This window comes from Schistocerca nitens, chromosome 4 (assembly GCF_023898315.1).
Source record: "Schistocerca nitens isolate TAMUIC-IGC-003100 chromosome 4, iqSchNite1.1, whole genome shotgun sequence".
In the NCBI taxonomy this organism is placed as follows: Eukaryota; Metazoa; Arthropoda; class Insecta; order Orthoptera; family Acrididae; genus Schistocerca; species Schistocerca nitens.
In genome coordinates this window covers 276167297-276311475 of record NC_064617.1, presented here as the reverse complement: position 1 = coordinate 276311475, position 144179 = coordinate 276167297, and the positions used below count along the sequence as shown (strand labels likewise).

At 39.8% G+C, this 144179-nt stretch overlaps 1 protein-coding gene and 1 non-coding gene across 2 annotated transcripts; both read right to left on the bottom strand.

Annotated features, from left to right (window-relative positions):
- Positions 1–20555: 20555 nt before the first annotated feature.
- On the bottom strand, positions 20556–20630 carry Trnas-cga (transfer RNA serine (anticodon CGA)). Its single transcript has one exon. It is a non-coding gene; the product is annotated as a tRNA-Ser (tRNA).
- A 10576-nt stretch (positions 20631–31206) lies between these two features.
- On the bottom strand, positions 31207–137734 carry LOC126252462 (VPS35 endosomal protein-sorting factor-like). The gene is made up of 20 exons (XM_049953358.1): positions 137568–137734; positions 115209–115305; positions 110804–110980; positions 108546–108699; positions 108249–108451; positions 99787–99917; positions 96244–96420; positions 95980–96154; positions 92311–92480; positions 86677–86777; positions 86376–86557; positions 86086–86229; positions 74943–75109; positions 64924–65086; positions 64601–64793; positions 46067–46206; positions 39836–40001; positions 32640–32773; positions 31601–31732; positions 31207–31499 (listed from the first exon to the last, which is right to left on the bottom strand). The coding sequence occupies exons 1-20, from the start codon at positions 137597–137599 to the stop codon at positions 31407–31409; spliced, it is 2931 nt and encodes a 976-aa protein (XP_049809315.1). The 5' UTR covers positions 137600–137734; the 3' UTR covers positions 31207–31406.
- Between the last annotated feature and the right edge of the window lie 6445 nt (positions 137735–144179).

The window sequence follows — 144179 nt, the reverse complement described above, 5'->3', positions numbered from 1 at the left end:
CAGTTCTGCCAATGAAAACATCATCCATGAATTTTGTTCTATATCAACGCAAATAAATGTGGAGTTTTGAGAATTTTTGGAAGCTATCATTACCCTGTGCATAATTTAATTTTTAGTAAATCAGCATTTGTGATTTAGTAACTCTAACAGATATTCTAACATATTGTGTTACATCTAGTTTCCCCTAAAGAGGAGTAGCCCTATATATTATCTGAATGTATTGTAAATTAACTCTGTTTTTGAGTTTTCTGACAACTATAATTAACTTCCAAACATTTTACGAAACTATTATTTTTTACCACAGGTTTTCGTGTTGCTTTAATAGAAACCTTGTTTTGTGTATTTGCTTCAATTCTCATAGGGAATTAGCAACTTCTTAGCTCAACAGTTTAAAAGATAATCAATGGGCTTGATTTAAAGTTCACTGCCTTGTAATACATTGCACTAGTCAAAATGCAGCCCCACTCTGAATGCTGTTCTCAAACACGGGATGAGATGGTCTATCTTCATAAGCAGTTGGAAATTGCCCTGAATATTGTCAAACAATCAGTGTGATGGAAGAGCTCCAAAACACGTCTATCTGTGATTCTGGCACTAGAGGTACCTCAAGTACTATCCTCTCCTGTGAATCCTGCCCCTGTGCAGAAAGATGGGATTTGTCATTACTTGTCCACTTGACTGACAGGGGTTTGTCAATGGTAGATCTAGGTAACCTGTACAGGTTGGCTGGGAACCAGGAAGGACTCAGAGTGTTTTATCAATCCCTCTAACCAACAAGTTTGAGGTGCTGTCTTTCACTGAAACTGAGCCAATGGGATTCACTTTGCCTCTTCTGGGGATACTTGTTTTGTCCAGTAACAAGAGGAGGCAAACGCAAAAGTGTAGGGCTCTATTAATCTTTGGTTCTTTGAACGTACAATGAATGATGGTACCCATTAGGGAAATAGCAGCAAGGAACAGGACAGGAGACCAGATGCACTTGGTGTGTATGCCTGGGGCCTCCTTCAATATGAGGGTGCAAGATGGTGGTGCACATTGGAACAAATGATGCCTGTCATCTGGATCTCTGAGATCATACTTGGATCATTCCAGCGACTGGCGGAGAAGTTGAGGAGACCAGTCTTGTGCATGGAGTTTCAACAAAGCTCACAATTTGCAGCACTGTCCTCAGAAATGATCGTGGCCCTTTGGTTCTGAGTTGAGTGGAAGGACTGAACCACAGACTTTGAAGGTCTGTGACAAACTAGGCTGCAACTTACTGGGCTTGTACTACAGGGCCAAGAACTGCAGGCTCTCCCTAAATGGGTCAGGTGTGTGGACACAAGGATTTTTTTAGATTGACAATGATAGCTGTAGGAAACCCAGAAGTAACAGTATAAGATCAAAAGAAATACCTTCCACACGTAAGAGTATTAACATCATAATGGCAAACTGCCAAAGCATTCATAATAAAGTGCCAGAGTTTGAAGTGCTCATGAAAAGCAGTGAAGCTCATATAGTATTATGTACAGAAAGCTGGTTGAAACCTGAAATTGATCGCAGTGAGATTTTTGGGGAAAAATTAAGAGTATATCAAAATGATGGGAAATGGAGCCAGTTTTATTAGTCGCGGGCATGATAAGGAATGCAGTGAACCACTACTGAAAAGTGCCTAGAACAGATGGTTAAGAACCTAACTCATGAAGGAAATATATTGGATCTAACGGCAAGAAATAGATTTGACCTCTTCGAGGATATCCACATCAAAACTGGTAGTGGTGACTGTGTGTTATTGTGGCAACAAAGGATAACTAAAAAAGCAGAATTACATGTATACAGTGCATGGTCAACTATTCTTTTAAACTTGAGCCATAGTTTCTCTACAGGCTCCTGCTCTGTTCTGAAAGTTCCGAATTCCTCACTGAGATATGACACTACTGACTTGTTATCTAACAGGAACATGAGAAACCCTTCATTCGCCAAAGATAATGTATGGGCTGCGATGTCAGCTCGAGGAATAATTAGCCCGTACTTTTCAAGGAGGAGAGCAGTCATGCAACTAAAGTAGATTCGGAACATTATATGATGATGTTAAATGACTATTTGGTGTCTAAATTTCAGGACTTCCCTAGTTATAAGCCAAGAACATGGTTCCAGTAAGATGGAACCACAGCAATCATGTCCAATGCACTTGTACTATGTGTCCATGAAATTTTCTATGGCAAATTGATCTCTAAGAGGTGTGACATAAATTGGCCTCCCATGCAGTCCAGATTTGAGGCCCATCATGTTTTCTTATGGGGATATGTCAAATCTAATCTTGGAGCAATTGAAAGAAATTATTCGTAGTGAAGTGGCAGCCATCCTAGTGTCTACATGCCAAACCATCATGCAAAATTTTGGCATCATTTAAGTGAGGACCGTAGGTATGCTGGATTGCATTTAAATGACATTATTTTTCAGAAGTAAAGTCCTAAACTGTCTACTTCAATAGTAAATAAAGATTTTTTTGATAGACTTCAACCTCTATTTTATTTTGACACATTAAATATAAATTTTCTTATGAGACACCCTGTTTATTCACACTTGTTTGCTTTCATGGAAAAATTCAGGTTATGGGCCCATTCAGGTTATGGACCCAAACAAGCTGGTCCAGACACTGTACAGGTGTGGACAGCTGGGAGACAGCAAGTTTCACTGAGGTGCAGAGAAGGAAATGAATGCATGAACCGGTCCATCTGCTGAGCCCACCAAGATGCCCCCAAGCTGTGTTACGGATGGGGGTGAGGTGGAGGAAGGGAAATGGCTCAGCCACGTCACTACAACTGCAGTTTACCGAGCTGGAGGTGTGCAGGGAGTACAGACCACGAGGTGCTGGCCATCAGCCCTTGGCTGAATGGGGCATCGAAAGGAAAATAGATCTGTCACTGCAGAATGATGGGCTGAGGGTAGGGGTGAGGAATGAGTAGCGCAGTACTACACCAGAATCATGTCATATTCAAACTGTTTGATATAATACTGAAAAAATACACAGAATGAAACTATATACAAAATTCTGGTGGATTCAGGCCTCTCTGGCCCTTACGAATGAGCCACCCCTGGAATATGATCTAAGATTCTACAACAAATCAATGTCAAGGATATTGGATGGCAGTTCTGTGGATCACTTTTACGACCCTTCTTGTAGACGGATGTGACCCGTGCTTTTTTTCAAGAACTGGACACAGTTTTTTTTGGTGTTGGGATCTATGATAGATTATTATTCAGAGTGTGGCTAATACAGTCACAAATTCAGTACAGAATCTGACAGGAATTCAATCGGGCCCTGGAGCTTTGTTCAATTTTAATGATTTCTTCTGTTTCTCAACACCACTGACTGTAATACTTATGTCATTCGTCTTTCCAATAGTATGAGGATTAAATTGGGGCAGTTCTTCCAGGTTTTCATTTGTTAAAGGAACGTTTGAAAATGGAGTTAAGTATTTCAGTTTTTGCTTTGCTACCCTCAATTTCAGCTCCTGTCTGATTTGCTAGGGACTAGCCACTGACTTTAGTGCCACTAACAACCAGAATTTCTTTGCATTCTGTGAAAGATCATTTGACAATATTTTTCTACGGTAGTCACTGAAGGCTTCACGCATTGTTCTCTTGACAGCCAAATGTGTTTCATTCAAAACTTCTCTATCTATAGCCCTATGCTTTGTTTTATACTTATTATGCAGTAATCTCTGTTTCCTTAGAACTTTCTTTACAGTGACTGTATATTATAGAGGTTCTCTCCCAATATGAACTGTTCTATTGTGTACATACCTTTCCAGTGCATGATAAACTATTTGTTTAAACTTGAGCCATATTTTCTTTGCATGTTCCTGCCTTTTGCTGAAAGTTTCAAGTTGCTAACTGAGATATGACACTACCAACTTTTTATTTAGTTTACTGTGTGTGTGTGTGTGTGTGTGTGTGTGTGTGTGTGTGTGTGTGTGTGTGTGTGTCTATGCAAAAAAAGGCTTTAAACTACACCTTACAAAATCCAATTGGCGCAAGAATTAAAGCCTCTGGATCCCAGTATGGGCTGCAGTTTGTTAATGATGTGACTTAGTGCCCTTCATTTAACAACCTCTTGTTTCCTGACGAGGTTCATTTTCACCTGCACAGCCACGCCAAAAAGCAAAACTGTGGTGTCACTGCCAGACACCACACTTGCTAGGTGGTAGCTTAAATCGGCCGCGGTCCATTAGTACATGTCGGACCCACGTGTCACCACTGTGTGATCGCAGACCGAGCGCCACCACACGGCAGGTCTCGAGAGACGTACGAGAACTCGCCCCAGTTGTACGACGACATTGCTAGCGACTATACGGACGAAGCCATTTCTCTCATTTGCCGAGAGACAGTTAGAATAGCCTTCAGCTAAGTTAATGGCTACGACTTAGCAAGGCGCCATTAGCCTTAAATAGCTGGTATATAAAGAGTCACTTGTATCGCCACAATCTCCAGATGTCTCATCAAGAACGATGTATACAAGGATGTATTAAAAGTTAAGTATATTCCAAAGATACGCATTTTCTTTATCACATTCATCAAGTCTCCTGTTTCAGACCTCACTCCATCCTTCATGAGTTAGCGTGTGCATCTTGGCCGCCTCTTTCAATTAGTGTGCGTAGTGTTGGCAAGTCTGCCGACACTATAGTTTTGGCGATGAGCGTAAAAACGGTCTTCGTTCTTCTTGCTTTGCTTACATTACTTGTGTCATGGCTTCGCCAGATGTACTGTCCGAATTTTATCGCTTGCAGAATCAGCAGACGCAGGCGTTATTGGATGCCCTCGGACAGCTCGTCCAGGGTCAACGTGCGCTGCAACACGATGCGGCCGCCGCCGCTTCATCGCTACCGCAGCCACAACACGCCGTTGCATCATCCTTCCGTAATTTTGATTCAACGCAAGAAACGTGGCCAGAATGGTCACGCCAGTTTGGATTCCATCTAGCCGCCTACAGAATTCAAGGTAATGAGCAGCAGCCGTTTTTGCTTTCTTGTGTCGGTGTGTCCACCTACCATGTGATAGTGAAATTGTTTCCCCGACGTGACATAGGAACTCTGTCCTACGAAGAAATTTTGTCTGCTTTAGATGCCTATTTCAAGGAAACAGTTAATGTAGTTGCCAAAAGGTATACGTTCTTTCGTACCAAACGTACGGCCGGTCAGTCTAATAGGGAGTGGGTTGCAACATTGCAAGGACTTACTAGGGATTGTGATTTTGCATGTGAATGTGGACTTCCGTATTCAGATACTATGGTGTGTGATGCAATAGCACAGAACGTTTCTGATGTTCGCATACGGGAACAGATTTTGAAACTAGTTAATCCCTCCCTTCAACAAGTGATAGACATATTGGATAGGCAAGACACACTTGACTTTGCTCAGGAATCATTTGAAACTTCGCCAGCAGTGTGTCGCATTGACCGGCCCACTGGGCGCGCAGCACGGGACGCTAAACGGCCCTCGTGCACGTTCGCGCCGCTGCAGCCTAGCTCGCAAACACGTGTGCTGCGTAAGCATGCCAATGCAGTTCTAAAATCATGTCCGCGGTGTACAACTAGACATTCGCGTGACAATTGCATTTGGAACTGAAAGTGAACGCGCAACCGAAATTTTTCAGAGCGCGCAATGTTCCCCACGCATTGCGTGATGAGGTCGCAAGAACATTAAACGATTTCGAATCTCAGGGTGTACTTGAACGTGTGCAGGCTTCTCTCTGGGCCTCACCCTTAGTAATTTTGCCAAAACCTTCCGGAAAATTGAGACTTTGCGTGGACTTCAAGGCCACTGTGAATCCACAACTTGTGACTGCAACTTTTCATTTGCCCCGCCCGGAAGATCTTTTTGATAAACTGTGCCCGGGTAAATACTTTTCGAAATTGGACCTAGCAGTTGCGTACTTGCAAATACCAGTGGACGAAGAATCCCAGCGCGTCTTGGTGGTTAACACGCATCTTGGATTGTACCGATTCAAAAGACTGCCGTTTGGGTGTGCATCCGCCCCTGCATTGTTTCAGCAATATTTACAAACTGTTTGTGCGTCGGTCCCTACTGCTGCGAACTATCTGGACGATATTGTGATCTCCGGAAAGACAGAAGCCGAACATTTAGCAAACCTACGAACGTTATTTCAGGTCTTGCGACAAAATGGTCTTCGCTTGAGGAAGGACAAATGTGTGTTTTTTGCTCGTGACTTCCCCTATCTGGGCCTAGTCATAAATGCACAAGGCATACATCCGAGTCCAGAGCACCTCCGTGCCATACAGGAGTTGCCTTCGCCACAGAACTTGAAACAGCTCCAGAGTGTGTTGGGAAAAATTAACTACTATGCCAGGTTTGTGCCGCGCACTTCTTCCATTTCAGCTCCGCTTCATCGCTTACGCCGTAAAGGTGTTCCGTTTGTCTGGACGACGGAATGCGAACGCGCCTTTCGCCGGTTGAAATCGGCGTTGCTTTCAAATACTTGCCTTACGCCATTTGATCCCCAGAAACCCCTTTTGTTGATGGTCGATGCATCAGAATTCGGGATCGGTGCTGTGCTTGCGCACAAAGATGGATCGCATGATCGTCCTATTGCCTTTGCTTCAAAATTGCTCTCGTCTGCGCAACGCAATTATTCCCAGATAGAGAAAGAAGCTTTAGCTCTCGTGTTTGGTGTTACTAAGTTCCATGATTTCTTGTATGGTCGTCACTTTACCATCATCACAGACCACAAACCTTTGACATCGCTTTTTCATCCGAACAAGCCTGTACCTCCACATACAGCGCAGAAATTCATTCGCTGGTCTCTTTTCCTCTCGCAGTACCACTACGATCTCTTGTATCGGTCCACTGCTAAGCACGGAAACGCTGATGCGTTGTCCCGTTTGTCTGTTGCTGAGGATAAAGCATTCGATTCTTCCGAACTTGCTTGCATGTTCATTGATTCGGAAACCGATGACGTGGTCGAATCGTTTCCGATTGATTTTCGTCGTGTCGCTACAGCCACAGCTGCTGACCCTGTCCTTGCTACTGTTTTGCGTTTTGTTGCTACGCAATGGCCCTTGTCAAAGTCGCGGATCGAGGATCCGTTGGTTCGCCGATTTTTTGCTCACAAGGAGAGACTTTTTGTACGACGTGGTGTTTTGTTGTTGCGTTCCGATAATGATCAATCCAGAGTCGTGGTCCCACGTTCGTTACAGTCCTCTGTCTTGCGGCTTCTTCACCAAGGACATTGGGGTATAGTCCGTACGAAACAATTTGCTCGTCAGCACTGTACTTGGTTCGGAATCGATGCTGCGATTACGAATATGTGCTCTTCTTGCGTGGCGTGTGCCGAACAACAATCCGCCCCGCCGCGGAAATTCTTTGCATGGCCGACAGCCACTTCCCCTTGGCAACGCTTGCACATCGATTTTGCTGGTCCATTCTGGAATGCTCGATGGTTGGTTGTGGTGGATTCCTTCAGTAATTTTCCTTTTGTTGTCCGGATGTCTTCCACGACGTCTTCTGCCACAATCCAGGCGTTATCCGCTATCTTTTGCGTTGAAGGTCTTCCACAGACTATTGTTTCCGACAATGGCCCACAATTCATGTCCGCAGAATTTGTCATTCTGCAAGGCCAATGGTATTCAACATCTGACATCCGCGCCGTTTTCGCCTCAGTCAAACGGTGCCGCTGAACGATTGGTCCGGACTTTCAAGTCACAGATGTTGAAATTGAAAGAGTCGCATTCTCGGGAGGACGCGTTATTGCTCTTTTTGTCTTCGTATCGCTCTCAGCCCCACGATGGTCGCTCGCCGGCTGAGTTGCTCCATGGTCGTCCTCATCGAACCTTGATGTCTTTGCTGCATCCGCCGCATCAGGTTCCTGTGCAGCGGCAGACTACTGCTTTTGCTCCTGGCGACGTTGTTTTCTATCGCAACTATCGCGGTTCACGGCATTGGCTCGCAGGGCGCATTCTTCGCTGCCTCGGCCGTGCGATGTATTTGGTTTTGGGGGCCTCTGGTGAGGTGCGTCGGCATCTCAATCAGCTGCGCCTCTGTCATCGCCTGGGTTCTGCCGCTCCCCGTCTGTTTTCAGCGACGGTGCCGTCCGGTCAGCGCCCTGGGGACCCATCTACTGGCTCGCCTCATCCCCAGGTGTTACCGACGCTGCCTTCCATTTTGCCTCATGGCGACGCGCTGCCGCCGCCGCCTGTTCTCCCGCCGGCGCCGCCCGCAGTGGATGCGTCGCTGAAACCGCCTGGCGCCTCCCTGGGTCACGCGCCGCCGCTCGCTTCCCGTGACCGGCTGTCCTCCACCATGGAACTCTTGCCTGCTACGGACCAGATGTCGTCTTCGCCCGTCGGGTGCCCCGACCACATGGAGGTCGACCCTTCGGCCCCTCCTGTCTCTCTACGGGCGCATACACCGCATGTTGACGTGCACCCTGGACTAGGTTTTCAGGCGTTTCCTAGCTCCCCTCGGACCGAATGGCCGGGTGCGGGTGGCACAGCCTCGCCTGTTGTTAGGCTCCCCACCTCATCGCATACGTCAACATGGGGTCCTCCCCACGGCGGGCGGAAGCCTTATAACACGACCGTTCGCCGATTTGCGGGGGAGGAATGTGGTGTCACTGCCAGATACCACACTTGCTAGGTGGTAGCTTAAATCGGCCGCGGTCCATTAGTACATGTCGGACCCGCGTGTCACCACTGTGTGATCACAGTCCGAGCGCCACCACACGGCAGGTCTCGAGAGACGTACGAGAACTCGCCCCAGTTGTACGACGACGTTGCTAGCGACTATACGGACGAAGCCATTTCTCTCATTTGCCGAGAGACAGTTAGAATAGCCTTCAGCTAAGTTAATGGCTACGACTTAGCAAGGCGCCGTTAGCCTTAAATAGCTGGTATATAAAGAGTCACTTGTATCGCCACAATCTCCAGATGTCTCATCAAGAACGATGTATACAAGGATGTATTAAAAGTTAAGTATATTCCAAAGATACGTATTTTCTTTATCACATTCATCAAGTCTCCTGTTTCAGACCTCACTCCATCCTTCGTGAGTTAGCGCGTGCATCTTGGCCGCCTCTTTCAATTAGTGTGCGTAGTGTTGGCAAGTCTGCCGACACTACAAAAACTGTCGCTACTGGAGTACAACGAATCCTAAACAGGAGCAGGATAAACCACTCCTTCATTCACCAAAGATATGGTATGGGCGCAAAGTCAGTTCGAGGAATAATTGGCTGGTACTTTTCGAGGATGAGAGCTATACATATTTAAAGAAACTGCATGTTTACGACTGGAGGGGTTAGGATGGTCACAAACACATCAATTTACACTCTCCATAGATTCACCCGTTCTTGATGACCTTGGTCTCCTGGATTTCAGTTTGGTGAATGTTGAACTAGTCTCCTCAAATGTTTTGATGCATTTTGAGATAAGTGGAACACTTGGAGTATCATTTACATTATGCAATCCACAATCACTGCAAAATTTTCTCCGTGCTACAGTTGCTGAAGCAGCATTTTTCTAAAGGTCTCCTATACAGAATGTGTGATCCACTCCCGATAAGCAATCCAAATCAATTAAAATTCCTAAAAACTAACCAAGCGATGAACACCCCCCCCCCCCACCTGCCCGCCATCCATTGCATAGATTTGTTGCGCATGCACAGAGAGCTCTACAAATATAAACTTTCTCGTGAAACACCCTGTATATCTATGATGCTGATTAAAATTAAAAATATTCGAAGGACCTGATCATGTTATCTGTAATTACATGGCTGATTTACAGTATACCATTGTTGGCGAATTTTGATGAGAATTAAAAGTGGTTTATCCAAGATTTCACTATCTCCCCTATAACAAAATACAGACCTATGTTAGATTTTATCAAGTAACCTTTGTAACAGGCCATAAATATATTTTACATTTTATTGACCATATTGTATTGATATTACCTTCCTTATCATCATCATTATCATCATCATCATCATTTAAGACTGATTATGCCTTTCAGCATTCAGTCTGGAGCATAGTCCTCCTTATAAAATTCCTCCATGATCCTCTATTCAGTGCTAACATTGGTGCCTCTTCTGATGTTAAGCCTATTACTTCAAAATCATTCTTAACCGAATCCAGGTACCTTCTCCTTGGTCTACCCTGACTCCTCCTACCCTCTACTGCTGAACCCACGAGTCTCTTGGGTAACCTTGCTTCTCCCATGCGTGTAAATGACCCCACCATCTAAGCCTGTTCGCCCTGACTGCTACATCTATAGAGTTCATTCCCAGTTTTTCTTTGATTTCCTCATTGTGCACACCCTCCTGACATTGTTCCCATCTACTAGTACCTGCAATCATCCTAGTTACTTTCATATCCGTAACCTCAACCTTATTGATAAGGTAACCTGAATCCACCCAGCTTTCGCTCCCATACAACAAAGTTGGTCAAAAGATTGAACAGTGCACAGATAACTTAGTCTTGGTACTGACTTCCTTCTCACAGAAGAGAGTAGTCCGTAGCTGAGCGCTCACTGCATTAGCTTTGCTACACCTCGCTTTCAGTTCTTTCACTATGTTGCCATCCTGTGAGAACATGCATCCTAAGTAGCCTACTTGAAACTGTCCACATTTTCTAACTTTGTTCCTCCTATTTGGCACTCAATCCGTTTATATCTCTATCCCACTGACATTACTTTCGTTTGGAGATGCTAATCTTCATACCACAGTCCTTACATTTCTGATCTAGCTCTGAAATTTTACTTTGCAAACTTTCAATTGAATCTGCCATCACAGCTAAGTCATCCGCATATATGAGACTGCTTATTTTGTGTCACATATCTTAATCTCACCCAGCCAGTCTATTGTTTTCAACATATGATACATAAATAATATGAACAACAGTGGAGACAGGTTGCAGCCTTGTCTTACCCCTGAAACTACTCTGAACCATGAACTCAATTTACCGTCAACTCTAACTGCTGCCTGACTATCTATGTAAAAACCTTGAATAGCTTGCAAAAATTTGCCTCCTATTCCATAATCTCGTAGAATAGACAATAACTTCCTCCTAGGAACCCGGTCATATGCCTTTTCTAGATCTATAAAAAATAGATACAATTCCCTGTTCCACTCGTAACACCTTTCCATTATTTGCCGTAAGCTAAAGATCTGGTCCTGACAACCTCTAAGAGTCCTAAACCCACATTGATTTTCATCCAATTTGTCCTCAACTAATACTCGCACTTTCCTTTCAACAATACTTGAGAAGAGTTTACCCACAACGCTGATTAGAGAGATACCTCTGTAGTTGTTACAATCTTTTCTGCTTCCATGTTTAAAGATTGGTGTGATTACTGCTTTCGTCCAGTCTGATGGAACCTGTCCCGACTCCCACGCCATTTCAATAATCCTGTGTAGCCATTTAAGACCTGACATTCCACTGTATTTGATGAGTTCTGACTTAATTTCATCCACCCCAGCCGCTTTATTGCACTGCAATCTATTGACCATTTTCTCCACTTCCACAAATGTGATCCTATTTCCATCATCATTCCTATCCCATTGTACATCGAAATCTGAAACATTACTGATCGTATTTTCACGTACATTGAGCAGCTCTTCAAAATATTCCCTCCATCTGCCCAAGGCATCAACAGGATTCACCAGCAGTTTTCCTGACCTGTCCAAAATACTTGTCATTTCCTTTTTACCTCCCTTTTGAAGACAGCTAATTACACTCCAGAATGGTTTTCCAGCAGTTTGACCCAAAGTCTCCAAACTGTTTCCAAAGTCTTCCCAAGATTTCTTCTTGGATGCTGCAATTATCTGTTTGGCTTTGTTTCTTTCTTCAACATAACTTCCTCTGTCTATCTGAGTTCTAGTATGTAGCCATTTTTGATGCGCCTTCTTTTTCCTTTTACAGGCTGCCTTGACTGTGTCATTCCACCAAGCTGTTTGCTTCATCCTACCTTATCTTCCTTATAAGTACTTGAATAAAGTCCTTGAACAGGTTCACATACGTCACTGCAGACATCAGAAACTATCTGATATGAGGGTTGGAACTATAGTTGCAACTATTTATTTGCAAAAACAGACATAATGTCTGATGGGATACCACAATCACTGATTATACGATGTTATTTATAATCCGTCTTGATTGCAAAAATGTTTATTCACATGACCGGTTTCGGTTCCTCTAGAACCATCTTCAGATCTGAAGATGGTTCTAGAGGCACCCAAACGATAATTATCATTTCAGATCTCAAGATGGTCCTAGAGGAACTGAAAACGGTCATGTGAATAAACATTTTTGCAGTCAAGACGATTTATAAATAACATTGTAACTATTTATTCACAACCGATACAAAAGAGTTACATGTTTGCAACTGTTACTGTTCTTCAAAGTAGTCATCAGCATTGTGTAGAACCCATTGCCAGCGATGTGATGGCGTAGTATAGCGTTAGCAGAGCCTACTCTGTTGATGTTGCGAATGGAGTGGTCTAAAGTTATGGTGATTTTCGTGTACGACTGTGATGTGTTATCCCAACGCATTAGGTTCCTTTCCTCCACGGCAGACTGTCAATGCTCAGTACAACTGTTCGTTTCTGGAGCATCACCTGCGACCAGCTTTGTGAAAGAAGTGGTGAACTTTCTGCACAACCCATCCATCATTTTGCACGACAATGCGCGGGCGCATACAGCGCAAGCTGTGGCTGCTGTGTTCGGTCAATGGGACTGGGAAGTAGTGTACCATCCACCATACTCCCCGAACTTAAGTCCTTGTGACTTTGATTTCATTACAAAGATGAAGGAACCACTTTGAAGCATTCGCTTCAGAACTGTTCAAGAGGTTCAACAGGCAGTATCAATTGTGAATAAAGAGTTGCCACTATTTAAGTTCCAACCCTCGTCTATAACAGCTACTGATATGCGCAACAATCACTAATGTAAATGTCTCCAGTTGCAAATATCCAGTGTTGATAGTAGCCTTTCTTCAGGTGTGTTGTCCACCCCCAGTAGCTGAGTGGTCAGCGAACAGAATGTCTATCCTAAGGGCCCGGGTTCGATTCCTGGCTGGGTCGGAAATTTTCTCTGCTTAGGGACTCGGTGTTGTATTGTCCTAATCACCATCATTTCATCCCCACCAACGCACAAGTCGCCGAAGTGTCGTCAAATCGAAAGGCTTGTACCCAGCGAACTGTCTACCTGACGGGAGGCCCTAGTCACACGACATATATTTCAGGTGTTTTGGATGTCGCTAATTATTGTTCTGCATTTAAATTGTGTTCTCAGTTGCAATGAGGAGCCTGTAAAAACCGTCAACCTGCTGTATACAACGCCTTGGTCAAGTTCTAAGACCAAGCGAGGTGGCCCAGTGGTTAGCACACTGGACTTGCATTTGGGAGGACGACGGTTCAATCCCGCTTCCGGGCATCCTGATTTAGGTTTTCTGTGAGTTCTCTAAATCGTTTCGGGCCAATGCCGGGATGGTTCCTTTGAAAGGGCATCGCCGACTTCCTTCCCTAATCCAATGAGACCGATGACCTTGCAGTTTGGTATCCTCCCCCAAATCAACCCAACTAGTAGTACTAAGGAAAGCTGGATATGTACCAAAATTGACAACTATCTTCAAGCATTTCACCTTTACGTACATTTCTCGCCACTTAAGCAGAACAAACCAATCTAAAAATCATTTGTATAATGCAGTGTATCACTAAAACCGAGTTCCGGTATTTTCGTAATTCGCAAGTATAAATACGAAAACACCCAAATACGGCATGTTAGTTTCGCAGATATTGGAATCATGTCGGCGTTTGATTATCTCGTGTTTTTGTACGTTCTCTCTAGTGTAAATACCTGTTCAAGTATTGAAGCTTGCGCTTTGCTTGCACGAATGTGCATTCACTCCAACTTCCACAAAACAGTTATACCAACTTATGGGCATAGTCCCTCCAGACATCAGAAGGAGAACAGCTCCACGAAGTCGAGAAACAAAAACAAGAAACAGATCCCAGGCATCCAATGTTTGGACACCAACCCCAACCTAAAATACTTAAATCAAGGAAGAGTTTTGTACTAACAACCGATTCAACCCCTTGACCGCCTAAGGCACGACGACAAGAACTGTGGCGAAACTCGGAACCACCAAGACGAGGAAATAGTTCCAGGGAAGGATTTACATCTGGCTTCGAACTCCCATACACGATCTGGAAAGCCTTGAATAGATTAAGAATGGGTGTATCACGATGCAAAGTATACCTGACAAAATGGGGCTATATCAGTACAGACGAGCTCTGCGATTTTGGAGAGTTACAAACCCGCGGCACCTGGCCGAACCTTGCACGATAACCTACTAACAGCAAATGACAAGGCCGTACAAGCCGCAACGTACTGGACTTCGCATAGGTGTAATGACTGTAATCCCAGACAGAATCATACCAGCTCTTTTACAGGAACATTGTTTTCTGTGTTTTTGTATTTTACTTTATTTAATTCTCACTTCTCTCACTACCGTATGTATAATATTGCTTTATGTTTTCTCTTTATTGTAATCTTACAGATTTTGTAAAAGTGATGTCTTATATGCGATAAATAAATACTTGCGTTCGTTTTGATCTCTAAGGGGGCTTTGTAACTTGGGTGTTGTGACAGTATGCCTGTCCAAGGTGATGGCCATTGAAGATTTATCATAAACACATCTCTCTTCGTGCAGTTTGTTATAATTAAATGTCAGTTAATGATACATCAGCAATGAAAGACTGCAGGAAATCCTAAGATGAATAAAAATTTTGTTGAGAGTTGCTTGCATTCATGCAATATGCTAGCACAACAAACAAGTGCAGTGCACGCTAGCCCCCCCCCCCCCCCCCCCCCCCCCCCCGCGTGCAGACAACGAACGAAGATTACCGAATCTGGCAGAGCGCTCGTATACTCGGCTGCGTATGCGATTGCGAGATTCAAAACGGCGGGACTGGGATGGAGTTGCGAGTGGCCTGCAGTTATTTTATATGTTATTGTTTTGAACGAGGCAAATTTAGGTGATGAAAAATATTCATTCAATCCCCATGCCAAACTAAATTAAAAAATCTGGTTGATACTGAGTTGTGATAACTGCGTCCTGTTGAACAATAATTAAGAGGGTAATAACAATGGACATTCCGCTTTTTCTTTTTTTTATTAATTGTAATATTTTCTTTGTAAAAGGAAATACTGTTGTTCTTATCTAGGTGTAGGTTAGGTAGGTACCTGGTATTATGAATGTTATGGTCATCATCATACGCAGCTAGAACTGATTTTAACTACGTAAAAACTTTGCAGTTACCTTATAATCTGGCTAACGAAAGCTGAACTTGACGTTTTTACGAACGTCAATACCACTCAATTCAAATATCAACTTTTAACACCAAATTGTATAAGTTAGTAGACTTGATGTTCTTGATACTTGATTTGATAAAATTTCGTTTTTGTCCATTTGTCTTTTTTCATAATATCGGTTTCTATCTTTGAATATGGACTTCAATAAAGATTATTTTGATTTTGACACGTATTGAAACGTATTTCGTGATTTCAGTTGTTATTTGATCCATTGGTGCTGACAAATATGCATGGTATATAAATATAATCGATTTATTGGTTTTTACGAAAATCATGCAATAATAATTACATACATACACACATACGGGTCGAATGAATAAAATCTTCCTTGAAGCCGGTTAAAAATAGTGATCAGTTAGGAAGTGAAAACAAATTACTGTATTGATTAAGCAAGCTCTCGTTGGTCAGACTATATAACTGAAACATGATTTTTAGGCTTGTTTATTTTTGCAGCTTCAAACCAAAAAAAGGAAAAAACTGGTAATCAGGATGATTCAGGTGGCAGTAAATGTAGTGAGGTGGGTCCAGCGCTATTTACACGACGTTGTTCTGGTCGTCCAAGAGACAGCAGTTATAAAAACGTAATTCACTACTGAAACCACTAAAAGGATTAGAATCGAACCCGTAAATTCTGGTAATATTACTGATGAGGTGGTTTCTGAATCTCAAGCATCTGAATCTACATTCATTCTGGAAGATGGAGATAATTGTCATGAAAATGATATCGGGCGGTGGGTTGGGCGATCTTTTCTAATGACTACCGAAAAGCCAATGGAAATGCTAAAGCGTTGCTGGGTACACCCAGAAGGTTATTTTGCTGGTGATGCTTCGTATTTTAAACGCAAATTTAATAAAACTTGGTTAGAAATGGTGCCAGCCTTGGCTGGCTTGCTTACTTAAAGAGACTGAAAGGTGCGTTTTGTTTGTTTTGTGTTTTATTCCCGCCGAGATTTATAATGTATGTGGTATGCAGGGATCCCTAATTGTCTACACATTCACTAAGTACCGGTCTAAGAAACTTTACTAAATGCCTTCTCTGAAAACTACTTAGAACAGATAGTTAAGAGCCCCACTCATGATGGAAATATACTGGGTCTAATGCCAACGAATATATATGACCTCTTTGAGGATGTCCACATCGCAACTGGTATCAGTGACCATGATGCAGTTGTGATTATGAACACAACTAAAACGAGCAGAAAGACATTTATATTTCAGCAAACTAGATAAAAATCAGTAGCGTCAAATCTCTGTGAGGGACTTGAAACTACCAGCACAGGGCAGGAGTGTGTAGAGGAACTCTGGCTCAAGTTTAAAAGAATGGTTGATCATCCACTGGATATGCACGGTGAGTCACTAACTATTGCCACCAAGAATAACTCCGAATGTATGATAGCTGAAAAGTTTGTGGGACAAATGATGCATGGCACAACGGGGGCCATAATATGACGTTGGTTCTTTGTTGCTAGGTGGGGTCGCTTCAGAGATATGAAGGTCAACTTTGTTTTTCTAAAAGGGATGCTACAGTTTGATACTGTTTCTGATAGCGGCTATCGAGACGAATCCAATTATGTGTTACAGTAAGGTCTTTGAAGGTCAAAAAGGTGACATGAACGTCCATTTACAGAAGGTGTTCGAAGTGATGACCATTGATATCAATGCAGTGCTGCAATCTTCTTATCATGGACTGAGTGGTATTCCTTATCACTTTGGCACTTATCGAAGCACATACTCTGACAATTCTTTCTCGTATATCGTGCAAATAGTAAATATTCGTATCCACCTAACGCTCCATTGACATGTAAACACCATTCGACGGTTTCGCAATACAACACTAATAGAAACGGTAAGACTAGTATCGTCGAATCAAGCGAATGTGAATGAGGTAATCCTTCGAAGAACAAGTCGATATGCTTCTCATTTACAGAGAGTGCAAACGAAATTCAGTGAGAGCCAGAGACTTATACGCTGAAAGATATCCTCAAAGTACCCACCCTACACGTCATACATTTTAATATGTGTATGATAAATTGAGAACAACTGGATATTTAACGCATCGGAAACATATCTGGAAAAGGAAAGTTGCTAACAAGGAAACGGTAATTGGTACTCTTGCCACTGTGGTTCGAGATCTTTGTGTTAGTTCACGTCAAATCGCAATGGAATCTGGCATGAGCCAGAGTAGCGTTGTTCGTATTCTACATCGCCATAAATATCATCCTTACCATACGCCATAAATATCATCCTTACCATATCGGTCTCCACCAAGAATTAACTGGCACGGATTGTATGCGCAGCATTGATTTCTGCCAATGGGCTCAACTTCAGATTCAGATGGATGACACATTTATTAATTTGATTTTATTTACTGACGAGGCTACATTCAAGAGCCATGGAAATGTTAATTTGCATAACATGCATTATTGGGCAACTGAAAATCCACGCTGGCTGCGGAAATTTGCACACCAAAAACCGTGGTCGGCGAATGTATGGTGTGGGATTCTGGACGACAGAATTATAGGCCCCTATTTCATCGAAGGAAATCTTAATGTTAGGAAGTACACCACATTCCTGCAAGAAACATTAGGACTGTTATTGGAAGAAATACCTTTAGGAACAAGGAATAGAATGTGGTATCAACACGATGGGTGTTCTGCACATTTTTCGCTGATGGTTAAAAATGAGTTCCAGAGACAATTCCCAGATCGTTGGATTGGACGTGGAGATGTGTTCGCCAGACTCAACGCCTCTGGATCTTTTCTTGTGGGGATTCGTGAAAGACATTGTTTATAAAGACGTTCCAACTACACCTGAAGGTATGCGAGAGAGAATTGTCCGAGAAGTGCTTCGATAAGTGCTGATGTGATAAAGAATACCACTCAATCCATGACAAGAAGATTGCAGCACTGCATTGATTCCAATGGTCATCACTTCGAATAACTTCTGTAAATGGACGTTCATGCCACCTTTCTGACCTTCATTGACCTTCAAAGAACTTACTATTACACATCATTGGATTCATCTCGAAAGCCACTATCAGAAAATAAGTACCAAACTATAGCAGCCCATATAAAAAGAAGAAGAAGAAGAAGAAGTTGACCTTCATATCTCTGAAGCGAGCCCAACTAGCAACAAAAAACCAACATCATATTATGGCCCCCGTTGTCCCATGCAACTTTTGTCCCACAAACTTTTCAGCTACTTTCATACATTCGGAGTTATTCTAGGTGGCAACAGTTAGTGACTCACCCTGTATATATACACAGTAGAACAGTTCATAGTGGGAAGAAACCTCAGTGGTATTCAGTCACTGTAAAGAAACGGAGATTACTACATAATAGGTGTAAAACAAAGCGTAGGGCTATAGAGAGTGAAATGGTGAATGAAACGCGTTTGGCTGTCAATAGATGCGTGACGCCTTCGGTGACTACCGTAGCAGAATATCGTCAAGTGATCTTTCACAGAACCCAAAGAAATTCTAATCGTACATAAAAACTGTTAGTGGCACCAAAGTTAGTGTCCAGTCCCTTGAGAATGACACGGGAACTGAAATTGAGGGTAGCAAAGCATTCGTAACTCCATTTCCAAATGTTCCTTTAACAAAGGAAAACACAGGAGCACTGCTCCAATTTAATCCTCGTACAACTGAAAAAATAAATTAAGTAAGTATTATTGTCAGTGGTGTTGAAAAAGAGGTGAAATCATTAAAACTGAACAAAGCTCCACAGCCCGATGGAATCCCTGTCAGATTCTATACTTAATTTGTGGCTGAGATAGCGCCTCTTCTAACTATAATCTAGTAGATCCCTAGAACAAAAAGCCGTTTCTAGTTCTTGTAAAAAACGCAGGTCGCAACCGTCTACATGAAGGGTAATAAAAGTGATTCACAAAACTATCATTCCGTATCCTTTGATATCGACTTCTTGTAGAATCTTAGGACATATTGTAAGCTCAAATGTAATGAGGTATGTTGAACAGAATGACCTCCATGCTGATCAGCATGCATTTTGAAAACATCGATCATGTGAAACCCAAATCGCACATTTCTCACAAGACATGATGAACGCTTTGGATCAAGACAACCACACAGCTGCAGTATTTAACTTCCGAAAAGCGTTCGACTCTGTACCACACCTAAGCTTATCGTCAAAAGTACGATCATACGGGATATCAATTGAAATTCGTGACTGCATTGAGGAATTTTTCGTAGGGAGGACGCAACATGTTATCTTGGATGGAGAATCAACATCGGATGTAGAAGTAACTTTAGGTGTGCTCCAGGGAAGTGTGCTGAGACCCTCGCTGTTGTATATGAATGACCTCGTAGACAATATTAATAGTAAAATCATGCTTTTTGCAGATGGTGCAGTTATCTGTAATGAAGTACTATCTGAAAGAAGCTGTATAATTTTTTTCAGATCTGGATAAGATTTCAATGTGGTGCAGAGATTGGCAACTTGCTTTAAATGTTCAGAAATGTAAAATTTTGCACTTCACAAAACGGAAAACGTAGTACCCCCCATGACCATAATATCAATGAGTCACTGTTGGAATCGGCCAACTCATACGTACATCTGGGTGTAACACTTTGTAGGGATATGAAATGGAATTATCACATATGTTCAGTCGTGGGTAAAGCAGGTGGTAGACTCCGGTTCATTGGTAGAATACTGAGGAAGTGCAATCAGTCTACAAAGGAGATTGTCACAGAGATACTGTAGGAACTAAACTGGAAGACTGTTGAAGACAGGCGTAAAGTATCCGAAGAAAGTATGTTAACAGAGTTTCAAGAACCGACTTTAAATGATTATTCCAGGAATATACTGCAACCTCCTACTCATCGCTCCCATAGGGAACGTGAAGATAAGACTAGAATAATTATTGCACGCACAGAGGCATTCGAACAATCATTCTTCCCACGCTCCATACTTGAATGGAACAGGAAGAAACCCTAATAACTGGTACAATGGGACGTACCATCTGCCATGCACGTCACGGTGGTTTGCAGAGTATAGATGTAGATGTACAAGATATACACAGTTATTGCAAAGCTTACTGCGAGCCTTGTGCGATTGCCGTTTTTTGGGAGGGGGGGGGGGGGGGGGACAGCGCAAACACATGCGTACAGAATGAGATTTTCACTCTGCAGCGGAGTGTGCGCTGATATGAAACTTCCTGGCAGATTAAAACTGTGTCCCCGACCGAGACTCGAACTCGGGACCTTTGCCTTTCGCGGGCAAGTGCTCTACCAACTGAGCTACCGAAGCACGACTCACGCCCGGTACTCACAGCTTTACTCCTGCCAGTATCTCGTCTCCTACCTTCCAAACTTAACAGAAACTCTTCTGCGAACCTTGCAGAACTAGCACTCCTGAAAGATAGGATATAGCGGAGACATCGCTTAGCCACAGCCCGGGGGACGTTTCCAGAATGAGATTTTCACTCTGCAGCGGAGTGTGCGCTGATATGAAACTTCCTGGCAGATTAAAACTGTGTGCCCGACCGAGACTCGAACTCGGGACCTTTGCCTTTGCCTTTGGTAGAGCACTTGCCCGCGAAAGGCAAAGGTCCCGAGTTCGAGTCTCGGTCGGGCACACATTTTTAATCTGCCAGGAAGTTTCATACAAGCGTTCAGGTTGCTATGCAAACAGGCCACGCAAAAACAACTGAAGATAGTAGAAACACATTGCAAGCTGTAGTCAATACAATTATTTCTTGCGGAAATGGTCATTTGCCAGTGAGCGGAAAAGAAAAAGATGACGGCGTATTTCAAGATTTGGACTAAAAATTGATTATGGCGACGCAATTTTGAGCTAACACCTACAAAAAACGCTCAATTTTCGTCTCCAAAAATACAAAATGAAATTTTAAACATATTTGGCATCCTAATCAGAGAAAAATTGGTCGATAACGTCAAAGCCATTAGTGCCTACAGCATTTTGTCTGATGAATCAGCTGATATACTAGGAAAGGAGCAACTATGATAGCTTATGAAATTAATGGATTCATTAATGTATTAAACATAAATGTTAAAACGTGCGTGTGAGAGGGATTCGACGGGTACACTACAATGGCGGGAAAAGATGGCGGTGTTCAAAAAATATTGAGAGAAACATATAAAAAAAATGTTCAAATGTGTGTGAAATCTTATGGGACTTAACTGCTAAGGTCATCAGTCCCTAAGCTTACACACTACTTAACCTAAACTATCCTAAGGACAAACACACACACCCATGCCCGAGGGAGGACTCGAACCTCCGCTGGGACCAGCCGTTAGTCCATGACTGCAGCGCCTTAGACTGCTTTTTTTTATTTTTATTATTATTTTTTTTAATATCATTTTGTTCGTTGCATCTGCTCGTGGCGGACGTCGCAAGACACCCGTTTCAGTTCGTCTTTGATCCATTAACTCAGTTTTTTTTATTACAGAGGGCAGCGAACCCCCTGACCGAACACGCTGAGTTACCGTGCCGGCAGACCGCTCGGCTAATCCCGCGCGGCAGAAGTATGTAAATAGAGCTTTTATTTTCAATACGTCTCTCACAAATTAAAACTTCTAGTCAGCGGTTCATGAGATCCGCAACTGCATTGAAACTGAAAACGATACAGTAATTTTTTTCAGTGAAACAGTTTCAAAAATATTCACTGAAAATACCACAGCTGTCTGTAACAGGGTGGTCTCATAAATACGAAAGTATTTCGATGTTTAAGAAGCATATTGTCGCAATTGTGGAAGGTTAGGAAAAGCTTTCTCGGGATAAGAATTCTGGGACAAGAAAAGCAGCTTACCAGTTGTTATCCGGGACAAACCACATTCATATCGGCTTTATGTATTATAGACAAGTAAAATTCCCTGCTGCAATCCGTCGCAAAACCTTGGACTAAAAAGTGTGCAGAACACATATAAACCATAACAACTGCAATTTCAGAACACAGGCGTTGTGCCGAAGAAGGGAGTAAGGGATTATTTTAATTAGCTTATGAAATAGCTACGGCCTTAAATTCAGAGGTGCGTTTTCCAAGGACAGCAACTCGCCAACAATATAGGGCAAGTCATCCAGCTGGTTCGTTAAAGCGAATATTTCCGTCGCTCGCCATATGTGCTCAAGTTCCACTCGTTATCAGCGTCATTAGAGCCGAGATTCAGCAAACACCAACCACCAGCATTTGCCCTCTCATTGTTATGCCCTGCTCAGATAATAAAAATTACAGCTCCGAGATTTTTAAAAATGTATGGAGGAAGAATCCAAATTTTATGAATTAGAAGGGATCACATCAGAAGCCGAACTGTCGCGCACTTTTTGGATAAATAAGCAGGAAGACTTCGAAACTTTTTAGATAACAGAGTTAATCTAGCAAGCCGGTTTTTTTTTATCGAAAGGTGACAACAGCTCTAGTTATTTTACTGACAATGCCTCGTTCCACATGCAACTGAAAGTGCCCTCAGACTAGTAAAAACATGCCTGAGAGCAACATTGATCGAAGAGAGGTTAAATGGTCTTCAAATGCTCAGTATACATAAAACAAAAACGTGTAAACAGTATGGGCAATTTTTTTTCACGGGGGGCATCATAAACCGTTTTACTGAAGATTCTCGGAAATTACTTTTAAAATGGATGTGTAATAAAACAATTTAAATTAAATAAACGCATATTTATGTTTGTTTGACTACCTACAAAGATGTTGTCCTGCGGCTGTTTCCCCCACACACTACATGGTCTACACCTAGTGTTTCGTGTAGCATGTTAGACAAAACAAGCGCGGGGGACCTGGCTTAAGAAATTTTTTATTTGCCCCTCCCTCCACCCGGGTCAAAAGCTGGGAACGACCATATGCTTCTTCCGTCATGTTTTCCGCGAGTCCACTGACACATGAGAGAAGTGTATTGTCAATTCGCGGCTTATTGGGGTGGCTGCTAACGGTATCGACTTTCGTGATCAACTCGAGAGGCACGTCAGTCACTCTGCGCAATATTCGAGTGAGTCTAGGCAGGCTTAGCTTCTCCCATTATAGTGCATTGTGGCAGATGAAAGATAACAGCAGCTTTCTTCGCCACAAGTTTTCTTCCTACTTCATGTCTTCTTCCAATTTCCCTACCTCATTGTGAGGCAGAAACCACACTGATATATTCGTACTTCAGTATGAATACCTTCTATTCTACATTTCATAAAATTTCTACCTGTCGATGCGGTTGTTTAAAGATTAACTACATTACATCTTACACTGCTGATGAATAGAATTTTTTGACATCTCCCTTCTCCTCACTAATTTGTTTCCTGCTTTCATGACACTTTTCGCGACTTTTCTTGTCACCGGTACTTCCTCGTTTCCAAATGTTAGCGCCATATTAAAAAAAAAAGTCCTCCCCTCCCCAGTCTTTAACGCCTCTTCAACATCAACGTCAACAAACAACATGTACAGGACGATGTCTCATGCAACAACGATATTGTCTTCAGACAAACAAAATGAATAACGTCGTTTCCTCTCCTGCCCCCCACACGTTATCACCGCCAGCAAAGTTTCCATAGACTTCCAACTCGACACACAGTCATGTTAATAGCTGCTTTATACTGCGAACAAGCGTAACCCACGGACGGTCCTTCAGAAAGTTTAGTCCTTTCATGAAATGGCGTTAAAATTTCACCATGATGTTAATGTTACTACTACCGATTGGACAGTTCAAATTTGCATTTTCAAGCTTAGAAAAATATTCGCCAAATCCTTTACCCTGAACGGCACCCTTCGTTTTTTTCTTTCAGTAGTTCGTTACACTTGCTTCTTTGCATTGTTCGTCATATTGGACAAACAGTTACATATCGGTTGCGACATTATCAGTCGTTCACCAAATGAAATCAACATTGAACCAAATGGTACACTAGCAACGGTGCTGCTGGCTTGCACTTCATGTTTTCAAATTACTTTTTTTATGCATACCGACGAAAATACAATTCATTTTAATATAGAGGTTGGTCAGTACAGTCATACGTTCATCCCTTGAAATCGAGTTCTCGGGAGACGATTTTCTATAAAGGTGTCCTAGTGAAGATTCTGCACAGTCTTTATTTAGAATTATTTCTCTCATCTCATTGGGCACTACCGTTTGACAGTACCCGTATGCTGTTTCTTCGTAAAATCTCTCAAAATCCAAGATATCATTAATGTTAGATTTTCATTTCGCCAAACTTAGGCCTATTTACTCCTGTAGATTCTGAAATTTGATCGGACATAATTTTTCTTTCTTCATTCTCTGCAACATCACATTTAGCATATTCACGCTTTGTTTCCAGATACTTATTTTTATGTACCCTCAGCATCTTGATTTCCTGTCTCTAAATTTTTCACGTTACAATTGTTGCTAGAAAGCTCTTCATTGTTCACTGTCAGCTACTCTAACGCGAGTGTTTGTTGATGATATGCGTGGAAATACAATTTTACTGTGAATTTCGTGGTCTAAAAGCATAGCACTTCCACTTTCGAAAGCGGATTGTGTTAGTGCTGGTGATGACACAGCGCTTGCAGTACGGTACATTGCATGTTCTGCAGGGAGGATTTCTCATTAATGATTCAAATGATGTTCTGTCATGATCACTCCCTGGTATGGTGGTAAAAGTAGCCTGAAAAATTAAACGACAATATGGTAAAAGTATCAATACCAGTCAACGAAATGAATTTAAATTTTCCTACGAAATATGGAAGTTGCAACTTGTGAAATCAAGAAAAGTGAGCTACATTGGGATTGTTAACAAAGAGAAAAATGTGCGAACTTGGTTGTACTTTTTCTGTGCTTAGTAACAGCGTCTACACGGTTAATTTGTTTCCTGCTTCTTCTCTCTACGAAGCTCCAAACGTTTTGCTCTATTCCCCGTGGGCTAGCATGTGTTATTGAAAGACTCTAGCGGCAACGAAAACAGCGAAATTTGGCATGTCAAGGATTCACTTTTCTTGTAACCAAATTTTGCACGGTACTACACTCCAGCGCATAACCGGATTGTTCACACTGCACCGATACAATTTTCACATAAATGTCCACATAGCTTATTTTGTTATGTGCAATGACGGTCTTCTGCTAAACTGTATTTCCAGTAACTGAAAATTGTAAATATTAGTTGCAGTATACTCTCAAGTAAGCTCTAAGTACAGGTTGTTATATGCTGTTTTACGTACCAGGAACATCGTCCACAATATCACCCACGTTGACACTCCTGCGGATGACGTTCTAGTCATTACTGTAAGCAATTCCAGAAATCTTCTAATTCAAATATCTGCTTGTATTTGATCCTGAATTACGAATGTTGACATATCTGCGGCTTTGCCAATTCGTGATGTTATTCAGGAACTATATTTTGTATCTCTGATTAGTCGATATGCATATTGTGTTTTTGTATAAGTTACATTTGTTTTGTGTTCCGCTGCCGAACTACGAATATTAGTTTTTAATACAAGAATACTGAACTAAAAAAAAATGTTTTAGTGCAGGGTAAAGTTCATATCAATAAATATTTGTCTACGCTTTACTTACAAAATAAATAAAAAAAAAAATATTAAAAGGATCCATGACTCGCTGTCTTAAAGAACCCTAATGAGTTCTACATCACCTAAAAGTTTTATATTATGCTACATTATGAGCAATTTTAGGGTTTGTCACTTCGAAACTTTTAAAGCAAATCGTAGTTTTTCACATACAGTTTTCCTTACAGATGTCCGATCAGATTAAGCGAAGACGGGGGAAGAAAGTCGCTCTATTATGCCGTGCCGACATCTTTTATTGCTTTCTTTGATGTAGTGTTGTTCTCAAGTTGGCTACGAGGCATATTCTCACTGTTGAGGTAATAAATTCCCATCACTGAATGAAACTACGGTCCCCCACCTCACCCCTGTTCGCCTCTTGGCAGGTCCCCGGACTCGCACACGCTAAGTGGACATCCGCGCGCCGGAGATCACCGCCGTCAGTGTTTCGTGTGTGCCGTCATGTTTAGTGTTCCGTGTTCACCGTCGCACTCCCTCGTTCACCAGTGCCATCGTCATCTTCAGTGTTTGTGCGTCGTCTCATCTGTTAGCAGTGTGGATTATCGACGAGTGTGAACGGCTCCGTGATTGTCTCTCTGTGTCTCCTGTTTTATTGCCCACCTTTTGTAAACTTTTATGTTTTCTCCTGTTTCTACTGCTTGTATATTCTATGGCTGAAGAGCAGCGTAGTATGCTGCTGACAGCCTGCCTGTTGTACAGGCTTTAAAATAACAATAAAGTAAAAAAAAAAATGAAACTACGGAACATAGTGTAGACTCTACATAGCGTACACTATTCCATAGTGTGAGATGTCTGCTGTGCACAAATTGCCATACGTGGCGAGATGGGTCTCCGCCAAGGACACAATGCGTAGGAGGCCTAAAAACAGATCGGGTAAATAGATAGTAAGGCGGTTTAAGAATTAACTGGCGAAAGTACGTCAGTTCTCGGCCAACAAAGTCATTGGCTGTCGTTCATTTCCCTAGTGTGCACCAGCCTGTATGCGTACAAGTTGCTTTCCGGTCATCTTGCATTTATCAACGGACGCAGTTGTCACAGATTTTTCTTTTTTGTTACATGCAATCGTTCCAACAGATCCATAGTGAGGAGATCCACCTCTAAGTGTCATTTCCATCAAGCAGCATCATACAGAAACGACTACAGCCCAAGAGACATCTACCAGTAATCCCTCCAAATCCCGTTCTTCAAAGAAAAGCTAGTTTTTGACACATCTCGAAGCTGATGATGTCATACCTCATGAATGTATGCTCTACAATGATATAATTTTGCATGTACATTAGGTGGTGAACGTGATTACTGTCTGTAAAATGTGTTGTGAATAGAGTTACAGGTGGTAGTAAAGAAGTAATAAATTAAAATGTCGCGCCTGATGGTGACATTTTACTGCATGAATAGGGAAAATGCAGAAAGTGATAAATGTTTTCTTTTCGTTAGTGTGAAGTCGGAGGGGGGCTGCAAGCCAGAAAAAAAATTAGAAAATGTTTGAAATTTTATGTGTGTGAAAAGTATGCTGAAAATGGCCAACTGCTCTCATTTTCAAATATTGGATGAATATAGTCTGGGTAATTTGCACACTGTGAGTTACGTTGGCTCAAGACATATAACATACACAGTTACTGACTTGACTTATTGTGTTAAACCTTTAATGTATGGGTGTACTTCTTAGTGAGCCTGTCTCCTTTACTCCCCTCTTGCTCCTAAAATAATATAACCTCCACTTTTAACATGCCAAAAATCTGTTTGATTTTAATAGTAATAACAATGAAATATTTTACTACAGGAATAATAAATCATTAAATTACCATAAATACATACAATCTTTTCCTGTAATAATAATAATAATAATAATAATAATAATAACAATAATAATAATAATAATAATTATTATTATTATTTGACATCAGTGAACAGTACACTGCTGTAACAAAACATCCAAAAATTAGAATTCATAAGAATATAGGCCTAGGTGTCAGTTAGCATACATCTGAGAAATGATGAAGTACATGTTTCACACAATGAATTTAAGAACTAGAACAGTAAAAAACTCTCACAACTTTGATAACATGATCATTTACACAATATAATATTGAAAAGTGGTGGTTTGAGGAGTATGGAACTTTGTCTTTATGACAAATACAGACAATGTCTCCAGTCAAAAGAATTGGAGATAAGACACAGCTGAGCAGGACAACATGTATGAGAGAAATGTGAGGTGGGAGTGAGAATATAAGAAAACTGTGAACATGAAAAGCAGATTTAGGAAACAATTTGATGTATTCAAATATTATTGTAAACAACTGCAGAACGACATTGAGATTAAAGAGCACATAGAAGTCGCAATATTTCAAATAACAACATACACAGGAGGAAGGTATAGGACAACTAAGAATGCAGTCTTGTAAGGAGGTAGGCCTAAAGAAGTAGAAAACTGAGAAAGTTGGTAATTGCTGGCACACAACAAAAGGATTTGAAATAAAATCTCCTTCCATTACTTGCACACACCTGCTGTACATATAAGAACTTCCGTTGGGCTCTGTGTCCTCCCACATGCTTTTGCCAAACGACTCCAGGGAAGACCAACATACTGAAGAAAATTACAAAAAGGGGGTTGGTTTGTGGCTCCATATTTTGGGATTTTAACAATTGAGCCTCTCCTGCAACAACTCAAAAATGATGAAGACATAGATGATATGGTGATAACGATTTAGCAGTAGCATCTGAAAGTTCTATGGCCAAACTTGAGAAGAAAGCAAATTGTATACGCTCTGAGATGCAGGCATGGTGTGCTATCAATAAACAGACTGTCACTGACCATAACACAACATATGTACTGCTGTAGGAAAATCTGTCATCTATTAGAAATCCCACAATAAGATTGGAGGGCATTTCAATTTGCTGTAGTGACACAACTGGATATCTGAGAGTGCTACTGGATGAAAGAAGTTTTATGGTGTGTCTAACAAAGGTCACACAAAGAGTAGAACACATTGTGCGCAAATTACTACTTATGAGCACAGCTCATTGCGAACTTCCATTGCTTGCTGTGAGAACCTACCATAGTGCAATTTTCTCGGCAATAGTAGGCTTTGCTTTAAATGTATGCGCACAGCAGCTCTGTTACCAATGTTACAGAAGCATCCTAAGACAAGACAAGTCTTCTTTGGCTGACTGGTGCCTTCAGTATGACTCCTGTTTAAGCACTGTTGGTTATAAAGGGAATTAAGCCTGTGTACATAACTATCCCATATACTGTGCAGTCAACAGGAATTGGTTAAAAGTGGGAAAACTGGAGAAGATCTTTTGTATGGCTGGAAGTGGAGTGGGCACCAGGCTTGTGGAACTGGAAGATGCAGAAGTGGCAATGTGAATGGAACTCATTGTGAGGTGTAGAGTTCACGGAACATTTCCAAACGTGAAGGATAGATTACAACTGAAACACATCAACCCCGATAAGAGATGGACTTTTTAACAGGGCATGGCCCATATCCCAATCACTTAAGAAGAATTCAAAATCACAAACAAACATTTGTCATTGTGGTCATGAGGGAACCATAGATCACATTATGCTGCAGAGTCCGAACTATAATTAGGATACAAATGCAATAACACCTGATACTAACTTGGAAGAAATAGTGATAAAAACAGAAGTATGGAATGTAGTTGCCAGATTGTTAAACAAGAGATCTGCAATTAGAATGATTATATACCATCAAAGTCCAGGAAGTTCAAAAGTAGACTTAAGTCATCGGAATTTAGGGGGACTGGTGTCTGAGGAATCATCACAGAAGGTAGAAGGTAACATAATGGAGCCATATACTGTTAAAACAAAATCTGCCAGCAGGACTGAGCCATCTCCACAGGCTCCTGCAGCTCCAAGACCTCATGTGCCAGTGGACGTTGTAATGGGTCATCCTCCTCTAGCACTACTTTTCCTCAGCAATATTTGTCGATACCAGAATTATTTTCCAAATTTTGGACAAGTCAATATTATCTCAGCTGCTTTTCTGAAAACTTTCATATAATTTTATACACAGTATGTTATTTTTCAAGCTAAAATTCATGAAGGGGAATTACTTTATTTTGGGTGTTATGAACAATAACTAGTTCTGAATGTACAGTTAAAATAATTTTTTTAGAACCATTTGAAATTATGAATTATCTAATCGAAATTCATTTGTCAAGAAAAATTGTACAGATTTGTTAATGTGAAAAATCAAAAGAATGTATGATATACTTAAATGTGACAAAATATATTAATGTAACAACAAAAATTCTGCAGCAACAATGTTCAAACCATGAGGACCTAAAATGTGAGAATTTCAGCTTCTAGAATCATGCCCCTGGACAAGAAGTACTGGAGCCAACTCTATGTGAAAAGATAAGTAAACTAGAAAGTTTATTGTAATCTTCGTTCCTCTCAACTCTTCATAAAAGACTAGTGTGGATAACAGCTGCAAGTAGGAAGGAGCAAGTAGATTACAACGTGAACTGCAGAAGCTTACTCTGTGTCTCACTCAGGGGAATTTCCCATTTCACAGCCGCTGGTATCCACAACCCAGTCTTCAAACTTGAAGAGGCAACCAGTGATTTAGGCATTCCAGTAGAGCAGAACAGTCCCCAAAATCATACAGTGAAAATTTCCATTATTTATTGTCCTATGTAGTAGTTGTAGAAACAGTTGTTGCATATAAATGGACATTAAATATCTTGTGGAGGTTCGAGTCCTGCCAGGACAAATGATTCAGAAGGGTTCTAGTAGTACAGGCAGTGGTAGTAGTAGTACAGTCAGCACCTATGGAAATGGTTGGTTGATTGGTTTAAAGGGGGGAGGAGACCAAACCCTCTGGAAATGGAAGGACTTGATGCACATGCTAGAACAGCCATTAGGTTCGTAGAGTTCTAACTAGATGTGGAAGAGTTGCAGGTTTCTTAGTTATCTATCACGTTATATTTTTACATGTTTCTTTGTTTCCTAAATTCACTCTAGTAAAGGCTATGCTATACATTTAGTGTATCAGGTGTAATTGGTTTCTTAAGGGAAAACAACCTACTATAGTTCTCTAGCAAACAGATCAATGTAGTGTAACAAAAATTAAATAATTCTGGACTTGTTCAGTGACAAAAGGTGACCAGGTTGAAAATTAAGTGATTTTTTGACAGTTCGTGATACAGATATTAATTTTTCAGCAGTTCTCCTCTTCTGGCAATAGGCTGTCCATATGCATAATGGATGAATACATGTGTTACTTGTTTTCTTTTGATTAATACAGTGAGGCCAAACTCACATCAGTATAGTGAGAAGAAAGGCAAAACAAGTTATCTTTTTTCCGGTTTTAATATCCAAACAAATAACAGTATTACAAATAATAATATTACATTCTGAGAAATACATTTATATTTAAATATACATTGATTCGGCAGCTTATACATTTATCACAGCAGTTCCATAACATGCAGTCTTTGTAAGCAAGAAGACGGGAGAAAAGTTTTTTAAGGGTTGCAGATCTTTTTACATTTTATACTTTCATAGGTAATTTTGTCATGAGCTCAGAATAGGCATTTCCTTCAGCTTGCTGTGACTTTCTTTTGATGTATTCTATGGTTCTGGCCTGAAAAGCAAATAAACACGGAAGTATTACAGGCAATGTTAAGAACACCTCTTTAAGTTTCTTGAATGCAGAAATTATATTTCACTGAGATAAGAACTTACTGCCAATTTAACATCTGCTTGACCATGCCTGTGAGCTAGATTCCAAAGGTTCAATGCCAATGCTGTGATGCTGGGCTCTGATAAATTTCCTCTAATAATAATTCTTGTGAATAAATCGAGAGCCAAGGAAGACTGGAACAGAAATTTAAGTATCTCTGCAAAGTGTCAACATTACCAGACAGATGTCAAATACACATCTATTAAACTATTATTTTCTAAAGCAAGAAAGAAAACCTAATATACCACTAGAAAATGTGCTAACAATCTCGACAAACTGTCAGATTCTAGTATTGCTATATACTGGATGAAAGCTGTGATTACGAATCCAGACTATATTCATGTAGATCACGTGCCACTATCTAGATATGTCATAACTTGTGCTTAACAACAAAAACAGCAACATAATGACATAAACATTTTCTCATTAAAGTAGTTATAGTGATTATTGGTTTCAAAAGTCACTTTGGGTAAATTAATATGCTTACTTTCAGTGAGGACATCATCAGCACTGCTTAGCATCTAGTTGCAAAATTCTGTAGCTACCTGAAGTTAAATTTTTGCTTCAAAATCAATAACAATTTGATGAGGGAATAAGGCAGTCACAAACTGTGACCAGTAAGTAAAGTTATCCTCAATGTAAAGGTTTTTTGAATATTGCAGTGCTCTACTAGGCATGGATCAATTTGAAGTAGTATGCCCATGACTTCTTCCTACCTATGGAGTGATAATTCCATTCAGTAAAACGGGAACACACTGTTTACCATGGACCATGAGCCAAAGTTCAGTTTGGCATTTTTTGCAGCAAAAAATCATTGCATATGTGAAAAAAAGTAAAATGGAAAAATATGCTTGAACCAACTACTTTTGGATTAATATTCTGCTTCTTACCCACTAAGCCATCAAGCCACACAGCATTAGAATATACAGCAATACCACAATTCACAATGCCAGTTATTGCAATAAACTTGTGTCAGAGAGCACTTTCATCATCAACATTTGAGATTATAGTTGTTTTATATGTTATTCCAAATATATTTACCTGTTTTTTGTACTGCTCATTGGCACCAAGAAATTTCAGGTGATTAAGAATTTCATCTATGAGAGCTGAGCAGGTCTTATTGATTTCTGCTATAAATTTTGGATCAGAGCCATACAGGGTGTCATTAGATACCACTGGAATAAATTTTTTACATTAGTGTGTATGTAACCTATCTGTGAAACACTGTAACTAAGCAAGGAAATATATAAACAAAAAGTAATTAGTATTATAGTTTTTAACAGATTTTCTCTTGGGCTTTTTCTTATCTATAGAGTACAGAATTATCAGCTGCATTTTTTATAATTAATAATATAGTTTATCTTTAATTTCATCAACTTTTTTGCAAATTCTGAAAATTTTAGTATACATCTCATACATCTACATCTACATCTATACTCCGCGAGCCACCTTACGGTGTGTGGCGGAGGGTACTTATTGTACCACTATCTGATCCCCCCTTCCCTGTTCCATTCACGAATTGAGAAGTGTCCGCCACTGGAGCTTGTTCAGCATCTCCGTAACGCTCTCGCGCTGACTAAATGTCCCCATGACGAATCGCGCTGCTTTTCGCTGGATCATGTCTATCTCTTCTATTAATCCAACCTGGTAAGGGTCCCATACTGATGAGCAATACTCAAGAATCGGACGAACAAGCGTTTTGTAAGCTACTTCTTTCGTCGATGAGTCACATTTTCTTAGAATTCTTCCTATGAATCTCAACCTGGCGCCTGCTTTTCCCACTATTTGTTTTATGTGATCATTCCACTTCAGATCGCTCCGGATAGTAACTCCTAAGTATTTTACGGTCGTTACCGCTTCCAATGATTTACCACCTATGGCATAATCGTACTGGAATGGATTTCTGCCCCTATGTATGCGCATTATATTACATTTATCTACGTTTAGGGAAAGCTGCCAGCTGTCGCACCATTCATTAATCCTCTGCAGGTCTTCCTGGAGTACGTACGAGTCTTCTGATGTTGCTACTTTCTTGTAGACAACCGTGTCATCTGCAAATAGCCTCACGGAGCTACCGATGTTGTCAACTAAGTCATTTATGTATATTGTAAACAATAAAGGTCCTATCACGCTTCCTTGCGGTACTCCCGAAATTACCTCTACATCTGCAGATTTTGAACCATTAAGAATGACATGTTGTGTTCTTTCTTCTAGGAAATCCTGAATCCAATCACAAACCTGGTCCGATATTCCGTAAGCTCGTATTTTTTTCACTAAACGTAAGTGTGGAACCGTATCAAATGCCTTCCTGAAGTCCAGGAATACGGCATCAATCTGCTCGCCAGTGTCTACGGCACTGTGAATTTCTTGGACAAATAGGGCGAGCTGAGTTTCACATGATCTCTGTTTGCGGAATCCATGTTGGTTATGATGAAGGAGATTTGTATTATCTAAGAACGTCATAATACGAGAACATAAAACATGTTCCATTATTCTACAACAGATTGACGTAAGCGAAATAGGCCTATAATTATTCGCATCTGATTTATGCCCCTTCTTGAAAATGGGAACGACCTGCGCTTTCTTCCAGTCGCTAGGTACTTTACGTTCTTCCAGAGATCTACGATAAATTGCTGATAGAAAGGGGGCAAGTTCTTTAGCATAATCACTGTAGAATCTTACGGGTATCTCGTCTGGTCCGGATGCTTTTCCGCTACTAAGTGATAGCAGTTGTTTTTCAATTCCGATATCGTTTATTTCAATATTTTCCATTTTGGCGTCCGTGCGACGGCTGAAGTCAGGGACCGTGTTACGATTTTCCGCAGTGAAACAGTTTCGGAACACTGAATTCAGTATTTCTGCCATATTTCTCATATGAGAGATAAGTTGCATTTAAAGAGGTGTGTAAATGCTGCCCTTCTAAAAGCTTTCTGTTTGAACACTGATATACACAATAGACATTAGGAATTAATTTTTCTCTTTTCAAAACTGGAACAATATGAATGGATTTATACCTTTTGTATCACTGATTAGTCAAACCAAGCTCTATACATCGTGACTCTTTCGAGAAAAATGATGATGTCAAGTAGATATAAATTATTTATAAAAAATTAATTATCATGTTGTAGACTGCACACCATTACATAAAGTTTTGTGAAAGTGGTTAAGATTTGATATTCCTCATTTCTTCCATTGTAAACAATACTGTAACTATTTAACACAATAAAATGGAGTACATGTTGTAGATGATTCAGAGACTGCACATACAAGAGCATCCTAACAGCAGATACTATCATTCAGACTGCATTACATAAATGTCACAAACAGGTTAACAGTAGAGACAATGAGCAAAATGTGGCCACAATCTTCATCACATATAATCCATGGTCTTGTGGAGTAATAAGACTAAGAAAACATAAGGAGCAAATGAACAAGCTCATATTAAATACTATAAGCTATATCTTTTATATTCTAGAATTTCAGCTCATCTTATCAGACAATTTCAGTGATAGGAGCGTCCCATTCATTCATTTTCAAGCAGTACTGCCCTGATTATTTTATTAGTCACTGGAATGAAAATATTAACACTGGAATAGTAGACGTTTCAATTAGGTTATTTCATGAATAATGCACCTACAGAAATTGCATGTGTGCTCCAAAATTTATGATTCCAGTTTTAGATATACTCGATCTAGAAAATACTTTCATGAGAAATGGGGTAGTGTAAGGTCAGGAGAATGGCGTGCAGTTTGAATGATGCTTGAAAGGCAAGGTCAATGTGATGTGAGAAATATTTAGTTGAATCACACACTTGCACATCATACTGCAAACAGATAGCTCATAGGATTGAACCATCATAGACTGTGTTACAACCACTTGCTGCTCTCCGCCCTTCATGCATTATTGTGGCAGAATGGTTTCCTTCATTTACTGATGAAAAATTTAGTTTCATCTCATATCGCACATTTGGACGAGATTTTTGGTTTTTATTGTATATATATGCAGGTGTTTGACAACATTCTCCATCAATTTCTGCCAGGTGACTTGAATCACGACATACAGTGGACATGGATATGTGGCTCTGAAACTGACAGTAACTTCTCAATTCAGCGAAAATTTATTTTCTGCTTTCATGAAACATGGAACTGTTCTCAGTACCATTTCTAATAGTGCCATGTTCTCTTTTTTGACCATGAACACGAGTGTATTAAAAGAAAATTGTAGCAAACAGATAGTACTACCTGTTCCAGCACTTCACAGTGGAGGTTTATTTTTTAGTACACAACCCGATTTTATAACATACATTGGAAAAAGATGTTGCATGTTGTGTGATGTTGTCCTTGATGCAGCATACCCTCAAAACAGCAGTTGTATTACATCTACATCTACATTTATACTCCGCAAGCCACCCAACGGTGTGTGGCGGAGGGCACTTTACGTGCCACTGTCATTACCTCTCTTTTCTGTTCCAGTCGCGTATGGTTCGCGGGAAGAACGACTGTGTGAAAGCCTCCGTGCGCCCTCGAATCTCTCTAATTTTACATTCGTGATCTCCTCGGGAGGTATAAGTAGGGGGAAGCAATATATTCGATAGCTCATCCAGAAACGCACCCTCTCGAAACCTGGCGAGCAAGCTACACCGCGATGCAGAGCGCCGCTCTTGCAAAGTCTGCCACTTGAGTTTGCTAAACATCTCCGTAACGCTATCATGGTTACTAAATAACCCTGTGACAAAACACGCCGCTCTTCTTTGGATCTTCTCTATCTCCTCCGTCAACCCGATCTGGTACGGATCCCACACTGATGAGCAATACTCAAGTATGGGTCGAACGAGTGTTTTGTAAGTCACCTCCTTTGTTGATGGACTACATTTTCTAAGGACTCTCCCAATGAATCTCAACCTGGTACTCGCCTTACCAACAATTAATTTTATATGATCATTCCACTTCAAATCGTTCCGCACGCATACTCCCAGATATTTTACAGAAGTAACTGCTACCAGTGTTTGTTCCGCTATCATATAATCATAAGATTAAGGATCCTTCTTCTATGAATTCGCAATACATTACATTTGTCTATGTTAAGGGTCAGTTGCCACTCCCTGCACCAAATGCCTATCAGCTGCAGATCTTCCTGCATTTTGCTATAATTTTCTAATGCTGCAACTTCTCTGCACACTACAGCATCATCCGGGAAAAGGCGCATGGCATTGTCAGCTTTTTAAAAATAGATGTACTTTGAGTTTCTTTTTGATGGTTGTAGGTGTTACAGTATTCAGTCTAGCAGCAACTGCCTTGTGATCGTTAATCCCTGTATTCGTCATGATACTACCTATTCATCCAGGAATATTTGCTGCTAAGAGGTCAAGTACGCTTTCGCAACCATTTATGCTTCGAGTGGGCCCGCGAACTAATTGTTCAAAATAATTTTTTGAGAAAGCATTCAGTACAATTTAGGATGACGTTTTAAGCCTGCCGCCGACTTTAAACGTATAAATTTTCCAGCACATCGACGGTAGATTGAAATCATTTTTTTTTTTTTTTTTTGTGGTTTTAGGGCGCACAACTTCAACGGTCATTAGCGCCCAGACTACGTTAGGAATGCACCTCGAGTCACAAGTTTAAAACAGCAACGAAACGGAAAACACGATAAAAGACAGACTGACAGGCATAGGATTAAAAAAAGAAAACAGCATAATCAAACGTCCTTCGAGAGGGTCGTCAAATTGATAAAATGAAGAACGCGAGCAGCTGCTCGTGGGTCATCCGCTAAAATGGCTTCTAGAGGACATGGCAGGCCAAGATCAAGACGCAGTGTGTTAAAATCCGGACAGGACGTTAAAATGTGGCGGACCGTCAGCAATTAGTTTGTGGTTTGCCTAGTTGGAACACAGTTCCATGAAATTGGGCAAGAACTATAAGAGATAAATGACTGCACTAACTTGTAACATGGTAGAAGGATGTTGGAAATGTACATCATATCAAGAAGTTGGTCTCTAAGTGGGATGATGCTCAACAGTAAACTATGCCACTTGAAATTTGTCAGGGTGTCTCTATATATGGATTTATTGCTTGTCCTTACTTTGGCAGAAGTACAATTAAACTGCTGGACGGCACACCATGTCAGTCCATGTCTATTCATATCTCACACACTGGCATACGATTTCAGGTAATATCAGCATTATTAAGTGCTTATGTTGAGCAACTATGAATGCAAAACCCAGTACGTGTAATAGAACCCAGTACGTTGTCCTCGATTGTGAGTGTTCATCGGAGGTGAGGGTATCATCTGGAGTGCCCCAGGTCAGCTGTTGTTTTCTATCTACATAAATGATCTTTTGGATAGGGTGGATAGCAATGTGCGACTGTTTGCTGATGATGCTGTGGTGTACGGGAAGGTGTCATCGTTGCGTGACTGTAGGAGGATACAAAATGACTTGGACAGGATTTGTGACTGGTGTAAAGAATGGCAGCTAACTCTAAATATAGATAAATATAAATTAATGCAGATGAGTAGGAAAAAGAACCCTGTAATGTTTGAATACTCCATTAGTAGTGTAGCGTTTGACACAGTCACGTCGATTGCATGTAATGGCAGTTGTGGGGAAGGCGGATAGTTGTCTTTGGTTCATTGGTAGAATTTTGGGAAGATGTGGTTCATCTGTAAAGGAGACCGCTTATAAAACACTAATACGACCTATTCTTGAATACTGCTCGAGCGTTTGGGATCCCTATCAGGTCGAAATGAGGGAGGACATAGAAGCAATTCAGAGGCGAACCAACATTTGAGGCTGACTGCAGTAAAATTACACTGCCGCCAACTTATATTTCGCAGAAAGACCACAAAGATAAGACAAGAGAGATTAGGGCTCGTACAGAGGCATATAGGCAGTCATTTTTCCCTCGTTCTGTTTGGGAGTGGAACAGGGAGAGAAGATGCTAGTTGTGGTACGAGGTACACTCCGCCATGCATCGTATGGTGAATTGCGGAGTATGTATGTAGATGTAGATGTACTGTGAATTCATTTAACAACGGTGATGACGGAAACAGGATAGTTTACTGAAGAGTCTGTTTGTTCTCTTGTCATCTGGGAATAAGGATGCATATCATTTACTGCCTGCCACATAATCCTCTGGTTACCTCTGAGCATAATTTGTCTGTTTTTATCAGACCTTTCAATGTTATATATCTCCTTTCATCCACTGCTTTTAATACCATGCAAGGATTACATTTTTGTGCCTCATTTGTTTTGTTATAGTTCATATGAAAAGCAGGAAAATCTTAACATGTAGATTTATGTACATGTGTATTTTTGTATGAATCTCAAGATCTGAAAAATAATGAATGTCTGAAAGCCTATGCATGTCATAACCATCATTTTTCACATGCTTATGTGCCACTACTTTGCCTGAAAAGTATGTATTAGTTTGTCTCTCAATCACTATTTGTATTCCATCTAAAACTTAGAACTACTATAAAAGATACTGCTTTTCTTTTTTATTTTGGATTTGTCCTAGATTTACATTTTTCATCAAAGAATTTGTAACATTTTTAATAGTTTCCTGTATTTATGATGTTCATATTAACTTTAATTTTGAACCTATGTTTTCTTCCCCTTTGTTACTTATTTTGATGACACCATGATATTAACAGAATTCTTTCCCTTGGTCCTGAATAACAGAATGACATTTGGCTCCTTCAGAATTTCTATTTTTTTCTCTTCATTTATGACGAGTGACATTTGTTCCTACTACTCAACACATACCATTTGTTTTTGCATAGTGCTGTCAAATAGACAGTCATCTTACAGCATATACTTTCACAGCCATTATTTTCAATCATGCAGATTTTCACCAAGACTGTCATCTTCTGAATTTTTGTAACCAAGTCAATGTAGTCATTTTTCTTTCCATGATTGTTTGAGAACTTTCCCCTGTTATGTCCAGTAGGTATCGAGCCTAGAGTTGTTGCCTGCTATTTGGACACATTATCAAAATATTGCGGAAAGAAAAATGAAAGCATTAACTCAGCTGCAAACTCAGAAATTTTAAAATCATCAATTTCATTGAGGAAGTGTGGAGAAAAGTAGTTCTGTGTCTTGCTGTAATTTTGCTCTTGGACTGTGCGAGAAACAGATTTATCTTGTAATTTCTGTTGACGGTGATAACTATAAATGTCACGGTTAACATGAAAAGTGTAACAGTGACAGAATCATAACAGTTAAAAAAAATAGTCACCTTTCTCAATGTGATATGGGTAACACTCTTGTGCTGCAGCTGACAGCATGTCCAGTACATGCAGGTAGACAGTACACCGTGCACTGCTGTTTGCTTCCCATGTATAATGCTGTAGAACATTCATCAGACCTCTCGCCAAATAAAGAACCCCTTGCTCTGGATTATCCTGCACAAAAATCATGGAAAAGTGCTATTTAATTTCTGCCATGGACTGCAATCCACAGCAAAGTTGAAGGAAAGGACTGGTTGATCTTGAAACATAAAAATTGATATTTATAACCATAAATTATATACTTTTCATTTGCTTGTAAAAGTGTCTATTAGCTGTATAGTTTTAGAGCTCAGTATCAATATCCAGATATTTTAGATGATCCTCAAACTGAAACTACAACTGAAGAAATGAAACTTCCTTGCAGAGTTGAAATGATAAACCCACTATGATTTGGACTCAGACCTTTGACTTTTGTGGGCAACACTCTACCAACTGACGCACTCAAGGACTGCAAAATGGTCAGACTCAAAGTTTGGGGTATGTCAGAACACTCACTCTGATGCACAGCATATACTGTAAAGTTAAAATAGGGAAGGGGGAGGGGGGGGGGGGGGGAAGAATTCGTGCAGAACTATTCTCATTATATCAAATTTACTTTTGTTGAAGTGCACCACTGAAGAAATTAGAGCACAGTTTGGCTAATTTCAGAAATTAAAAGATATCATTTTTCCCACACAGAAACACAATAGAACTAGACATCATTGTCATGATTCTCTTTTAGTATTGAAGCTCAATGTATTGCTATGAAATTTTTAAACTGTTTTATAACTATGCATGGACTAATGGCTATTGAATTTGCGAAACAGCACTCAAAAGTCATTCAATTCACAATTAATAAAATATTCCAGGTTATTACTCTGTGATCAAAGAGATTTCACTTAAAAAACCGACATTTCGTCCCCATCTGCGGAGGACATTTTCAAGGGGGACCACAGCTTTGTTGAATGTCCGGTTCACCCTGGCTCGCTACTGACTACAGCAAAAATTCCACTCCCATGAGCTCCCACACAGTGGCATGATGTCACATGTTTTGATAAGCAAGCGAAATTGGCTGTTGTCGATTGTCACCATTCCATGGTGGAAGACTGGTACCCATCATCTTCAGCACCAGAATCCAAATTTCATTCAATTTCACGCCCTCCTCCTGCCTATTGAAATTCCTGGGGTGTTTCACAATGTCTATGGCCTCTCTGAATAGCCTTCTGTGGTATCCGTTTGTGGCTGCCAGTATTTGAATTCTATCAAAATGAATGTGGTGGTCTCGCGGCTGTAAAGCATGTTCTGCAACAGCTGATCTGTCAGTCTCCCCTCTTCTGCAATTGCCCTTGTGCTCTTTGAGTCATTTGTGACAGTTCTTTTTGTAGTGCCCACGTACACCTCCTGACAACTACCCGAAATCCTATAAATTCCAGATTTTTCCACCACTTGGCGAGCATCCTTGGCCGATTTTAGGTAATCCTGATTCTTCCGAGTGGGTGTGTAAATTACCACAATGTCACGCTTTTTTAAGATTTTTCCTATGCAGTCAGTCACTTCCTTAATGAATGGCAGGAAAGCTTTTGATTTCACTGGCGCTTGAGCATCGCAATGATTTCCCTTAATACTCTTTTCACCTCAGTGAACGAATAAACATTCTTGAGCAATACATTGGTGAGGTATTTTAATTCTGTATCATGCAGCTCTGGTTCATAGACTTTTCTTGCTCTATCCGCTGATATTTTTATGATGCCTTCCTTTTGTCGTGGGTGGTAGTTAGAATCCCAGTGTAGGTAACGGTCTGTGTGCATGCCGTTTTGGTAAATTATGTGGGCCAAGATAACATCTTTTTTCTTGAAATCTAGCACATAAAGACAATTTAATCTTCTGCCTGCCTCCTCCTCCTTGGTAAACTGAATCTTGAGAACAATCCAGTTCCTCCCTGCCATGCTGCCACAAAACTATCGTGTCAACCAAGTAACGGAACCAAATATTCAGTTTCTTATTTGCAGTTTCCAATGGCTGCTCCTTGAATTTTTCAACAAAGAAGTTCGCTATAACTGGGCTTAAGGGGCTTCCCACACTGACACTATCCATCTGTTTACAGGATATTTTATTAATTGTGACAATTTCAGCCATGAAAGTTTACATTTTACAGTCACTGAATTGTATGACTTTACAACAACAATCAAACAGTTTTGTACTGATTTAACAGAAAGAGAGTTTGCAACTATCAAACTGCTAATAAACCTGAAAATATATTTGATGGGTATTTTGATAAATACTTGCAACTAATTTGTGATGACATGTCTTATTTTTGGTTTAGTGACAATTTACAACACATTCTACAAAAATAAAAATATGTATTTTGAGGTAGTGAGATAATGCTGTTGCTCGGTGTAGATAGTGAAAATAAGTTGGTCTTTTCCTAGCAATCTCTCCATAAAGATGTTGTATATTTATGTTTCTGTGTGATGATGGGCATTGTGGCTCTTCAGGCACCCTTGCTTATCTTGACTTCATGGTCAAGCCAAGTCTGCTGCTCACTATATTTTGGTGCACAAAAAACAGTGTCAGCTGGTAGCTACTTTGTAAGTCAAATGTATTCATTGCAGGTGACTATTACCAGCCTGCTATAAAGTTTTTCAGCTTCTTCTCAACGTGTGTCATCTGTTTACAAAAATTACATAAAAACTTGATTCACAAAGTGTTTAACTGGTCTTGCATCTGCTGACAAATTTTATGCTTGAAGTATACCTTTATTTTAGTTGCATTACATTTTCTCTCTTCCTTCTTTTTGTTACTAAAAACAATTAATTTATTTTTAAGGGTACAAAGCATTCTGTGTCATATATAGGTTTTAACAATAAAAAACACACATTTCCTACCTTCCTATAAATATAAATATGTCTAGTGTAGAATTAATGAAAAATACCTGCGTACAAAAATTGCCTGAGGCATTAGCTGAGAAGGATGTAAGACAGGGTTGATGCCTGGTCTGCATGTTATGCAATCTATACACACAACAAGCAGTAAAGAAAACCAAGGAGATATTTGGAAAAATGATTAACCTCTGAGGAGAAAAAATACACTACTGTTTGTGAAAATTGCACCACCAAGAAATAATGGTCTAAATCACTCCAAAATCAGAAGATGTGTACAACAGTGGAATCATAATAAGCGATTAAGACTTCAGCGAGGAGGCATGTACATAGGCCCAGCAGTGCTCCCTTTTGTGTATCCCAACAGCGTTTGGCCAAGCCAAGCTCAGTTGGTGCAGTCTGTGTGGTCATAACTGACGAAAAAGCCTCATCCACGGTATTGACTCGACTTTGGAGTGCTGCAGTGGGTGTGGACATAACTGCATCGATGGCTTGACACATTCTGCTTAGGACTGTGCTGGCGGCACACATGACATTGCACTGACTTCCACTGTCCAGAAACCATCAACACCTCAGACTTCTGTGGCCTTGTAAATGCACACTTCCTACATACTGAGGGGAATCTGAACAGCAACCATTCCATCATGAGATGTCTTAGAGCTCCAGGCACTGCTCCTCCTGCAGGCACTTCCACATGCCCTATTTCAACAGGACAAAGCCTAGCCACATGAGGTGAGGAATGTGTAAACCTTCTTTGAAGAATGACGTGTTCAGCTGACTCCCTGGCCTGCACACATGTCTGACAAGTCATCCACCAAATACATCTGGGATATGGTCGTTCAGCAACTTCTTGTTCTGGAGCTCTTGCAACAACTGTTGACACTTTATGGATGCTCCTACAAACCACATGGCAGTGTGTTTCCCAACACCATATCCATGAACACTGGTTCCCAGTTATGACGTCTAGAGGCTCTGAATGCTGCGCGTGGAAGCATACTGAATTCTGACTGTCAGAGTGCATATCCAGCTCTGTACTCCAAATCATTAGTGTATTGTCATCTTCCTAAATTGTGGAATAAATTTCATTCTAATCACATATCTTCTTCTTGGTGATGCAATTCTCTTGAACAGTAGAGTAAATACTGTAAGGTTTGCTGATGCCATTATAATTCTATCAAAGATGGTAAAAGGCTTAAATAAAAACAAGCTGAATGGTATGGACAGTTTCTTGAAAAGATGTTATACACTGAAGTGCCAAAGAAACTGATATAGGCATGCATATTCAAAAGCAGAAATACGTAAACAGGCAGAATACTGCAAGTGTCTGGCGCAGTTGTTAGATCAGTTACTGCTGCTACAATGGCAGTGATGAAATTACAGTTTTTCCCATACAACCATTTGATGAGTGTACCGTGAATTTCAGGGATACAGTAAAACTTCAAATCTCCAACATAACTGCGCCCGGAATAACATCCTGCAAGAACAGGACCAATGATGACTGAAGAGAATGGTTTAACGTGACAGAAGAGCAACCATTCTACAAAAATGTGCAGATTTCAGTGACGAGCCATCAAGAAGTGTAAGTGTTTGAACCATTCAACGAAACATCATTGATGCGTGCTTTCGGAGCTGAAGGCCCGCTCGTGTACCCTGTGTGACTGCATGACACAAAGCTTTACTCCTCACCTGGTCCAATCCACACCAACATTGGACTGTTAATGACTGGAAACATGTTGCCTGGTTGGACGAGTCTCGTTTTAAATTGTATCAAGCGGATGGACATGTGCAGGTATGGAGACAGCCTCATGAGCCCATGGACACTGCATGTCAGCAGGGGACTGTTCAAGCTGGTGGAGGCTCCAAGTATCCTGTCAGATCAACTGCGTCCATTCATGTCCATTGTGCATTCCAACAGACTTAGGCAATTCCAGCAGGACAACGCAAAACCCCACACATGCAGAATTGCTACAGAGTGGCTCTAGGAACACTCTACTGAGTTTAAACACTTTCGCTGGCCACCAAACTCCCAAGTCATGAACATTATTGAGCATATATGGGATGCTGTTCAGAGAGATCTCCACCCCCTTGTACTCTTACGTACTTATGGACAGTGCTGCATGATTCATGGTGTCAATTCCCTCCATGGTGTCAATTCAGACATAAGTCAAGTCCTGCCAAATTGTGTTGTGGCACTTCTGCATGCTCGCAGCAGTTCTAAAATATATTAGGCAGATGCACCAGTTTCTTTGGCTCTTCAGTGTAAGATGAATTGCTGCATAGCATAATAACTTCATTGTAGTGTAGTCAAATTGCATCATGTGATGCTGACAGAATTACATCAGGAAATGAGATGCTGAATGTAATAGACAGGTTTTGTTGTTTGGGCAGCGAAGTAACTGACCCTGGTATAAACAAACAGGAAACAAAATGCACTCTAGCAACAGCCAGAAAAGGTTTGCTTACTAAGAGAAATGTCAAATATAAATTTTAGTGTTTGAAAAGTTGTTCTGTACCTGTTTGTTTGGGGTTCAGTCTTATAAATAAATGAAACATAGATGATAAGTAGTACAAACATGAAGAGAACAGAATCTTTTGAAATGTTGTGCTACAGAAAAATGCTAAAGATTATACAGCTCTTGAAGAGGTAGTGAAATGAATTGGAGAGAAAAAAATAAATGGCATAATATGACAAAAAGAAAGGATACATTGACAAGACACATCCTGAAGTATCTATTTGCTAATGGAGGGAAGTATCATGATAACAACTGTGGCGGGGAGATCGAGGCTTGATTACAGTAATCAGGTTCAGGAGGATGTAAATTTCCATTGTTACGCAGAGATCAAGAGCATGATCTAGTGTGAAGAGGTGCATCATACCAGTCTTGGGACTGGCGAGACTGATGACGATAATAATGATGATGAGGATGACCACCACCACCACCAACAACAACAACAACAACCTGAGTTACTTCATTTGCAGTATTTTAACAATGATTTACAATATGTTTCTAAAATCAGTTTGCTTTCAGAGGAAAGTACACACACACGTGAAAGTTCATAATTACTATACATTTAGTTTCTATGCTGAGAAAAATCAAAATTTTTATTCATTATCAATAATGTGTTTCACCACACTGGATACAAAAACAACTTCCTTTTTCTTAAACCAATAACACGCTTTTCCCGTGGATAATTCTAACCAAACAACTTTAATCAGTTTATATATTATATTTTTATCTGTATCAATATAAAATTATGATGTAAAATGTCTGACTTGAGAATTCTGATGTAGGTGTATCTATAAAAGCAACTGGTACTTACTGGCACTACCAATAATGTTGACAGAAAGTGGCATAAATAGGAAACAAGATATGCTTCTGAACTCTTCAGCTTTCCATCCACTTCCATAGTGGTTGGTAACTCAGGGATCAGACTTAATGCTGCCTTGAAACATGCATCAGCTGAAAATCAGGAAGTAAAATGAATGTAATAAATAACAAGTACTAATCTCATTGAAACACAATTTCTGTAATTTAAGCAGCATTGTTTTCACCAGAATTGAGTGTAAGCCTGTCACCACACATTTATTATATGAAGATACCCGAAAGACCTTGTGTTATCATCACAAATGGATGATTACAGTAAGGAATCTGAGAGTTCTTGAAGTCAGTAAAATAAAGATAATAGCAAATAACAAATTACAATATTACTTTTATATTACTATAAATTAATATAATTTGTTAAGTAGGATACAACAATTGTCTCTTCAAGGTTGGATAATCACTTTAGATCCTATTCCTCCTCCAGTCACTCTCATTCACAAGGAGATCATAAATTTCAAACACATTTCTTAAATCTTTATGTTTCAGGGTGTTTCAATCTCGCTTGTAGTTTTCTTGGCCAACATTGGGTTTGAGATTTAGATTCTTAGAGTAATTTTTGGCTTCCTCTAACAGGATATCAAATGCTTCTGCTGTCCTAAGATTCACAAGAGCTCTTTTAGAACATCTATGGAAGTCTACTGAACATGTCACTCTGGCTGCATTAAAATTTTATTCTGGAGAGACCTCACTAGCTCTTCACAGAGTCCAAACACTTCAATACGGCCTTTCACATAAAAAATAGTCTCCAACTTTTCAAGCCATGTTGCATAGCCTTGCAGGGCTGGCCTCTTTTGCCTCTAACTGAGCTCTGTGCAGAGAAGATCTTCAGTTCTGGTACATTGTTTTTCATCTCATCGAGAAGTGGCATTAGGCATGTTGCAAGGCATCCCAGCTGTGCTAAATAATGTTCATGTCTGGGGAGTTTGGTGGCCAGGAGAAGTGCTTAAACTCAGAAGATGTTCCTGGAGCAATACTGTAGCAATTCTGGACATGTTGGTTGTCGCATTGTCCTGCTGGAATTGCCCAAGTCCATTGGAATGCACAATGGACATGAATGGGTGTAGGTGATCAGACAGGACAGGATGCTAACATATGTATCACCTGTCAGAATCGTATCTAGATGTATCAGGGGTCCAATATCACTCCAACTTGTGAGGTAACGGATGAGTTGTGGCGCCCTGAAAATATTCTAAGTTTGGAGTTGGCATGGCCGCATGGGCTGCTCGGCAAGCCAGGGCTTGTCAGCAACCGTGTGATGCTGAACGTTAGCCGGACCAAGAGCAGTAGCCCCAGCGCGTGGTCCAGGCTGATCGCGTGGCTGGGAATTCCATATTGAAGCTGCATCGAGAACTGCATTTTGTGACGATGAAGGAGATTTGTATGCTGGCCTGACTTTGTGAAACCATAATGGTAAACACCTCACAGTTCACGTAGAAATTAATAATAACCAAAGGAGTCATGATACCTTAAAAATAAACATGTATATTACCCTTATTTGTATGGTGATTCTGATGGTGTAATCAGATTTTCAATATCTTTATTAGTTTAAAGTTTAGTATCTGACTGTAAATTATACAAGTAACACCCAGCAATGAATTTTCAAAATCTAAACGGTTCATCTGATTTTGTCGATCAATGTGTCTTTAGTTAGCTATTAGTGTCAATCTAAATCGGTATGAATTACAGGCATGTAACTTGAATAGTACATGAGTTATTGGAGGTCAAAGTGGCCAATTACTGTTGATGGCATCTGACCACAAGTACTCCACAGTTACACGAAAAAATGGTAGCAGCATGCTTACAAATATATTTATTCCTCTATGTCTTTTGTTTATATCCGATATATACTATTCATGAAGAAATTGGTCAAATATTTACTGTGTTTTAGAAAGCACAGAGACATTAAGCTACTGGCCTACTTTTGCTTATGTTTATTTGATTTGATTTGTTTATGTAATTAATAATGTGTGTTAGAGCATGTTTATGGTCCAGCTGTAGGAATATTTATTTAATTTCAAGTTATTTAAATGTAAATACAGTATTTTGTATGTGTTTCAAGATGTCTGAGAGTGTGCGTTGGCTCAATAGAGAGACTGGACAGAAGCCGGGGAGGGGGGAGGAGCATCGGGTCGCATGGGACAGGGGAGTGCTGGAAGAGAAGGCGCAATGGATGGTCACAGGAAATACTTGGAGAGTGTTGAGAAGTTAGCGCGTGGTTGCAGGAGATAGAAATATTTTGTAGTGCCGATTTGTGCACTTGTGAGATTTCCGTGGCTTCTGCAAGATGATGTAGTATGCATTTACAAGTGGATATCTCACGAGCAATGTTGTTGTTCACAGTTAATTATGTGAAGTAGGAATCTATTGTTTCCCTATTAATCAACTTATATTTTATTTAATTTCTGGCCATTGACACCAATAAGTGTTGTGCAGAATCAAACGGCATTCTTAAAAGTATTTCTGCTATGATACTCATCATTTAAAGTCATTAAAATAGGACCCGCAAATTTTATTTAATTGAAATCTTTCATTTAGAAATTTCTATGTTACATTCAAAATTCGCAATTGCTGAGCGATAGGAACCTTCGACCATTCGATTCATGTGTGTATTCATATTGTATACTGTAGACTCAACAGTACTTGGCATGTAATGTGGCAACTACGTATCCCACCCCCTAGACAATGAAACCAGCCAAAACTTTCAATATTTCAACTCTGAGTCTGAGGGTAAGTAGTTGAGGGCCACATTTTTTTTTTTTTTTTTTTTTTTTTTTAAAGCCCACAACTGAAGGTTTCTTGTCCAGGATTTGTGCCCTTCAAATTGGTAATTCCTTTTGCTCTCTGTTATTCAGTGTACAATGCGAAGTGTAAAAACTTTTACAAAACTGGTAGAGATTTCAGTAATGTGAACCTCTCACCAAACACAGTGTGAGATTGGTTTTTTTTCCACAAGTAGGTTTCTGGAAATAGTGAAATTACGCAGCAATTTTCACAACTAACACATGCTATCGATAGAGGTTCTAATCTATTACGTTAAAGGCAATTTGCGTGGGGGCTCAGAGACTAAATAAGTTGATTGCAGGGAACGGTAGCGGTTAGCACATTTAACGGGCAGCGGTATCGGAGATGACTGGAACACGCGGTAACCGACAGCAACTACAGCTACACCAGGCGACTTCTCTAATGGCAGACACAGTTCAACAGCAGTACGATGGAAGCGTCTTTGAGTACTCCAGGGCAGTCTTCAATGTCGACTTCCACTACAACTGATGGCATCACCATGGCAGAGGGAACCAACTCAGATCAGATAAGTGCCTGCACAAATAGTGAGATAGTGTTTAACTCTGAAGTTCAAGCTCCATTTATAGATCTCGCGAATATAAAATAGTCGCCTAATATGTGTAGTTCTGAAAATGGAAGTGAGCCCATTAGTCCAAAAACAGAGTGCGGACGTGTAACTAGTGGGAATCCAGGCAAGGGGAATGAATGTGGGGGAGATATGATGTCTCAGCTAATGCAAATGATCCACGAATTGGTAAATAATATGAATATAATGGCAAATAACATCAGTGCAATTCGAACAGATATGGGTACATTGCGAACAGATATGGGCATATTGCAAACAGTTACGGATACAATTCGGCCTGATATAGGTACAATGCGACCTGAAATAGGCTCCGCTATAAAAGAGGAAGTTGAAAAAACTATTGGTAACCTTGAAAAAGCAATTGCTGATAAATTAAAATGTGTCCAAGGGGATATAGGGAAAATTACAGATGAAGTTGTAATAGTAAAATCTAAAATCAAATCAGTGGAAAAAGATCTTGGGGAAAAAATGGATAAGATACAGACGGAACTTGGAGGCAAGGTAAGTGACTGTATAAAGGTGCAATATGCTCATAAAAGCATTATAAGCTTAGCAATTAGTGACATTGCCAGTCGTATAGGTGAGGGTGAGAAAGAAGTGGGCAAAATTAAAGATAAAATAGAGTCCAGTATCACTAGTGAAAATGAAGTTAAAAAACAAATACAACAGATAAAAAGTAATTAAAACTCGTTAGCCTCCCAACAGGCCACGCCATTTATAAATATCCCTTGGGCAAATACCATATCTGTGAAATGTTACATAGATGACGGGAGATATCACGCAGTAAATTTCTTGGCTGCATGTAGGGGTGCTTTTGTTCAAGGCATGTCAGACGAAGCGAAAATAAAATACGTTAAACGGCATTTGGAGGGAGACCCACAGTCTTGGGCAAAAGTGAAATGTAGTTCACGCGAATCGTAGGAAGAGTTCGAAAAGGGCTTTAACTGAAATCACCATGTTAAAAAGGTGATTACCCAAAAATTTGCAGTGGGATCTTGTCCACAGTCCATGTGATTTCATGGACAAATTTCTAGAATTTGTAGAAAAATTAGAGAGGACTTTGAAGTTCAAACCTGAGAGCAAACCGGTTGGTAGTTATCAAAATTGGAATCCAAATAATCATCACCACAATAATAATCTTGAGAGAAATCAAAGGAATTCTCAGGGAGATAGTAGCTAGAATGAGCAGAATGGTCGGAGAACGAATGGGAGTGATAACTTCTGTGAACGGAACCCAAGTAAAGAATGCAGATTTGATGAGGAAAATTCGTGTGAAGTGCAATCGCGTAACAACCGGTCAGGAAACTGATATTCGCCACATCTCAGGTCCAGGGATGGCGATCTGAACAGACGATGAAAAGGACTGGAGATAATGGTAATGGTAGGAATGTTGATAGGTTTAGAGAAAGGCAACAAATATGTAATATGGAGTATGTTAAAGAGGAAAAAGGAATAAAAGCAGGCACGAATGGCGGAAGCATACATTTGTGAGAGATTTAAGTAAAAGTAATGAAAATAAATCTGCGGGGAGTGATGTAAGTTATGGATGTGTAATGAATAAGTGTGTGAATGGTGATGAATGGAAAGATTCAGTGGCTCAAAAAGAAGTTAAAGAGGAGACGAATTTTGTGAAAGCAAATTGTGTGGAGAGTTCTAAACAAATTGTGTGGAGAGTTCTGAAGATTAGCAAACAGTAGCAATTGCAGTAAGGAAGGTGTTGTAGTAGCAATGTTACTAAGGGAGGCTTAGCATTGGTCTCACCAGCAGTTGAAGTTAAAAATGTTTTGGCAGAGGTAGATGATTTCTGTTTACAGGAATAGAGTAATGGTAATTTATGTAATGATGTAAAAGCCACTGGTATTGATACTTTGGAGGAAGGAATCTACCCATTTCTTGTCACGAATGAAGGCGAAACAAAACTTATTAATGAATGTGTGGATCTAAAACGTTTGTCAGAGTGTGAATATGAGAATGTATGTAAAGTAGGATCGGGGGTTAATCTGGATGAAAAGTGTATAGAAATGGCAGTGTGTGCTGATTTTTGTCTAATCACAGGGGAATGTAGCAAGTCTGGTAGTCCAAAAATTGTATGACAAAGTAGCAGCGATTTGTGTGATGTAGCAGAGGAGGGTAAAGTTGTGTACGATTCACGTAAAGTTAATTTGTCGACGGAGGACAGTAAGGTTTCTGATGTGAATTTATATAGTGATTTAAATGGTGTATCAGCAGATACGGTTGCTGAGATGGATATTTATGGTGATGATGGCTTAGGCATCGATGTATTATATGAGGAAGATAAAGTGTTTAATGGTGAATTGATGTGTAATTTTGTTGAAGCTGCAAGTGTCAATATTTTGGAGGGGAAAAACAGTAAAGTTGTGCATGCTGTGGGTAGTGAATCATCGAAATGTGTGGATAGACTAACTGAAAATTGAGAGAGGGCTGAAGTAAATAGTGTGGATGGGGATAGTTCGTGTAATGAAGTTCAAACGAATTGGTATATGAAGTAGTAGTGTGATTTTAGTGTGACTGGTTGGCGATGGTACAGTACAACAGTACGGTCATTACTTCCGCATATGTGGAAACGGAAGAAGTTTAAAATTGCTAGAGGTTTAGAAAAGGGAAGGAATGAATTAGGGGTGAAGAACATATTTAATGAATTATTTTGGGATGAACATGAGATTGAGGGATGGATAGAACAGGATGTGTGTACACTAGAATTGGAAGAGAACAGACGATACATAGAAAATGGTTTATTAAGAGAGAAATATTTAGAACGAACGGAAATGGTAAATGTAAGCCAATTATTGAAATTAAAGTTGGAAAAGAAATGGTAGATACACTTCTAGATTCAGGTAGTAATGTGTCAGCGATATCAGTAAGTTTTATGAACATGATCAAAAATAGGAAACTAGTAATCTTCTCAGTCAAATATTTACTGTGTTTTAGAAAACACAGGGACATTAGGCTACTGGCCTACTTTTGCTTCTATTCCTTTGATATATGTTTATTTGGTTTGTTAATGTATTTAATAATGTGTGTTAAAGCATGTTTATGGTCCAGCTGTAGGAATATTTATTTAATTTCAAGTTATTTAAATGTAAATACAGTATTTCGTATGTGTTGCAAGGTGTTTGAGAGTGTGCATTGGCTTGGAGACATGGCAGGAGCGCTCTAGCCACTCACAGCCTTCATTACTACGGTAGGCGACTACGGAAGTCATTGGAGAGACTGGATGGAAGTGGGGGAGGAGCATCGGGTCACATGGGACAGGGGAGTGCCGGACGGGAAGGCGCAACGGACGGTCACAGGAAATACTTGGAGAGTGTTGAGAAGTTAGCGCGTGGTCGCAGGAGATAGAAATATTTCGTAGTGCCGATTTGTACACTTGTGAGATTTACGTGGCTTCTGCAAGATGATGTAGTATGCATTTAGAAGTGAATATCTCACAAGCAATGTTGCTGTTCACAACTGATTATGTGAAGCAGGAATCTATTGTTTCCCTGTTACTCAACTATATTTTATTTAATTGTTGGACCATCAACACCAACAAGTGTTTTGCAGAAATAAACGGCATTCTTAAAAGTGCTTCTGCTATCGTACTCATTATTTAAAGTCATTAAAATAGGACCTGCAGATTTTATTTAATTGCAATCTTTCATCTATAAATTTCTACGTTACATTCAAAATTTGCAATTGCCAAGGATAGGAACCTCTGACCCTTCGATTCATGTGTATATTCATATTGTATACTGTAGACTCAGCAGTACTTGGCATGTAATGTGGCAACTACGTATCCCACCCCCTAGACAATGAAACCAGCAAAAACTTTTAATATTTCAACTCTGAGTCTGAGGGTAAGTAGTTGAGGGCCACAATTTTTTTTTTTTTTTAAAAAGCCCACAACTGAAGGTTTCTCGTCCGGGATTTGTGTCCTGCAAATTGGTAATTCCTTTTGCTCTCTGTTATTCAGTGTACTATGCAAAGTGAAAGCCTGCGAGCGCACACACTCCACACCATTACAGAGCTTCCACCAGCTTGAACAGTCCCCTACTGACATGCAGGGTCCATGGATTCATGACGTTGTCTCCATACCCATACACGTCCATCCGCTTGATGCAATTTGAAATGAGACTAGTCTGACCAGGCAACCTGTTTCCAGTTATTACCAGTCCAATGATGGTGTTGACGGGCTCTGGCAAGGCATGTCGTGCGGTCATCAAGGGTGCACGAGTGGGCTTTCAGCTCAGAAAGCCCGTATCAGTGGTGTTTCATTGAATGGTATAACCCGGAACTACTGGGAGATCCGGGAAAAACCTGAGATTTTTTCCTTCTGGGAGAAACCTGCAAATTTTTTAGAATTCCAGGAATTTTTTTTGTTTTAGTTTTCAGTTAAATTTGTGTAAGTTTGACTGGTATGAAACAATACTGTGATAAAGGATATTACTGTATCCCGTCACTGCAGAATAATACTGCAACAATGAAACATGAATGAGACAAAAAAAAGAAACTAAAACTTGAAGTTGCAAAGGAAATGCGCCATATACAATAACAAAACACAATGCTCATACAAACATCTGCCAACAGCAAAATGTGTCAAAGGATTAGGAAGATTATGCAATGCTTCATAACAACAAATTGCCTCCGATGAGTGTGAATCACAACTGTTTACATTAATGCGTTTGAGCAGTTGCGAGCAGGCTCAAGGGTATGCACAGTTGAGTCGCGCATACCTTCTCCCACTTCTGGCTAAAGAAGTGTGGCTGTTAGCTGTATAAGCAGTAGCAGCGAGCAGCAAATTCATATTCTTGAGCAAAAAATGTTTTACAAAGTGCCTAGTATCCAGAGCAGGTTGGTCTATCAATTACTCATAAGATTTTGAAATGCATCCCTGTTGGTTTTTGAACATATTCTAAGTTGATATCTGAATGAAATATAACTGATTTTTGAATGAGTGCATAGTGTACGTGATGTCTCTGCCAGGGGAATCCTAATTGCATCTAGAAATAAATTTTCTTGCATACAGAAGGGGACGGGGCTATATGAACTGAGCAGAATAAAGCCAAATGGGTGAATGCCAATCACTGTTTGTTTATGTGGTTGACTGGGTTTATGAATGATCAGCATTGTTATAACTGCCAGCGAAATCCATAGATTCAGACGACCAGAGTGGAAATAAATGACCAACAGGAATAACTGGTACGAAAGATTACATATTATCTTCTCGGTGTATCCAAGAAAATGAAACTTTGACAGAAAATTTTTGGCCAGACTGCTACACTAGTTACAGCAAGTTGTACAGTCCCCGGTAGCAGCTGCCTAAGTTCTATTATGGGAGTAGTGCGGAAAACGCGTAGTACAAACGTGTAATAATGCATAACCTGAAAATAAACGCAGGATAACTAAACCGTTGATTGTGGCAGGGTTAGTGAAGTTAACCAGAGAATAAGTTTTCACGTTGGCAGGAATAGTTATAAGATTAGTAATGACAAGACTGTTTGTTAGAAAGAGGAAGAAGAAGAAAAGGGGAAATCACACAAATTATGGAAGAATATGACGATTCCAAATTTATATAAAGATTTCGTACTACTACTTTTCGATCTCATGCTTGAGAAGCTGGAGCATATAAATGAAATGTAAAACTATATCCAAATCTAAAGCTTTTTGCTTGTAGTATGCCTAATAGGTATTTGATATTGGTACTTTGTGAATTATATTCCTCATACAAAATTGTTGAGGCTTTCGTGGCCACTTGTTGACAAACTGCCTATTGGCTTCTGTCTCGGGTTCTTCGGCCGACGTTCATCTAATGATTTTTCTGACGTTTCGCCAGCACGAGTGGCTGGCATTGTCAAAGCTTCACCCTCCATTGTCGGTGGTGAACTGGAGCCGAGCTCGCGGCCGCAGACTATATGTACCTGGCGCGCCAACGTCCGAGGGCTTCTCCGCGGTCATTTCCGGTGCGGTTCTCCTCTTGCTACCTGTGACGGTCGTTCGCTGTAGTACGGGAAGCCAGGATCCATTTACCTTAAGGCTTTCCTCTTTCTTGTTCAAACTGTTCGCGTGTTTTTGTATTTCTACAGCTTCTCTGAACAAGCGTGTGTGATAGTGGTTCTCTATAGCCAGAACTTCCGTGTCGGCGAATTTTATTACATGGTCGGTCTCATTCAGTGCGTGTTCTGCCACAGCCGATTTCTCCACCTGCCCCAACCTGCAATGTCGCTTATGCTCCTTGATCTTGGTGTTACTGGATCGTCCAGTCATTCCGACATAAACTTTTCCGCATGTGCATGGTATGCGGTATATTCCCGACATTGCAAGTGGGTCTCTTTTCTCCTTCGCTGATCTAAGACACTCTTTGATCTTCCTTGTCGGTTTGAAAACCGTATTTACGCCATGTTTGCGCAATATACGGCCGATTCTGTCCATCACTCTGGGAATGTATGGCAGAAAGGCCGTACCCGGCATTTCTTTTTCTGGTTCCTTACTTCGCCGAGTGTTTGGCTCAGTTACACTTCTAATATAATTTGTGGAGTACCCATTGCTCCTCAGGACAGTTTCCAGGTGTTGCATTTCTCGTTTGAGGTGTTGCGGCTCACATATTCGTCCTGCTCTCGTTACGAGCGTACTAATCATGCCTCTTTTCTGGCTCGGTTGGTGGTTTGACAGTTTGTGCAGGTATCGGTCCGTGTGAGTCGGTTTTCGATACACACTGTGTCCCAGGTTTTCGCCATCCCTTGTGACCAGCACATCTAGAAATGGCAGTTTCTTGTCCTTTTCTACTTCCATGGTAAATGTTATGTTGGCATGGAGGCTGTTCAAGTGTCTTAGGAAGACACCGAGCTGTTCTTCACCATGGCTCCACACCACGAAAGTATCATCGACGTACCTGTACCACACCTTAGGTTTGCAAGTCGCCGAGTCCAGTGCCTGTGCTTCGAATTGTTCCATGAAGAAGTTGGCCACCACTGGACTGAGAGGACTACCCATGGCGACGCCTTCCAGCTGTTCGTAGAAGTCGCCATTCCACGTGAAATAGCTCGTGGTGAGACATGCATGGAAGAGCTTTCTGATGTCTAGCGGGAAAATGGAACCGATGTGCTCCAGAGCGTCACTGAGTGGCACTTTCGTAAATAACGAAACAACATCAAAGCTGACCAGGATGTCATTTGGTGCAAGTTTCAGTTTCTTCAGCTTCTCAATGAAATGTCCTGAGTCCTTAATGTATGTGTCTGTCTTCCCCACGTGTGGTTGGAGCAGAGGGGCCAAGTGTTTTGCCAGTTTATATGTCGGTGATCCAGGAGCGCTAACGATCGGTCTCAGTGGAACGTTGTTCTTATGGATCTTGGGTAATCCATACAGCCGAGGTGGTAGGGCTTCTGTGTTTCGCAGGTTTCTCTGTATGTCCGCCGGCAGAGAAGACGCCTTGATCAATCGATTCGTATTCCGTGTGATACGTTGCGTCGGATCTGCGCTTAGTTTTCGGTACGTCATCGGATCTAATAGGTCTTGGATCTTTTGCTCATAATCTTCGGTCTTCATTACGACGGTCGCATTCCCCTTATCGGCAGGCAGTACCAATATACTCTTGTCGGCGTTGAGATTCTTAATGGCTTGTACCTCTTCTTTCCTCAGGTTGCAAGCTGGCGGTTTTGCTCGGCGCAGTATCCTGGCTGTTTCCGTGCGTATTTCCTCTGCCCTTTCACAAGGAAGGGCACGAATGGCTGCTTCGGTGTTGGCAATGATGTCCTCCATAGGTATGGTTCTCGGGATGATAGCGAAATTCCCTCCTTTTTGAAGAACAGACACTTCCTCTTCGGTCAATTGTCATTCAGTGAGGTTGACCACTGTGTGTGACATGTCGGGAGTCGCCTTGTTGGTCTGCTTCCGGCATCTTTAAAACTTTTTCTTCTGTCGCTCGGTGCAGCGCTCGAGTTCGTTCTGCATGCTCCTGTGAGTGATGCTGTTGATCTTGTTCCTCATGTTATAAAACAGACCATTTGTGCCAAAACAATCTCGTTTATTTGGTGTGTGTTACAGTTGCTGCAATAACAGACAGATCTACTTCATTTTATCTAACAGATGGTGACAAAATACACATAATCATATCAAGAAGCCAGATCAGTCTTAGATACTATTTGTATTAACAGCTTTTTCGGTATTAGACAGCGACATTTCGTTTTTCGTGTAACAAAAGTTTGACGAACTTTGAGGAGGTAATAGATTCTTTCCCAGAAAGGAAAGTATGCCATATGAAACTGAAGTAAGGTTAGAGAGGAAAAATGCTAGGACTTAAGGATTGAAGAAATGTGTATTGTCTTGTTAGTCTCTTATCTTTACTGCTTTTATGTATTCTATATTTAATTTTATGTCAAACAAAAAAGCAAGTTATTAGCTAATAGGCAATAAAGAATGCAAATTTTCTGAAGAATTCTTACAATTCTTACAATATAAACATTTGACGTCCACAGAGCGAAATACAGTAACATGTGATATAGAAGAATGCTGCATGAAGAGGTGTGGCACTGCACTTTAGCTCCCATAAGACCAAATAACATTTCCTTGAACATTATATGTTTCATATATCAGACTCTTCAGAAAGATGTGTGCTACAAAATTAATGTATTTTTGAAAAATCGATTTTTTTTAAATTTTTGGTGTCCTACCTCAAACACTCGTGGAAAGGGGGGGGGGGTACCACTATCTAGTATTGCCGTGGTTCGGAAATATCATTGATCCAGGGCTGATGCACAGAGAAGCCTGAGTTGTAGTGGGGGGGTGGACAATCTCCATGTGCCCTGTGTTAACGTTTCGTGATTTTGCTGTTTCCTCTTCATTTACTGCTGTCACGTCAAATGAAAACAAAACAGATTTCTGTGGCCATGAGCTATCAAATGATGTAAAATACATTCACATAATTTTGGTAGGCTAAAATATGTTATTAGTTTCAGATTTTATTATATTTCCACTTTTCTGACAGTGAAGTATTAATCACCTTGCAAAACAATGAAGTTATTTTTGTTGGTTTGCTAAAGAAATTTGGCTTTTATTAATTTTTTCCATTGATGCAGTCGATTTATTTGAAAAGAAGTGTTTAATTACACACTACTGGCTAGTTTTAACCGTTCGCTGCATTTCAAAAGTGCATGTTTTCACCTTCTAGCGCGTAAGGCATTTTGCCATATTAAAGAACCAAACATGAGAAAACAGTAATGCTGCTCCAAGAAAATTTACATCCGAATCTATATACACGAATAAGCACTTTAAGTCGAATTATGCATTTTAGTATGGTTCACAAAATTCCGATGCTTTTGGAGTATCCTCTGATGTCTTGTTTCTTTCCTGACATAATGTGAGATCTTTTAATGTTTTACATGTACGGACATATGGGCTTCCTGCATCATTGTAACTCCACAACTGCTGAAACGAACCTATTTCTAAGAGGCCGCAGGAAAATGTTGCGAATGGTTGTTTGTAAAGCGTTACTTTCAACATAAATTTCCTTTAACAAAAGATGAACTATGTATGAGAACGTACAATGAATTTCTTAAATCACAGAGCGTTTGATTGTCATTTAAAAATCAACTCTTTGAGGATGACCATTTTGAAAAAGTTTGAGTCCACAAGATCAGACGTTTATTGCAAAATTTGGAAATTTGTGGTAAGGTCTTATGGGGCCAAACTGCTGAGGTCATCGGTCCCTAAGAGTATGCACTACTTAATCCAGCTTAAACTAACTTACGCTAAGGACAACACACACATCCACACCCGAGGCAGGACTCAAACGTCTGACGGGAGGAGCCGCGCGGACCATGACAAGGAGCCTGAGACCGTGCGGCTACCCCATGCAGCCAGACATTTATGTCGTTAGTAAAAATTTTACTGGCACATTTGTGTGATGTATCTTAAAGTGTAACACACACAAAAAAGATCAACATTATATGTGAAAGCTTAGCTTCTCTTGCAGCTTATTAATCTTCGAGACCAATATTATATGTGGATGCTTTGTTTTTCTTGTAGCAAAACTATGTATATTAATTTAAACGATTAACTTTCCCTATTTGTGTCCAATTGCTACTTAACAGTGATATTGCTATTGACTGACTACATCATGAAAATATGGAGTGTACATGTTGCTGCACATCAAAGATATTCCCAAAACGTGTTTTATTATTTTTATTGAGTTTTGTTTTTTAAGGGCCGGGAAATTCTACGCCGGTGTATAAAACCATAACCATTCAAAGGATTGATAAGTTTTACAGTCCTGAGGAAAAGTGTACTGTCACTTAACACGGAAAAAGTATATTCTCATCTGGGAGAAAGTGTATTTTAAACCGGGAAATCCGGGAAAAATCCAGGATTTTTTTTTCTTGTCCACGTATACACTCTTAATGGGTCGCATGCTGACAGTTGTTGATGGCCCGGCACTGAAATCTGCAGCAATTTGCAGAAGGGTTGCACTTCTGTCATGTTTAATGATTCTCTTCAGTTGTCATTGATCCCGTTCTTGCGGGATATTTTCTGGCCACAGGATTCCTAATATTCACGCTACACTCATGAAACGGTTGTAAAGCAAAATCCCCACTTCATCGCTACCTTGGAGATGTGGTGACTATAATACCACGTTCAAACTCACTTGTATCTTGATAACCTGTCATTGTAGCAGCAGTAACCAATCTAACAATTGTTGTCATATAGGCGTTGCCGACTCCAGTGCCGTATTCTGCCTGTTTATTTACCTCTGTATTTGAATATGCAGGCTTATACCAGTTTCTTTGGCACTTCAGTGTATAATGCTCACCAGGTACTTGAACTTTACCATTTTCTTTAATACTTAACCTCTAATACTTATATCTGTTGCTACTCTCATCTTATTCCTCATTATCACCATCACTTCACATACTTTATGAGGTGTGATCAAAAAGTAATAGGAATTTTTGTTTTTCTTAAAGAATCTTTATTTATTCACCAACATTAACTATGTTCCTTTCAAAGTAATCCCCTTCAGATATAATACTCTTGTACCAGAGCATTTTCCAATCTAGGAAGCACTCCTGGCATAACTTTTTGTTATGGTGTTCAGCTCCTTCAGTGATTCTGTTTTTACCTCATCACTGGTGGAAAAATGAGGTCTTTTCGTGGTTCTCTTCAGACTAGGTAATAAAAAGAAGTTGCAGGGAGCCACGCCTGGCAAACCGGTGGCTGAGGCAACATAACAGTTTTGTTTTTGCCAAAAAATCACAAATGAGCATTGAGATGTGAGTGAGAGCATTATCGTGATGCAATTTCCACTTGCTGTTTTGCCACAGTTCTGGTCATTTTCGTTACTGCTTCACTCAAATGATGCATAACTTCCAGATAGCATTCATTATCGACCATATGACCATAAGGCAGGAACTCACGATGCGAAATCCAATTATAATTGAAGAAAACTGTGAGAAGAACCATCACATGTGATAGAACTTGTCAAAATTTTTTCAGTCTTAGCTCTTCAGGCAGTTTCCATTGGGACGATTGGGTCTTAGTTTTGAGGTCATGCCTGTATACTCATGTTTCATTACTTGTTATAATCTTCTTTGGAAGTTCTGGCTTGCTATCGACTTCATTTAGCAGTTCCTGAGTAATGTCTAAGCAACGTCATTTTTGGCTGAAATTCAACAATTTCAGAACAAACTTTGCTGCCACACTTATCATGCAAAAATAAATAAATAAATAAAAATGGTATGGGCCAAAGGATTTTCTGACATCATCAGCAACCTCTCTGATTGTGATTCAGTGATTTTCCAGAATCATTTCCTTTACTTCTTCCACACTGTTGCCAGTAATTGATGTTCTAGGGCGTCCAGGATGTCAGGGCTCTCTGAAATGCTTATACCACTTGCAAACTTTTGTCTCATAGTAGATTCTCCAAAAGCCACAGTCAACATTTCGAATGTGGTGCTGCACTTTAGTCTATTTTTCAAGCAAAATTTTATGCAAATTCTTTTATCTACCTTTTTTTTGTTTTTTCAAAAGTAAAAGTTTGCCGAGCACTTGAAAATGTGCATAACCTTTTCGACTGTAAACAACAAACTAAATATTCAAAACGGCTGAAAATGCAAACATACACCAGGAACAAGTGTACCAGCAAGATAAAAATTAAAAATCAGAAGTATAAAGCCTACAAAGTTAAACAAATTCCCATTATTGTTTGATCACACTTCATATCTACACTCCTGGAAATTGAAATAAGAACACCGTGAATTCATTGTCCCAGGAAGGGGAAACTTTATTGACACATTCCTGGGGTCAGATACATCACATGATCACACTGACAGAACCACAGGCACATAGACACAGGCAACAGAGCATGCACAATGTCGGCACTAGTACAGTGTATATCCACCTTTCGCAGCAATGCAGGCTGCTATTCTCCCATGGAGACGATCGTAGAGATGCTGGATGTAGTCCTGTGGAACGGCTTGCCATGCCATTTCCACCTGGCGCCTCAGTTGGACCAGCGTTCGTGCTGGACGTGCAGACCGCGTGAGACGACGCTTCATCCAGTCCCAAACATGCTCAATGGGGGACAGATCCGGAGATCTTGCTGGCCAGGGTAGTTGACTTACACCTTCTAGAGCACGTTGGGTGGCACGGGATACATGCGGACGTGCATTGTCCTGTTGGAACGGCAAGTTCCCTTGCCGGTCTAGGAATGGTAGAACGATGGGTTCGATGACGGTTTGGATGTACCGTGCACTATTCAGTGTCCCCTCGACGATCACCAGTGGTGTACGGCCAGTGTAGGAGATCGCTCCCCACACCATGATGCCGGGTGTTGGCCCTGTGTGCCTCGGTCGTATGCAGTCCTGATTGTGGCGCTCACCTGCACGGCGCCAAACATGCATACGACCATCATTGGCACCAAGGCAGAAGCGACTCTCATCGCTGAAGACGACACGTCTCCATTCGTCCCTCCATTCACGCCTGTCGCGACACCACTGGAGGCGGGCTGCACGATGTTGGGGCGTGAGCGGAAGACGGCCTAACGGTGTGCGGGACCGTAGCCCAGCTTCATGGAGACGGTTGCGAATGGTCCTCGCTGATACCCCAGGAGCAACAGTGTCCCTAATTTGCTGGGAAGTGGCGGTGCGGTCCCCTACGGCACTGCGTAGGATCCTACGGTCTTGGCGTGCATCCGTGCATCGCTGCGGTCCGGTCCCAGGTCGACGGGCACGTGCACCTTCCGCCGACCACTGGCGACAACATCGATGTACTGTGGAGACCTCACGCCCCACGTGTTGAGCAATTCGGCGGTACGTCCACCCGGCCTCCTGCATGCCCACTATACGCCCTCGCTCAAAGTCCGTCAACTGCACAAACGGTTCACGTCCACGCTGTCGCGGCATGCTACCAGTGTTAAAGACTGCAATGGAGCTCCGTATGCCACAGCAAACTGGCTGACACTGACGGCGGCGGTGCACAAATGCTGCGCAGCTAGCGCCATTCGACGGCCAACACCGCGGTTCCTGGTGTGTCCGCTGTGCCGTGCGTGTGATCATTGCTTGTACAGTCCTCTCGCAGTGTCCGGAGCAAGTATGGTGGGTCTGACACACCAGTGTCAATGTGTTCTTTTTTCCATTTCCAGGAGTGTACATGCAGGACTGGGCTTCTAGTCATGGCACTAAAGGGTTATAAATACAAAATAAAATAGTATTAATGCAGCAGTAAATCTAATAATAAAGAAGAAAGTAGGAATGTCAGTAAGCTACTATGAGCAACAGAGTGAATGCATTACTGAAGTCAAGATAGACACAAAGCAAACACCCACCACAGTTGTGTACGTTTGTTTATATGCCCACTAGCACTGCTGAAGATGGAAGGATTAAAACAGTATGTGATTAGATTAAAAAGTACTAAGGTAGTTAAGGGAGATGAAAGTTAATTGTGGAGAGGGACTGGGACTCAGTGGTAGGAAAAGGAAGAGAAGGGAAAATAGTACGGACTGAGGGAAAGGAATGAGAGGGGACACCATGTAATAGAGGTTGTTGAGAGTTCCAATGAGGGCATTAGGGAATGATTGACTGAAACAGAGGAAAGGAATACTATGGAGATAAATGCGTAGCTCTGAGAGAAAAAATATGGAGATAAAACAGGAATAGAGAGACAAAGCTCCGTATAAATCATTGGATAACACATGATACACTCAATTTAATTGATGAATGGAAAAAAAATATAAAAATGTAGCAAATGAAGCTCGTAAATGGAAATACAAAATGGATCACATCTTATATTGCTATTCAGTTTCCTACATTTTTATTCAAGTTAACCTATGTTTTTTGCTTTCAGTCTTATTTTTAACTGTCTTTACTTTTGACACAGTGTCTTGCATTATACGTCACCACACTATATTCTCCGGTTGCAACACAGTATAATGCTATTTATATAATACATTTATGACCCAATTCTAATTTTTACTGGTGCTGGAAATTGTTTTCTTGTACTTTATCTTTAAATATACACTTTCTGCTCTTGTTCTTGTATGTACTGACTATGTGCCTTCCTGTCACTGCTGAAACCGTACATGTCCAATTCTTGTTTTAGAAATTTATTGACACATTGATTAAATTTTTTCATTTTTAGGTCTGAAGATGACTGCAAAGCTGAAACTGGTCACGATTGTTAATTAACTTATATGTGCCCTAGATGCACCATTTTTTTTAAATTCAACATGATGGGAATATCAAACATAAACTGAAGGCAGTGTGGCCTCAGTTGCCTGAGACTACAGTCATGTGTGTGTGTTAGCTGTGTTTGTGTGTGTGTGTGTGTGTGTGTGTGTGTGTGTGTGTATCTGTCATCTGTTTCTGATGAAGACCTTACTGGTCGAAAGCTTTATTTATGACAGTCTTTTTGTTGTGCCTATCTGCGACTCAGCATCTCCGCTATTCGGTGAGTGGCAACTTTCCTTTTCATATTATTGTCACATTCATATATTATAAGATTTATTGATTAAATGCATAAATATCCCAAAATCCAGATTTACTCATATGTTGAATCAGACATGCAGGTCTCCAGGTGCGTGTAAATAAATTACATTATTCATATGAAGAATTAAAAACAAACCTTGACCTAAGCACTGATTAAGAAGTGCAACTTGACCGGAGAGTAGATAAAGTTCCAACCTCGAAAAAACTGAAGTTATTGATGGTATAGTGATATAGCAGTATGCAGCACATGCCCTTACAAATGCTGCTGTTTTTCTTGTATGGTGACCTTTTACAATTCGCCGTGTTTCCACTGATAGTCTGTTGACACACTAGAAGAAAAATTGAGGTCATTACAAAATGTTAATTTCTAAATATACTTTTTTACAGCTAATGTGAAAACCTTATATATATATATATATATATATATATATATATATATATATGAACACCATAAATTACCTGAACAAGTTGTGCGTGAACCGAATCCAGATTAGTAAAAGCTGACCTGGCCTCGACATAAAAACTTAACTGCTGCTCAAAATCTCTTCCATAATCAACTTTCTTAACAAATCTTGATATTAAGTTTCCTATTTGCCTTTTCTCATCTTCCACTGTAAGTGCGCTATTAAAAATGAAAAAGGAATACAAAATTAACTAGTGTTCATAAAATTCAGATAACAGGCACAGAAATGTGGAAAAAGTGTTAATTCTGCAAATATAGAAATATACAGCTTCTGAGCCACCAAACCTCAAGAGATGAAAGAAAAATGTCAATCGAATTTGGCAAAGTTGAACTACTGGAAGAAAATTGAGTACAAAGCAAGAAAAGCAGACCATGTGCAGTGCATTAATTGTAATATGCAGACTCCAGACTAAATGACCCATCTGAGAAATTATTAGTGTCAGAAATAACTTACCTGACATGGTTATAAAAGTAATGCACACTTATATGTTTAGGGCAGTTCTGGCAGAATGTAAAGATGTACGTATTTAGGGGTAAAGGAAACCACTCACATAATAGCAGAGGTGTGAGTCACCGAGAGGCGCACACAAAAGAGAATGCTGTGAGTTGTGTCAGGTGGGATGGATACAGGGAGAAAGAGGAAGGAAGCAGGGAGAGGGTTTGGGGATGGGTAACTAGCAGCTCAGAGGGAGACAGCAGGTGTCCGAGATAGGAAAGTGAGAGGGAGGGGTGGCAGGTGTCCATGGGATGGGCATATGACACATGTGTACTGGAGACGGTGAGGTCCAGTGGACGATAAAGATGAAATGGAGACTTGGATTGGGAGAAGATGACAGGACAGAGGAAGGTGAAACTTTTGGGAAGAGGCTGCAGGGACATTTGGCTAGCAGAGGTTAGGCCACGAGGATCACAAAACTGAAGAAACTGTTGCAAGGATAACTTCCAAACTATGTACAGGGTGTATATGCATACAAGGTGGGGGGAATCCTGGTTTCTTCCTGGATTTCTCACTTGAAAATATACTTTTTCCTGGATGAAAATACACTATATCTGTGGTGAAAGTACATTTTTTTTCTGAGTTAAGTAACAATCTGATTTCCCTCAGAGCTGTAAAACTTAATCCTTTGAATGGTGAAGATTTTATACACTGGCATAGAACTTCCTGGCACTTTAGGAAACAAAACACAGAAAAAACAAAATTTTTTGGAAAGATCTTTTATACAAGGCAACATTTACACTGCATGTTTTCACGTTTTGAAAGTATAAACAGTAACAGGAATTCCACCAAATACAGCACGGTAGCTTTCAAAGCACTGAAATTGAGACTGTGACCCGCTTTTGTCCGCCCATCATAGCTAATGTCACATGATCATACCAGCCAATGACAGCAGATATTTAGAGCATAGATCGGAGGACATAATCAGCTGTAATCAAGAACAGCATTGTTAAGTAGCACAAAAACACAAATAAGAAAAGTTAATGGTTTAAATTAATACACATACAGTGTAGCTACAGGAAAAGCTAAGTTTTCACGTATAATATTGGTCATCCAAAATTTTTTGCTGTTCTCTCTGTCTCCCCTTAGGGTGTGATTAGGCAGGGTCCTAAGAACACAGCTTAAATGGCAGCAGCTTAATACAAGCATGATTATAAATTTCACTGCTGTGCACTGAACATTTCATGAGTCATCTGGCTGAATACATGGTCTGTTGAGCACTTTGACTTTTCTACAGAAAAACCAATTACATGTGCAGTTACTCAAGAACTCGCTTCACACTTTATTTTGAAGGATAATTTATAGTTTTTGCCATCGTTATTGCATAATTTGTAATCTAAGAAAGAACTAAAATAAATATGAAAAACTAATCTTGAAACTTGGTCTTTTATAGTGTGTGTTACACTTTAAGATATATCAAACTCAAATAATATTAAATAATGGCATAAATGGCTGGTCTTCTGGGCCCAAAATTTTTCTAAGTGGCTGGCCCTCAGTATTAAGTTTTGAATGAGAGTCTAAAGCTCTATGATTTAAGAAATTTATTGCACTTTCTCATATGTAACATAATTAATCTTGCATTAAAAGGAAATTTACTTTGAAAGTAACGCTTCTCAAACCGCCATACACAATATTTTCCGGCGATCTATTACAAATGTAAACAGTTGTGACATCATGCTCATTCAAATGAGGCCCTTGAGAAAGATGCACTGAAAGCATTTTGTTCTTACAAATTATTGCATAGTCTTTGACACATTTTGCTGTCAGCAGACACTTGTGTGTGCACTGTATTTTGTTGTTGTAAATGGCACATTTTCTTTGCAACTAAAGTTTTATTTTGGTGTTATTCTCTCATTTATATTTTACTGCTGCAGTATTATTCTGAAGTATTGGGCTAAAGTAAAATAATTTTTAGAGTTATTTGTTCTTGCCAGTCAAAATTACAGAAATTTAACTGAAAACTAAAATAATGAAAAACTCCTGGAAGTCTAAAAAATTACCTTTTTTTCGAATTTCTCTCAGTTGGAACACTTCCTGGGTTTTTCCTGAATTTTCCAGTTGTCCCAGAAAGTTGGCACATTGGGTTGAGAAGCACCTGGTGAAGTGGATGGGAGAGAAGGTGTTGAGGTCATGGATGAATGAAGATAGCATGTCTTGGCCCTGAGTCCATATCATGAAGATATCATCAAACAACCAGAATCAAACAAGGGGTTTAGGGTTTATGAGCCTAGGAAGCTTTCTTCTAGATGGCCCATAAACAGGTTGGTGTAGGAGGGTGCCAGGTGGGTGTCCACAGCTGTGTCACTGATTCGTTTGCATACCTTTCCTTCCACAGAGAAGTAGTCATGTGTGAGGATGTAGTTGATAAGGTGTATCAGGAATGAGGTGGTGGGTTTGGAACTGGAACTACACTGGCAGAGGTGGTGTTCGATAGTGGCAATGCCAATGGCATGAGGGATGTCGGTGTATAGCTGGGATCTGGTAAAGGGATGGGGATGGTCAGGAGTCAGTGATGGTAATAATTAGTATATTAGATGTGAGAGGGTAGGCTTCAGGTTACTGCTGCAGGTGTTAACAGACAAGAGCAGAAATTCTTTCAGTGAGAGCACACAATAACCAGCTACAAGAGGTGTCCAGGAATGTTAGATTTGTGGATTTTGGGAAGTATGTAGAAGGTGGGTGTGTGGTGAGTTAGTGGGGTGAGGAAGGAGATGGACTCAATGGATGGGTCTAAGGATTTCAGTAAGGACTGAAGGTTATGTTGGACTTATGGGTTGACAACACTATGGGCAGAGCTTATACCTGGAGGAGTCAGACAGTTGGCGGAAGCCTTCTGTTAGGTAGCCACAGCAAATTCATCACGACAGAGAAGGTGACCAGGGGGTTGAGATGTGGGAGGGAGGAGGGTCATTCTTGGATGATGGTATGAACTGGGAGAGGTAAGGTGCAATGTTGGTATCAGGTTGGCTTTTGTTGGAGGGATTGGTAGCATGGAAGTGTTTCCACTATAGGAATCATAAAAAGAAGGGTAGGTCTTTGATAAGTCCAACATAGTTAAATTTGGGTGTGGGGGCTGAAGGTGAGGCCTTTTGGTAGGATTAAAATTTCTGTAGCATTGAGGTTTCTGGTGGAAAGGTCAGTGTTCTGGATTTGTTTGAGTGCTGAATTTTGGTTAGTGTAGGGGAGTTTTGGACGATGTGGCAAATAGAAAATGTCAGATAGGCAGGTTGTGGGTGCCATGAGTGGTATATGAGGGGGTTCACTGTGGGTAGTGTAAGTGTTGATGCTTAGTGCTGTTCCAAAGCTAAAGTAAGGTGTCAACAAGTTTGATAATTTATTGAGGTTGTGTCTGGTATGCTCTTCCAGAAGCAACAGTTTCAATTTTGAGACATTGTGTATGTACTGGGGATTGCATAATAACAATATCTTGCAGATTTAGTGGTCGTGATTCTGAGATGCAAGTGCCAAGGAAATGTGTCTCTGCAGTACCAGAAAAATGAGGAAGAGGGTCTGGTGGAACCTAAAACTATGGATGTCATAAAAGGAGGGGGGTGAGATCCAGAGAAGGGAATTTCTGTGGTTAGACTGTTGGAGGGGGTTCCACGGCTTAGGTAGCATTTAAGGAACAGGATGTAGGCCTGGGATTTAGCTGCGAATAGGGATACTTTTGTAACATGATGTAGATAGATGGAGCAGAGGTCCTTATTGGATGGGATGTTGCTAGGAACGTTTGAAGTGACATGGGAAATGGACCATCAAAAGCATTATGTCATTGTAAAGGAAACTATGAATAACAAAGCATGGACTTGGGGAGTGAAAAAGCTGGAAGAAATTGTGCTGACGACAGTAGATTAGGTCAGTGATGTGAGGATTTTCGATCATCTGAAAGTTACCAAAACAAATGGAAAAAAATTAAAGATGTAAAATAGTGGCTGGAGCAATGTGTGAGTAGGGATGGGTCAGCTTGGAGGTGAATTGTATTGGTTTCTTGCTAGGATAGTGTTTCAACTGTGATCTGGCAGACGGCTGGATCCCCCCTTCTCTTGCTGTATCAGCCCAGACTGTAACAACTGCACCATATCCTTTGCCATGACTTTTATTATCTATCATCATGCCCATAAATGAGGGACATCCTACCCAAGGTCATTCCAAGACCTAATTCAATGTCTCCTAAAGTGGTATTCCACTGCCCACCCAAACTGCATAACATCTTGGCCCGTCTCAAAGTCACCTTCACTCTCAACTCCAGTACACATGGGTCCTACCCCTGTGGACAACACAGGTGCATGACCTGCCTGATCCACTCACCCAGCACATCCTATTCCACTCATCAAAAGCTTATCCTATCCCATTAGAGGCAGGGCACCTGTGGAGGCAGGTGTGTCATATACCACCTGTTCTGCAATCAGTGCACAGTATCTCATGTGGACATCACCAACAACCAGATGTACACCAGAATGAGTGACCATCTCCAAACTTTGGCGAGGAACAAAGTCAATGCAATGTGCTTGAGTACAATGGCTGCTTCACAGTCCTCTCTATACAAGCTTTTTTGAACTACACAGAAGGAAGTTATCTTTGTAACACTTCTTTCACACCCATAATCTCCTGGGCCTCAAAATACACTAACCTACTGTCCTGACAGCCTCTATCCAACAGATTTCCCTCCCTCTGTCCTATCAGCCCCTCCTGATCCGTGCCTCCATGTCATCTTCATTGTGCACCTCACTCACTGGCTTCGGTATCCATGTGTCACATGCTCAGCCTACACATCTGCCACTCTTTCCTGCTGATGCATCTGCCACTCTTTCCTGCTGCATTCCTATCTTGCACACCTGCTGCCCCCCCCCCTTCCCCCCTCTCCAAGCTACTACTTACACATACCAAACTCCTCCTCCTGTTTCTTGTCTCTTTCTCCTCCTACCCACCCTATCTGACACAACCCTCAACCCCCAGTCTACCTGCTGAATTGAGCTCTGGTATTGTGTGTCCAACAAGCACAGTGTAACTGCATAGGTGTGTGTGTGTGTGTGTGTGTGTGAAATGTCAGTAACAGAAACTGTCACTAAACATTATCATCATATAAGCATAAGGCACTCTGTAAGAAATGCAGTAGTGCAAAGGTCAGTACATTCATCTGTGAGACCAATGTAAATTCATCACTGAATACTCAGTAGTACCAACAGGGATTTCATAGTACGCACTGGTACAGCACCACAAGTAGACACAAATCTGATTTAGTAGCTCATAGTTCCATTTTTGTTGTGATTCAATATGAAGTAAACTGCCAACTCCCGCATGTTAAAACTGCATCACTACAATAAAACTGAGATGTTGTGAAGACATCTCTAACAGATATACAATATATGTCAATAAAATAAATTAAAATAATGATGAAATTAAAACAGAAATTATAATAAAACACACCTATACATAATATAAAAATGTGTGTGTGTGTGTGTGTGTGTGTGTGTGTGTGTGTGAACCACCTGCCTATCAAAGGGAATGAAAAATAAGTGTAGCCTGTGACACATGAATTCCTAGATTTTATCCATCCAATATTTGCGAATGAGAGCACTTAGCAACTTGCAACACACTTTACACATAATTTCAAACTTTTATGAATTTTTTTTCTTGCTGGCAATCTCTACAGAATGATGAAAGGAGAAATGTTCATCACTTACTACTTTTCCATTGTTCTTACAGTAAAAGTACTGCATGAAGCAAACATTATAATTTATTACTTCTTCACTGCTAACTATATTCTCAAAACATTTCACATAGTATGCACATATATCACTAAATGTAAGCACAAAATTATATCATTGTGTGATATATAGTTCAAGAGGTACGACGTCATAAACAATGAGATGCCTGAAAAACTGTAACATCATGCGTTACATTTAAATTTATTACTTCCTTGGTACTAACTCTATTCACAATAAATTTCAAGGACAGACTCTACATGTGCTGTTGTATGTACCCCAAAATTATATTATTGTATGACACATCATTCAGGAGATATGACATCATAATCAGTGAGATGTGTGAGCAACTGTTACAACATGGATGACACTTTGTTGCTACTGACTCCATTTGCAACACATTTTGCAGACTGTATCCACATACACTGCTGCCTACAAAATTATATTATTGTACGACACATAGTTCAAGAGATATGACATCATAAACTTTAAGTGCATGGCCAGATGCTGCTTGGTACAGATGTGAAGCACAGTTATAAACATATACCTGAGCAATGTTGGGTTTAGCTACTGGGAAATTGATAAAATAAGTTAAAGTATAGGTTTACTGGCAGAACAAAATTGCTCTTTTGATGCGACATAGCACACATTTTGTTAAAGAAAGGGTTACTGTAACTTCTGTGTCCCACTACACACACACACACAAATTGCTTATGTGCACAAAAGTGAGTCCCACTATGTGGTGCTTGGAGTAAAGCTCAGACTGGTCATAACACGTTCCAAACAGTACAAGCCATGGGATAGTGATGCTTGACTTTGACCACAAAGTTGCGAGCCAATAAATTCCAGAAATGATGCAAAGTTCATTTTTATTCAGACTGAAATCCAAGTAACACGCTACAACAATGGCATGTAGAGTGATGCTTCACATACAATATGCAAATAGGTTTCCTGGCCATGGTGTGCATTTATTTTAATTAACCAAAAGACCGGAGGGTTTGCCCATCTACATCACACCTCCTGGCAGCCTCTGCTGCTATGTGGCTCAATGTCCACACTTCACCCACTATGGAGGCAATTATTCAATTCTACATCCATTTCTCTACTGGCCTGAGCGATATGCTCATTGCTAATTAAAAGGAAAATGTTCTACATGCAGTCATGTAAAAATAGCAGATACTGTGTCACAGAGGCTGAAAGTATGTCTAGTGCTAACATGTTATCTCTTTTACTGATGACAGCTTGTTGCCTTGAACTACTAGACATTTGTTTTGTATCCCTGTCAAGGAGATAACAAGTTAATGGTATTCAGAAGACTGGAAAATAAGGCACATAGTGTTTTGTACATGTCTTACTCCCGACAACATATGTCACTGTTAACATCTTCAACTTTTTTTTAATTTTTTAGTCCTGCCTTCCTCAGTTGTAATATTACGGTATATTGATAATTTTTACTTATGGACCATCTGACAGCAACTGAATAAAACACAATTTTAGTGCCACACGCGTTTCGCCTTTATTTTCTGCAAGGCATCATCAGTGGCCTGGAATATGTACATATGTTAGCGATTTAAATTACTATTCTGTCACTGTGCCTATAGGTTATAAACAGTTCTGGTGGTTGGTATTTCCTATTAAGTAGTAATGTTTCGAACTGTACTTACAGGTTGCGTGGACAGTTTCTTACATATTACGCTCCTGTTGCATTTTTGGTGTTGTTCTTCTTCTTATGAATGCCAATTTGCGGTTTTTTTCCCTTTGGTTTCTGTTGCCGACTGTCAAATGTTTTTGCCAAAGATCGAATGTTGTTGCCAAACTTTCGAGTGTAATTATTGAAGTATCTGTGATCTGTTCGGGTATGCGTTTGTGTGTGTGTGTGTGTGTGTGTGTGTGAATGTGTGTTTTTGTGTGGTATAACTTTTTTATTTTTATTATTATTATTATTATTATTATTTTTTGGTGGGCTGTGTGTGTGTTTATGTTATCATTTCCTTTATTAAATGTAGTAGGGAGCCTGTGCTGATGTGTGTTTGTTCATTTATCACATGTTTGTTTTCTGCTATGGCTTTCTGGATGTGGATGTTTTCTTGCATTTGTGTAAGATGTTTGTCATGGTTGCTTATTCTCATTATTTTCATTTCTTGTTCCATGTTTGTAGGATGATGGTTATGGTGTTTTAAATGTTCTGCACATGTGGAATGGTTTGTTTCATACTTGCAACATCTGATATGTTCTTTGTATCTTGTTTCAAAATTCCTGCATGTCATGCCTATGTATACTGCATCACAACTTTGACATTCAAGTTTATATATTCCTGATTGTTGCAATTTGTCCCTCTTGGTATCTGGCTGGCTTAGGTGTGATTGGAGAGTTTGCCCAGGCTTATATGCTATTTTGAAGCCCTGTCTCTTTAGGATGTTTGCAACTCTGTGTGTTAGTTTATGTGTGTAGATCATGGTGTACAATCTGGTTCTTTTCTGTGTGGTGTTGTCAATGTGTGTGTTTGTTGAGTGTGTTTGTAAGTTTTCAGCTTGTGAGTTCTTTAGTATTCTGGAAATGTTCTGTTTGTTTTGTATTTGTGTTTTTATTTTTTGATTGAGCCTGTGTGCCACATGTGTGTTATACCCATTGTTCATAGCTATTTGTATGATTGTACTCATTTCTTGTTCAGTTGCTGTCAGACGGTCCATGAGTAAAAATTATCAATATACCGTAATATGTCACTGTTACTTTGCATGAAACATAATATTATCATTTTAGACTGCATCTGAAGATAAAATGGTGTTCTTGATGTTAATATGATTTTGTATCGATTAAAGAGGCCAAATGTCAACTCAGAAGATCAAGAATTCACCATAGCAAACAAAGTCAGTCTGTCATGGTGTCTTCAGTATTGCACAGAGTTCAACATTAGACACAATAAATTAATTTTAAATGGCCCACCTGAAGAATGTATTTTGCAAGATGACAGCCTTGCCTTAACCGTTTTGCATAAGAACAGTAATCTTATGTATCTATTTAAATAGCAGAATGTTGTACAAAATTAGAGATTGAAATTAAAAACTTACTTTACTTCACCATGTTTCAAACAACTCAGATCTTTCACAGAAGTTAAGTGTAACTTACTCCAAATCCTTATTAAGACAATTAACTATACTCATTACATCTACTGTTAATTTGTATGAGGCTGCTGGCTAGCCTTAAAGCCTATAAAAATTCACAATTTTTGAGAAATTCATGAAAAAAAGGGGTTACTTATAAGCAAGAAATGGTATTTACGACATGATATTTATGGTTACAAATGAAATTTGCATTCTGAGGTGATTCTCACAGTACGGGGCGTGCTTGGTTCACTCTTAAATAGTTGCTTTAAAAATCAGCTGTCTTATCAAACAGCTTAAGACACACAACAGTTACCTGGAAAGAAGAAGCACATTTTGCAATATAAAAGATGAGAAGAACTGCTAGTATCTACCAGGTAACGCGAGATCACTGAACATTTCAGGAACTAAACAATTCCTGACATCATTCAGATACCTCATGAACACCTTATGCAGATAAATTTGCACTATCCCCTTTACATGCACACAAATCATAGCTGTTGGTAAACAACATGAAAAACGTCAATTCTGTACAGGTGTATAACTTAATAAATAATCCAGAAAAGGCATTCCTCACATTTAGCTATTGTCAATCTTGCAATTATTCATTGTTAAAGATTTTAGAAGAAATAAATTGAACACTCATATTGTAATCTACTGAATGGATATATCAAATAAAAACTGGAAAGTGATGATTGACATAGGACACTTACTTCACAGAGTCATGCATAACACGGCAAACAAACATCAAAGCATTTGTTATAACTGGATCGTTGGTAGACTCTTGATGATTTGTAGCAAATGAATCCATTATACTTTTGCATACAGCCACTTTCACACTCTCTTTTTGGAACATATCAAGCAATGGCAGGAACTTGTCCTAAATTGTTTATAAAGGTAAAACAGTGGCATGAAGGTCAGTGATCATAAAAGAGAAATGATGTAAATTATCTATGCATAAAAACAGTTCAAGTAATACACACTTAAATAATTCTCTCTATAAACTAACAATAAACACTGAATTAAAGTCAACCTGTTTATGAAAGTCATTTCAGCCATATTTTAAAAATTCCAATGTTACAGCTATTGTGACCGGAATCTGACAAGATCGTGAATGACTAAAAGAACCTGCAGAGGCTGGCCAACTGGCAGTGCGTTGTCTCCAATGCATCAACAAGTGTGGATGGAAGACGACGATGAAAAGCAGACAAGTGTAGATGGCACAAGAAAAAACAAGTCCAGTGAGTAATTCAAACAGAGTAACCACGACATAATGAAGTAGAAAAACAAGGACAATGGTGTATTATGGCTAGTGGTATGAGCGGAATGTGAATACACCACTGAAGGCAGAGCTGCACTACAGATAGCTTTATAGCATGAATGTTAGCACTAATTGGCTGGCAAGGTGGGCATGGTCCTGCGGCACAGTGAGGCCAGCACTGCACTGCCACAATACTAGTGCTCACAGATGAAGCACTGCTGTCTAGCAGCTGAAGCTGAGTTCCACACCTTCCAGCAGACTTCCACCTGGCTGGAATACCACTGCACTCTTCGCTGAATGGGTGTGTATGGCTGGAAGCATCCTGGATGATGCTTCATAAGGTGAACTGGTGGTGTGTTTGGTGTCCTGACACTTACGATGGCTGGTAGGGGAAATTTGGAGTGCCCAGTAGCATGCTAGGGTGTGGCAATGTGGGTGATGTTGGCTGATGTTGCAAACACTGTGTGGAGATCTCCACCTCCAAGCCCACATCATTTTGCTGGCTTTCAGGTCAGCTGTCACTCTCTTTACCAATTAAGTAGCCTCAAGGTTGGGGCATCTGGGTTGAAGTGGGATGTTCAGGGCAACAAGGGGTAGAAAAGTATCAAGAGATAGGAGGGGGGCGGACAGGTGGTTCTCAGTAGCAGTAATGGCAAAATGAGGGTTAATTACAGTAATAATCTTCAAATTTAAGAGGTGAGATGGTGTGAGAGTGGAGACTGTGCCATAGTGGGAGTTCCACTCTGCACAGCTAGGAGGAGCTGGCACAGAGACAGTGGGGATACAAATGGGACGAGTAACACTTTTTTATTTTTTTATTTATTCTGTGAATTCACACTGTGTTAAGTCACTAAGATGTGGAGTGAGTCAGGTTTACAAGCATGCAGATAAAATGAAAGAGGTAACATGAACAGAATGTCAATAACAAAAAGTAACATAAATTTCTGGATAAGTTTAAAAGTTGAAGTAAAATTAATAAGATATAGTTCAAGTAACATGACAATGACATAATCACTGAAAATATTTTTTTCTTTAAAAAAGAAAAGGACATTGACCATCTGAAACAAGTAAGATGAAATAAGGCTAACACCTTTGAGCCACTACTAAAGGCAATAGTGTTGCAATGTATGGTGTGTTCAGTTTATGAATAGACATAGATTGGTGGTGATCCATTATACAGGTGGACAGCTGGTTATCTGTGTGACTCACAAAAAATGCTGGATGTTATTCCTTGCATAGGTCATATATCACATGGCTCTTTATGAGCATGTCCAGTAGGATGTGGGTGGATGGGTGGATGTACATAATAGATTTTGCAAATAAATCATTTACAGTGGAATGGCATATGGGGTGCTGGATTGGTAGCAAATGAGGTTTATCACACATCTGAACAAACTCAAAGCCTTGCTGACAAAAGTTGAACAAAGCAAAAATGAGTGCTAGAAGAGCAATGCAGGAAGTGTTCAGTTGTACTGTGGTTTGAGTATTTCAAGAAATATACCTGTAAACGAACAAAAAACTGATCACATATCTTTATTTTTTTGGGCTGATAATGAAAAGCAAATGCCAGACTGAAAGTGACTGGGAAAATCCTAAAAAATGCAGTTCATCCGGAAAAGAAGTAGTTTGCAAAACTCTCATTTGAAGGATTCTTAAGAGGAAGAAAATAAGATCGTGGGTAGAATAGTCTGCATCTAAGGCTATGTAAAGAGGTTAGTCAAAGCTCTGGTGAATGATGTAATTGATTTTTTGAAGATGTGGGTGGTAAGTGGAGTACTGGTTCATGGGCTGATTCACACAGATGATATATTTGTTAGTGTCATGGAAAGAAATGGCTTGGGAAAGCTGGAAGTGCAAAGGCTGGAGGAGAGCAACTTTTAGGTGCAGGACGAAATACAGCTATCAAAATAGAGACACTGGTGATGGTAGGTGCATTTGGTTTGAACAGAGGTTTTTTTATGGAGCTATTAGAGGTGGATATGGTAATAGGTATTGAGGTTCTGGAGGAAAGTGCAGAGTTTCCTCTCGACTTTGGTCCATATTATGATTATGTCATACATCTATCTGAAACAGACAATGGGTGTAAGGTATTAAGTGGATGGGAAGGATTTAGCTAAGTGGCCTATTAACAGTTTGGCTAAAATAAGTAAATAGGATGTTATGGGTTGGATGACACATGGATGATGGAAAAAGCTATGCTCATTGCAGCAAGACTTTGGGTTTGGGTGATGTTGGTGGGCTGGTGCTATGTCAACCAGTACACACATAATGAAGCAGCTGTGGAGAATGGGATCTTGCTGGGTGATCTGCACTACTCGATTGACCATTACCAAAAGTTTGTCTCCTGCATGCGTTCAGCAGTGATCATCATTCTGAAAACAGAGAACTTTGGCTATGTTGAAGGTTGGGTCTGGGCAAGCATGACAGTGTGTCTGCATTAGAATGCTGCATTGTCGATCTATAATGAATTTCATAGTGATACACACTCAAAAACAAAGCCCAATGCTGGAGTCATGCGGTACTGTCAGGAAGCTGTGAATGAGAGACAAAAAGTGCCAAAAATGGCTTATGGTCAATGATGAGATGGAATTTGTTGCCATAGAGAAGAACATGGCACTTCTGTATTGCATACATGATGGCCAAAGTTTCCATTTGTATCTAGGAATAATTGCATCGCACAGCTGTCACATCTTGGAGGCATGTGGTAGGCTGTTTCGAGCTGTCAGTGTTTCTGTGAGCCAAAACCACCCCAGCCCGCGTTGTGAGGCATCCGTTGCAGAGATGAGATGTTTACCTGGCATAAAGGTACCGAGGCATGGAGATGATTTAAGAGTGATTTAATGTGGATGATGCTATGTCTCAGTCCGACAACCAGACACAAAGAACATCTTTTTTATGCAAGTTATTTAACAGATGAATGACATCTGCCGCATTAGGGAGAAATTTCAAATCCTAACTACTGTAGTTCCTTTAGGTTCTGTCGTTGAGGCAGGTTGTCAATTGCTGCAATGTGGCACTTTGTAGGTTTCACGATGTCCTTCGTAAGATGATGGTCTGAATAGTCTGTTTCTCCCTGTAACTTATTCGGCTTCTGCAAATCACACTTAAGACCTGCCTCCTGTAGTTTAGTAAACAGGATCTGAAGATTAGCAAGATGTTACTTCCGAGAGGAATCCATGATAATAATGTCATCAAGATAGTTTGCACAACACAGAACACATTGCATTAACTGTTGTAAAAATCTCTGGAAGATGGCAGGAGTGTTTGCGATACCAAACAGAAATGATGATTTAACAGTATAACCCGAAAAGAGTGTTGATGACCATAATCTGTTTAGAAGCAGAAAACAGACAAAACTACAAGTAATCCTCTGCCAAATCAGTTTTCAAAAAACATTCACTGCTTCATGAAGATTTCTTCAGGGCAAGGAATAGTATAGCAATATACTATTGAATTGACATTAATGCTGGACTTAAAATTGCAGCACAAACGAAGTGCCCTTAGGTTGACAAATAACAACCAGAGGTGTTACACACTGGCTGGAATGAATGGGTTCAGTGATGGCTGAGCCATACAATCTGTCCAATTCATCCTTGACTGCCAGTCACAGAGCAAAAGGAATAGGCCAAGCGTGATAAAATTTTGGAACTGCCATCAGTATAAGGCTGATGAGAGCCTCATAGTCCTTTCCAGCACCCAGTCCAGTTGAAAAACGACTTGAATTCATGGCAGAGGTTGTACAATGTCTAGAGCAGGATGAAGTCAGAAATAAAATGCATAGCATCCAGAATTTGAAAACTAAAAATTGCAAATGTGTTGAGGCCATAAATGTTTTCCGACATTGCACTTTCAACAGCCAAAAACTTGATCACACTCACAACATGCTGAGCATGAGTGTTTCCTGCAAGATCTACATTACGCTCCAAATTCAGCAATAGCCTTTCTCTTTGCAGTGCAATATCGGAACCTCTATCTCTTTCCCATCATTGCTTGTGTTGCTCTGCTCTTTCCTCTGCAAATCACTGTTTGGTCAGTTACGGCAATCGGCCCATCCCTGTCCACTCTGTAACTACTTCTTCCTCCATCATCAGTTGACGGTAAACTCCTCCTTATCACCTATTTGAACAACACCTGTGTTTTTGTTCCTATGGTCCTAAGGGCTTGGCTCTGAGCACTATGGTACTTAACATCTATGGTCATCAGTCCCCTAGAACTTAGAACTACTTAAACCTAACTAACCTAAGGACAGCACACAACACCCAGCCATCACGAGGCAGAGAAAATCCCTGACCCCGCCGGGAATCGAACCCGGGTACCCGGGCGTGGGAAGCGAGAACGCTACCGCACGACCACGAGATACGGGCCCTAAGGGCTTGTATCCTTGCTCTCCTGCACCATGGCCACTGGGGTCTGACCCACTTGCAAGTCTTCACATGGCATTTTGTTTATTGAATTGGCAGTTGATGAGGTCATCCTCGAGTGCCAGCAGTGTGCTCAGTAGCAGGTAGCACTGCCACAGCTTTTCACTCTATGATCTACACCAAGTCTCCCATGAGACCATGTCCGCATCAACAACACAGACCCCTTCTGTAATTCTGTGTGTTTGGTGGTAGTTGACACACTGTCAAATTGTCCCAATGTCATGTACCGGGTGATCAAAAAGTCAGTATAAATTTGAAAACTTAATAAACCACGGAATAATGTAGACAGAGAGGTAGAAATTGACACACATGCTTGGAATGACAAGGGGTTTTATTAGAACAAAAAGTTCACAAAATGTCCGACAGATGGCGCTGGACAGCTAAACGTCTGTGACTGTGCATGACAATCGTGTATAAAAGGAGCTGTGATAAGAGAGAGAATCAGATGCGCCAGCAGTCGCAGCATGTTGACATTACCTGAAAAGGCGCTTTTAGTGAAGCTGTATTATCAGAATGGGAATGTACCAGTTCAGCGTTACAATCCTACCGCTATAGGAAGGGGATTCGAACGGGTAAAGGTCCGTTGACAAATGCAGCTGTGGTGAGAATTATTTCGAAGTTTGAAGCCACAGGTTGTTTAGATGATAGACCCCGTAGTGGCCGGCCAAGCACAAGGCGTAATGCTTCTGAAACAGTTCAGGAAGAAATGGAGACTGTAGTGGGTTCGTCTATGCACGGGTGGGGAAGTAAGCGCTCGTGCAGTTGCACATTGCACTGGCATTCCATACACTACTGTTTGGTTGGCACTGAGGTGTACCTTCTGATGCTATCCGTACAAAATCCATCGGCATCATGAAGTGTTACCTGGCAATTTAGTGAAGCGGAGGGCATTTGCGGTGTGGGCGTTTCAAAAGATGGCGGAAGATGATGATTGGTTGAGTAATGTGTTGTGGACCGACGAAGCTCATTTCACGCTCCGAGAGTCTGTCAATGCCCACAACTGCAGAATTTGGGCTACCGAAAATCCTGGAACTGTCGTGGAAACTCCATTGCACGACAAGAAAGTCACGGTATTGGTTGGATTTACCACATCTACCATTATCGGGCCTTTTTTCTTCGAGGAAATGCGTGATTCTGGTTTTGTAACTGCTACTGTGACGGGTGAGATGTAGGCCAATATGTTACAGAATCGCTTCATCCCCAGCCTGGCTGATAAACACCTGCTGGAACGTACGATATTTATGCAGGATGGTGCTCCACCCCATATTGCTAGACGTGTGAAAGATCTCTTGCGCGCGTCGTTTGGTGATGATCATGTGCTCAGCCGCCACTTTCGTCATGCCTGGCATCCCAGGTCCCCAAGACCTCAGTCCGTGCGATTATTGGCCTTGGGGTTACCTGAAGTCGCAAGTGTATCATGATCGAACAACCTTTCTAGGGATGCTGAAAGACAACATCTGACACCAATGCCTCACCATAACTCCGGACATGCTTTACAGTGCTGTTCACAACATTATTCCTCAACTACAGCTATTGTTGAGGAATTATGGTTGACATATTGAGCATTTCCTGTAAAGAACATCATCTTTGCTTTGTCTTACTTTGTTATGCTAATTATTGCTATTCTGATCAGATGAAGCGCCATCTGTCAGACATTTTTTGAACTTTTGTATTTTTTTGGTTCTAATAAAACCCCATGTCATTCCAAGCATATGTGTCAATTTGTACCTCTCTATCTACATTATTCCGTTATTTATTCAGTTTTCAAATTTATACTGACTTTTTGATCACCCGGTACATGTAGTCCACCATGACGGTCTGACTGCAGGCTCTCAATCAGGTTTTCGGATCCGTGACTTCTGTGCCTGCAACGGTATTATACACCTCACATCCACAGCATATCCCCTGGAGTCAAATGGGGAGCTGGAGTGTATGATGTGCACTTTTAAGATGCAGTTAAAAAAGTGTTCGGTGAATTCATCTGCCGACTTGGGACTGCCTCTGTTTCTCAGCACCCATAGGACCACCCTGCTGTTTGGCAAAAGCCTGGTGGAGGTTCCCTATAGTTGACAGCCCTGGGTGCTGACGGCCCAAGGTGCATTCACGTTCTCTACAATATGCTTCGAGCAACCCAGTCCGGTATGCACCTTCAGTCAGTGGCCTGTATGGGTGCTGATGATGGTGTGAGTGACGCATGATTGGCAAATGTTCACTGCAGATGCCAATGGGATGTCACTCTCCCACCATCAGAACTAGCTGATCAGTGGAGCGCTGACCCATTGCAGCCAAAGATGATGCTGGCAGGGAGCTCTCCAGTAAAACCACAAACCACACATCTCCAGGGCAACATGGGGGCACCACCACTGGATGTGCTGTTGGGTGCCAGTGACGTCAAGATGCAGCTACCGGCGACACTGGGCCCTCAGCCAATGTCTGACAGCGGCTGTCTGGACACTGCCCTTCCCCTGGAGTGTCTGGCAACCACTTCCCAGTTGTCACTGCCACGGTCTTGTGCTTTCCATGCTGTCACCACATGTGGGGTGGTTCCATGCACGACTCGACTTCATCCAGGCCACTTCCAGCCATGCGCCCCACCAGGCCAGAGACATCTGATGGCCCAGCCCAGCAATGTTTGGCAACACCTCTTTAGGTGCTGACAACTTGATGGAGGTGATTGTTGTTGATGAATGGCTACCATCATGTTAGTGCCACAACCATTGGGTCACTTGGGCACACCCCTCGGCCTGCTCAGCCATGCCAGCCTGTCTCCAGCAGCAGTCCCACCCAATTGGCCCTCCATCTTCTTCAGACAATGGCTATGGTGCCAACTCCCCAGAGGGGAAGGATGGTGCCCATGTATGCCATCACCACGAAGGCAGAATTTGTATTCAGTCCAGTGGTGAGAGGTCAAAACAAGAGCACCTGCTTTGTTCATTTTCAGCGTCATCACAGGCCGAGTAGTCCCAGCGGCATGTTGTCAACATGGTCTCGATCTCTCTTGCTTCAGCTATGCTCCGTGAAGGTTCTGCTTATCAATTACAACATTTCCATTGATTTTGTATGACAGATACTGCATGTTATCGATCTTGGTCTGGACCGCTGCTCTTCTGTTAATGTTCTAACATGTCTGCGTAATTTTGGTGTTCTGTTCACTGCCATTGTATTTCTTGCATGTTGGTTGTTGTATACTATGACATGAAATTTTCTCCTGTATTCACCTGACCAGTAATTTTGCTCTTTCTGCCACTGCACATCACTAGTTTGCACTATATGCAAGTTCAACCTATCCACAACACTTACGAAATTTGCTAATCTAACCAATAATTAAGGGATAGAACATTCCATGTATAGAAACAAGATTAAAGGATTGTACAAAAGGCTGTCGGGTGAGATATCAAATTTGCGTGTGAAATCCCCTTGTGTGAGGATTTCACGATGAAGTCTTACGTCCCACCCGAGAACTATACCCACCTCTGTGTCGGAGGCTGCTGACACTTGCTTCTGCAGTGGCACTTGACCCAAGAGTAAGCTGGTTGGAGTTCTAATGGTGGAAAAAATTTTCACTGCCAGTATTTGGTCTGGAAGGGGAGGGGGTGGGGGTGGGCAAAGGGGGGGGGGGGGTGGTAGCATGAAGTTCACCAGTCTTTGCGTCAGTGTCTCGGTTAAATATCAAACCTCTCCACAGTGTCTCTTGAAGTGAGGGCATGCAACATTGTTGATGGTGATCCATCTGTCGGATGGGGACATTAATCCCTGAGCAGGTATGTCACTTTTTATAACACAAGCGGGTGTGTAGTGTACTTTGTACATATATAAAGAATTGCTGTCTTTATGTTACCAAGGTAAACATGTATGAGAAGAATCACAGTGTAATATTAGTTTAATTAAATGAAGATGAAATAATCTTACATTATTTGAGTTAATCAAACAATAATAAAATAACCTTCCTTTACATCACTCTGATGAAGTGTACAAAAGTAACATAACTGCAACGACACACGCAAAACAATAAATATCACAGTCGCATCAGATCACAGCCAACCACTTATTCGAGTTCTAATTATCTCGTAGACAGTTGCCAAATTGTGGGATTGTGCCGCTAGCTCAGAATCAGGGCAATTTTTTTGCACAAATTGTACATTTTTTCTCGCCTAGCTGGCTGTTTATTTTATATTACTGCTTCTCACTTGGATGTATGTCAGCACAAGTTAGCTGTGAGTTAGCTGAAGCAATAAAGATGGAATAGGTACAGTCTCACGATTGTAAAGCAACAATGGAACAATATAAGACAATATTATTTGTGGTTGGCGCACTTTATACAGCAGCTCAAAGGTTAAGCTTGGCAGCCCCTTGCTGCTATTTGTGAGGAGGAGGCTATGTGCTGGCACCAGGTTTCACCCCCACCCTTCTCTCATTCTCATCGTCGTCATCATCATCATCATCATCATACAACACAAACAAGTGCACTACACTTCTCTCTCTCTCTCTCTCTCTCTCTCTCTCTCTCACACACACACACACACACACACACACACACACAATACACACCTGTTGTATTACAAAAGACTGTAATGGAGCATGTTATTAATAACAAACAACAAGCCAGAGAACCATTCTGACAATTAGTGTGTCAGGAAAGCCTCAAGCAAAACATGATTACAGGATAACATTAGATGTATAGAGCACCATATCAATTTTTTCTGATCATAGCATCCTCATAAATAGTTCCTGCTGACAGATATGGATGGAGCATTATTTTAACTCTAGAATATTTTACTCAGAATGATGTCATCATCATAAAACCATATAGTAGAGCTGGATGTCCTTCAGAGATTAACAGCTGTAGTTTCCCCATTATTTTTCAGCCATGTTGCAGTACCATCATAGAATGGGAACGTTAGCTTATGCTCCAGCTAGCTAGTCATCCATCCAGACTGTTACCCCTGGCAATACTGAAAAGTATGCTACCTCTCTTAAGGGACCATATGTTATTTATATATCCACATCTATACCTTTGATGTGTTGCATTTACAGTAGGGCTATCTGTATCATTGAGGCAAGCAAGCCACCCCACTGTGGAAAATTCGTTGGTTCACAGGGGGAGGAGGGTGGGCAGTTTGGACTGAGCAGTGTGAGTTTTTCTCTGGGGGTGGAGTAGTGGGTGGGGGGGGGGGGGGGGGTTGAAGGAAGTTTCTGGAGTGTGTTGGAGGCTAAGTAGACTGGCAAGGTTAGGAAGCTATGAGGGGTTGGCAGGAAAGGGGGATGGGTTTGGATGTGAATGACAGATTCTTTGGTGAGTAGTTCTAATCACAGGCAGGAATAAGGAGATTGATAAGAGTAGTTTAGTTTTCTCAGATGGTCTTGAGAATATTACTTTAATTGTTGGAATGCAAGGAGCACAATTCCGAGATGACATGTAGGAAATTATGGTCACAGATAGATATTAATGCAAAAGAAACAGAGGTGGTAAAGTAAGTTCTGCACTTATATAATACCAGAGTGGTAAGAGTTAGGAACTGCCTCCCCCCCCCCCCCCCCAAAAAAAAATAAATTAAATAAAATAAAATAAAATTGTAATCCCTCTGTTTTATGATTGTTACCATAATAATTGTTTACCTTTTATATTGGCAATGAGCCACCTGTATCATCCTTCCCCGTCTCTTGAAACTTCCCTACACCTTCCTTGCACTGAACTTTCTAGTCCCCTGACCACTGTCCTTTACACTTACAAAACAGTATTGGTGTAGTGTGTGTGTGTGTGTGTGTGTGTGTGTGTGTGTGCATGTGTGTAACATGGGGGGAATCCTTAAAGTTCTATATTGGTATATTTATATATGTGTCACCCAATAATCAGCTACAAGTGAGCAGCTGTCTTTTCCAATTTTCTTTCCATTCTGGAATTTGCATTATCATAAATACTGCTGTGTTATTTTTAATTACAATCCAACTGGATTGCCCTAAGCTTCTTGAACATATAATCTTAGTGACCTGTAATTTATCTCTATCTACACAAAAGAATATTATTATTTCTCAAACTATTTGGTATTAAATAATCCAACTTCAGTTGTCATTATCTTCATTCAGTCCTTTCATTTAATATTTTATTGTCCTTTCATTTAATATTTTATTGAGCTCTGTATAGTTCAGAACAGAATACAAGTTATGTAAACATACCATTGTGAAGAGTGTCTCAAAATCTTGTGTATGTAGCAAGATTTTGTCCACAACTGATTGCAGCTGTGAATAATGTTGTTCATATGCTCTGTCCGGTGTCATATGGCGTATGATGTCTCCAAGGAATGTGTTTACTTCCCTACACTGTCAAATAAATATGATACATAGTAAATAAAATGTAGGTAAGGGTCATTTGACAGCAACCTAAACAATTAAAGAAAAATATCTAGTAATGTTTTTCCTAAAAGTATGGCAAAACTTCCAAAAATATGTGCAATGTTAAAATATACCGAAAAATGTCTGACAGCAAACTGAACCCAGACTTCTGCACAGCTGATGTACTGGGTGGGATCTTCTAGTTTTGTAACAATACGCCACACATCATTCAATATTTGTAACCTATCCTCTGCTGGAGGATCTGCCAGAACAAGACAAAACCCAAGGGTTCGGAAGAGTATGTACTGTGGAAAACCTGCAATAAACATTTCACTTAAAAGGGATGTGATAATTCTTACTAGTAATGATTTATTATTATTCTGCAATAAGGAAAAGGATGAAAGTATTAAATTTATGTTAAATGATAGAACATACCTTCCTCATTGCAGTTTGAAACCAGCTCGACAAACTCTGACGCTCTGCTGGCTATGTATGCAGGTTTAAAAGCAGCCATTACTGTATTTAACAAGAGGGCACTATGAAAAGAAAAAGAAAGAAAAACCTTATATTTGATGGCATTTGTATTGGAAATTCCTAAATCACAGACTAATAACAGGACACTAGCAACTGTAATTACAAGTGATAATGTATTAGATAACTAACTTACATTTCTTCTTGAACCACTTATACATACCAAAATAAGAGATACACTATTATACACAGAATAACACAGACATATATATTAAGCTCAAGGAAATGTAAATTTCAATAACATAGTGTATCAAGGCATTTTGGTAAAGCTATCATTTGAGGAATTTTTCATAGAAAGTTTGATTAATCCAGTAAATAAACAGAGTACAAGTGACGGTATAAGAGTGGCATTGTGGAATGGAAGCAGTGGTTTGTAATACTGAAGAGTTCGTACAAGTATATTAATCAAACATATCACCATTTTTTGGGAAAAATGGTTTTTCTATGTGTCTTGATTTGAATTTTATGCCCTGTTTTATTTCCACACTTTTAATTTTTCATTCAATTAATACTGGGGAATTAGCCTCCGATAGTGTCTCTCAAAGCAAGAAGAGATAGTATATTAAGCAGAAAATTATGGCCTAAGACAAACGAAAAAGTAATCAAGGAAATGGTCTCATTTTATTACCATAAGAAAAACACTGATATAAGAAAAGCTTTATTAGCAAGAACATAGTTTTCAAGCTAAAAAAAAAAAATTGCCATAGACTGACCAAAAATGGAAGATAAACATCTTCTTGTTGTTGTTGTTGTGGTCTTCAGTCCTGAGACTGGTTTGATGCAGCTCTCCATGCTACTCTATCCTGTGCAAGCTTCTTCATCTCCCAGTACCTACTGCAACCTACATCCTTCTGAATCTGCTTAGTGTATTGATCTCTTGGTCTCCCTCTACGATTTTTACCCTCCACGCTGCCCTCCAATGCTAAATTTGTGATCCCTTGATGCCTCAAAACATGTCCTACCAACCGATCCCTTCTTCTAGTCAAGTTGTGCCACAAACTTCTCTTATCTCCAATCCTATTCAATACCTCCTCATTAGTTACGTGATCTACCCACCTTATCTTCAGCATTCTTCTGTAGCACCACATTTCGAAAGCTTCTATTCTCTTCTTGTCCAAACTAGTTATCGTCCATGTCTCACTTCCATACATGGCTACACTCCATACAAATACTTTCAGAAACGACTTCCTGACACCTAAATCTATACTCGATGTTAACAAATTTCTCTTCTTGAGAAACGCTTTCCTTGCCATTGCCAGTCTACATTTTATATCCTCTCTACTTCGACCATCATCGGTTATTTTACTCCCTAAATAGCAAAACTCTTTTACTACTTTAAGTGTCTCATTTCCTAGTCTAATTCCCTCAGCATCACCCGACTTAATTTGACTACATTCCATTATCCTCGTTTTGCTTTTGTTGATGTTCATCTTATATCCTCCTTTCAAGACACTGTCCATTCCGTTCAACTGCTCTTCCAAGTCCTTTGCTGTCTCTGACAGAATTACAATGTCATCGGCGAACCTCAAAGTTTTTACTTCTTCTCCATGAATTTTAATACCTACTCCGAATTTTTCTTTTGTTTCCTTTACTGCTTGCTCAATATACAGATTGAATAACATCGGGGAGAGGCTACAACCCTGTCTCACTCCTTTCCCAACCACTGCTTCCCTTTCATGCCCCTCGACTCTTATAACTGCCATCTGGTTTCTGTACAAATTGTAAATAGCCTTTCGCTCCCTGTATTTTACCCCTGCCACCTTCAGAATTTGAAAGAGAGTATTCCAGTCAACATTGTCAAAAGCTTTCTCTAAGTCTACAAATGCTAGAAATGTAGGTTTGCCTTTTCTTAATCTTTCTTCCAAGATAAGTCATAAGGTCAGTATTGCCTCACGTGTTCCAACATTCCTACGGAATCCAAACTGATCTTCCCCGAGGTCAGCTTCTACCAGTTTTTCCATTCTTCTGTAAAGAATTCGCGTTAGTATTTTGCAGCTGTGACTTATTAAACTGATAGTTCGATAATTTTCACATCTGTCAACACCTGCTTTCTTTGGGATTGGAATTATTATATTCTTCTTGAAGTCTGAGGGTATTTCGCCTGTCTCATACATCATGCTCACCAGATGGTAGAGTTTTGTCATGACTGGCTCTCCCGAAGCCATCAGTAGTTCTAGTGGAATGTTGTCTACTCCCGGGGCCTTGTTTCGACTCAGGTCTTTCAGTGCTCTGTCAAACTCTTCACGCAGTATCTTATCCCCCATTTCGTCTTCATCTACATCCTCTTCCATTTCCATAATATTGTCCTCAAGTACATCACCCTTGTATAAACCCTCTATATACTCCTTCCACCTTTCTACCTTCCCTTCTTTGCTTAGAACTGGGTTTTCATCTGAGCTCTTGATATTCATACAAGTGGTTCTCTTCTCTCCAAAGGTCTCTTTAATTTTCCTGTAGGCAGTATCTATCTTACCCCTAGTGAGACAAGCCTCTACATCCTTACATTTGTCCTCTAGCCATCCCTGCTTAGCCATTTTGCACTTCCTGTCGATCTCATTTTTGAGACGTTTGTATTCCTTTTTGCCTGCTTCATTTACTACATTTTTATATTTTCTTCTTTCATCAATTAAATTCAATATTTCTTCTGTTACCCAAGGATTTCTATTAGCCCTCGTCTTTTTACCTACTTGATCGTCTGCTGCCTTCACCACTTCATCCCTCAGAGCTACCCATTCTTCTTCTACTGTATTTCTTTCCCCCATTCCTGTCAATTGTTCCCTTATGCTCTCCCTGAAACTCTCTACAACCTCTGGTTCTTTCAGTTTATCCAGGTCCCATCTCCTTAAATTCCCACCTTTTGCAGTTTCTTCAGTTTCAATCTGCAGTTCATAACCAATAGATTGTGGTCAGAATCCACATCTGCCCCAGGAAATGTCTTACAATTTAAAACCTGGTTCCTAAATCTCTGTCTTACCATTATATAATCTATCTGAAACCTGTCAGTATCTCCTGGCTTCTTCCATGTATACAGCCTCCTTTCATGATTCTTGAACCAAGTGTTAGCTATGATTAAGTTATGCTCTGTGCAAAATTCTACAAGGCGGCTTCCTCTTTCATTCCTTCCCCCCAATCCATATTCACCTACTATGTTTCCTTCTCTCCCTTTTCCTACTGACGAATTCCAGTCACCCATGACTATTAAATTTTCGTCTCCCTTCACTACCTGAATAATTTCTTTTATCTCGTCATACATTTCATCTATTTCTTCATCATCTGCAGAGCTAGTTGGCATATAAACTTGTACTACTGTAGTAGGCATGGGCTTTGTGTCTATCTTGGCCACAATAATGCGTTCACTATGCTGTTTGTAGTAGCTAACCCGCACTCCTATTTTTTTATTCATTATTAAACCTACTCCTGCATTACCCCTATTTGATTTTGTATTTTTAACCCTGTAATCACCTGACCAAAAGTCTTGTTCCTCCTGCCACCGAACTTCACTAATTCCCACTATATCTAACTTTAACCTATCCATTTCCCTTTTTAAATTTTCTAACCTACCTGCCCGATTAAGTGATCTGACATTCCACGCTCCGATCCGTAGAACGCCAGTTTTCTTTCTCCTGATAACGACGTCCTCTTGAGTAGTCCCCGCCCGGAGATCCGAATGGGGGACTATTTTACCTCCGGAATATTTTACCCAAGAGGACGCCATCATCATTTAATCACACAGTAAAGCTGCATGTCCTCGGGAAAAATTACGGCTGTAGTTTCCCCTTGCTTTCAGCCGTTCGCAGTACCAGCACAGCAAGGCCGTTTTGGTTAATGTTACAAGGCCAGATCAGTCAATCATCCAGACTGTTGCCCCTGCAACTACTGAAAAGGCTGCTGCCCCTCTTCAGGAACCACATGTTTGTCTGGCCTCTCAACAGATACCCCTCCGTTGTGGTTGCACCTACGGTACGGCCATCTGTATCGCTGAGGCACGCAAGCCTCCCCACCAACGGCAAGGTCCATGGTTCATGGGGGGGGAAAACATCTTCTTATAGAGGGGATAAAGAGACTACTACCACAGATGACTAATTCTTCCAGGATGGTGGTTAAGAAAACATCCCAGATATCTAGGTCGTACAGCAATTAGAGGTACTGTAGAATACAGAAAGGAAGTATCAAAAACAAACAGTTCAAAAAAACAGCAGAAAAGATGAAATGTTTCCAACAGTATTCATAACAGCCAACTTTAAAAATATGTTTGCAGGTAGCAGATATTTGCACCCACATTTTAAATATAGGTTACATTAACTTACAAGAATAACTGAGGTATTATGTTGAGAAAGGAATACCTAAAAAATTTAATTAACTTCAGCATCTTCCCACATACTCTACTGAAAATTATTAAGTCTCTCAGAAATAAAAGTTTTCATGAAACCGATATATTTCCAAGAAAATTTAAAAAAAAAAGAAGAAACTTGTAACTACAATTCACGCAATACAAGTCACAGATGCAGTGCATCACTGAACCAGATAGCAGTTAATACGGTATTATAATAATATTCCTTGAATCAAGTTGATTTCATGGCAGGCCAGGAGACTAAATAATTGTGCAAAAATCAGGCTGTAATTGGACACCACGAGTTTCAGCATGATGGCTGCCAGAGAAGGAGACACAGCAAGTAGAAAAGAAACATATTCAGTAACCCTACACTGTTTATGTCAAATAGGGAAAAGAGAAGGGAGAAATGTTGTCAACAGGAAGGGAAAGGAGAATAGTAATGTTTTAGTACAGGAGCTCCAGGAAGTAGAGGAAATTAACAATAAGAAACAAACTAGAAAAGTTGGGGAGTGAAAATCCAAATTACTCAATAGGGAAAAGTGTCAAAAAAAGAGGCACAAGAAAATGAGTGAGGCAATTAAAAAAATTATGCACATTTTATCTAATAAACTGCCACTCCAGTGACATGGGAACAGTGATATTATTTGTTCAGTCCATGTCCAGGGTTGTAAATAAATACTCTGTTTGTTATTAATTTCCATAATGTAATATCTCTGACTGGTCCCGTGCTTTGATTTTGGAACACTGTTAGAGTGAGTGTTCCTTGCTTTCATTCACTGGAACTGAATTGGGCTCTCATTACTTGTAGTCATAAATGTTCACTCTCCATTGTGTTTTCAATTATGAAACTGCAGCAATGACCTGATTAGTTGTGTCAGTTTATAACACATAAGTGGTGATGCAGAATGCTAAATCTTGTCTGTTATTAGTGCATTAAGATGAAAATTTGCTGAATTAAGCAGCATCAGCTGATGCTACAACACCAAGAAACAACAAGATCAATAGAGGACTGAGCCCTAGGCCTTTGGATTTAACCATTCAGCCACCAAGATTCAGTATTCCCTTTTATTTTGTGAATCTGTCAGTTCTGATTTAGTTATTTTTGTTCTGGAAACTGGTAAATAGACATTTCTTCTCGTTAAAATATTATTAGTGCTAATACTTTTATTTTGATCGAAAGTGAAAAATTCATTTGAAATAATGACCTGTTACGCTTTTCTTTGCAGCGTGTAATGACTTCCACTAAGAGGCTCTCTGGTGCATTTGCAGCTACCCCCTGAAGAATCCAGTCAAGTGCAGGAGTGTAGAGTGTAAGGTACGTTGAAAGTTCGACCTTCTGCTGACTTAGATCTGCCTTGACTCCATCAGAAAATACCTGAAACAAAACAAGAAGAATAGTGTCAAGTCTGTGATGAGAAGTACGTGGAGTGTGACAGACAGAGCACTATTCACCACCAACATGGTCAAGAAAAATGTATCGTATTTATGCAAATCTAATGTGGACTTTTTTGAACCACACACAGTATTCAAAACCAGTGTGTGCTTAAGGTCTGAAGGCACATTATATTCGAGTACAAACTTTAATCTGTCATTCACCAACAACAGCATTGAAATTTAGGTATTGTTCCTTACATCACAATGCATAGATGTAACTATCAACTTCGTTACATTATTGTTGGCCTGTTACTACATAGTGTGTTGGCATTAGGTACTCACAAAATTTTCCGATGGCCAAATAGGCAACACTGATGAGATATCAGTTTGGTTTGATATGCCATTTAATTACACAATTGATGAGAAAGGGCCAAAAGAAATGCCAGGATGTGAAAAACAGCATAATTGTAATGCAGGCAATCAGAGCAGATGGGCACATACTCCCCCTTTCTTAATCTTCGTGCATAAAATAAGTCCCAAGACCCCTAAAAATGAAATGCTGTTCCCTGATGATGTCATTGTTCAAAATCAATAGAAGGGATGGAGGATTGACACTTTAATGCTTGACTGTCTTCGACACATATGGGAACTCCTTCCTGGTGGGCTTTTCCAACTGCATTTCATGGTCATCTGAGTAATGACGTAAAAAGAAGATCTACAGCCTTGCCAGTGACCTTGTTATTATTCCTGAGGAATGACTTCTGTGTTACATTTCAAAGGTTGGATTCAGGAACAGCATGGAAAATGGTTCCGTGAACCAAAGTGTGAAATGACTCTGACAGGACAAATTAAGCATGCTGCTACACCCACATTATTGCACACTGGGCTTTGGCAGCTTGGAATGGCATTGAAGTACCAATGATTGTAAAACCATTCAAGAAATGCTTTATTTCAAATACCTTGAAAGGCAGTGAAGATGATGTGCTCTGGAACAATACCAAGGATGATGGGGCAGGCAGACTCCTCTGAGGATACCAGTAATGATGGGATTAGTGAATAACGATGAGTAACATCTGTAAATTATGGTATGTTTGTTTGCATGCCAAATAGGTAGTCTAGTTAGGGGTTCTTTTTAAATAATGGCTGTGTCACTTAAAAATTGTTGTTGTCATTTTGATAGTTCGTGTATACATCCATTGTTGTGCAAAATAAACTTAGCCTACCAGTTACACACCAACAAACTCTTTCTTTATAATTTTAAATTTTAAAATTGGTGTGTGTATTACATTTGATGGTGCATTATATTTGTATAAATGTGTTACATATAATAATGAATAGGTTAGAATATTCTGCTGAGCAAGAATATTCTTCTGAGTATGAACATTGATGTATGGTCTGGTATGATAAAAAATACACCAAGTAAACTACCATATGTATACTATGGATAGAGATGAAGAATAATCTTCTGAAAGTATTAAGGTAAATCCCACTTCTGAAGATGGTGATAAATATGTGGGATTCATCTATTCTTCCCTCAAATATGTTGTCTTCTCCTTTATGTTCTTCACACAATTGTAAGAGGGCAGAGTATCCCTCACTAGTATGTGAAAATGCTGAATTATGGGTTTATTACAATTGACAGGCAGCCTATTACCTGTTAATTCAGTACAATCTTTGCTTTCTTAATTGGTTCATGATATCTGAATCTGTAACAATGATGCTCATCATCAGCTAATTGGCTGATGATAGTTTAAGAGGTGCAATTCAATATCTTTTTCCAGCACAAGTAATGTTTCTTGGAGACAAACTCTCATAAATTGTGAAGCAACATTATGTAGTTTTTTTTATTTTTACCTTGACCAAAAAAATGTGCTGAATTGAAGAACTTAACATAAAAAAGGCTCTATGTTCCACAGTCATGAATTTGAAGAAAATGTGTTTTAAGTATACTAGGTAATTAATTTAGCATTGGAGGGCAGCGTGGAGGGTAAAAATCGTGGAGGGAGACCAAGAGATGAATACACTAAGCAGATTCAGAAGGACATAGGTTGCAGTAAGTACTGGGAGATGAAGAAGCTTGCACAGGATAGAGTAGCATGGAGAGCTGCATCAAACCAGTCTCAGGACTGAAGACCACAACAACAACAACAACAACAACAACAACAGGTAATTAATGGTTGTAACTGCACTATTAATGTGTTTGTTCCACATCCATGAGAATAATATCATTTTTCAGGTCTATGGAATGAAAAATGAATCTAATCTAATCTAATCTTTATTTAAAGTTAAGCTTAGTATAGATCTACTTTCCAAAGAAAATCACAAACATTGTATTGCAATTGTATGAAAAACTTACTGAAAGTGGAAATGTAATGAAAAACTCTAAGTTCTGTGCTTCAATAATCAGAAAAAAATAGTAAAATTTTATTCTGATTTTGTAAAACTGTATGTGATCATTATTTTTCATGTACTGCACCACTTCAATCAAATCTTTCTTCTTTTCTTCACAAATGTGCCTTGTAACACCCAGGGCATGAAGTTGCATTTTCATGATGTCCTGTACTACACACCTTTTCTCAAAATAGGGATACCTTCCAAAGCCTCAGTTTAATTTAAGATTCTCTTGGTCTTAACTACATGAGGCTTATGTTTGTCTAACCACAATCACTGTACTTTGGCTATGTTTAGATCTGCTGTGTTTATATTACAATCTGCTGCTTTCTTGAACTCGAAGAAGTCAGATACATTCATGTAACTTATGATAAATGACTTTATTTGCCTTGATTGCTGTATCATGTCCTTTACATCTTCTAGAACAATACATCTGGTAACTCAAGAATAAACTGTCTGTCCAGTTATGGTGTAGGTTAGTGGTCAGCAATAAGATTTACCTCCTGTGCTGGAGGAGCTTTCACAGGAATACATTTATTACTTGAACTTTTGTATTCATTCCCTTCATTTTTCAGCTTTTTCCTCATTGTTGTCACAGTATTCTCTCTTTTAATTTGTTGTTTCCTTTCACTCAAACTGTTACAAACATCTGCTGCCACTACCATTTTATCTAATGCAGAGGAGTATTTACATGGAACACAGAGCCTTACCTATGCTAACAGCAGTGGCTGTTAAACTGCATGCCATCTGCTGATTGCATTTGCTACTACATTTTCACTCGTGACAATTTGAGCCTTTTATACCTTACTGGGCTTGTTATATACATCCCATTTCACACAAAACTTAAAAATTCCTTATTACAGCACTTAAACCTTTTTTATTTCAGTTTTTCATATGGTGATTGCAGTGACCCACAGGGGCATATAGCATGTTAGGCATTACATTCCACCAGTTGTCAGAACAACAGAGATGTCAGTGATAATCACAATAGTCATAGAAACTATCTGAATAAAGAACATACTAAAATTCAAACATTATTTTTGAAATTTCACAAAATGGTCAAAGGAAGAAACTGTGAGGGTAACATACATTTTGACTGTTGTACTTACCTGGTCATATGATGCCAAAAAGTCATAGAAATTCTCCTTTATATATTCCCTGTCTGAAAATGGAGAGACAGCCATGCCTACTCGACACAAATAACATCTCGCATAAACAGCCACAAGTGGATCACCGATGCCTCTGATCATTCTCGTCAGCCTCAAAAGTGCTTGGGAGAACTCACTGTATTGAACAATTATGCCATACAAGTATTTAATAACAATACTTTTTGGTATACAAGTAATCATAATTATAAAAGATTTGGGCAATACCTTGATGTTAGGAAGCTATATGACTTTAAAATAGCCATTTCAACATAAAGCCGTGGTACTAGTTCTCTGATTGATGCAATTTTGTAGAACCAGTTCCTACATGTTTCCTTAGCAGATTCTGGTACCATGTCTGGAGTAAATTTTTCTGGAAGAGATGTTGGTGTTTTACTACCAGGTCTGAAACAAGCAAATAGTATCAGATGATTTACTAAGTAAGTTAAAAAAATTCAGAAGATCTAGTGATATACTCAGAAGAGTGAAAACAGAAAATCCAGAAAAAAAACAACAAATAATTTGTCTTCGGTAAAATGTATTTTATAGCTATTATTACAGTAATAACAATTAGAAAATTAAAAGCTGTAGAGATAAAGTCCAGATTTATTAGAAGCATGCATGTGTGGTGTAGTGGTACCCTCTGCCAGATAATTTTTGGCTGCCCACCCTCTCCACCCATAAATTATTTGTTTTTTACTTTCAATGTTTTTACTTTTCATACATTTTTCTGTTACCTTACAGAATTAAATTTCCTATTATCAAAATATAATTAAAATGGACTTATTTAAAGGAATTATATGATGGATTTCATAGTTAAAACGTATGCTTCTCCTTATAGCAATCTTTCTGTTGTTAAAGGGAAAACTATATGGGAGTAAGGAAAAGAACAAGCTTGACTTAAATGGTGTCACATTTTTGATAGGAAGCGGGTACTTAGGAGGTGAAGACAATAGCCATTTTAACCTTAGAATGCAAGTGAAACAAATCAGATAGATGTGTGTTATTCACAGAAAGAAAATAAAAGTGATATGTGTATGTTGACCTGAGACTACAAATATGACCCTTAACCTAGAAAGTTAGCATTACACCCAATAATCTTTTTGTTGAGGCTGCTCTTCATCAACTGACAACCACAGCAATATCACTTTGTACACAAATCCATGTAAAACACAACTATAAAGCAGTCGCAACCAGTGACATTAACAATCGCATTCCAACTGAACTCATATACGGACCAAACAAACACTATGCTACCATCAGTCCTATTGGCATGCCTTCAATGCTTTCCAAGTACATGCAGTTTGTGTGTATGTGTGTGTGTGTTTCTGAAGATCCTACTGAAAATACAAGTGCTGACAGTCATGAGCTACTGCTTCACTAAAACTCCCATTTGTACATTATATTATCTGTTCTCTAAGTAGAGGGTGTCTCGCAAAAGATACCCGGGAGGGGTCCACAGGTAGCACGGCATGGCCACTGCCGCCCACCACGGCATCCGCCATCCGCCACCGCACCTGACTCTCGGACACTAATCTGCTGGCAGTCGGCTGCTGTGTGCTTCCCCTGAGTTAAGCATAAACAATGTTGCCATCTGATTAACTTAAGCTTACCTTTATTTACAATAGGTGCTCAAAATGATATCCCTGTATGGTAAGAGCAGCCTGACATCTCCTGAACAAATTAGCAAACGCTCGACGAACTTCGGATGCCGAAATCTGAGAAATGGCTAGCCGAACCCTGTCTTCCAACTCTCCGAGCATTTGGGGATTTGTTGCTTACAGCTTGTCTTTTAACATTCCCCAGAGGTAAAAATCACACAGATTTACATCTGGAGAATGAGGAGGCCAGCCAACCATTTTATCACCAAAAATCGTATTGCTGTCACAGAAGCATTGCCAATGCAATGTGTGGTCTCGCATTGTCATACATGAAATAACCACACATCTTTTATCTTTTAGTTAGGTATTAGTTCTCAAAGGAAAAAAAAAATACAATCTATTGTTCACATACCTGTCAGAATGTATTGTTTTGTGGAAGAAGATTGGCGCTGTAATTTGTCTCGCAGTACTTGTGCACCACACTCCTGTTTTCACATAATGCAAAGGTTGTTGATGTAATTCATGAGGATTTTCATAGCACCAACATCGACTGTTCTGAGAATTTATGTACCCTGACAAATGCAGCCACACTTCATCACAAAAAAATCATCTCTGGATCAACTTCCCCATTGTGCACAGACTGCAACAGCCAGTTGGAATAATGACATCAAGGAACAATATCTGAGTTCCTCAGTTGATGCATTACCGTTATTTTGTATGGTTTCAATTTCAGTTTCTGCACAGCTCTATGAGCAGATGCTCTTGACACACCAGGCTGAAATGTCAAACGGTGCAGAGATTTTCTGACTTCTTTCCAAGGCCTCCCCTATCTCATCTAATTTATTAAACAATAGGAATTCGATGTAGGAATATCAACAATGTAGGAACAGATAGATTGCTACTTACCATAAAAGACACTCACATGTAGCTTTCGGCCACAGCCTTCATCAGTAAAGTCACTAACACACACACACACACACACACACACACGGTGAGCGCGCGCAGGTGCGACTGTCAACTCCGGCCCAAGATGCTGGAGTTGGTGGTCATGTGTGCATAAGGTGTACTTATTTTTGTGTGTGTGTGTGTGTGTGTGTGTGTACGTGTGTGTGTGAATGTTGTTTGTGTGTCTCTCTTTGCTGACAAAGGCTGTGGCTGAAAGCTACATATCTTTTAACTGTGCCTATCTACAATCTGATGTGTCACCTTTACAGTAAGTAGCAATCCGTCTTTTCCTACACTGTTCATCTAATTTATTTTCATTTACAACACTAGGTTCTAAAGACCTGCCACACTTGAGCAGCCTTTGATGGTGCCTTAGGTTCAGGTGCATAGGTCAACAGATGACTCTGCCATGAAGGTTTACCCCTGTCCACCTACACAGCCACTGCCACAGCATTCAGGCAAACAGCTGCTCAGAGTGTGCACCACAACACTGACACAGGCTGTGGGGGCAGTGTTATGCTATAAGGGACATTCATCGAGCTTCTACGAGACCTGTTACAGTAATTAAAGGCACCGTGACACCTGTGGGCTACTTGGACATTATTGGGGACCACCTGCACCCCTTCGTGGTAGATGTCTTTCCTGACAATGATGGCTCTTCCAAAAGGATAACTGTCTGTGCACACAGCCAGAATCATGCTACAGTGATTTCAAGAACATGATAGTGATCTTACACTGATGTCTTGGCCATCAAATTCACCTTACCTAAACCTTACAGAACACATCTGGGATGTTATTGGGTGTCACCTACATGCCTGCAAGTCCCTGGACTATAATTTTACAAGACCTGTGTCACCCACATGTAGACATCTGGCACCACATACATCCAGAAACCTGCAAAGGACTTGGCGAATCTGCGGCATGCAGAACTAATGCAGTATTGTTTTCCAAAGGTGGAAGGAAGGAAGCAAAGGAGGTTAGGGAGTTTTATGTCCCATTGACAGTGAGGTCATTAAAGACAGTCCAAAGGTGGAAGAACACATTATTATGCAGGTTGTCATAAAGTTTTGACTCATCAGCGTATTTCTCACGAAATCACAATTTTTTCTATTTCCCAGTCAATTAAGCGTCTGCTTTAAAGGATCTTTTAACTGTGTATTGCGTAATGGTGTAACTATGCAACATGGATAAATATAAGATCAAATTTTCAGAGCTCCATACTTACACATAATACTCTGCTTTGGTCCGCAGTCTTTCATATACTAATCTCCCAAATATATCTAAAATATCTGTTATTAGAACAAATTTACTTGGATAGAACTGAATAACAGATGTATCCACCAACAACTTTGAGCACTGCAAAGGAGAAAGAAGGAATTAGCTATTTTTCCAGTTATGGTGATGCAACTAGTAGGAGATAGTTACTTCACAAACTAACATGAGCCATTTAGCCCTCATATACATATACAGGGTGGTCAGAAACAGCCTGGACAGCTTGTAAAGGTGTTGCAGGGTAGGCTGTGCAGAGAAACAATGGTTAAGAAAAAAATTTGATACACTGCGCCATTTCCAAGTTAATTAGTATTAAATCAGGTTGTTGCACGTACAGATTTTAGTGGCCCACCAAATACAATTAGTGTCAGTTGTTCTCATAGTGTATACGATAGTGCACGAGACTATTCAGCCTTTGGCTAGGGTTTGATACTTACTACTGTCCCATGTCCAACTTTTGTATAGCTCTCTTGTCCGGTTTTAGGAAACCAAATGAAGAACACGTTTATTAACACCATCCCTGGCGGGCCACTTTAATCTGTGTGCACTATGGCCTGATTGACCAACTTCAATGCTGATTAACTCACTCCCCCGTACAAAAACATAGCAGTAGGGTAACCAGCAATTGGGTATTTACTCTTTATTCAATTTTACTGTTTTTCCTATTATCTACATACATTAACTCACTTTTGGCTGCATATAAAGTTAGCTGCTATTCATAGTAGCAAATGTAAATGTTCTTTAAGCCTTTCTTGATATCCTAAGACCTTATGATGACACTTTCTTGCAAACTACATTTTCAGTGCACAATACGGAAGTATTACAAAAATGCTTTTTATCATAAGATATTGGGGTATCAACAAAGGCTTAAAGAAAATTTATATTTTCTAAAGTGAATAGCAACTCATCTTAAATGCAGCTAAGGCAAGTTAATGGATACAAATAATAGAAAAAAATCAATAATGTTTAATAAGTAAATACCCAGTTGCTGGACCCAGCCACACGGAGTAGATTCCTGTGGACAACGTTAATGTGAATGGAAGTAAACACATGGAATTAATTATAGGTAGACTGAATGGAAGCCTTCATTTTTTTTTTTTTTTTTTGTAGAATCCTGTAAAAGTGAAGTACATTTTCAAAATGGTCCATATAATGCAATCTGTATTGAGTATCTCTAAAATATTTGGAACTGTTTTCAAATCAGCTTTTAGGTAGTGATGAAAGGAGAGAGATGATGGTTTTGTTCATGTGAAAATGTTAGAAAGATGTTTAGAAATTTTTGAAAGCAAGGCAAAATAACTTATTAGTGAGACTCTACAGATAAATTATTAAAAGTTGTACCTCAAAGATATGATCAAATTATTTTACAGCCCACTGTTTATTTTATTTTACGATGACAAGATAACAGAGGTTATTACGTTTACAGTCCTCCACCACTCACATCATCTTTGAACAGAACAAGAAAAGGGGATGACATATAATGGTATGATGTACTTTCAGTCACTTAAATTCATTATTTTTACAGCATATTACATGAGATACTTTTCCAATAAGAACAAGAACATTGTGATGTTCAATGTTCGAAACAGTACATGGAAAAAAATATGTAACAACACTGTAGCTAACTATCTGTGCATTTCATCTTAATGTTTGAATTCCCTAGTTTTGAGTTGGTAAAACTACAAAAACTTGGGGCCCATCGTGTTTTGTGTGTGAATGCTACCAACCTTAGCTATCAAACAATGTAGCGCACAATTACATGACATATGTTTTCATTGGTTACTTCCAAGTGTGCCTTCCACCTTCGTAGTCACATGGTACAAAGTGCAAAACGTAAGTATGTTGAGTGCACTGGGCAGGGCTTGCTTTAACAAAATCTTCCCAGGCTGCATTGAAATTCTGTGACATTTCAATGTGTGTCCCTCTCATGATCTTCTGGTGAAGTGTTGAGATTTTGCGGTCAACCCATATGAGCAGTGGCTGTCTCTCCCCAACCGTCCCCCCTGGAGCAGAGTGTGGTGAGAAGCACAGACTGTAATTTGATTCTCAGTGCATTCAGTCTTGCCCAGAGCTGCAAAGCGTCGACTGCTGGGTGCGTTCTTGGCACACAGCTGCTAGTTCCGGGTTCCATTCCAAACTAATCTGGTACCTCTTGCCCCTGTTGACGAGTTTGTCATGGAGACTTACCTCAAGACAACTGATTCTTTGATGATGCTTCACCAAAAGCCACGATCTCAGCACAATGCTTTGGTTTTCTCAAATTAAAACGTATATCCCTCATTGAGGAAGAGTTCTGCCACTGGAGATTTATCTTTATGCCCCACATGTAACCATGTAATATGTTCCATGCAGCACTGTGTTTACCAAATGTACTTGTGGTCACACTCACAAGGTACTACACCAGGTGTTTGGAAATTCCTGTTGCCAACTTCTAGCACTTATACTGGGGAGTGAGAACATAATATTTTGAATAGGAACCCACATCTGGAAACATACTGTTTTCATTCTACAATTGTTTCAATTCATATGATTATTTCATCCACTTCCGATTGAGGAACTGAATTAGGTGTGATGCAGTACAATTGTTAGGTAAGAATTTGAAAGGAAACATAATGAAACCTCCATTTATCACCCAGGCAGATTTGTTTGCTTAAACATTTAAACATTGCGTGTTTACATTATTCCAAAACAAAAAAAGGACCCTGCATACTGCATGTAGAGAACAGGACTGATGCATTACAATTGTGGCTAAATGTGGCACCCACCATCGCTGTTATAGACACTGTATTTATGACACATGTTCTGGTATACGCTCTCCATTTCATCTGGTGATTCTACAGCTTCTAGTGCAGTGGCCAGAACTCATGCCAGCAGATCTTCCTCAGTTTCTACAGGTGTCTTGTAATTTAACTTTGCATACAATCCCACAAGAAGTAGTCCTGTAGGAGTTAAATCCGAAAATTGTGGCTGGACCACATCAGCCTATCCATCCTTCACCGTATCGTCTGTTGAAATATCTCCAAACCACAAGTGAGAAGTGAGGTGGTGCACTGTCATGCTGAAACCACATTTCCTGATGGACAGTCAATAGCACAGCTTCCTAGAATGGGTTCAACCGGCGATGAAATTCCTGAACATGCATGGCACAAGGGTTTTCATCTGTCCTGTCTGTTTCACAAATTTAGAAAACAGTCCGTAGCGGACTTACATCCATCTGTGACTAGAACTTGATGTGGAAACTAGGGTGTGTCAATGCAGCAGTGCAGGAACCACATGCAGCAGGCTATGTATTGTGGAAAATCATATTGACCTAAGCATGTACCTTTTTAAGTCGTACAGATGTAATTGTTGGTCATGCAGAACATTCCAGATGGCTAACACCCACTGCATGTGCAATTGTGCGTGTATTCATTGATGGGTTCCCTTCAACGCAATGTAGTACATATACTTCAAATTCGAGCATGTAGCATTGCCGTGGAGCACCACGGTCCTTCCTTCTCATGGTGAAGGTACCTGTTCCTCGGAGCCATAGTGTAACTTGAGCAAAAGTTTGTGCAATGGCATGCTATGTTGTGGAAAATGTTTTTGATATAGCTGACAACATGTACCGAACCGTGTTTAGTGTATTGGAGGTATACAGGCATTGAATAGGTCCTACAGCAAGGCAGATGTAAAGTGACATCAGGTAACCATCTGACATAGTACACATTATTCTGTCTACCCTATTGCATACCAGGATAAGCAACTCCGAGACTTTCTCTTTCCCTCAGCAGACGTGGAGGCATTACTTATCTCAACTGAAAACATCACAGAACAGAAAGTATTATGTACTCACTCCCATCTATAAAGAATTTCTGAATACCCTGTATGTACTGGGTATTTGCAGTTGTAGTTTGTCCTTTACCAAGCCAAGCATATCTTCTTTTTTTTCTGGCGGTCAACAGGTGGCCCCAATCTTGTTTTTTTACGAGGAATCTCACAATTTTAGCTGGTGGTGGCCCAACATAGGGGATAAACGTGAGTCTCTCTCCCTCTTTCTCTCACTCTTCTTGTTGTGCCATTTGTTTTCTCCAGTGCATATCTAATCTGTGCTTCACTGCACCCATTTTAGTGAAACACATTTCTAATAATAGAGTAAAAACAGTCTTGATCACAATAAAATATTTATTTGGAATGGTTACCAGTTTTGGTCAGAATGTAATCATCATGAATATCTTCGGACCATTTATACCATGACAGTAAATGAAGCAGGTATTGTGACTCCACAAACTGCAGCTGCTTAAAATATTTCAGCTACACCACTGTTTTCTCCATGAGAAACATTCACAAAAATCAGCTGGGAGGCTATCTTTGTCACTAATGACACGTTCCCTTTGTACTAGAGCCGTCAGGTAGAGAATGAAGAAACGAAACTCATCTGTATCCCCTGTGTTAGGCCTACCCCCAGTGATAATTGTAAGTAATGTCAGAAAAAATATCAAGACCATCTTTTGACCACCACAAAAAATGAATGATATGCTTGATTAGGTACAGGACAAATTACAACAGCAAATACCCGGTGTATACAGCATACCTTGCGAATGTGGCTGCCGGTGCACTGGACAAACACAGCGCGGCATCTCACAATGCTACATGGCAATCAGCAGTGGCAGAACATAGGCTCAACAAGGGATATACGTTCAAATTTGATGGTGGTGGTGGTTAGTGTTTAACGTCCCGTCGACAACGAGGTCATTAGAGACGGAGCGCAAGCTCGGGTTAGGGAAAGATTGGGAAGGAAATCGGCCGTGCCCTTTCAAAGGAACCATCCCGGCATTTGCCTGAAACGATTTAGGGAAATCACGGAAAACCTAAATCAGGATGGCTGGAGACGGGATTGAACCGTCGTCCTCCCGAATGCGAGTCCAGTGTGCTAACCACTGCGCCACCTCGCTCGGTGTTCAAATTTGAGAAAACAAAAATGTTGTGCTGAGTTATTGGCTTTTGGGAGGGCATCACCAAAGAATCAATTGAGATAAGGCTGCAGAACAATCTTGTCAACAGGGATGAGGGCTACCAGCTAAGTTTGGCATGGACTCCTGCATTTGCAGCTACACACCAAGAATGCAACCAGCAGTTGACATTTCATGACTCTGGGCCAGACTAAATGGACTGAGAGTCAAATGACACTCTGTGCTCTGTACATGGGGGAAGGGGTGGGGAGATGTGGTGGTGGTGGTGGTTAGTGTTGAACGTCCCGTCGACAACGAGGTCATTAGAGACGGAGCGTAAGCTTGGGTTAAGGAAGGATTGGGAAGGAAATTGGCCGTGCCCTTTCAAAGGAACCAACCCGGCATTTGCCTGAAACGATTTAGGGAAATCACAGAAAACCTAAATCAGGATGGCTGGAGACGGGATTGAACCGTCGTCCTCCCGAATGCGAGTCCAGTGTGCTAACCACTGCGCCACCTCGCTCGGTGTTCAAATTTGAGAAAACAAAAATGTTGTGCTGAGTTATTGGCTTTTGGGAGGGCATCACCAAAGAATCAATTGAGATAATGCTACAGAACAATCTTGTCAACAGGGATGAGGGCTACCAGCTAAGTTTGACATGGACTCCCGCATTTGCAGCTACACACCAAGAATGCAACCAGCAGTTGACATTTCATGACTCTGGGCCAGACTAAATGGACTGAGAGTCAAATGACACTCTGTGCTCTGTACATGGGGGAAGGGGTGGGGAGAGACAGCTACCACTCAGGGATATATGTAGGGCACCTGTACAATCTCGGCACTTTGCCAGAAGACGATGAGAGTGACACTCATTGAAGCATCATGAAATTAAAACACAACCCCCTGAATGGGATACCATGAAGATTCCATCAACAGAATACAATGGGAAAATCTACATTCACATATATGGCTTGCTTTCTTGACAACACTCCTCTGATTGGATCCTCTTTCATAAACAAGTAAGTTTAAGTGTGCACACTAAATTAATGTATGTATCTCGATATTTTAAGTTATAAATGTTTTCCTGTTTATGGTTACAAATCAAGATGCCAACAATGGTGATAATGATCATTAGAGACTGCATACTAATTTAGTTTCAACACGTATAAAGGAAGGAGATGTCCACGGTTTTACCAAATGAATAAACTCAGATTCAGATGGAGTAATTTAGGAAAATCATTGCCCCATATATGAAATGTTATATCAGAAAGTTCTCACAGGATCAAAGCCATTCTGAAATTACAGAAATCTTGACTGAAGCATAACACATTACAGGAACTTGCAGAAATGAATTTTAATGTTTGACACAGCTGGGTGTTGGGACGGAAAGGTGAATGAATGTACAGAGAAAACTTTTGCTGTAGGCATCTTCCTAATTTATCGCCACAGATGTAAATGCATGAGGGTTATTCAGTACAAAGAGAACTGATTCTTGACAAAGAATAATCTGTACAGTAGAATTTGAAGAGATTTTATTGGGTCATGTTCACATGGACTTTTTTCTTTTTCTTTTGGGATTTATGAAGTCATTTGTGTATAATACTGCAGTAGAAACTGGAGGGCAACAGTTTTGCAGTGTCTCATTGTGCAACAGACAACAGAAAAAATTAGTGTATCATTGTAACGCTGTCATTGAGACTGGCACATCAGTTTGAATAGACATTACCAGCTTAAGCTGTTACTGGGCAATTTGTTTATCTAAATAAAAAAATTAATTAGCCTATACATTTTCAACAATTTTATGATCCTCTATCATCTGCAAAATGTTAACCCTTAAGGCTTGGGACAGTCTTAGTCACATAATAACTGTTACACTTCAGTACTGGTGCGTAAAATCATATTGTCATTAAATAAGTGGTAACAAAGAAACAGCAGCTCAGTAGTATAATGAAAAAGGCATTAGCTTTTTGCAGACCAGCAACCATTCTACCAATTATGTAAATTGTCCAGTTGGAGCCTTTTTAAGCATACTCTAGAGAATGGTAAATGCACAATTTCAATCTTGTTCTTAAGATGCTCTGAAGAAGGATAATGATGCAGATCCATGGTTGCAATCATGTATGTTTTTACTCTTTTCCCTCTTGACGGCATCAACAAGTAGTCATAATGAATATGTCAATCTGCCTACACTCAACTAAACTGGTTACGAAGAATCAAACAGTTTATAGCTTTACACACTTTCCTTCCAAACTATAACTTTACATTTAATCATAACAAATAACAAGTCACCTTTAAATTAGCTTCTTGTTACTGTCAATAATGTTTTCTCATCAATGAAACTAGCATGTATTTTGTGACCAACCTTTCTCAACCTTTAAATTTAGTGAATGGTTTACATGCTATTTATTCTATATTCTTATGACTTCTGGACTGCATTATTACAATTTTTCCTTTGGGGTTTCATAAAGTCATTTGTGTATGAAACAGCAGCAGAAACTAGAGGGCAACAGGGGGCTGTTTCTCCTTGTGCAACAGACAACAGCAAAATTTAGTGCACCACTGTAACACAGTCATGGAGACTAGCAGTGATCAGTCTGAATAGACATTAACAGCTTAAGCTGTTACCGTATGGTGTTTCTTTATGTAAATAAAAAAAATAATAGGTCTATATATTTTAAACTACTTTATGATCCTCTACCATCTGCATAATGTTAACCCTTCAGGCTTGGGGCAGTCCATGTATGTTAAGTGGCTGTCTTCATTGTTCCAGTCATATAATAACTGTTATGCTTCAACACTAGTGTGTAAGATCACATTTTTGTTAAATAAGTGGTATCAAAGAAATAGCAGCTCAATAGTGCAATGAGAGAGACATCAGCTTTTAGCAAGGCAGCAAACTTCTGCCAATTATGTAAATTGTCCAGTTGTAGCCTTTTTAAGTGTACACTAGGGAATGGTAAATGCACAGCTTTAATTATTGTTATTAACATGCTCTGCAGAGGAAGAATGTTGCAGATCCATCTTTGGAGTGACACCTCTTTTTACTCTTTTAAAACAAGTAATCTTAATGAACATGTCACTCTGCCAAAACTGAACTGTACCATACAGAAGGAATGAAACACACATGTCCAAAAGAACAGACACCAAGAATTTATATAAAAGATTCCACACCACAACTTTACATTCATGCAAAACATACTGTTAGTCAGTTTCAAATTAGCTTCTTATTCCTGTCAATAATGTTCTTCCATAAATGAATCTAGCCATGTGTTTTCGACCAGCCTTACTCACTTTTTCAATTCTATATTGTTATAATTTCTGGTCTGTGACATTCAGAGGGATGGCATAATAATTTTCTGATATTGCTGCACTTATAACCTACTAATGCAGTCCAAAATTAAGTACATATTCTCTCAACTTCTGTGCAATAATCAGCAGTTTTACTATTTACGCATCAGATAATCATAAGCTTCTCCCACCTACCTGAATTGCAATTTTGAGTGCCTTTACACGTTGGTCAGTGTGCCATGCCTGTACCAGTTCTTGATTGAGCTGCTCTATGCGATTAGTATACTCATGCTGAGACAGATCCAGCATTTGCCTAACAGATCCTTCTTCAAAGTCATCAAGCTGTTCAAGCCTGTTCTTAACCTTGTCCACAACAGAACTTTGTGCTTTTACAACAACTGCAACATAAAATTAACTGCTGTCAAATTCACTGATTACAAATTAATTTTTGAGAGCTACATTAATAATATGTTTGACTAAGATTTACAATACCTTTCTCTCCACCAGATAAAAAGCTTGTCATAATTGACAGTTTTTCTGATGTAGTAAATTTACTCAAAATGGCTGATTTCCGAGAAGACCATGGCTCTATATTATCCTGAGGAGCATCCTTTGCCTTTTTCTGTCCTGATGGTTTAATTTCCCACTGAACATTAAATAATCATTTTACAATTATCTGAGGCAAATTCATTTCTTCTGACACATGAGAGAAACAATTTATAAAATAGTACCTGTCTAAAAACAAGTAAAAGTGTTTTCATGAATCAGGCTAAATTATATTATATTATGGAACTGAAAAAGAATCCATAGTTGCTAGTTGACAGGGTATGTAGAAGTAATAGAGATGGTAAGGGTACAAGCAAAACAAAAAAATAAAAACATCTTCAATGTCTACCTTCTGTTAAATGATTCCTTTTATTCATGTTACTGTTGGTTCTACTCTGGCTGCATCAGTTTCAGCAACTGCTAATAAGTTATTCTTTCTCTTCTTACCTTCACTTCTGTATTTTAAAATATAATTATTTATTGCTGAATATTATTTTTTGTGAAATTGTAAATGTACCAGTACCAGTACTTACTACTCAAATCAAGTGAGATGTTAAAGTTGACAAAAATAAAATAAAAAATAATAAAACTATATTATGCTGATGTCGGTTCACTTAGGCTTGACACCTTCCTTTAATTAAATCGACAATGTTAAAGACTTGTCTTCTTCCACTGGAATTTTTATTTTACACACAACATGAAAATCTCCCTGATACCAAATTTTCATAGTGAAACAAGCTTAGAACTATTACCGGTATCTCAATGACTCCAAATTTAATCTACCACAATTTGCGTATACCTACTATTTACAAACACTCTATTTCTTTCAGCAAGCACAGGATATAATAACATTTTATCATGTGCCTCCTGAATAGCTTCGCTGATCTTTTTTTGTCTCCTAAAATTGAGAATGATTTATGGAAGCTCTTGAAATATTTGGTCCATTCACAAGGGAACATCACAAACTTGGCCTTAATTTTAAGGAGAAGAAGGCACACCTGCAAGAAATCAGCCCTTCCCTCTCTTTTGCTACTCAGAAGAATCTGAATCTGAAAATTAGCATTTCTGACAGCTCTTCTGTGTACATATCACTGTGATGTCACATAGTAAGATCTTTTTTAAATATTTATTCATTAACAGAGTTTCTTATTTATCAACATTACACCATAAAAATTTGAAAAAGAGTTGGTCATTACCATCCCCTTAATAACAAAATGAGTTCAACCATATTTGCTTCAATTTTAGTGTTCTGACACTTGCTCAAGAAGCATGTAATAGCAGACCATAGTTTTTAAAATGGTATGTGAAGCTCTGTGAACTGTGAATTAGTGCAATCAACTACTGGGGTTAACTGCTCCTTCATGTCCTGATATGCCTACAATCTCAGAATTTACTGAGAGGCCATCTATTTGATGATGGGAAATTTGCGAATAAGGTTCTTTTTGATGATTAAGTGGTTTATACTTACCTCCAGCATTGAAATAATGTTAATTATCTATTATTTAGAAAGGAAATACTGTAGCTTAGCATTTAATGTTTCATTGCCGAGATCATTAGATATGGAGCACAAGCTCAGCTTGAACAAGGATAGAAAAAATATCAGATGTGGTGATGTCGAAGGCATTCACCTGAAGTGACTGTCTAAAAATTACAGGATTTAAATCTCTCTCTCTTCCACAATGTAACTCTAATGTTCTAACTACTGTACCACATTTTACAAACGGTTCAAATGGCTCTAAGCACTATGAGACTTAACATCTGAGGTCATCAGTCCCCTAGACTTCGAACTATTTAAACCTAACTAACCTACGGACATCACACACATCCATGCCCGAGGCAGGATTTGAACCTGCGACTGTAGCAGCAGCGTGGTTCCAGACTGAAGCACCAAGAACCACTCAGCCACAGTGGCCGGCCCACATTTTACAGCCTTTTTACATTCAAAAACAGACCATCTTATGTGATGATAAGTCTCTTTATGAATTCATTGAGGTTGATTCCCACATCTTCAGGGGACAAAAACAAAAATTAAAATAGAAAAATGCATTACAAAATATATCCTTCTTAAACAGTTTAAATAGTGTCTTAAACTCTTAACTAATGAGTGATTCATGTTGCCATTTAAGGAAGTATTATGTTACTTAGAAAAATTTAAATCAGTTATTGCACAATAGGTGAAGGGTTGTTGGACAGCCCTTACATACCATGTCTGCTGCCATTTTTGATAAGGGATCCATCTCTTGCTTAGCAAACTGGCTGAGGGGATCACTGCCATCCAAGGCAACTCCCAGAGGATCCTGTGTAGGCGTTGGTGTTGAAGATCCTGTGCTGCTTGCTGTGCTACCACCCAGAGTCCGACGGGCTATACGACTCTCAGTCATCTAGAAACAAACAAACAATAAATGTAACTGAAAGCTAAAAAAAAAAAAAAAAAAAAAAGCAGTCAGTGATGTGTACATATTACACAAGACATAATTACAGTTAAAATGTAATATTCACAAGACCAAAAAACAAGGAATCAGTCAAGAAGGAGCAATAACAACAAACATCTTTCCTTTCATTCATTCTGGTCCTTCAAAAGAATTGCATAAAAAACAGAAGTACTGTGGTGGGTGGTGTTTTCATAATGGGGTTTCCAATAATATCGTGTAGAATGAACATGCACCTTTGCATGAAAGTACAGAAATAAAATGCATTATTTATACGCTCTCAAATTCATAAAATAAAATGTAAAGGATTTAAGAATCTTAAAAAACTGTATAAAATATGGACATCAGTGTATGAGGTCCCAATGGAATATTCATGGCAGGGATGAATGCCATTGTCATTTGTAGGTTATGTTTATGATAATCATGACTGAGAAAATCGAAAACCACACAGTCAAAAACAATTACATGTAGCAGACAGATCCATAAGAAACTAGCAATTACGATCCAATAATCAAACTTGATTCTTCTTTCTGATAGAGAGGGAGTGTTTCTCCCTCACCCTCCTCTAGCAACTGTACAGTACAACCCATCTAATGGACATATTTGACAGCAGAACACTATGTTACTGCTGTTCGAGAAACACTTAACTACAAAGTCTGCTCTTAAGTTCCTTAACTTTATGTGACGTCATGAAGGCTGCAACTGCAAGCTGATATCTGCTTGATGGGTTATATTACTATATAGTTACTTGAAAATGACCATACAGCTGAAACTATGCAGCAGTGAATGCAAAACAAAGGGATATTTTAATCCAACCAATTGCAGTCAGTGTGCCAGAATGTAACCATATTCTCTTCTAACATATGGTGGTCTCTATGAATTAAAACTTAAAAGCTGTTATCTATGTAATGTTCCGGACACTTTTTACTGACATCCTGTGCCAACATTACACATGGATTACATGCATTTACCACGTGGATGGCAATGACATTTTAAGGACATTTGAAAAGCATCTAATGCCTCTTAACAATCACACTGAAATGTAGATTAGACTAGATTTCATTTTCGTTCCATAGATACAAAAAAAGATGATTCTTGTGGGTGTGGAACAAGTCAGAAAGTATAATATAAAAAACATTAAACATTAAACATTGAAGAACGATAGCTGAACACACACAGACTTTGGACTCCCAGGATAAGGACAGGCATGTTATAATGCCAAACACTGACCCGTAAGTCAGGATTTGATAAAAATTCCTGAAACACTTCTTTATCATTCCACCCTAAAGCACAAGATTCAATATGCAGCAAAGTTGTGGATTATGAACCAACATCAATGAGATGTCAATGGAGAGACAAAAGCCACAGCCTTGACATTGAGCTCAATTGTAGTCCAAAGCAGCAGCTGATAATGAGGATTTTGCCTGGTGATTGTAAAGCCTTGCTGAAAGGAGCTACATTTGAATGTCTCAGTGTCTGGACATGATTACAAGATCAGTCCACAATAATGCTCAAGTGTCTTTGCTCTTTCAACACAGATAGGAAGCTACGCCTGCATCTGAAAAAGTCTCTGAAATATCTTGCCCTTGGTTACAGAGAAGCACTGCTGCAATCTTGGTGTTATTTAGTATGCGTAGTTAAGAATCTCTGCCTGGCAATACACATATTCCAGGTCGGATTGCAACTCCCTGCCATTATTTATCACTTAGTATTGATGAGTTCTAGACGATTATAGGGTTTTCTCCTTAAGTAAAAATTTGTATGATTAATGAAAATTGGATTAAGTGTAAAGAGAGACCCTTTTTCCACTATGTAGGCAGTTTTGCTCCATCTCCTTGCACTGTGTTTAAATAATAAATGGGATTTAATTATTAACTGTAAGCTTTCAATTATAAGCTTGTTCTCATATTCCATACATAATTCACATGGCATCTGACAATATTGCCTTTCCAGTACAAACACATATAACCTAAGCATAAACATCACCTGCTGCAGCAAAATGATAAAACTCACCTCCATATATGAGGATGATTCAAATAGAAAGAGTAATTCGGGCAATGTACTGCACGAGCAAGTCTGAGCAGGATGGTGGCATGGAGATTTGAAGGTTGATGTGTTAGGGAGGGGGCAACAGCTTCATCTGCTGCTAGTCTCTGTTTTGGTATCACTACAGCCATGAGTGAACAAGAAATTGCTTTGTCTGCTGTGCAACAGTTTATCATAAAGTTTTTAACATGTGAAATTGGGGAGGGGGTCAACCCCTTTGCTATTTTAACTTGTTTGAAGGCACATTTGGAGGATGCTAGATTGTCCCAGAACCAATTGTTTACTTGGCCAGACAATTTACGAGTGGCTGAGAAAGGGTAGAAGATGAAGGTCATGCTTGATACGCAAGGTCACATTTTACATCTCAGCCATCCAAGAGCTTTTTGAATCTGGTCACTGGTGCACTGTTGAAGAAATCGCAGCAGAAGCGGGTAACAGCACTGAGAGTGTTCATACCATTCATAGTGAACAGCTTGGCTTTATAAAAATTACTGGTCAGTGGGTTCCGAAGTTCTTAATGGAACAGCAAAAACAGGTCAGGTGATAGATCTGTGAGGGGCTTCTGAATCAATTCCAGCAAAAAGGGGAGGATTTTTTGACATGTATTATCATGTGTGATGACACACAGGTCTATCATTACACTCCACAATCCAAAATGGCAAGTAAGGAGTAGCAAAGAAAGGATGAAGCCTGCCCAATGAAGGCCAAAGCCCATCTCTCAGCCAGGAAAGTTCTTGTGAGTGTGTTTTTTTGACTACAGAGGAATGTTCCTTAATGATTTTCTACCCAATTGATGTACGATGAATGCAGCTTACTACTGTCAGTTGTTAACATCAGCAAAAGACACCTACCAAAACAAAAGATGAGAAATGTGCATTAGAGATGTCATACTTCTCCATGAAAATGCTAAGCCTCACACTGCAAATTTGAAATGGGGAAAAATCAATAAGGGAAAAAATTGGAGGATGTGCACTGGCTCAACCTTCCTCCTTTGAGTCGAGATCTGCCCCCAAGACCCCAACTATATTTTCTTTGCATCCATGAAAGAATCACTTTGGGAGCAAGAATACAAAAACAATGATGACATCAAGGATCATGTGTGGAACTGGTTGATGTGGCGCCCTCAAACTTTTTATGAACAAGGAATGTTCAAGCTTCCAAATCGCTGGCAAAAGTGTGTAGCATGCAGGGGGCCATGTAGAGAAAAACTGAAGGTTTCAGTTGTGTAAATGATTAATAAATATACATATAAAAAGAATTGCCATTTCTATTTGAATAACTTCATAGAAATACTGTCTCATAGGATTTATAGTTAACAACGGCTGCATGTAATATCAGAAAATGAGAATAAAGTAAAAACTCTCACTTCCGAGTTTGATCTTTTCATTATCATCCTGGAAGAACGGTAGCCTACAGTAACATCCATATTCAATAAATTTCTATAAGAAAAGGCATCAACTTAATAACCAGCGACTTAAGGCACCCATTCACAGCCTGACTGGTCCACTGACCTGTCGGTCAATCTGCTCACCAACCTGTTCAGCTGTGTGTGGATATTGGCGACTGCTTGGCGGACTCTTCCTGCTGCATGGATGGATTGTGGGCTTGCAGGTAGCAAATAGGCAAACAGGTAAAGGTCTGCCAGTCAAACAATGTACCCGGACCATGGACTCGACCAAGAACCCACTGCTTACACACACAGGTGAATGGGTGGGGGCAGTTCTGCTCGGTGGACAGGTTGATGGACTCATCCGCCTGTGTATGGGGGCTTTTACTTTGCAAATTAGTCAGAATACTGTTATATACTTCTAATTCATTGCAAGAGTGGATAGCTGTTTAGTCCCAACAATGATAAGTTAACTGATTTGTGTTGTTTGTTGCTTTTTGTTCCAGTACACAATTAATGTTAACTGTAGCAATTTCTATATTATAATCTACTTGAATAAAGATTCTCTAATGCATATGCTTTGCATCTACTGTTATCTGTCTGACATATTGCATGGCTTTCTACTGCAGCTTACAAGATACAATAGGATACTGAATAAAAGCTAGCAATTTGAACAGAAACAGACAAATGACTAGAAATAAAGAACATGCTTTCCACGAGTATAAAAATTACACTTGATCCACTTACAGTAACAACCAAAGGTTTGAGAGGGTGATCTGTCACTTCTTCCCAATTACTTTGCAGTTTTTGATATTCTGATGCATAGTCACGTGGTCGAGATGACCTGCAAGACAAGTAATGAACTATTTTAATTTTTATTCGATTGGACCTCTATGTCAATGACACTAGGTCACATACTACAGTCTAAGGTATCCACAACTTATAAAAAGAAAAGAAAAATCAAAACAAGAACAAACACTGCACTGTGAAATTGTAGAGTGGAAACAACAAGACCAAAAACAACAACAATAGTAAAAAAAACTTACAGCATAAAAATTTACTGGTTTACCAAATCTTAATAATGAAAAACAAAGGGAGAAATGTCTTTCATGGAAAATAAGTTTGAATGCACCATGTCATTCATCTGGAACAACCTACATCTGCATATATACTCTGCAAGCCACTGTGCAATGCACAATGCACGGTGCTTTGTACCAATATTGTCAATATCATTTCTTATTCCATTAGCATACTGATCAAAGGGAAACTGTTTGTTTATATGCCTCCTTATGTACTCTTATCTCTTGCTTTATCCTCTTGATCCCTATGCAAGAGATACAACAACAACAGCAGTGGTCACACATACTTTTTTTTATACAGGTTCTATAAATTTATTCAACAGGCTTTCATAAGAACTACATCAAACTTCCTGGCAGATTAAAACTGAGAGACTCGAGCTAGGGACCTTCGCCTTTCGCGGGCAAGTGCTCTACCGTCTGAGCTACCCAAGCACAACTCACAACCCATCCCCACAGCTTCACTTCTGTGAAGTTTGGAAGGTAGGAGATGAGGTACTGGCAGAATTGAAGCAGTTACACAATCTTCATGCCTGACAGAAATGTTAACGGAAGTCAGTCTGGTTGCAGCCCTAGCTGGCCACTCATGTCAACTGCTCTGACAGTGTGCGACTACTTTGCGTGGGGAGCCCTCAAGTTTATGGTGTATCGCAACAACCCTCATAGTCTTCATGAACTGCAGCTGAACATTTCGGATGAGACTGCAGCAATTTCAGCAGTCCAGCTTCGATCTGTCTTCAGCAACTTGCTGACCAAGGCCCAAAAGTGCCAAGAGATAAATGACGGCCACTTTCAACATATGCTAATGTCAGGTTAGAACTATATATCCTTTCCTCTGCTGCATTTCTTTGTACCCTGGAACTCTGTTCTCGTGACCACTATTATTTGCCCCACTCTGTAAATGTATTACATTTTCCTTGAATCCTTCCAACAAATCTATCTATATCATTTGCCTCCCCTAACAGTGATTTTAACTCATAGTTGCAGTTCATATTGCTTCTTATTATTAGCCCTAAATACTTATGTGATGTGACGTGCTTAAGATGTTCATTATTAATCTTGTAATCAGATACTGTTGAGCCCCTTATCTTTGTTACATGCATTATCTTATATTCATGTATATTTAAAGAGAGCTGCCACTCATTACGTTAAGTGGATATTTTTTACAAGTATTTTTGCATTTATGACTGACCATAACTGCCCAACAATAATACTCATCTTTAGGCAACAGAATTGTTCATGAACAATGTTACAGTGCTGCTGATTCTATCTGACAAACTATTTATGTATGTTATGAACACTAACTGTCCCATTCATTTCCTTGGTAGACCACTGATTTACTTTCGTATCTTTAGATCATTTGCTATGTAACATAACATAGTACATTCTGTTAGTCAAATATTTGTTGAGCCAATCAGATATCTGTGAGGATACCCCATAGTACTAGTGGATGATGTTGTATAGTATCAGACACCTTTTATAAATCTAGTGTCCAGCTGCATCTCCTGTCTGTAAAATGTTGCAAATGACAAAAGCAAGCTGTGGTTCAGATGAGCAGTTTTTCCTGAATCTGCACTGATTCTCTGTGAGAAGATCATACTCTTCCAGGAAAGTGATGATGTTTAAGTGTACAATATGCTCTATGATCTTGAAACAAATGGACATCATTGATAGTGGTCTGTAATTCTGTGCATTGTATCTTAAATACTTTTTGTACACAGGAATGACCTACACTCTTATACCAGTCATGCAGGCTATTCACTGGGCAAGGAATTCTTGACAAATATGAGCTATGAGTTATTAATCTAAGAGAACCAACCACAGTTACCCTCACCCATATTAGTTTGCAGTGGGATTCATTTTGGACTTTACTTGACTTATTGTTTTTGCTTGTTGCTATACACACTTCTCCTCCTGGAGACATTAACCTACCCTTCTGATATAGGTTCTCGTGTGCCAAAAATTTTTCTTAATCTCTACTTCAGGTTTCAATTAACTATTAGCTCCTAATATGATGTGAGGGCAACCACTTTCTGGGTGAAGTGTGAGCTTTGGAATTTTTCTGGCAGTTAAAAATATTTTAACAGTCTAACCCTCCAGATGTTTGATCCAGCTTGTTGGAATAATTGCTTTATATGACACTACATTTCTACTCGGAGATCTTGGAGTTCTGTGTAATCGAAAAATCCCACAAATCCAACCTGAACATACTCCATGACTTGAGTGGCAGTTTCTGACATATCCAGCATAACTTTACAAGTCTCCATTGTGTAGCGTAGGTTAAGAAATCTACAGCTATCCCCTCACAGAACTGACAAAGCTTCTTGTTTAGACTCTTAACCAGGCAGCACCTCATAGAGCCCCAATCAGTCCTTAGAATGTCATTGACAACTGACTGCTGTGCAGAGATTTTGTGAGTGAGAGTAGCTGGCTTCACCATGTCTGCCAGTCTTCAGAAAGAACTGAGAATAGTCAGATGATGGCCAGCTGACAGTGGCACTAATAGTGAAATTGAAACACTACTATGTCAGAGCTCTGGCAAATACAAAAAACAAGTAGAGAAATTAAAAAGCACTACAAATGTACAAAAACTATTTGCTGCTGCTGCTGCTACCACATGGAAACACATATGCATTTTGGGCAAACCATGAAAAATGCCAAATTAGCATGTGGGGAACAAGTATGTAAACCTGTATCCCCTTCACATGAAAAGTTTTTGTATTTTTCCATGCATTTTAGTGACTGTGATGAAGCCAATACGCGAAACTAAAAAATGAACACAATTTACAGCTGTGAAGCATGATAGATATAAAGTTCCAAGGTTTGATCCCAGTTGGCCAAAGAACTTCTTTCATCTCAGGTGATGATTTGTGAGAAATGTCACATTGCATCGTGGTTCAGAGTCCACATTATACTAAAGTGGTCCTATAAATGGCCAGACCAGGAACATCAGTTTAAAGGTAGAGGAAGACAAGGGCAAATCACCTACAACAGGACAATGCCGTGTAAAGGACTGAAGTGCTCAAACCAACTATCAGCTTGAGGACATCTTTACCTTAGCTTTAAACAATAGAAACTCCTGGTCAGAATATCAACAAAATAGGGAAAAGTATCATAAAAGTGTCCTAAACTTAAAATAAATTTCAGTTTTTGTAATAAATTGAAGTGTTGCACTTTTTGTGTCGGTCAATATATTAGTTTGCTAGCAACTGATAATATTCAACACATGACAACTTATGTTTTGAAATGCAAGACAGCAGGTGTGAGATGGAGCACTCTAGACGAGTATGCAACCCTTCAGCAGTGCTCACTGTGTGATTTTTGTGAGTAATCATATTTCCCACCTATGTCAGCTTTTTGAAATTGGATGCTGAATTTTTCTGAAGAGTGGATAAAAGAAGAGTTCTAAAAAGACAAATGTGGATCGGGGCCCAGATATAAACTGAGAAGACTCAAGGGTAACAATATACACTACAGTAGCTGCTGTGGTTAGTTTACGTAAATCACCAAATAATAATAATAATAATAATAATAATAATAACTTGTTCATGATGGCACCATGCAAGCTGATTCCGTGCAATGACTATGTCTGCAATCAGGACATCATATTTACAATGATGAAGGATATTATATGCTATCCTGAAATGCAACAAGTTAGTTGGCTTGTATTCATTGTTTTGAGAGCAAGACTAAGTACACATCAATAGAATAGGAAAACACAGCACTATTTATGAAAAAAAAAAAATGTTTAAGGTAACACCATATGTCACCAAAGCGATGTTCACAGTTTTCTAGAGCCATGAAAGCATACTTTTTACTGTACTGCAGCCTCAAGGGAAAGTTACAAATGCCAACTCTTACTATAACATTATCATGAAATTTCAGTCATTCAACAGAAGCAATGAGTGTTCCTCTCAAATATTTGATGCTCTTATAAAAGAACATACATCCTTATGCTGTCCGCAATACAACTAAGGCACTGTGAAATTTCATTCACAAAGTTATCAAACATTCAATGCCCAGCCGCAAACTTGATCCAGATGACTTCCAAATTAATTGGTAGTCTCAGTCTTTCCCAGTGACATGATTTTAAAAAGAGGAATACATTGCTCAGCTATGAATTTTGTATTCCATGAATTCAAAGGTTTGTGAAATACAGCGAAAGATCCCAATATGCTGGGGATTATGCTGACAAATGGAGAAATTTTTTAAATTAGTATTCTTATTTGAGTTTTATATCTATCTGGAATTTCATAATCAGTGTCCACTGTTCAGAAACTGTCACTTGCACCCAGATTCAAACTGCAAACTTTGCCTTTCACAGGCAAGGATTACAAAGTGAGCTACCCCGGCACAACTCATAATTCAAATTTACTCATCCAAATCTGTCCATAAGGCAATGACCACAAAAGACAAGGTTCTAAGTTCAAGTCCTGTTCCTGCACACATATGATACTTATTACTGATTCACCCTTCTCAAAAGAGTCTGCATTCCTTTTGATTACAACAAACTTATTTCTGAAATTAATAAGCATTTCACATACCCCACTGGAAATCTCTGATTAATATCACAGGCTCCATTTCAGCTCTACAAAAAATGGTAGTTATGTGAATGACGATTCCACAAATCTGAGTGTGATCAGTACAACTGAGATATTGTAGGTGTATCAGATATTGCATACTAATTAGGCTTCACCCAAAAGATCATCTGAAACAGCAACTCACTGTGCTCCAATATATAGTTTAAATAATTTGTGATTGATAAACCCTTGGCTGCAAGGAGCCACAGTGTAGCCTTTTAAGTGCAGCACATCTTAACCCCAATTAGCATGAATAAACTACTTGTGAATGAAAATGGAAATAGATGGCTACCCTTTCTAAGTTCCATGTTGTATGATTCTTAAGAATTCTGGAAATCTCCAGTTTACTTAGTAGCAAGTAAAACAATTTACTGGAAATGAAACTCACATAACTCACTGGATTTCTAAGACTTATAATAGTTTTAATAATCTAAGTTCTGGTTAGCTAAAACTTTTAAATAAGCTACAATTTGTTGTGAAAGTTGATGCGATTTGACGTGAAAGTTGAAACTTAATCCTCCATTCCCCTATTAACATAACTTTAGCATCAATAGTTCTTTGTGGCATACAGTTGTCAGTGTAAAGGATGAGCAGGTATTCGGGAAATCATCAAGAAGTAACAAGACATCTCTGATGAACTTTATATCTTAATAACAATAACAATGCATGTAACTAATCAAAGTTTCGTGAGTGACACTATTCTTTTGCATACATTTGTCTGCGAAACTAAGTGGGACAGAAAGAGGAATGTAATAGCATAGAGTAAATGAATATTGCTACAAGCTGTGGTGCATGCAGTGTGGCGTACTGGTTACTGTTGCTAGCTGATGTGCTATTGGTCACAAGTTCAAATCTAATCATGGGCAATTATTTTTTGTTTGGAATTTATCGTTTCTGGAAGGTTCTTGAAATATCTATGTTTTTCATATTTTAATATTACAGAATATTCAATGTTTGTATAAATAGCTGCACTCGGAGTCTAGGAAGTAAGTTCTGTTATGGCTGTACATTGATGTCAGTGATAAATGTGCTTTTAATACTAAACATTGAACTTCACTGACAACCCTGTATTCGGATTTGGACTTATTGTGATTAAGACAAGACACTGTTTGGTAGAGATGCCTGATCCTTCAAAACAACTACATCCCTGTCATTCCAATTAGTAACATAAGAAACATTGTGAACATCGACAGAAATAAAAATACCAGCAGTTCACCATTCCTAAGACATGGATATCCAGGAGACAGGTGGATTCCAAAACAGCATTAGGTCAGTTGCACATCAGGCATCCATCAGCATTTTCCAGAGACGGTGGTTAGGACCCAACAAAATAGCCGAAGGTATCTGACACAGTAACAAAATACAACAGCTAGTATGACATGATGTGTTTGGCAAATGTGTAATTTTGATTGGACAGGACAAAATGTTTTGGCTCTTTGTCAAATTGTGAATTCTAACATGACAGAAGCCAACAAAATCTCACACCCGATGAAAAGAGTTGCAGAAGACAAATCAAGTTATTCTGGTAAAGGATGTCATGACAACGAGGACTTTATAAAATTGTGCCAATGAATTGAGGAAATAAAAGAGAGAAGAATAAGATGAAAGATGTATGACTGACTGCTGAATGTAGTTCTTATGGCAGTTGTGGAAGATCACCATGAGCTCGCCTCTCTCATACACAGCTAGTAAGGGAAGAGATGCAGCAGTGTATGGCAGCCAGAAATGTTGGACTGAGTACACAAGAGATAACAGCCTTGAATGTCAATTGGAATATAATGTTGAAGAAAAGATGTATCAGTCTTTAGCACTAATCACCGCCACCAGCCGAATGCATCAGGAAGAACAGACTTAGACAACTCAGACTTATGCCGGAGCCATCAAATGACAACACAACATCCAACCAATGTGGCTACAACTGACTCCTCCACCAACTACAATGCCTCGCAGAAGAAGAGACATTTACAGGACAGAGGACAATACACCACTGTGTTCACTGTGGATGCCCCGATCATGTTCTATGCAACTGCAGAGAAAGAAAGCAAGTTTTTGACAATTAATACACCACCAGACATTGCCCATCACAACAGTTCTATTCATGCCAGCCAGCTGCAGTCAACAACAGTTGATATATGGGATGAAGCCCATCACCATACACTGAATGAAATCACTCCTCAACATCCCATAGCAGTTCCCAGTTGTCCAACAGAGGTACCTGCCACTCATCCAGCCACTAACTTCAGGAAACCAAGTGCAACAAATATCTACTGCAGTGAACCCCTCATAGACGCAAATTGTCCGTGGATGACAGTCATAAAAATGTCAAGAAATATCATGGACATCATCATCAACGGCTGACATGTTTGGGTGCAAGTCGACTTGGAGGCTTCCTTTTCCCTATCTTAGAATCATTGGCTAAAGAAGACTATATTCCCTGGTACAAAAGCAATTAAAATCAGAGCTCCAGATTGACGAAGGTATTCCAACAAGCACACATAACAAAGGTTGCTCTGGACAGTTGTTTGCCACTGAAGATATTATTCCACCATTATCAATGAGATGAGTTCCAGTCAGCAATCAATATGTTCAGTTAAAATATGAAGATTTTCTCGATTGCAAGAAGTTACTTAGGCTCACAAAACAAATCTACATGCCAGCAATGATTGAAAACATTGTAGGTGGAAACGGAGAACTTTGAATCATTAATTGTGTCAAGAAGCATCTACTCATCCCTAAAGTTATGCGCACTGAGTAAGCCCAGCAAGTCCATGGAGGGTAGCTTGGTGTTGTTAACGAAGAATTAAATACAATGCAGTGGAGGAAGCTAGTATGAACAGCTAATAGGGTCTGGCTGACCAAGGAATAACGTCGCGAGTGACAGCTGCTCTGCATCCGTTTTAAGATGCTTTTAAATCAGGAGTGGATAAAAACAGACCAAGCATCCAAGTTAAAACACCATATCAACAATGGGGATCATCCACCAATTAGCCAGCACACATACAGGGTGTCACTGGCTGAATGACGAATAATCCAGAAGTAAATGGAGAAGATGCTGCAAGATGACAATTACTGAATGTTCAGAGAGTCCTTGGTCTTCCACTGTGGTCCTTGGAAAGAAAAAAGATAGCATATTGCGTTTCCGCGTTGACTATCAATGACTGAACAAAATCACAAAGAAAAAGTCTATCCACTGCCTTGCACTGATGACACCTTAAACTGGTTGAAAGGAGCAAAGCATTTATCAACTACGGACATGCAGACGGGATACTGGCAAATTGAGGTTGGTGCGGCTGAGAAAAGACTGCCTTCATAGCTCCTGATGGTCTCTATGATTTCAAAGTTGAACTGAGCAATGCTCCAGCCACCATCAAACATATGATGGATAACTTGCTTTGACACCTTAAATGGACAATGTGTCTTTGGCATTTGCACAAAATTGTTATTTTTTTTTAAATACATCTGAAAAACAGCTAGCCACCTGACACTGGTACTCAAGTGTGTTCAGCCTGTAGGCCTCTGCCTGAATCTAAAAAAGTGCGTCTTGTCACCCAAGAAATAAAAATCTTGGGGCACCTAGTCAATGGCGATGGAGTTCATTTCAACCTAAAGAAAATACGAGCAGTCACCGATTTTCCGACTTTTCAACACAACTGTGATGTGCAATGTACTCCCAGAATGTGCTCGTACTACCGTTGACTCATAAAGGACTTCTTTATGAGGCACTTCCATTGCAGGAACTACTGCAAGGAGGCCCCAAATTTTCCTGAAACAAGGAGCATACAAGACCTTGCGTTGTCCTTAAGGAGGCCCTAACATATTCTCCAGATCTAGCACTGTACAACAAGTGTACCGAGAATGATCTTCACACTGATGCTAATGGTTTTGGAATAGAGTAGTAGTAGTACAAGATCAATAAGGTGCCAAAAAGGTGATAGCTTATGCTACCAGAGTACTACTCTCCAAGTCCAAGATAAATTATTCCACAACAGAGGAAAAGAGTACCTTGCAGATGTTTGAGCCATCAAGTTCCAGCTGTTTTGTTTGGCACACCATTATTGTCATGACAGACCTCCATTCTCCCTTCTGGCTGACTAGCCAGATGGATCTGCTGGGTTGACTGGCAAGATGGTCACACAGGTTTCAGCAGTGCAGTATCATAGAGGTATTCAAAAGTGTATAACAAACATAGAGATGCTGATGGCAGACAAACAACATGACAGAATGACAAGTCCAGAGTGTAAATTAAATCGAGAACTAGACGTAGCAATATGTGAAGCCTAGCAATGCTGCATATGAGGAACTATACATAAATGCTGTCAGAACACCATTGAGGTATGGATCCCAGCGTGGCTCGCTTTATAGCGCAGCTGCTGGTAGGCTGGAGTGTGGTGTGTGGCCTGTGTCTAGTGCCGAGGTGGTGACAGCAGCACTCGCAAATACTAGGAGCACTGCCTAGCGGCTGCACGTTTTCAAACTCGTTGGAGTATGAACTGTCAGAAGGCACAGCCCAGGCAACTGTAGTTGGCACCTACGAAGGTTTTGCTCCAAATAAATGTGTCCAGACTGCTGAACCTGGGCGTATTGCCCAGCATGTCAGACTTGGGGTTCTGAGAGCGTGCCAACAGGTGGTGGAGAGTACATGGCTGTCGCCCATGGAGGTGCTCTGGTGGGCTGCGATCATGAACAGGAGTGGTCCTGTAGGTGCTCAGGAACATTGTGAGTGCCACTGCTGAGTGGTGGATCTGCCGACTGCTTTCAACATTTGTTATTTAAACATATGCATCATCTGCTCCCCTTCGCCATTGGAGGATGGGTGGAAAGGTGGGCTAAACAAGTGTTTAATGCCATTAGCAATGCAGAACTGTTCAAAGGCCGCCACCATGAACTGGTGCACATTGATGTGAACAAGGGTATGAGAAAGCCCTTTGATAGTGAGGATTGGGGTAAATGCATTGAGGGTGGTGGTTGTACTGGTGGAAGCCATGTTAACCACATATGGGTAGTTGGAATAATCATCCATAACAATGAGTGACATAGAGATCACAAAAGGACCCTCAAAGTCCAGATGAATGCGGTCTTGGGGGCGATGGGAAGTGGGCATGGGGGCAAAAGATCAAAGTGGAGCAGCCTGACATTGGGCACATGTAGAACAGCTGCACATCATGGCATCAACATCTCTGTTCAGTCCTAGCCAGGGAGGCACATTGCCTGGCGAAAGCCTTCATCCATAACATACTCCACAATGGTGGAGTTCAAATATATGAGGGCATAAGGTTTTCAGGAGACAGGTGGATTCCAAAACAGTATTAAGTCAGTTGCACATCAGAAACTCTAATAGTGGTGACGTGCTGCTTTAGCTGCTGCAAATATGTATCCTAATCTTCTTTGGTGGCATTAAACCGTGGGAACAAGGATGGGTGGGACTCTATCTGGAAAGCAATCACAGCCTGAACAGGTTATCAACTCTGTACCTGCAAGTGTTGTGACAAAACCTGAATTTCCTGACGTAACAGGTTGGTTTGCTGCTGCAGAGCAACTCTTGCTGTTACTGTTCCATGCCATGGATTGCACGATTTCACATCCATAAGACACTGTTAACCTTTTCCCTCGTTGCTGATTTATAGTAACCAGAATATGACACAATTGGCAAGTGCTGGCTGATCGGCTGAGGGCATTGAATCGTGAGTTGCCGAATGTCACCAAGTACAACAATAACAGTGGACGAACAACAAGAAAATATGATGCAGTGACAAGTCCGAAGTATAAGCCATATCGAGAACCTAGACGTAGCAATATGTAACGCCAAGCAATGCTGCATACAAGGAACGATACATAAGTGTAGCCGGAACATGACTGAGGTTTGGACCTCAATGCAGCTGACCTTGTAGTGTGGCTGTATGTGCTGATAGGCCAAAGCATGGGGTGTGGCCCACACTTAGTGCTGAGGCGGCAACAGAAACTCTCGCAAATATTATTATTGCCACCTAGTGGGTGTTGTCTAGGTCCAAGTGTTCTGGAGGGCTTTCAAACTCGTCAGGCCTGTATACCAGAACACCAATTAGGAATTTTGTCTAAGTTATCTCGTAGCCTCCAACAGCTACTCAATGATGACACCTTTCTGTACACCACAGCGTAATCAGCGAACAGCCAGAGGCTGCTGTTCACCCTGTCCATCGGTTCATATATATATACACACACATATAATAGAGGGAAACTTCCACGTGGGAAAAATATATCTAAAAACACAGATGATGTGGCTTACCGAACGAAAGTGCTGGCAGGTCAATAGACACACAAACAAACACAAACATACACACGAAATTCAAGCTTTCGCAACAAACTGTTGCCTCATCAGGAAAGAGGGAAGGAGAGGGAAAGACGAAACAATGTGGGTTTTAAGGGAGAGGGTGAGGAGTCATTCCAATCCCGGGAGCGGAAAGACTTACCTTGGGGGGAAAAAAGGACAGGTATACACTCGCACACACACACATATCCATCCGCACATACACAGACACAAGCAGACATTTGTAAAGGCAAAGAGTTTGGGCAGAGATGTCAGTCGAGGCAGAAGTACAGAGGCAAAGATGTTGTTGAAAGACAGGTGAGGTATGAGTGGCGGCAAATTGAAATTAGTGGAGATTGAGGCCTGGCGGATAACGAGAAGAGAGGATATACTGAAGGGCAAGTTCCCATCTCCGGAGTTCTGACAGGTTGGTGTTAGTGGGAAGCATCCAGATAACCCGGACGGTGTAACACTGTGCCAAGATGTGCTGGCCGTGCACCAAGGCATGTTTGGCCACAGGGTGATCCTCATTACCAACAAACACAGACTGCCTGTGTCCATTCATGCGAATGGACAGCTTGTTGCTGGTCATTCTCACATAGAAAGCTTCACAGTGTAGGCAGGTCAGTTGGTAAATCACGTGGGTGCTTTCACACGTGGCTCTGCCTTTGATCGTGTACACCTTCCGGGTTACAGGACTGGAGTAGGTGGTGGTGGGAGGGTGCATTGGACAGGTTTTACACCAGGGGCGGTTACAAGGGTATGAGCCAGAGGGTAAGGAAGGTGGTTTGGGGATTTCATAGGGATGAACTAAGGGCTTACGAAAGTTAGGTGGACGGCAGAAAGACACTCTTGGTGGAGTGGGGAGGATTTCATGAAGGATGGATCTCATTTCAGGGCAGGATTTGAGGAAGTCGTATCCCTGCTGGAGAGCCACATTCAGAGTCTGATCCAGTCCCGGAAAGTATCCTGTCACAAGTGGGGCACTTTTGGGGTTCTTCTGTGGGAGGTTCTGGGTTTGAGGAGATGAGGAAGTGGCTCTGGTTATTTGCTTCTGTACCAGGTCGGGAGGGTAGTTGCGGGATGCGAAAGCTGTTTTCAGGTTGTTGGTGTAATGGTTCAGGGATTCCGGACTGGAGCAGATTCGTTTGCCACAAAGACCTAGGCTATAGGGAAGGGACCGTTTGATGTGGAATGGATGGCAGCTGTCATAATGGAGGTACTGTTGCTTGTTGGTGGGTTTGATGTGGACGGACGTGTGAAGCTGGCCATTGGACAGGTGGAGGTCAACGTCAAGGAAAGTGGCATGGGATTTGGAGTAGGACCAGGTGAATCTGATGGAACCAAAGGAGTTGAGGTTGGAGAGGAAATTCTGGAGTTCTTCTTCACTGTGAGTCCAGATCATGAAGATGTCATCAATAAATCTGTACCAAACTTTGGGTTGGCAGGCCTGGGTAACCAAGAAGGCTTCACACACACACACACACACACACACACACACACAGAGAGAGAGAGAGAGAGAGAGAGAGAGAGAGAGAGAGAGAGAGACAGACAGACAGACAGACAGAGAGAGAGAGAGAGAGAGAGAGAGAGAGAGAGAATAATAGTGGTCCCATCAAACTTCCCTCGAGTATTACACTTGATACCCTTTTCTCTAAAGGACACTCACCATCGAGGACAACGTACTGGATCCTATTACTTAAAAAGTCTTTGAGCCATTCTCATATCTGGAAATTATTATGTGTACTCGTACCTTCACTAACAGTCTGTAGCGTGGCACCCTGTCAAACCCTTTTCTGAAATCTAGGAGTATGGAATCTGCCTGTTGCCTTTCAGCTATGGTTTGCAGGTTATCATGTGACAAAAGGGCAAGCTGAGTGTTGCATGAGTGACTCTTTCGAAAACTGCTGGTTTATGGACAGGATCTTTTCTGTCTCAAGGAACTTTATTATTTTTGAAATGAGAATATGTTCAAGAATTCTTGAGCAAATCACTGTTAAGGAAATTGGTCTGTAATTCTGTGGGTCAGTTCTTGCATCCCTTCTTGTATACAGGGGTAATCTGTTCTTTTTTCCAGTCACTTGGGGCTTTGTGCTGGGCAAGAGTGCGAATAAAAGCAACCTAATTAAGGGGCCAATGCCGTAGAGTGCTCCTTGCACAACCAAACTGAGATTCCATCGAGATATGGTGGCTTTTTTTCAATTTTATCAGTTGCTTCTCTGCACCAGGTGTGACTACCACTATGTCCTCCATATGGGAGTCTGTGCAATGGTCAAATGGCAGTATGTTTGTGCAATCCTCCTGCATGAATGATATCTTAAATACAAAATTTTAAACTTCTGCTTTCCTTTTGCTGTCTTCTATTGCTACATCATAATGGTCAATGAGTGACTGGACAAAAGCCTTTGATATGCTTAGCAATTTAATGTAGGACCACAATTTTCACAAGTTTCGGTTAGATCCTCTGCTAAGGTATGATAGCGGTAGTTGTTGCATGCTTCGCACATTGATCTTTTTACACCCACACAGATCTCTGCTAACTTTTGCCTGTTGCTTTCGCGCATTCTCTTGTGAAAGAAATGTGCAACAGTCCATGTCACTGAAGTCTGTTGTTATACCACAGTGGGTCTTTCCCCTCCTTAATCTACTTACTCAGCATACACTTCTCCAGAGCGCGATTTACAATCCATTTAACTTGACCCATAATTCCTCTACTTCCAGTCATAATGGAACTAAATGATCTCTATTTATTGTTTAAGTTGGATGCTACCAACTGCTTATCTGCTCTTTCTAGCAGATTGATTTATTAACTTTGATAACCACCATTGCTGTGATGACATCATGATCACTATTCCCTGTCACTATAGTGACACCATCGATAAGGTTTGTAGCAACAAGGTCTAAAATATTTCCATTGCATGCAGGCTGTCGAACTAGCTGCTCAAGACAGATTTCAGAAGACGTGTCCAAAAGTACTTCACAAGATTGCCTGTCTGTACTCCCCACAATGTACCCATAGATGTCCCAGTCTACACTCAGTAGGTTAAAGTTGCCTCCAACTAATACTGCGTGATCTGGGTATTTCTGTGCTACAGAGCATAGATTTTCTCTGAAAGACTCTAAAACTATTATGGCAGAATTGGACAGTCAGCAGAAACATTCAACAATTAACTTGATTTTACCTATACATATTATACATGTCCAGGTAACTTCACAGCCACACTCAAAACTGACGTCATAGGAGACAGTATTTCATCAACTGCAATGAACACTCCCCATCTATGATGTCTAATCCGTCTTTCCAATGTACGTTATACATTCAGACCCACTGAATACACTCTACAGAAAATAAAAGAAAACCACTATGAAGGAATTATCTGGATGGGATGGAAGTTAGTAGATGTGACATACACATACAGACAAACAAATTATTACAATTTCAGAAACATTGCATTATTTATTAAAGAGAAAGAGCTTTGCAAATTTAGCAGGTCGAAAATGTGTCAGTCTAGAATCTCACTGACTAGAGTAGAATTGTCTACAGTGATGAGTCCTGCTTCAAATTGAGCCCCAATTACCAGCAAATATAAGTCTGGAGATGCCCAGGACAGGAGTGGGATTCCAACCCAATCGTCATCCACCAAACAGCCTGACAACCATGAGTGATAGTCTGTGGTGCTATTTTGTTTCATAGCAGGACCCCTTCAGTTATCATACATAGCACAGTGGTATGTCAGTGATATCCTACACTCAATTTTGTTGTCTTTCATGGAAAGCCATCTTGAACTTACACTTCAGCAAGATAATGCCCGCCTACACATGGTGACAGCTTCTACTGCTTGTCTTCGTACTGCCAAATCCCACCTGGGCCATCAAGGTTGTCAGATTTCTCCCCAATTGACAAAGATTGAATCATTATGGGCAGTGACCTCCAACCAGCTTGGGATATTGATAATCTAACATCCTCTATCAATCAATGGAAAGCCGAATTACTGCTTACATAAGGGCCAGATGTGGACCAAAGCATTATTGACTTGCTCAGTTTGCGAAGCTCTTTCTCTTGAATAAATCATCCAATTTTTCTGAAATTGTTGTATTCATCATCATTTGTTTGTACATTGCATATACTGATTCTGTCCCATTCAGATAATTCCTTTATGTTGTGTGTGTGTGTGTGTGTGTGTGTGTGTGTGTGTGTGTGTGTGTGTGTGTGTGAGCACTGCTGCTGAACAGAGGGATGATCCAGCTCTGCTGGAAACGACAGAAGCCTTGAAGGTGGACAAACTGACCGAAGGAGAATTCCAATTAATTAACAGAGCACTTTGTATAAGGAACTATGATCCAATGGGGCAGAAATGGTTACTTGCCATTCCAACTCAGCTATGGCCAGCTATCCTGAAGTTTTTCCAAGACACTCCGACATCTGTTCATAAAGACTAAAGAAACAGATACAGGTATCACTGGCTAAGTTTCTATGGATCTGTTAGACAGTATGTGAGCCACTGCAAAGTATTCCAACAACAAAGCACAGCTGGAATAATCTTTGGAGCATTTTGTACCAAACTCGCCTGCAACAGTGCCATTCCACAAAACTGGAATCAACCTCTTGTGGAGGTTCTTGAAGTTCACGAATAGGAATAGATGGACAATAGTCTATCCTAATTACCTCACTTGCCATGCTGTCACCAAGGCTGTGCTAACTGCTGAAGTTCCAGAAATTACAAGGTTACTTGAAGAAGATATCAGTTCAACACTTGGGCCATCCTGCTCCCTCAGTGCTCTGATTGTTGGAAAGTTTTCCACAAGAGACTAGTAACAAAAGCAGTTTCACATTGTCACATCACCCAAAGTATGACAACTGCTTACCATCCACGGATGAAGGTTCTCGCACAATGCTTTAATAAGACATTGGCAGATATGTTCTTGATGTACATTGATGTTGAGCAGAGGGATCAAGATACAACACTGCCTGTCATGACATTTGCATACAAAACAGCGAAGCGAGATACAGGCTTCACACCTTTCCTTCTGCACCAAGGCTGCGAGGCCAGAACAACAATCGATACACTGTTATTGTTTCAACCGAATAATACTCAGGGTGACTGTGTGAAAAACCTCATCACTAGGAATGAAGAAGCAATGGAGTTGGCCGATGAATGAATGCTGTAACTTGAAACTTTTAGCACTGGGCAGAAGCATGTAGAGGAACAATAGCTGACAATGCAGTGAATAGATATGGACCCAGCACAGCAGTTCATAATGGGAGGGATCCTCTATGGTATACAGTCACTGTAAAGAAACCTTTAAACAGAGAATATTACATAATAGGTGTAAAACAAAGCATAGGGCAATAGACAGAGAGATGCTGAATGAAATGCAATTGGCTGTCAAGAGAACAATGCGTGTAGCCTACAGTGACTACTGTTGAAGAATACAGTCAAATGATCTTTCACAAAACCCAAAGAAATTCTGGTTGTATTGACAGGCTGTTAGTGGCACCAAAGTTAGTTCCACTTCCTAGAGAATAAAACAGGATCTGAAACTGAGAGTAGCAAAGCAAAAGTAAAAGCTTAACTCTGTTTTCAAACATTCCTTTACAAGAAAAAAAAACAACAACAGGAGAATTGCCCAAATTTAATCTTTATACTACTAAAAATTGAGTGAAATGAGTTCTGGTGTCAGTGGTAATGAGAAATACATGAAATCTTTAAAACTGAACAAAGTTCCAGGGTCCGATGGAATCCCTATCAAATTCTGTACTGATTTTGCAGCTGAGTTTGCCCCTCTTCCAACTATAATCTAGCTTAGATTCCTCAAACAAAAACCCATGCCAACTTCATGGAAGAAAGCACATCACACTTGTCTACAGGAAGGGTAGTAGAAGTGATTCACACAACTACCATCCAATATCCTTGACATCAACTTGTTGTAGAATCTTAGAACATATTTTGAGCTCAAATTTAATGAGGTATCTTGAACAGAATGGCCTCCTCAATGGCAACCAGCATGGACTTCGAAAACATCATGTGATATCCCACTTGCACTTTTCTCACATAACATACTGAAAGCTTTAGACCAAGGCAATCAGGTAGATTCTGTATTTCTTGACTTCCAAAAAGTAACTGACGCAGTACCACACCTATGCTTATTGTCAGAAGTATGATAATATGGGCTATAAAGTGAAATTTGAGACTGGCTTGAGGACTTTTTGGTATGGAGGATGCAGCATGTTATCTTGGCCAGAGTGTCATCATCAGATGTAGAAGTAACTTTGGGTGTGTGCCAGGGAAGTGTGCTGGGGCCCTTGCTATTCATGTTGTATATTTACAACACCGCACAAAATATTAATACTAATATCAGGCTTTTGCAGATGATGCAGTTATGTATAATGAAGTAGTATCTGAAAGAATCTGGATTAATATTCAGTCAGATCTTGATAAGATTTCAAAGTAATGGACAGATTGGGAACTTGCTTTAAATGTTCAGAAATGTAAAATTTTGCACTTCACAAAACGAAAAAACATAGTAGCCTGTAACTATAACATCAATGAGTCACTGCTGGAATCAGCCAAGTCATATAAATACCTGGGTGTAACACTTTGTAGGGATCTGAAATGGAATGATCACATAGGTTCAGCCATGGGTAAAGTAAGTGGTAGACTTTGTTTTTTTGGTGGAGTATTGGGAATGTACAATAAATCTACAAAGGAGATTGTTTAGAAATTGTTCATGCGACCGGTTCTAGAATATTGCTCAAGTGTGTGGGACTGTACCAGATAGGACTAACAGGGGATATTAAATGTATACAGAGAAGGGCAGCATGAATGGTCACAGGCTTGTTTAATCAGTATCAGAGATACTGAAGGAACTAAACTGGAAGACTCTTTAAGATAGGTGTAAACTATCCTAAAAAAGTCTACTGACAAAGTTTCAAAAACTGGCTTTAAATGATTCCTCATGGAACACACTACAACCTCCTACATATTACTTATATAGGGATTGTAAGGATAAGATCAGAATAATCACTGCATGCACAGAGGAATTCAAACAATCAATCTTCCCGCACTTCATACGTGAATAGAACTGGAAGAAACCCTTATAACTTGTACAATGGGACGTAACCTCTGCCATGCACCTCACGGTGGTTTGAAGAGTTTAGATGTAGAACTTCAGGTGTTCCCCAGGGAAGTGTGTTGCGACCCTTGCTGTTCGTGTTGTGTATCAATGATCTTGTGGACAATATTTATAGTAACCTCAGGCTTTTTGCAGATTATGCAGTTATCTTTAGTGAAATCTAAGCCTGGCGTCAGCTGCCACAGATTCTGGTCAAGTGTGTGTGAGTTGCATTTGCATGAGTGCGTGTGTGTATGTTGTCTGTTTCCGACGAAGGCCTTATTGGCCGAAAGCTCACTTTCCGACAATCTTTTTGTTGTGCCTACCTGTGACTCAGCATCTCTGCTATATGGTGAGTAGCAGCTATCCTTTTCATAATACTGTTACATTCTATCCTGGATTCTCCATTGTTAAATATGGAATTGTTCTACCAAAAAGTGATGGAAGAATCCATTAAAAAAAGGGACTGCAGTTATGTAATGTGCTAACTTCTGTCTTATAATGCTGTAATACATTGACTACATACATTTATGTAGCTCCAACACATGGCTCTTAGGTCTGCCAACATATCTCAAATTCCAACAGCAGTAGCCAACAGTCACCACATGATGATCTCGAAAATCTGCTTCAAAGAAATATTGTGGGATTTACAAGTTTTGATCTAGCAGTAGGCCCAAAAGCCATATATTGAACACATCTACTATGAAAGCTTGAAGAGTCACAGCCATGTTCCTGTTCCCGCAGAATAAAGCAGTACTTTTGCTCTTCATTAGTGTTGTAAATGAAATATAACTTGCTCTGCTTCAACAGCTGCCAACAACAGTAAAAACTGGAATCCTTCTGCTGTTAACGCAGTTCCAAGAGTACATATTAAAAAATCTGTGTCACAGTACAACACATTAGTTAGTGTGGCAGAAGTGTAACCCATATTTTATTTCCCACAAAAATGAAGTGGAATGATTGCATTCATGTCAAAAACAAGGTCACATCCTCCACTATATGGACATTCTCAATATATTTGTCAGATGCAGTTGGAATACTGTAGCACCACAATCGAAGGATAAAAAATTAAATGAGAAAATGGGTGCTCAACTGAAACAGGAAGAGGGAACACAAGGTCTGCAATGTCAGCTTGAGTATGAGCTCTAAGACGACCACAGGAACTGCAGGCTGTTTAATGCATTAAGATATTCTGCTGATGGAAGCAGTCTCAAATATTCTTCCATCTCTGTGTGTGACTTGTACAGTTTTTTCTACATTTGTATCCTTTCTGCAACCAAATACTCTCTGGTAACTCTCCCAAAAAACTGAAAACAGTAAATGTTGACAATATTCTATAAGCACTGGAGATATATCTTAAAAAATTAATGAACAGGTAGACCTTGAGAAAAATTGTACTCCAAGCTACTTGCCACTCTTCTGCTGTGCCATCTATGATGTTAACTAATCTGTAGCTAAGATAAAACTTTGCTCTTGGCAACACAGCATGTCGACAGGCTTGAAAGTGAAAAACAGTGTATCTATGTGGAGCGTTACGTTAGTCTACTATTTTTTCCTAGTCCCTTTTTATTCTCCTTCATAGATTTGCAGGCATTTTCCTCAGTGTATTCACAGTGATATGCTAACAATTACAGTTATAAAGTATTTTAAATCTTTTCCTTCCATTCCATCCATAATATACCACCAGCCAACATTACTCTGATCAATGATAGTAAATTTAGCTACAGAGATGTCAAAATCATTAAATCTGTTTTGGTTTCTTATAGAAGGTCAACTAGGATTTGAATCCAGCAACTCTTGAAGGAAAAATCAACATTTCTAGCTAAAGATATTTCAGGTATTTTACCTCAAGTAAACACTAGGAGATGGAGTAAGCAATGATTATTTTTAAGCAATGATTATTTTTGAGTTATGTATTTTTGACTACCCTGATTTCATATTTCAAATAGCCTACTTTTATGAGGATATTCCCTTCACACTCTCAACATTTTAAAACAACAAACAAGGTTGTTTATAATCTGCAAGACTGTTCATATGGAACTCAGTTGTCTCTTTTCATCAGACTCTGAGGGCACAAAGTTATTAATTTATACATCTATTGTTTGTTATTCTATATCAAAAACAACATTTCTGAATATGTTGAATAAACCAAACATATGAAGGACAGGTTCTCAAGAACAGGAAATACTCACAACGTGGATCCATTCGAAATGTACACAATTACCATTCTTTGCTCATGAGATAGGCCTACCAAACATTTCTCATTCAAAATGTTTCTGCAGTGTAACTGAATACGTTAGCTTACAGGAATACTAGATCCCAATTTCTTGTTAAGTAGGCCAAAGTTTTAATGTATTACCAGGTGTACCATGTACGATGTGCCTGTCATTGCACAAAAATGTTTCTCTTGTTGGTTTCCCGTTTTCTCTGTTTCAGATGCAGTGCAATACATCTCTGCAAGAATAGTTGTGATGCATTTAGTGTTGGTAGGTGTTCATGTGTTTATATTTTTCAGAAATGTTACATAATGTGATCATGTGTGTACATTTTTCAGAATAATAATATAAAAAAGTTTCATGTTCTTATTATATCATAATTATATTTCTTGTGCATGATGTAAGATCCTTGCAGATTAGATACATGTTGTTTTCTTTTCAAATCATATAACACATAAAGTGGCTAAGCCAGTGGTAATGCACCAGACTCACATTCAGGAAGAGCAGGATTCATACCTCATTCACCAATCTTGACTTGGGTTTTCTATGGTTTCCCGAAGTTGCTAAGGTAAATGCTGAGATGGTGCCATTGATAAGCGCATGGCAGACATTCTGCCCTCTTCTTCTTCTTCTATTTCCTGGCCTTATAGGCTATGGTGTTTCAATGGGATTGGGATGTCTATCTGGATTTGGCTGTTAGCAGTAGTGTGTGGCTGGATGCTCTTCCTGTCACCATCCATCATCCCATTGATGTACACATAGTTTTTGGTGGCACTAAGAGCATCTAATTTGCCATTCTCAAAACAGTTTTGAATGTCAGACATTATTAGAAGAAAAGTTGCCTAAAAATGTAAAAGTGTAAAGGTAATGGGCATGATGTTTGGATTTAAAAGCAATGGATAGGCTTTGAAATTATATCAAAGTATTCAGCTGCTGATCATTGTCATTGTATATCACTGTACTATACTGCCTTGCATTAGAAGGAATTGTATTTATAAGATACTGAATCAATAACTGTGATACAAATGATTTATTAATTGTTCGAATATAAATTAACTAGAAAGGCTAGTAAAATCTGGTATAATGCCCAGTTGATGATGAGATCGTTAAGACAGAGCATATGTACAGACTGGCCAAGGGCTTTCGGCGAAAGCTTCAAATGAACCAAGGAAATCATGAAAAATCCATACAATGTTGATCAAACGGGAATTTGATCATCACAGCTCCGGAACGTTATATAGTCCGGTGTTCTTACCACGGCGCCTCATCGCTATATTACTACTAGAATAGTCAACTGTTGTTAATGGCTGACGACCGATAACTAATCAAAACATAGGTTACTAAGCATATCAACATTTTTCTTATTGTCTAACTTAAAATTTTCATTGCTTGTATTTGTGTAAGATTGTTGAGATATTCTGACAACCGCACAGCGCAATATTAGCAACAGAAAGATAGTAAAAACAAAGTTTTGATGCATTTTTATTTCCCACCGATTACATCTTGCTCATGAACACTTATATAACTATTGTAAATGATTTCGACATTAACTATCGATAAATAGTTGTAAGGTCAGTTGATATTTACTTTATGTTTGTCAGCTTTTTTTATGTCATTGGATGCGAGAGCGGGGACAAAATTTGCTATATATTTACTGGTACTTGTAGTACGAATGACACATGTCACCGCCGCTTTGAAAAACAGAACACACAACTTTTTGACAACAGTAGCACTAACTGCACTTTTTTATTTATATTATAAAGCGGTAGTGTTGTTGTGCCAATGTGGAAAATGAATCAGTCTTATAGGATGGAAAACTGTTATACACATAACCTCACCATTCACATGAAGACTGGCGAACAGCACTCATTTTGTTGGCGTGTAAGAATGTTGTGTAAGCTATAACACAGCAATAATAAACACAAAATTCAACACCGAAACATTCTATAACAACATTGTTTTGCAAACGTAAACATTTGTTTACTTGCTTTGACAGTTGCTATTACAACATCTTTGATAGCGCAACAGAGACCGCAGTCACTCAGAGTTTCATCTATGAATTTCCGCGTCGCATGTTAAGACCCCTGTCTCTGCATGCAGCAAACATTTCACGTTTGTAAGCAATGTCAGATTCCGAGATTTCTTCACTTCAGCCGAGTACTAACGTGTGATATTCCTTTTTTGCCCTTGTTGTTCCTTTCAAGGAGACTGTGGATAAACAAATCTATTAATCATCGTCTGATCACAGCTCCTTGAAAAATGTAAGTCACTGATAAGATGATTCACTATAGCTTGAATTAAAGCAATAAGCGTGAAATTACGTTGAAATCAGTGTTCTGTTACTTTACAATTGCAGTTTGTGACGTCACTGTTGCTGCACCTCAATCGATACGACAGCAAATACAACCTCTGGGAGATGGTGACAAAGTGCGGCAGCCATCTCTGGGCTCAACAATGAGTTTTTACTGCTGGAAGTCTTCGAATGCGGCAGCACGGTAGTCGTTATGTGGTGTCTTCAGATACGGACGGTTCCGAACTCCTTGTCGCAGAAAGCCAACTAATGTACTGAAGAGCGTTGGAAGAATATTGAATAGTTATTTGCATGTAGGAAATATAGTCCAAGATTTAAGTTTTATTCGAAGCTTGCGGCGTTGTTTTGTTGCAGTGACTCAATAATATATTTTGACAAAGGATATAATGCCCAGTGAACGACTAGTGATGTCTCAATCCATTGTGCTTAATAAATTTCACCGATCAGATCATTAAATAATATTGATGATGAAACAAAACAATGTCAACAAGGAGGTGGGTAATAATTAAAAAAGTGAGGCAAATAGTTGAAAGGCTCCTGCTGCACTGCCTCACTCCACTCATAAAATACCTTTCTCCTCTTTTCATTTTTCCCTTTTTTCATCTGCTGAATTTCAGTAATTCACTTACTTCCACAATGTATGAGCAACACAGTTATATCTACACCTTATTACTTATTACTGTTCTAAGGGGTCTTCAAAGGTCTTTTGTGTAATATTAAAGTCCTTGTTGTGAGCTTGACTAATGGAATGCAAATGCTTTGTGGATCAAGATAACTGAGATAGTGTTAAGGGGAGGTTCTCGTCCAGAGGCATGTGAAATGGGTGAAATTAATATTTTTTTAAATAGAATGCTTATTTTTGTGAAAATATGGGTTTCTCCACTTTATTATACAACCATTCATATATGATTTTTTTCTAACAAATTAAAAATGGCATTTGCACCCCTCGTCAAAGTATGAGCCTTGTGCCCTATCCTGGTTTGAGTGAAGCATTGTATGGACTTGTGGCTGTTTCTGAAATCCATAAAAATAGAAAATTCTTTAATTAGAATGAACCTGGGGAGTCATCATGATGAGGTTTTAAAAAATACCTCGAAAAAATGGCAGCTATTTGTAGAACATGTCAATTTCTTGGCATGTTTTACTAAGTTCAAAGACTTAAAAATAAATTTTAAATTCGAAAAAAAGGGTATCTCTAAGAGTCCCTAAATTTAGTTACCTTTCATTTAAAAAAACATAGTATGTGTCGAGCCTCTAGAGCACTTCCCGAGCGGAAAAAGTTGTTTCAAGAAAACTGCTTTGGAAATTTGGAGTAACAAAAATAAATTGTTTCAATGCTTATGATTAATTTGCCATCCCAGTATCATAGACACATCCTTCCTCTTCCTCAAAAATGTACTGGTTCTGAATTTCGTGTTGTATTTTTTCAGTACATGCTCTTTTATCAGCCTGGGATATTCCTTGCTCTGTGCCAGGCAAGCACTTCCTGTCAGATAGCTCCACTAGATGATTGTGGGTGTGCACCACATATTACTCTTGGAGCACGATTTTGAGCAATGAAGACTTTCTTTCATAAAGATGAGTTACCCAAAACATAATCCCATACGATATTATTGATTGAAAATACTCAAAATATGTCAATATACTAGTTTGCCACTCCCCTAGATATGCAATGATACTAAGTGCAAATGTAGCTGAATTAAGTTGTTTCAGGAGCTCCAAAATGTGCTTTTTCCAGTACAAATTCTAAATATACCTAAGAAATAATTTGAAGTTTCTATTCTAGTTATTATATCCTTAACATGTGTTACACTTATCATTAGTGTAGTATCCCTAGATGTGCGGAACTGAATATGTTGTGTCTTTTTAAAATTCAGGATGAGATGATATGCAGAAAATCGATGATACTTTTAACAACATTGTCTACTGCTTTTTCTGAGTTTGTATGTATGTTTGGATTGATTATAAGACTAGCGTCATATTCAAAAATTACCAGTTGTGCTTCTCCTATGTTAGATGAAAAACCGTTCACGTATATGAGGAACAATAGGGAACCTAAGATTGAGCCTTGAGGAACCCTATAAGTGATTTCTCCCCAGTAGAATAATGCCCTAGACTCCACAGGCTGAATTACTAAAGACAACTTTCTGCATTATTTCGGTTAGATATGACATTATCCAAGGGATGGCTATACCATCAGTTCTACAAAACTTCAATTTATTTGAATGAATATTGTGATCAAGGCAGACAAATGCATTAGAAATATTGCAGAAAATACAAACCAGCACTATTTTATTATTTAGTGCTTGTAAAAGTTCGTGAGTGAACATGTAAGTGGCATTCTCAGTAGAACAACTCTTCTGAAATCCAAACTGTGATTTTCTGAGGATATTATTGTTGCGAGATACTATTCTCAGTTGCAACATGGCTAAACCACATCCTGCAAGTTCCTTTGTTGTTTAATAAATTATAAAAAATCTCGTTTGGTATGTTACCACTCATTTTTTCTGCTCTGCTTGCCTTTGAAGAACGTATTTTAGATCAAACTTACTTCAGTTAATATGTCTTCATGTTTTGTCTTATGTCAAATGATAACTTAGATAAAAATGTCTTTTCCTAGTTTCGTCCCTGCTATTGTATGAGTCATCCACTACTGTACCATAGAGTAATTTACATTTATTTATTAACTGTAATAAATTCTTATGAACAAATTCATCTAGCACATGTGTTAGTGTGTGTGTGTGTGTGTGTGTGTGTGTGTGTGTGTGTGTGTGTGTGTGTGTGTGTGTGTGTGAGTGAGTGAGTGAGTGTGAGAGAGAGAGAGAGAGAGAGCCATATTCGAGAAATATGTTTTGATCTATTATTAAAAACATTCTTACTGTTTCATCTGTGAGTCCATCGGTATCAGTTATTTCATTTTATATTTTCCTGTACCCTTCGAGTGATATAATGTTTCAGGTTATCTCAGAGTGAAATTTTCCTTTTTCTGTATAGCAGGTATGTCTAAATATTATTATATTGTGTCTTCCTGTGCCTATGAAAAAGCAACCTTACATCATTTGTAATATGAAGTTCAGCTTCTAATTAAGGCTTCCTAGGCTTGATTCTCGACAATTAATGCCACCTACGAGGGGCATTTGAAAAGTCCATGCAAAAATAAAAACTACTTACGTGTTTGGGTAAACCATTTTTACTTTTCGACATAGTCTCCTTTTAGACTTCTTATACACTTCGTCCAATGCTGTTGTAATGTGTTAATCCCTTCCAAATAATAGGAATTGTCTAATTCTGCAAAATAGCTGTTAGTTGATACAATCACCTCCCTGTTTGAATAAAATATTTGTCCCGACAGCCATTTCTTCAAATTAGGGAACAAATAGTAGTCTGAAGGAGCCAAGTCTGGAGAATAGGGGGGATGTGAAACGACTTGGAATCCTGTTTCCATTAATATTGCTACCACAACTGCTGAGATATGTGCTGGTACATTGTCGTGATGGAAAATGACTTTTTTGCGGTCCAATCGCGGCGTTTTTCTTGCAGTTCGGTATTCAAACTGTCCGGTAACGATGAATAATATTCAACTCTAATAGTTTTACCCTTTTCCAGATTACCCTTTGTGAATCCCAAAAGTCCCAAAAGTCGCCATAACCTTTCTGGCCGAAGGAATGGTCTTCGCCTTTTTTCGTGCAGATTCTCCCTTGGTAACCCATTGTTTAGATTGTTGTTTGTTCTCAAGAGTATAATAATGTATCCATGTTTCATCCACAGTGACGAAACTATGCTTAAAGTCCTGTGGATTCTTCCTAAACAGCTGCAAACCATCTTTGCAACACTTCACACGATTCCGTTTTTGGTCAAGCGTAAGCAATCGTGGAACCCATCTTGCGGATAGTTTTCTCATGTCCAAATGTTTATGCAAATATTATGTACCAGTTCATTCAAAATGGCCACAGCACTAGCAATCTCACGCAGCTTAACTCTTCAGTCATCCATCACCATATCATGGATTTTATCAGTGAGTTCTGGAGTCGTAACTTCCACAGGGCGTCCAGAACGTTAAGCATCACTTGTTCCCATATGGCTACTGCGAAAATTTTGAAACCACTTATAAACTGTTCTAATCGAAGGTGCAGAGTCATGGTAATGTTTATCAAGCTTCTCTGTAGTCTCCTGAGGCCTTTTGCCTTTCATAAAGTAATGTTTATTCACCACACAAAATTCTTTTTCGTCCATTTTTTGACAATCACTCGACTTCCATGATTCACACGAATGCCAAACACAAAGAAATAGACCAATATGGCTGAAACTTCGTGTGCGTTCTTTCCAAAGATGCTACTAACTATACATGACCTCGATACGTGCCAGTGCTGCCATCTCTGAGACTTTGCATAGACTTTTCAAAAGCCCCTCGTACATGGGGTAGTATTAGTTTATTCATTCGAAGACAGTGTACATTATATGTATTTCGACAGAAAATACACAGAGTAAAAAAAAATTACGAGGGTGTATAGTACACTAGACAATACAAAGGAATATAGCACCCTATGCAGGATCTCATTGTAACCTGCATATACAACTCTGATTAATTACAAAAGTGTATGAAAAAGTTATTTTACATGGAGTATATACTGCAGAGACAGTATCCTATACCATTTTATTGAAACAAATTTCCTTGTGGTAAGATGTGGTAATTAAGGTAATTGGGAACATAGACAAGATGTAGACTAGAATTACTATCATTTAAACTGGACATGTTACTCGGTCTTCAGTGTCTTCTACAATCGCTCTACAGTGTAAGCTGAATGTAATCTCAGCAAGGCGGCATAATGTGCATAGACAAAAGCTATATTAGTGGTGATTAAGTTGAGCAGAGAGGGAGGGGGAATGTTTCTTCTGGAAATCAGCGACAGGTCTACATCTACATACATACTTTGCAGACTGCTGTGCACTGAATGCTAGAGGGTATTTAGCATGATATCACATGTTATGGTTTTTTCCATGCCAATCGCTTACAGAGAGGAAGAAGAATAACTGCTTAAATGTTTCTGTGTATGTGTTAGCAGTCCTTGTGGGAGAAATATTTAAAGGCTAAAGTATACTTCCAGAGCCCTCAGTAATGGTTACTGGAACTCTGAAAGTATGATTTCACTGTATGATTGGTGCCTTGTCTTCAAGCGTCCTCTATTTCCGGATTTTCATCATTTTTCTGACACACTCTCATGAGTCAGAAAAATCTGTGACCAGTCATGCTGCCCTTCTCTGAATACATCCAGCATCTCCTGTTGGTCATAGTCGGATTGATCCCACAGAATTGAGCAATATTCTAAAATGGGAGGCAAAAAAATTGTAAGCAGTCCCCTTTGTCTCCTTGTATCCCGTCAATGAACCAAAGTCTGCTACTTGCTCTACCTGTGACTGAGCCTTTGTAAACAGTCCATTTCATAAAAAATTGTTACACCCAGGTATTCATAAGAGTGATGACTGATTCCAGTTGTGACTCGCTGGTACCTTAGTTAGAGGATATTACTTCTATGCATTTTGTGAACTGTAATATTTTATATTTCTGTATATTTAAAGCAAGTTGCCTATCTGTGTACCACTTTGAAATGTTATCACGATCTGACTGGAATTTTGGGCAGCTGTTTGTGTACATACATGGTGATCCACTACAATGTACCTATTTTTATTTAACTATTATTCACTCATTAACAATGTGATATGGTTGTTTTCAGTTCTGTTATGTACTATGGTCCTTGCCAATACATATTTTCACGCAGGCAGCAGCATTAGTAACACACCATTGTGGTCGGAATGCAACGTTCCTGATAGACCATTGCAACATATCGTTTGGTACCCACATACATTCTTCTCTGTTGCCTGCTTCTAAAGTGTCCAAACCATGCTGTTTTCTGGCATACGTTTTCTCTTTCAAATATCCTCAGACGAAAAAATCCAATGGCGCCAGGTCTGGACTTCTCGTTAGCCATTCAACATTTCTGCGGCGTCCAATAAAGCGACCTGCAAAAGCTCTGTTAAGCCATTCTTGCGGAATCAATGCAAAATGGGGAGGTGTCCCACCATGCATAAAGTCCCAGATTAAAACAAGGGGACGAATCAAAAGTTTCTTCGCATTCATACC

What these genes read in the sequence shown, in the direction of transcription:
- LOC126252462 (XM_049953358.1), bottom strand. Translation starts at nt 137,599, where the DNA reads ATGAGTGCTGTTCGCCAGTCTTCATGTGAATG. An exon ending in CACTCAAAATTGCAATTCAG is followed by an intron (nt 99,918 to 108,248) that starts GTAGGTGGGAGA and finishes TCTCCTTTGCAG; the next exon opens with TGCTCAAAGTTGTTGGTGGA. An exon ending in TTGCTGTCAGACATTTTTCG is followed by an intron (nt 86,230 to 86,375) that starts GTATATTTTAAC and finishes TTTATTTGACAG; the next exon opens with TGTAGGGAAGTAAACACATT.